The 144,179-nt window shown below is 40.7% G+C and overlaps 1 protein-coding gene across 1 annotated transcript; it reads right to left on the bottom strand.

Annotated features, from left to right (window-relative positions):
• Window positions 1–14,344: 14,344 nt before the first annotated feature.
• LOC129699788 (EGF-containing fibulin-like extracellular matrix protein 1) lies at window positions 14,345–100,930 on the bottom strand. Its single transcript, XM_055639876.1, has 11 exons — window positions 100,146–100,930; window positions 99,513–99,600; window positions 99,139–99,187; window positions 95,940–96,200; window positions 37,640–37,762; window positions 33,630–33,749; window positions 31,346–31,465; window positions 26,900–27,019; window positions 23,365–23,488; window positions 16,105–16,297; window positions 14,345–14,871 (listed from the first exon to the last, which is right to left on the bottom strand). The coding sequence occupies exons 2-11, from the start codon at window positions 99,591–99,593 to the stop codon at window positions 14,710–14,712; spliced, it is 1,353 nt and encodes a 450-aa protein (XP_055495851.1). The 5' UTR covers window positions 99,594–99,600; window positions 100,146–100,930; the 3' UTR covers window positions 14,345–14,709.
• Window positions 100,931–144,179: the final 43,249 nt, after the last annotated feature.

Raw genomic sequence — 144,179 nt, forward strand, 5'->3', positions numbered from 1 at the left:
TGATCACATTGAATGGCGGTGCTGGCCCGAAGGGCCGAATGGCCTACTCCTGCACCTATTGTCTACTGTCTATTGTCATTCGTAACAGGGACAGAGTCCCCCTTGTCCTCACCTTTCACCCCATCAGCCGTCGAATACAACAAATAATCCTCTGACATTTTCGCCACCTCCAACTGGCTCCCACTACAAGCCAAATCTTCCCATCTCCACCCTTTTCTGCTTTTCGCAGAGACCGTTCCCTCCACAAATCCCAGGTCAACTTGTCCTTTCGCACCCAAACCACCATCTCCGCAGGAGATGAAACACCTGTCTCTATACCTCCCCCCTGGACTCCATCCAAGGATCCTAACAGTCTTTTCATGATTAGGCAGAGGTTCACTTGCACCTCCTCCAACCTCATCTACTGCATCCGCTGTTCCAGGTGTGGACTCCTGTCGTTCGGCGAGACCAAGCGCAGGTTCGGCGATCATTTCGCTGAACACCTCTGCTCAGTCCGCCTAAACCTACCTGATCTCCTGGTTACTCAACACTAACTCCCCCCACCATTCCCAATCTGACCTTTCTGTCCTGGGGCTCCTCCATTGTCAGAGTGAGGCCCAGCGCAAACAGCACCTCATATTTTGCTTGGGCAGCTTACACCCCAGCGGTATGAACATTGACTTCTCTAACTTCCCTCTCTTTCCCTCTCTCTCCATTCCACTTCCCAGTTCTCTGACTAGTCTTACTGTCTCTGACTACATTTTATCTCTGTTTGCATCGTTGTTACCTTCTCCCAACTAACAATGATCTATTCTACATTTTCCTTGATCCCTATTCCCTTTGTCCTGTCCTCCCCAAATCTCTACACATCCCCAATCCTGGACTTTCCACACATCATTTTAAATTAATGTTTCATGTACCTTGGTGAGTTTTATGACTTGCCTGACCAATTTCCCTCCTGGGATAATTAAAGTTGTATCGTATCGTATCTGCTGTTGACCTATTGTGGCAATGGACCAACTGAAGTGGACCCAAGCAGTCCTCTACTATCTCATCTGTGACGAACAAAGATACAGAAATCTCTGTAGGACCACATCAATCTCTACCCTTGCTTCCCGCTCTGTCCTATGTCATGGGCAGGCCCCAGAGATTTATTCTCCTTTATGAGCTTCAAAACCAGCAACATCTCCCCCTTCGTAATGGTGATGTGCTTTTATAATATCACTGTTCTCCCTAAACTTATCAGCTTCCATGTAAATACAGATGAGAAATATTTACGAACTTGCCATCTCTCATGGCTCCACACATAGGTTACCAGCTGATTCTTAAGGGGACTTACTCTCTCCTCAGTTAACCTTTTGCTCTTAACATAGTATCTTTTATGATTCTTCTTTACCTTGTCTGCCACAGATATCTTTTGTCACCTTTTTCCCCCAACTAATTTCCTTATTAAGTGCACTCCTACATCCCATATACTCCTCAAAGAAGTCGCTTGATCATTTGATGTATTAGTTTGAACTTTACACGGTTGATTTAGTTTTGCTATTGAAGAAAATGTAGCAATAGATATTTACTGTGATGGAGAGATCAGATTTATTCATCCAGGTTGGAGGTGGACCTTGTGCTTTTAGATTGAGTGTGCTGCCTCAAAAGATCACCATATGATAACATTGCTTTTTTCAGATTCATACCAAATCTCTTGAAGCAGTGATTGCCAAACATGGGGCATTTTTGTGCTGTGGAGTCATGTCCACTGAGTGGATTGTAATTGTCAGCAACTTTTCCTTGTGACCGATAATAACAATCTGGGGAACTAATCTTCATTAGTTGTCCCCTGGCTCAATTTGAACTTTAGTCTCCAGAGGTGATACATTTTTGATTTAGATCACTTATTTGCTGGTCTCCATATTGAGCAGATTTGCGCAATATGGAAAATTTAACTCAAGGTCTCTAATGACACTATGATTCACATCTAAACATCCCAGTGGAATTTTCATGTAAATTATTTTAGTAGTGTTAAACAAAGCTGTTCACTGTTCTAATTTAATAAGCAAGTATTGAAAGTTCCTGACTTCCAACATATCTTGTTTTTTCGTTGTGTCTCTATGATTGATGTGAAATGGGGTCCAAGGCAGTTTGAGCTAAGAGTGTAATTGTTAGGTTGTTCACTGCCGTCAGGGAGGTGAGCTATGCTTCTTTGTGGGAAATAAAATTGGAAGTTGGCCATCCTAATTTCAGAGGAAATGAATACCACTGCTGTTAATTCTGATGAGTGGCAGAGTGTTGACATTCTTATGAATAGTAAACAGAAAACTTTTTAACTCTGCTGTGGCAGATAAAATAACCTATATATTTTTAAACCTTTAACTCCTAAACTGCGTTTGTCACTTATGGAGGTGGGAAATTCAGTGCTCACAGAAAGTTGAAGCCTTTTGTGAACACCATCTGTTTTAGATAAGCATCAGAATATCTAGTATTTGTACTATGTCATTGATTATTTTGTCTTGAAGTTATTTTTTTAAACAGATATCTTTATGGTGATACTTATAGATAATTGTCTCAAAGCTTGGGATGGTTTGTGTTACTCCTTGGGTAGCGGAGATTTTCATTTAAAATTCTACCTTTTTTCTTAAGGTCAATATTCTTATTTTAAACTTAAAAGGAATGTAATGCCAAAATTTAACATCTTTAAAACAATTAATTATATTTTTTGGGAAGGTTGCTAGACATCAGAAGGAGGGTCTCCATCCAAAATGTCACCTATTCCTTTTCTCCAGAGATGCAGTTTGACCCGCTGAGTTACTTTAGTTTTTTGTGTCTATCTTCATCATAAAGATTAACATGTAACAAGAAATCAGAATGAGTACCAGTGAAGTTTCAGAGATGGAGTTCTATAATAATGGTCTCTAAACTGATGGTCTCAATTTTCCAGTCAGGAAAGCTAACTGAATAAATTGGACACCGATTCTACTTATAGTCTATTGAGTGTGGAATGCACAAATTAGTGAACTGGAGTTACCTGCCTCTTCTCTAGCTTGCATTCAATCAGCATCTTATAAATAGATTCGGCATTCATAGAAGTATACAGCATGAAAACGGGGCCTTCGACTCACTGAACCCACGTTAACATTCAAATATCCACTGAATATCTGTACAAATCCCATATTATTTTCAGCACATTCCCATCAACTCCTCACAGATTCTGCAACTCATCTGAATACAAGGTGCAATAGATATTGGACTAAATTGGATTTTTTTCGCAGGGACATCAGAGGGTGAGGGGAGACCTGATAGAAGAATATAAAATGATGATCAAATACCATGGGGCCTAGCTTCAAGGTGACAGGGGGAAACTGTAAAGGAGATGTGTGGACACGTTTATTTTACACCAAGTGTGGTGAGTGCTGGAATGCGCTGCTCGGTGTGTGGGTGGAAGTGGATATGATGGTGGTATTTAAGAGCTTTTATATAGGCACATGGATATGCAGGGAATAGAGAGATTATGTGCAGGCAGAAGGCATTAGTTTGATATGGCATCATGTTTGCTACACAAATCATGAGCCAAAGGACCTATCCCATTGCTGTGTTGTTCTGTTTTTGTTCACACAAATAGCACCAGAAGTCAGTATTGAGCCTAGTTTACTGGAGAAGCAGTTTTACTAGCTGTGGCACACTATGCTTTAAAATCTGTGAACAGACATGAGATCAAATCCTGTAATTATTTACAAGTTGGGCAAAAACATGACATACTAGATATAATGTTTTCTAAGTCAACTATTAACTCTTTCATCTTGCTGACAGTAAGTGCTAGGTTGTTATCTCTCTTATTATGAGAACCATCCTCTAACAAGGGCATACCCACATCAGCTTTGCCTTTGGTTGATTAAGAAAATGGCATTTGAAGATCCAACAGATCAGACCGGGCTCAATACTTATGATCCATTGGGCAACAGTGATTCCTGCCCTCCTAAGTGCTCCATTACCTTTAACAGAACCCTCAAAGCGTTGGAATGATACCACCAACTCTGTCTCTGTAAAATCATTCATATTCACTGGAAGGATAATTGTAGCAATATCAGTTTTCTTCACCAGCCAATATCCCCAGCCTCCGTGCAAAAAAGTTGCCCCTTTAGTTCTCCTACCCTGGGATAAAACTCTAAGCAGTCATCTTATCTATTCCCCTCACAATTTTACACATCTCTTTAAGATCACCAAATAAGATCACCCAATTAACCTCCTGTGTTCCAAGGAATAAAGTCGTAGCCTGCCGAACCTTTCCCTATAGCTCACACCCTAGAGTCCAGGCAATATCCTTGTAAATCTTCTCTGCATGCTTACCTGCGGGGAATTACCTACAGCTATTATTTAAAGGAATCTTCAGGGACTTTCAGCCCAAAACTCTTGGGAAGATCATTACCATTCACTGCTCCATTCATATTTAAAGACTGAGGAAGCAGAGAAGGAACCAAAAACGTTATTGGAGTTTTTAATCTCTGTAGCTTAGGCCCTTGAGTCTTCGCAACACCCCCGTGAATCTTTTCTGCATTCTTTTCAGCCTAATAGCATTTACAATAGCAGAATCAGTCAATGTTGATGTTGGGAGCTTTCTTTTCTTTCAAGGCATTGAAACTGGAAACCCTGAATGGAAAGATTTTGTTGGAAAAAAATCCCTTAGAGTGCAAAGGATTTAACTCATGGTATTTTATTCAATGCTGTCAGTAATTTAAAATATCCGCTGGGCAGGGAAGGAAGCACATTATCTGAATTTTCTTTCTAGTCTCATAACAAATGCCCCAGTTTCCCACGATAATTACTTAGACATATTAACTTTGCCTAATTTAGTGAGGTTGGATTCTGCCCCATTACATATTTACTGCTGCAGAAATCACTTTTCTCAGGAGTGCAGACTCAATTCTCCTACCACTTTGGCTGCAATGTCTGTGACTGCTAATTTGTCTCATGTTGTATCACTTTCTATGCAAGAATATTGTGGATTCATATACCACTTGAACACAAGGTGTTGACAATTTAGTGCATTGACCACCTGAATTTTTGTGCGAGCTTTCTTGTTCACAGTGTTTCACCAAGATTTTCATTCTGCTATTCAGGGCTCCCCAGGGTGCCATCTAAATAAAGGAAAGTTTTTCTTTCAATATTCTGGTTGACATTCCTTTCTCACACAACACCATTAGTCAGTCATCTGTTTAATATTTGCGAGATTTAATGTGTGCTCAAAAGGTGGCCTCATTATAGCAAAATGTATTTGGACATGGAAATGATTCATTGCATGTGAAGCACTTAAAGCTCTTGGAGAGATTGACTGAAGAAGGTTGCTGACCTGAAACATCACCTAACCATGTGCCTAAGAGATGCTGCCTGACCTGCTAAGTTACTCCATCACTTTGTGTAAGGTATTTTTTATAAACCAGCGTCTGCAGTTCCTTGTTTCTAACGAGAGATAATATAATTGCTTTAACAATGTATAGGTAATGACCTACCGGTAGGTCATTGGTATTGTATTTGTAAAGCACAATTTATCTTCAGTTTAGTTTAGTTTAGAGGTACAGTGTGGAAACAGGCCCTTTGGCCCACCAAGTCCTCACTGACCAACGATGCCCGCATATTACACACTATCCTACACACACTTGGGACAATTTAAACATATACCAAGCCAGTTAACCTACAAACCTGTACGTCTTTGGAATGTGGGAAGAAACAGAATATCTCGGAGAAAACCCACGCAGGTCATGGGGAGAATATACAAACTCCGTGCAGATAGCACCTGTAGTCGGGATCAAACCCGGGTCACTGGCGCTATAAGCGCGGTAAGGCAGTAACTCTACTGCTGCACCACCATGCCGCCCATTCATAAATTCAAATTGGTTGAAATTTATTGCCTAATTCTTTTAAAATGATCCTTATAAGCATTTGGTCTTTAATTCCCCCCCCCATCATGATTTGATCTTTCAATTCGTAACAAAATTAATTATCATTAGTTTTACTCCTATTTATTACTTGCATCTGAGCTTGCTGCTTTACAAAAGCTAAGCTTTCCATGACCATTTCATTATTGTCCGCTTGTTATCTACATAACACGCATTCACCTCCATGTTAATGGGAGCTTTTGCTTATATAGGAAGAGTTGTTTATATCTTTTGATAAATACAAAAATGGCAACATTTTGGAAGTAAAATTTCCCCCAAGAAAAAAAAGCACACTCAAACTGTATGGCCTTCTCTGTCGAGCTTGCAGGAGGAAAATGTCCCAATCAATTACCTAATTAGGACATTTTGCTTCGTTTTAATGGTTTTGGTTGGGTTGAGAGGTGGTGGTGAGTAGTTAATGTTACATTGAAATTGATTTAAATGGAGCAAGCAACAACTTCTGTTTTTCATTCACAAAAAATTTATAAATGGCATGCATTTTTGGCAAACCTCATCTGTACAGAAGATTGCGCTTCAAGCACTCTTTAAGTTTTTGTTGGCTTTCATTCTTGCTGGTCCATCATCTCTAAATGCCAGGAGAGTATCTGATCTGAATTTAAAGATTGCTTTGGTAGAAAATGTTTTGCAGATTTCAGAAAATTAATTTTCTGATCACCACAACACAAACTTGAATGTTGAGTTTTTTTGAAATTTTGTTGATTTATAGAGACATAGATACATAGAAATATAGAAAATAGGTGCAGGAGTAGGCCATTCGTCCCTTCGAGCCTGCACCGCCATTCAATATGATCATGGCTGATCATCCAACTCAGTATCCTGTACCTGCCTTCTCTCCATACCCCCTGATCCCTTCAGCTCAAGGGCCACATCTACTCTCACTCTCTGTGTGAAAATTTTTTTCCTCATCTCGGTCCTAAAATATTTCCCCCTTATCCTTAAACTGTGACCCCTTGTTCTGGACTTCCCCAACATCGGGAACAATCTTCCTGCATCTAGCCTGTCCAACCCCTTAAGAAATTTGTAAGTTTCTATAAGATCCCCCCTGAATCTTCTAAATTCTAGCGAGTACAAGCCGAGTCTATCCAGTCTTTCTTCATATGAAAGTCCTGACATCCCAGGAATCAGTCTGGTGAACCTTCTCTTTACTCCTTCTATGGCAAGAATGTCTTTCCTCAGATTAGGAGACCAAAACTGTACGCAATACTCCAGGTGTGGTCTCACCAAGACCCTGTTAAAATATAGAACATCGAACAGTACAGCACAAGAACAGCCGTTTGTTCCACAATGTTCGTGCCGTACATCATACCAGGCTAAAGTAATCTCTTCTGCTTGTACTGCTTGAATATTCCTTCCATAACTATGTGCCTATCCAATAATCTCTTAAATGGCACTATCGTACGCGTCTCCATTACCACCTCTGGCAGCACGTTCCAGGCACCAGACATTCTCTGTGTTGCTGGCCTCGTACATTTCCTTTAAACTTTGCCTCTCTCACATTAAAGCTATGCCCACTAGTCTTTGACATTTGCACCCGAGGAAAAAGGTTCTCGCTGTCTTCCCTCACTATGCCACTCATAATTTTATATACTTCTATCAGGTCTCCCCTCAGCTTCTAACACTCCAAAGAAAACTATCCTACCTCATCCAACCTCTACATATAGCTCATATCCTCTAATGAAGGCAACATTCTGGTAAACCTTTTCAGCACCCTGTCCAAAGCGTTCACATTCTTCCTGACAAGAACTGCATACAATAACTCCAAATACGGCCGAACCAACATCAAATTTAGCTGCAACATGATCCCTTGAGTCTTATACTCAATGCCTTGTCTGATGAAGAGAAGCAATCAAACACCTTTTTTATACTCTATCTACTTGTGTTGCCACTTTCAGCTATGGACCTGGGCCCAGGATTCCTCTGTACATCAGTGCTGTTAAGATCTTGCCAGTAACTGTATACTTTCCCTTTACATTCAACCTTTCAAAGTGAAACTCCTTACATTTGTTCTCATTAAATTCCATGTGCCATTTCTCAGCTATTTATGTGTAATTGGTTTCAATTCCACTGTATCCTTTGAAAGCCTTCCTTGGTGTCTGCAACTCAACCAATTTTGTTGTTGTCTGCAAACTTACTAACCAATCCATCTACATTTAGATGAAGAAGGGTCTTGACCCGAAACGTCACCCATTCCTTCTCTCCAGAGATGCTGCCTGTCCTGCTGACTTACTCCAGCATTTTGTGTTTATCTACATTTACGTATAAGTCGTCTATATATATATCACAAACACAAGAGGTCCCAGCACAGATCCCCACGGAACTCTACTGGTCACAGATCTCCAATGCAGAATAACATCCCTCCACCACAACCCTCTGTCTTCACGAGTAACCGGTTCTAAATCCAAACGACTGTCACCGCAGATCGCATGCATCTTATTTTTCTGGATCAGCTCAACAAGAGAGACTTAATCAATTGTCTTACTAATATCCACGTAGAGAACGTCCATTGTCCTACCCTCATCAATTACCTTTGTCATCTCAAAAATTCAGCAAAGTTTGTACGACAGCTCTGCCTTAGACTAAGCAAAGTTGGCTATCCCTAATTGGCCCATTTTCTTCCAAATGCTATCCCGAAGAATCCTCCCTAATAGTTTCCCAACCACTGTCTGCTCACCAGCCTACAATTTCCTGGACTAGCTCTACTGTCCTTCTTAAACAATGGAGCAACATTAGTTACTCTTGTCCTCCAGGACCTCATCTGTAGCTCATGAGGATACAAAGATTTTCATCAGGGCCCCTACAATCTCCTTTCTTGCCTCTCTCAATAATCCCAACCCAAATATATTTATCTATCCTGGAAAATTAATTTCTTCTCAGATTCTGTCCTTTCACCAGTCAACGCCATTTTCCATGTACCAGCAAAAATGAAGGTATTTGCTTGGGATGGATGATATTTGCTTGGGATGTTTAACCTTTTACACAAAAGACATAAGCAGAGGAGGAAAGTACTGACAAACTACTTAAATCAGCAAAGGCTGAATGAATATGACAAAGCATTGCTGAATAGAAGTTTCCTTTTCAGCTTAGTGCCTGCAGAGCCCTAATTTATGAAATATGCAGACCAGATGAGTGGAGAACAGTTTCCTATTTCCAGATGTAACCAAGTATTGGATTTTAAAACACAGGTTTCCCCACCCTGAATGAACAAGAAGTTGCTGTTGAAATCTGATGATCCCATGGGTCAGAAATGTGAGGTGGTTACTAGATTCCCTCGTGTCAGCAGAGATCTTTGTCCCTGGTGGACAGACTGTGCCCATCTGCAGCTGCTCGCCAATACCAAGATGTGATAAAGTTATAAACAAGAACATACTACAATACCTGTTGTCATGGAAACACAAAGAAACAAAAAATCTACTTATGATAAATATGAATTTTAAGGCGGTCTGCATAACTCAACTGATGGATATTATTCCTTCAGAAGTGAATATTAACATGTGGCAAAACTTTGAACACTGCAATCAACATACAATGTTTGCACAATGTCTTTATTTCGGTTATTTGCTACTAAAAACAATGAACTACATATTAAATATAGAATGGTGTGAAACCTACCAGAAAATTAACAACTGGGAATTATGCCCTACACATGTTAAAGTTTACTCTTTAAAAATAAAAGCTAAATAAATTATTGCAGAAGATTGAAATAGAAATATGCTGATTGAGTTACAGATAGAAGAGAAAGAGGAGACACATGTGCAGCAGAAATATTTTGTTGTAAAATCTATGTTACTCAGGCCCCTTTGTGATATACTGTACAGTGTGTTTCCAAATTTCTGTGAAATATGGATAAGTTTGAGTAAAGACAATGCACCTTTCTGGTGAGAAAGAGAGAGAAGTAGAAAGAGAGAGAGGAGAGAAAGAGAATGAGGGAGAGAGAGAGAAAGATAATGAGAATCTCAGAGGTCATCAAGGCATGATTAGCAAGTTTGCAGAAAGGACTAAAGTGGGTGGTATTGTAGATAGTGGATGGATGGCAACAATTGGCACAGGATCTTGATCGGTTGGGCAGGTGGGTTGAGGAATGATTGATGGAATTTAATACAGAGAAGTGCGAGGCGTTGCATTTTGTGGTCTAACCAGGGCAGGACCTACAAAATGAATGGCAGGGCTCTGGGGAATGTCGTGGAGCCGAGGTATCTAGGAGTACAGGTACACAGTTCAGTGAAAGCGGCAACATTAGATAAACAGGGTGGTCAAGAAGGCTTTCGACACATTGGCCTTCATCAGCCAGAGTATTGAGTATAGAAGTTGGGAGTTATCATGTTACAGTTATCTCAGAAATTGGTGAGGCCACATTTAGAGTATTGTGTTCAGTTTTGGTCACCATGTTACAGGAAAAAATGTTGCCAAGCTGGAAAGGGTGCTGAGAAAATTGACATGGATGTTGCCAGGTCTCTAGGGCCTAAGCTGTAGGGAGAGGTTAAGCAGGCTAGGACTTTATTCCTTGGAGCGCAGGAGGATAAGGGATACATGATCATGAGAGGAATAGATCGGGTAAATGCACAGTCTTTTGTCCAGAATAGGGGAATCGAGAACCAGAGGACATAGGTTTAAGGTGAGGGGGAAAGATTTAGTAGGAATTTGCGGGGTAACTTTTTACACAAAGGGTGATATGTGTATGGAATGAGCTGCCGAAGGTGGCCGTTGAGGCAGATACTATCATAATATTTCAAGGACATTTGAACAGGTACACGGATAGCATAGGTCTGGAGAGATATAGAATGGAATACTTTATGGAATCCTTTATTGTCACATGTGACAAGGCAGTGAAATTCCTTGCGTGCATACCCAATGTATACAAATAGCAACAACTGACAGCGCAGACAAAGTTACAAAGTATGGCGGATCCTCTTTAGTTCTCCCCCCCCCCCCCCCCCCCCCCCCCCCCCCCCCCCCCCGGTTTCCCAATGCTGGGCCCAATTGTCCTTTGTTCTTCCCCCCTCCCTCCCCAAGTGGGGAACAGGTGGGATCAGTGTATTTGGTCGTTGTGGGCAAGTTGGGACAAAGGGCCTGTTTCCATGCTGTATGACTCTGTCTCGAAGATGTGCTATATAACAGGCAGACCAAATAGTAACAGTGACAGATATCTAGACTTGGGTAACTTACCTGACCTTAGCTGCCTGACTGTCAGATACATTTTAGTACTTTTGTCATTGATTCTTTTTCCAGATTTTGTCAGAATTCTCTCACCAGATCTGTTGTGCTGAAGTACCAGGATTTAATTGAGGCAATAATGAAGGACCGCTGATAGGTTCAACTCAGGCTTGTGTACAACTTGGAAGGGAACCGTTTTGCAAGTGGAGGTTACGTCAGGGAGAAGCCAAAAAGTTGCCTAAATGGTTAATTGCAATGCATTTTGGAGATGATGGTTTCTGTGCACCAGGGGTGGAGAGAATGAATGCTTAAGGCCATGGATGGGGTTCCAATCAAGTTGATGCCTTATCCAAGATGATGCTTTAAAGAGTTGTGCGCATCCAGAAAATCACACCTGACAGGCAGCAGTGTCAGTCACTGCAAGGCACCCAATGTCTTACTTGCTCTTGTAGCCAAGCTATTTTGATGGCTGATCTGGTGGGTTTTAAGTTCAAAGGTGATCCTGGATGTTGATAATGGGTTACATGGTGAGGATAATGTCATTGGATGCCAAGGCTAGATAGAGGTTGGATAGGCTGGTGTGTAGCAGTGCTTCTTTGAATTGTAGGAGGCTGGGTGGTGATCATACTGAGGCGCACAAGATCATGAAGGGCACAAATAAAGTCAATGCTCACAGTGTTTTCCCAGGGTGGTTGATTCTAAACCTAAAGGGCATAGGCCTGAGGTGAGAGGAGAGTGATTTAAGAGAGACCTCAGTGGTAACTTAGAGAATAGTCTGCACCTGGAATGAGAGATATGATTTGTTAATACAACTATATCAGGCTGAACAGTCTAATTTGGACACTGTTCCCCAGACATATGTGAGGAGGACTTTGTAAGATTGTGTAGGAACCCCCTCCTATTCCCACGACTGACCTTTCTGAACTGGGCCTCCTTCACTGTCAGAGTGAGGCCCAATGCAAATTGGAGGACCAGCACCTCATATTTTAATTGGGCAGCTTACAACCCAGCAGTATGAATGTTGATTTCTCTCTTCAAGTAACCCTTGCTTTCCCTCTCCCTCCACCCCCCCCCCCCCCATCCTTGTTCTCCGACCAATCTGACTGTCTTCCCGATTAAATTTTATCTTTATATTGTCACTTTCCTCTAGCTAACAATTTCTCTCTCCTGATTCTAAACGGCCTGTCCCACGAGCATGTGACTCCATGCGGCAAGCGCAACCTAACGTGGTCGCTTGAGCCGTACGGCTCGCGGGGCCGGTCCCACTTCGATTGCCGGAGCCATATAGAGTTGTGTGGAGCTGGTCCCGACATAGCGCGGGGCTCCGAAAAACTGACTGTGTTCAAAAATTCCGCGCGGCATCGGCCTTCCGGCCCGCAGCCACCTCGACACCGTACGCACCGCCTCAACGGCGTACGTAATGCGCGAACTTCCCGCGGACTTCGCTCGAACTTCATGTCACTCACTCGACCTCCGCGCGGCACCCGCTTCTGATTTGGTTGCGCTTGCCGCATGCAGTCGCATACTCGTGGGACAGGCCCTTTAGGTCACGCTTGCCGCATTCAGGTAGCATGCTCGAGGGACAGGCCCTTCAGTCTGAAGAAGGGTCTCGACCCGAAACGACACCCATTCCTTCTATCCAGAGATGCTGCCTGTCCTGCTGAGTTACCCCAGCATTTTGTGTCTATCAAGATTGACTGGGCAGTGGGCACGTTACCTTGGTCAAATTCACAGTTTAGATAATTGCTGAGTGATTAAACAGTTTTATTTTTTCTCTGTTTCAACATAATAGTTATGGTATATGGTACCATGCTTCCTCATTTCAGAGAGATGCAAAAATCTATCGCAATAGGATTTGGAAAACCGTAAGAGAGAAGATAAGGCTAATCAGAAATATTTGTCAAAGATGTTTAATAAGGTGAAAGTTCCCCAGGTATAGACTTGTGTAAAGAATACAACAGTGAACAGGAAACTGCACAGATATCAATGGTCGAAGTAAGACCAGTAATTTGATGAAGTCCCTCATGGTAGGCTAATCCAGAGGATTAAGATGCATGGAATCCACTGTGACTTGGATGTTGGGATTCAGAACTGACTTACTCATGGAAGACAGAGGATTGTAGTGGAAGAGTGTTATTGTAGCTGGAGGCCTGTGACCAGTGGAGTTCCTCAAGGATCTGTGCTGGGCCCCAGTTGTCTGTGATATATACAAACACATTGGATGTAAATGTAGATATGTTGGTTAGTATGTTTGCTGACAACACCAACATTATTGCCGTCACAGTGAGGAAGGCTGACAAAGTATATAACAAGATATAGATAACCTACAAAAGTGGATGTAGAAATGGAAGATGCTGTTTCATCTGAACAAGTATGAGGTGCTGAACTTTTGGAGGCCAAAACCAAGGAGAAAGTATAAAATAAAGGCAAGTCCCTTAACAGTATTTGTACAGAAGGATCTCAGGGTCCAGGTCTATAGCTCCTTGAAAGTGGAAACACAATTAAAGAAGGTGTAATGGTATGCTTGCCTTCATCAGGCATTAAGTATACCAGTCGGGAAGTCATGTTGCAGCGATATTGGACATTGGTTAAGCTACATTTGCATTATCGTGTACAGTTCTTGCCACCTCATTACAGGAAGGATGCGGAGGGTATGGAGAGGGTGCAGAAGCAGTTTACCAGAATGCTGCCTAGATTAGAAGGAATAAGCTAATGCGCGAGGTTGGACAAACTTAGATTGTTTTCTCTTGAACTGTTTAGAAGACAGAGGGTAGTAGTGGAAGGGTGATATTCTGACTGGAGGTCTGTGACCCGTGGTGTTCCGCAGGGATTTGTGCTAGAACCTCTTCAGTTGTTTATGATATATTTAAATGTCTTGGACATAAATGTTGATCAAGTGGAGGGTGCCAGGAACGCCTAGCCAGCTGTGGGGTGGAAGCAGATATGATCATGCCATTTAAGCTTTTCGACAGGCATGTGGATATGTCGAGTATAGAGAGAGCTGGACCGTGTGCAGGAAGAGGTGTGCATTTTGTAGTATTTCAAGGTCAATTACCAAATATTTAGAATGTCTGTAAGTGTTAGAAAATATAGTTGTGGAGGATGCACCATAATACCACCATTTTTGCTAAGAAAATTATATCTTGACAAAGAAATACTTGAAACTTCACTTGAAATTCACGACATTCAGGCAGGAGTGAAAGTCAGTGCAAGTAGTCATTTTACTACAAAATTTGTACTTCCTATGAAATTGCTTTGTGAAAACAGAAGAGTTTGATATTGATTTTTATTGGGATTACTTTGTGCAGTTATAAAAATATTTCAAAGGCAACATTTAATATAGGAAGTACATTTTATTTGATAAGAAACAACTTTGTACATCATGATATTAAGTACTTAATTTTGGGCTGAATAGCAAACATTATAGAGCTTTATGCAGCTTTAAATATTAATTTCTAACGTATATTTACTTTAGTACGGTCATTATTGAAGGCACTTTGTACAAATAAAAACATAGAAATACAAAAGTGAAGGTTAAATTGAATCATAAAGCAACTTACATAATCAGACCAGAATGTTAAATGCTGTGGTAAGAAATGTTTTCCTTTGGCTGTATTTAATCACTGCTACAAAATTAGAATGGATGAGGCCCCACGACTATTGTCAACTGCAGCACCGACACAGTTCGGTAGTTCATTATACTGTTGACTGTTTGCATCTCCAGATCTACAATGTACTCCTTTGGCCCTGTTAACGGCTTCACTAATACGAGCATTGCACTTACGTTACTTGTTTGCTGTGGGAGCACAAAATAATTAAATAATAAACAATGCAGTAAATTTCAAAATATGAAATATGAGACTTTTCATTTTCTACCCTGCACATGAGTTAGGTGTCCTAGTAATGGAAAGCTAGAAGGGCAATATGTGTCTCTTGATTTCTACTCTTGCTGCACCTCTGAAGAGTGCCAGATGTTTCTTCCATTTCCCCTTCACATAATGGAAGGATAGTGGGGAGAGCAAAGAAAGAATCTTTCATGTAACCTGGCAAATCCTTTATAATGTTCAAATACATTCCTGCCTGTAGTATGGGGGCATGTGTGCCATAAAGAGATGTAAGTAGATATCAGTCAGCAGAATTTAAGTAACACTTAATTCCAGAGAGACTTATTGCTGTTTGAATGACATGCCCACCTGTCAGTGAGCTATGTCACAGTCAGCCTGTTCAATCTCCATTTGCATCTGCCTCAGTTCCGCGTTGCTGCACCTAAGGCTAAAGGCTATGCTTATATTTAAATGAATGTTGTAATTTGCACATTTCAAAGGCACATTCTGGGTCAGTTACAAAAAAGTGCCACAATCGTTATTTCAAAGCTGCCTCCGCCGGCCAGCATGTCCCTCAGGTGTTGTGCTTGTGACATCCTGGATGATACTGGTTTAGGCTTCCAATAACCTCTGTTTATACTTATTTTGTTATCGAGAGTAAAGTGATTAAATGAAAACTTTTCTTTGAGCAAGTTATTTCATCCCTTTAATGATTAAGGCTCAAAAAATGTCACGGTTCTCCAAGTTTGTATTGAACTTTGTTGGAAGACAATGGGATGAGGGGGGAGGGCGGGAAAGAGAGAGTCTATAGGGCTGGAAACTTCTCATCAAATCAATAATTGGTAGCTTCCAACAAGATTGGAACTTCTCAAGAAAGGTGGTAGAATCTTTAGTAAAATTAAAATCTTTTCCCAAGAGAGGCTGTGGGGGCAATAAATAATTATTTTAGGGAGACCTAACACCCATCCCACTCCTATTCTGTGAGTACGCATTATTTTCTGGCCCCTTTCAGCTGGAAGGTACTAGAAAAAACACTACTGCTGATGAATTAATTCCAATTATAATCAAATTTTAGGACTGGCTCTCAGTTAAATTAAAAAAAATTATGCTAATTACACTGATTCCCACAGGGAGTGTTGTGGTTATTATGCAGATTTTTGAGGAACATCTTTTATATTCAACCAACATAAACATTTATTACTCACCCTCAAGTAGAACTCTCCTTCATTCCCAGAGCTGATTTGGAAGGTGTTGAAAGTATTGGGGTAGATACTTGTTGCTTGAATTTGGAAGATATCGGAGGGAACAGATCTATCAGATCGAATATTCATGTATTTGTACACATAGGAATAAGGCTGGTCACGGCAGGCTGCATTAGTTGCTAGACAAACACACCGACTGTAAGGGAAACAAGGGGAGTGAGATTATTAAACACAGAACGTCTAAGTATATCTCACAATGTTCTTGCTATAATGCAAGAACATTATTACTATTTAATCCTTATTTGATCCTGAATTTTTTTGTAAATGACTGCAAAGGTCTGAACTTGAGGTGGGCCTTTTTTTTTAAATGTCAGGAAGTCTGTCAATATCTCTGGGATATGCAGATGTGTATCAATAAATGGCACAGTGTCAGCCTCACAGCACCAGAGACCAGGTTCTATCTTGACGATGGGTGCAGTCTTTATGGAGATTGCACATTCTCCCTGTGACTGCATGGGTTTTCTCCAGGTGCTCTGGTTTCCTCCCACTTTCCAAAGACGTGCAAGTTTGTACGTTAATTGGTTTCTGTAAATATTCCCTAGTGTATGTAGGATAAGAAAGTGGGATAACATAGAAATAGTGTACAGGTGATTGATGTGGATTTGGTGAGCCTAAGGGCCTGTTTCCATGCTGTATGTCTAAACTGAACTAAACTCTACACAGGTAAAAAATAAAGGGAATTGCAGACGCTGGAACAATGCTGGAAACACACAGCAGGTCAGGCAGCATCTGGAGAGAAAAACAGGATTGGTCAAAATCTGTTCTTTTCCACAGAGGCTGCCTGACCTGCTCAGTGTTTCCCACATCTTCTATTTTTATTATGCATAGGTGGAACTTGCTGACAAATTTAGCATGAATCGGGGCCCTGCCCTTTCTGTTTCTATGTTTCTATGTTTCTATGTTTCTATGTTTCTGTTCTCTTATTAATAATGGACCAGACCAAAGCTTTCTCCCATGAATGTTTTTTTTCTACTTCTAATTAAAAACATGTCACATCTTGTGAGAAAAGGAATTTCTACCTGAAATGTGAAGCAATTGATGTCCTATTTTACTTCGGAGTCACGTGAGTGACTACGTGAAGAACCCACCCAGTGCGCAGGCGCGGCATTACGCCAGCAGCGCAACAGCGGCGGCAGCTGGAGCCAGGCTCTCCAGCTGCAGGATAAAGACAAGACCTCAGGTAAGTGAGTCTTTTGTATTGCAGAGAAGTCGCTAGCATGGCTACCCGCAAGCGACCAACTAAACGGACTGCCTGCCCAACTCCCCCCGAGGAAGGGTCGACATCTGGGCGGCAGCCACTGGCGGCGGAGGAGCAATTTGAGCGCTCCCGTACACCCGACCCCGAGCCGCTCCCTGTGCTGCCGACTTCAACACCTCGCACAGGGAGGAAATCCACCCGTAAAACGGACCGGCCGGTGGTCTCCGACTCGTCGGAGGAACGGGAACATTCTCCACCGGCTAAACGGGGAGACAGCCGCTTAAGCTGCATGAGGCAGCTCCTCGAGCAAATGCTCGAGCAGGAGATGCAGGCAAGGCATCACCAGGGAGGACGGGCTGAGGCCTCCTCCAAACCGTCACCTCACCCCTCTGCTCCCTCCTTGTTTGAGGTCAGCAAGGGAGGCCAGGACTGGGCTGGCTTATCGCAGGGGCAGGCGGACGACTGCACAAGTATGCCAGGGGAGCAGGAGGAAGAAGAGCTGCTGGGTGTGGTCAACAGATATGCGGCGCCCCCGAGGGCCGGGAGAATGCTGAACCCAAAAATGGCGGCAAGCATAAACCGGCTCTCCAACAAGCCTCTCCAGGAGAAAGTACTCCAGGAGGCTCTCGAGACGTATACGGCACCCGAGAACTGTGAGGCGCTGCGGGTCAAGACCGTCAATGGCCAGATATGGAGCCAGCTAGGCCAACACATAAGGAGCCAAGAGCTGAAGATGCAGCGCATCCTGAAGCTCCATACCGCAGCCATCACCGCCTTTGCTCGGTCCGCAGAGAATACGGACCTCACTACACCCCAACAGGATGTCCTTGCTCTGATGTGCAACACCCACTTTGAGATGAATAACTTGAGGCGGGAAAACATTAGGCCTGCCCTCAACCCCAAATATGCGGGGCTTTGCAAAGCTCCTGTGCCAGAGAAAGAGGCACTGCTAAACCAGTAGGCCTCATGAGGGCAGGACCAGCGCCGAGCAGGGCGAAGACACCCAGTTGGCAGCACCCCTCGGCATCCACCAGCAGATACCGGACTGGTGAAAGCCTGGCGACCGCTCCTCACTACCCCCACAGCTCTTTTTTAGATAGGGGCCCAGGGCGGAGCCGTGGGAAGATACGCCGCCCCGTGACAGCACCAACGAGAACGCCCTCGAGCCAAACCCACCAACGGAGACGCTCCCAAAAATGAACATGGAGGTAGGTGGGTCTGGTTCCTGTCAACATACACAGACTAAGGGTGTTTTACTAACAGGAGGGCGTTTACGTTTGTTTAAACATGTTTGGTGTACTATCACTAACAACAAATACATACTCAACAGTATTAGTGGATACAAAATTGAATTTAAAACAGGCATAATACCGCCGGTTCAGCATATACCCCAAAGGGTATTCCTTCCCACTGAACAAGAGAAGGAGGAAGGACAGGCTGAACTAGAAAGGCTCATGTCTAAAGGAGTCATTGAAAGGACCAGACATGAGCCATTGGAATTTGTATCAAATATATTTATTAAAACCAAAAAAGATGGTGGATGTCGCATCATCATTGACCTAACATCACTAAATCAATCTGTTGAGTATCAACATTTCAAAATGGAGACATTTGTCACTGCCAGACAACTGATCTCCAAGGGATACTTCATGGCAAGCATAGACATCAAAGATGCTTACTATTTAATACCCATTCACAAGGATCATTTTAGATACCTGAAATTTATCTGGATGGGGCAACTATGGCAGTATAGAGCACTGCCCAATGGTTTAACGACAGCTCCCAGATTATTTACCAAAATTCTTAAAGTAGCCATGAAAATATTAAGAGAACAAAAATACCTAGTCATGGCTTATCTGGACGATATTCTCATAATGGGGAGAACCAATGAACTAGCTGTCGCAGCAGTTTCAGCTACTAAACAACTCCTTGAAACGTTGGGATTTGTTCTACACCCAGATAAATCAATATTGAAGCCGTCAACTAACATGGACTATCTAGGCTTCACCATCGATTCTATCCATATGACTGTTACTCTGCCAAGGGATAAAAAGGTTGCATTAGCGCAAGCATGCAATAATTTAATCGCAAATACACAACCAAGGATCCGGCATGTTGCCAGAGTAATTGGGAGTATTGTTGCAGCATTTCCAGCTACACAATATGGACCCTTGCATTACCAAAATTTGCAAAGAGCAAGGACACATGCACTACATCAAAGTAGGGGGCATTATGACCGAACAATGTATTTACCCACTGAGGCCATATCAGAACTTCAGTGGTGGTCAGAAAATATTTGGCACAGTTACAGTCCCATTGTTGTCACTAATCCTAACATAGTCATCACGACGGATGCCAGTGCTTTAGGCTGGGGAGCTACTAACTCTATATCCAGCACAGGTGGCAGATGGACTAATTCAGAGACATCGCTACTACACTCACTAGGCATAAATTATTTGGAAATGCTGGCCGCCTTTTATGGGCTAAAAGCATATTCATCCAATATGCAGCACGTGCATGTTAGGTTAATGATTGACAATACAACGGTGGTGGCTTACATCAAGCACATGGGTGGCATAAAATCAGTATCATGCGACAAATTGGCTAATATAATCTGGCAATGGTGTGTCGAGAGACATATTTGGTTATCAGCTGCCTATCTACCAGGTAAGCTAAACACAGTGGCAGACACCAGGTCACGAAAATTCAATGATAACATCGAATGGATGTTAGATCCAAAAATGTTTGCAAAAATTATTAAGCAATATGGAACGCCAGATATAGATTTGTTTGCGTCTAGATTGAATCACCAGTTACCCATGTATGTGGCTTGGGAACCAGACCCAGAGGCAGCAGCGGTAGATGCCTTCACGCTGGATTGGGGAAATTTCTTCTTCTATGCTTTCCCTCCCTTCTGCCTCATCAGCCGGGTACTCCAGAAAATACAGTCAGACTCTGCTTCAGGTATTTTGGTCGTACCCGACTGGCCTACCCAACCATGGTTCCCAGTCTTTCATGACATGGTGGTTGAGTCACCTATGGTCTTTCACAGTCACCCACAACTATTGACTCACCCAGTATCCGGCATAAGTCATCCATGCCATCAAAATTTAAAACTCCTGGTTTGTAGGTTTTAACCAGGCCTTACCAGGGACTGGGGTTATCAGAACGAACAATCACCACCATGTCGGCATCCCTGCGAGACTCAACCAAGAAGCAGTACCTGACATATATCAAGAAATGGGAGCAGTACTGCTTGGATGCAGGGACGTCGTATAAGACAGCCTCAATCACGGACGTGTTGGAGTTCCTGGCCCACTTACATCATGACCAGAAGATGAGCTACAGTGCCGTCAATGCAGCACGAAGTGCCCTGTCTGCTTATCTCATGCCAACAGGACACCATAGCATCGGGTCCCACCCGCTGGTCATAAAACTCCTCAAGGGGATTTACAATAACAAACCCCCTACACCCAGGTATACCCATGTATGGGATATAAGTGTCGTGTTATCACAACTCAGAGGATGGCCACTGGTGGGATCCCTCAGTCTAGAGCAATCCACACTCAAGACCCTCATGCTAATGGCGCTCGTCTCTGCACAAAGGGTCCAGTCGCTACATCAACTACGACTGGACAACATGGTAACTACCCCAGACTGCATCACATTCACTATGCCGGGGTTAGTTAAACAAAGTAGGCCAGGTATGTCCAACTCGCCATTAATCTTCCGGGCCTACCCTCCAGAACCTAGGTTGTGTGTAGTGACCCATTTATACAACTATGTAGACACAACCCATACACTTAGAGGGAGTGAAAAAGCCTTATGGGTCAGCCACAAGAAGCCTTTTGGACGGGTAACCAGCCAAACTATATCTAGGTGGTTAAAACAGGTCCTGAAAGCTGCAGGGATTAACACTGATGTTTTTAAATCCCATTCTATTAGGGCAGCATCTACGTCAGCGGCGGAACGGATGGATGTGCCCATAGACCACATCCTAAGTACAGCAGGATGGTCAAGGGAATCGACGTTCCGGATATTCTATCATAAACCGCTGATGCAGAAAGATTTGTTTGCAGAGAAAATTTTAGAAACTGCAAATTTATAATTTAAGCCCAAGGGAGCTATTTTTGTTATTGTTTAATAAACATTTTTGTTTTCAAAAAACAAACAGATTCGTTGGTCTTTAGATACCACTTCCTCCCTCGATAACTTCGGCAGCGAGTGATATAGCTGTTACACGGTTTGAAATCACAGACCTTTGAAGTCTTCACGTAGTCACTCACGTGACTCCGAAGTAAAATAGTGAGATTAAACGAGTACTTACCAGTGCGAAGTTTGATCTGTATTTTATGAGGAGTTACGATGAGGGATTACGTGCCCTCCGCTCCCACCCTCAGTATATGGATCAAACTCGAACTGATGTCTCTTTAATCTTTACTATCTTTACTTCAAATATTGTGTCTACCTGTGATTCCACACCGCTGCTTGGAAGTATGCCGCGCCTGCGCACTGGGTGGGTTCTTCACGTAATCCCTCATCGTAACTCCTCATAAAATACAGATCAAACTTCGCACTGGTAAGTACTCGTTTAATCTCACTATTAATTGATTGCAGTGCAATTTTGGTCAATTACAGATAGCAGTAGAATAAGGAAAATGAAAATATAGAAGGGCAATAAATAGTAAAGAGGAAGGTGAAATGAGTGATATTGAAGCCAGGGCAAAATAGATTTGCAGAAGGGGCAATGGGTGGCACAAAAAAAGGCAGAAGAATGAAGAGTGAAATGTAAAGTAAATTATGGCATTGTCAAGAAAAAGGAAGGGAAGCTTGCAATGATACATTTGAGGAGGCAGGAAGATAGGAAAGGTGGAATAGGCTTGGGAGGAGTCTCATTCTTTCTATGTGGGATTGGGAGAAAGATGCCGTCAACACTGAAGCGAGCAGGGGAGAGCGTGCTTGTAGTAGTGGGGGTGGGAGGCAGTGTGGAGGGATAGAATTATGTTAATTTGAAATGTTGTGGCGCCACCTAGTGGTAAGGCCACTTACTGAGCGAACCCTCGGCACTTGGGCTGGCAGGGCCATGTGACTGGTTGGTGGGAAGGAGTCATCACGTAGGTTAGGGGTGTGCCATGGTATATATATATATAGAGAGCCCTGGGAAAACCCTCCCCAGTCGCGTGTGTGCTGTTCTCTGTATTACCTTGGTAAAGATCACTTTGATTCACAAAGCGTGGCTCGCTATAATGTAATCATAAAAAAGAACACCAATTGTTTCAAGAGAAGCAATAAGTAACGTGAAATGCTTTGGGGAGGATGTATTGTGTTAAATGTTGAGTTACTGCGTGAGGTAATAATGTATTTCCATGAACTAGGTTGGAAGGGGCAATTGATTTGGCTGGATCCTTTGTGAACATCTATTAATCAAAATGTTTGTTCTTATTTATTAGATGAATGTTTAAAGGTTCTATGGTGTACATTCCCTAAACTTTAAAATGTATCAGCATTAACATACAGGATGGATTGTATGGCAAGAACATAATGGGCTGAATTTTATGATTTTATTCTAAGAGGCCATTTGCAGTTAGGGACACCGAGCACTTGTTGAAAAGTTGTCTCTACATTAGTGCAGGGATTGGTGACTGGAGAATATGTTTCAAAGGAGAAATTATGAACAATTTTCATTTATAGCCTTTCATAAATTAGTTTACAGTGCTGACATTTTCAAATGCTGTTCTAAGTTCTAAGGTAAACATATTTGTTCAGCAATTTAGATTTATGTTTCTTTTTTCAGTAACAAGTAGTCAATGACCTAAAACTCAGTTTGTCTACAATTGTTGCATGATCTACTGCCCATTCCCGGCAGCTTTGACTTTATTTCAGATTTCCAGCATCTGCAGTACATTACTTTTGATGCATCTTCCCACCTCCCTGTACAATGTAAGAGATGAACAAAGCCATTTGAAATTATTTTTTACGCAGTTGAAAAGTTTTTATATACTTACTTTTCAGCCATCAGAGTATAAGGCTCATAGCATGGATTTTGAGGATAACATCTGGACCCGCCATTATAGTTCCAGCACTTTTCTTGTTCTTCACAAACATTTCCAGGTTCACATTCATTTATATCTGTTGCAAAGAAATAAAAAAGGAACATCCAATATACAAAGTGGAAAAGTATGATTCGTCTTGAATTGCAATGTCCTGACAAAGCTGTAATTGTTGTGCTGGGCCCCTGGGCCACTTCTAATTACTGCAGAGGCAGCAAAGCATTGTAATTCTATTGAACAATAAAACCACCAATTTGATATCAGCACCAGGTTTGAGTAATGTTGACATCCTCAAGGTATGTGCCATAATACTTAAGTGCTTTGGTCCATAATTGGAGTTTTACATTGATACAAACTCCCAACTCAACCAACTCCCAACTCTGGCACTTTACTAATATTGCACATTACGTCTTTGTGGCTTTCACTGTGTCCACTTTGTCTTGCAACGCAGAGAGTTGAGGTGTAGATGATTATTTTATTGTTTCTGCCTGGCAGCTAACCAAATTGAGAGGCTAGTTAGCCGATAGTTAGAAAAGTCTGCTGGACACAATCACAGCAGAATGGAGAGGGAGATGGCAGAATTTGTGGTGAGGACCAGGGTTCGTCGGCTGACCTGGGGATGGAGGTGCATCAATGTTGGCTAGCTTGGAGCCAGAGGAATATATCAGTCCTTTGTGATGTTTAGTGCCACTTGTGATGGAAGATGCCAGGAAGACAGAGGAGAAAAGCACAATTATGTTGCCTTACAGGATTTATGTTACAAACCATTGGAATGCAACTTTTTACATTTACATGCAAATTGTATAAATGTTACTGCTTTTGAAATATTGATCCATTCTGTAACAGTCCACCTTTACCACCACTATCTTAATGTTGTTCACCTTCAAATAACCGACTAGCTTCGAAGATCGTATCATTTCAACCTCACTGATCTGACCCAATAATCTTCACGTAAACATAAAATAAAATTACTCTCTCCTACATGATTCTTTACAAATTGAAAAGTTAGAACATAAATGCACATTCTATTTTAATACAACAAAGTTCAAAGAATATACATTTCTGTCCACTCACCGCAAACCTACTGGAAAGAGCTCATTTGTCTGAGACACTTGAAAATGTCAGGATTGAATATTCAAATATATATTTTTTTGCTTTATGTTGTGAGCAGACATAACTAATTTCCTATTGGTGTAATTGTGGTAGGATTGCTCAGTGGTATTGCCTTTGAGTCAGTAGATTGAACCTTGAACACTTAATGTAAACTGAAACCATTGGATGGAAAGGACTGATGCTGTATGTAAACAAGAGATTCACACGATATATAATCCAAGATCATTTAATCATTATGCAAACTATAGCAGTACAGTAGATCGTTAGTTGTCAGAGCATCCTGACTGCTTCCAGAACTGAGCAGTGTAGGAAGTGGGTGTTAATATAAATGATACAGTAAGGTGGGGTTAGTGATGCTAACCTATTATGATCGGTTGTCATACATAAACTAATCTACATTGTACAATATTTTTTCAGTACCTGGGCTTCTTTGGCAAGAGTGACATTTAATGTTCACCCTTAATTTTCCACAGAAAGGTGTTAAAAACTGCCTTCTTAAACTGCTGCAGTACTTCCAGTAAATATATTTCCACGTTGCTTTTGGGAGTGCAGTGGCAATAAAAGAAAGGCGATATATTTCAAGGTCTTGGAAGAGAACCTGCAATCTGTGGTGTTTGTGAAATGCCATCAGTGTAAACTGGGCAAATAACTGCAGTGCATATTGTAGAAGGTATATTCTATAGCTATGGTATGGAGATAATTAATATTTCCCTATTAGGGTAGGGAAATATTCTGATTGGGGTACCAGTTAAGTGGATTGCTTTTCCCTGGATGGTGTTGCACTTCTTGAGAATCATTGGAGCTGCACTCATATGGACAAGTGGAGAGTATTTCATGCTGCTTACTTGTGCTTTACAAATGGCAGAGGGGCTTTGGGGTGTCAAGAATTGCATCAGTCTTTGCCTAATACTTGGCTTGTGCTCAATGGCTGGATATTGCCGGTGGTTGAGTCACCGGTAATAATGTCATTGGAGATGTTGACTTTTTGGTCAAACATTAAACTAAAGCCCCTTGTGCCTGTGTCCATTAACCTAAAATAAAAACTGAAGATCTTGACAATATTCAATAGGTCACATAACACTTGTAGCGAGAGAAACAAGATTAATATTTCCAGTTGATGTTATTAACTGATAATCCACGTACAGTAAAAGCAAATTGTCTAGTGTCTCGAGTTATATGCTTACCATAACTAAACTGCCAAAAATGGAATTGTAAGTATTTTCAAATCTCCACAAATGCTGTTACAAATTTTAAACTTTTGAGATTTCTTTCTTACATGCACATATCTTTGTTTCTCTTTTAATCTAATCTCTTTATCCCTTGTTTTATTTCCCTTTATATATCCGATTTGACATTGAATTAACCCATTCTAATTCATCCTCGCCTTATTCCTTCCTTTTGTTCTCCTAACACATGCATTCCATTGAATAAATAGATAAACATGGTCAAAATGTCTCCAAAATTGTAGATGGCCAAGTGATTTTGACATGCTGCTACCAGCTTTGAGCAACTTTGAGGGGCAAAAATTACATGAAACATGCATGAACAATTCTAAATATTGGAGCATTCCACCAACCTGCACAATTTGTAGATTTTTGGCAAATGACTATATGAATTTTTTTTAGGTATATTACTTTCAATTCTAACAGCTGATGAATGAATATGAGATATACACATTGAGAAGCATGAAAAGCAATATCACAACTGCAGGAGGTAATATATCACTTCCTGAATGATAGTCATTAGTAAATTCTGTAGAGAATTCAGGAGAACCCACTTTGTCCAAGAATAGTTAGGATCGGACTTGCCACTATAAGGCATGTGGTAGCTATTTAGTAACCATAGTTATTCAAGCAAATAATATTTGAAGACGAACGAGATAAACATATGAACAAGATTTAAAAAAGTATCAGGATATAGTGATAGGGTGGGGTAAGGTCAGATGGGAGGAGGTTCACATGGAACATATTACGAACCAACTGAGATAAATGGGCTGCATCACTGCTGTAAATTCTATGTAATTTGCTTATTATATTGGTTCTTTAAAGTGGCTTTGTTTAAAAAAAGAGAAACAAATGACAACATACAACATAAAATCAAACTAAGTATTATTAGGGGCTTTATGTGTTTGCCTGTGGCTTTTATAATGGTTAGCAGTTGTTTTATTAGGCATCAGAGATGGTCAGAAATGTTAACTGTTGTGATAAGTGATTTTTTTCTTATTCCCCAGAATTGTTCCATCGCAGGCTACTGGTACTTTGAGATATTACGTAGTATCGAGCCAGGATGACACAAGAATAATTTCACATTTTCAGCATCAAAGTTACAATCATATTCTAACTATATGAAAAAATAAATATTGTTTGAAATGACCTACCTTGGCACATTCTGGTACCCAGAAGCTTATATCCCTCTGGACAGATACAGGAGAATTGTCCTGGTTCATTTACACATTGGTACTGACACATGTAGCTTGAAAAGGCACACTCATCAACATCTGCAGTTCAGGAGAATATACATTAATTATACAATGTTCCAATAAAAAAGTTTTCAAGCGGCGCTTGCAGCATAGACTTGCAGTATTTTGCTGTTAATATTGCAGTTATTTATGCGATTATGAAAGCAATTCACACAAGAACGGAAATTTGAGCATTGCGTGCAGTTCTGGTCACCTCATTGTAGGAACGACGAAGATGCAGAAGAGGTTCACCAGAATACTGCCTGGATTAGAGGTTATTAATTACAAGGAGTGGCTGGACAAACTTGGATTGTTTTGTTTTGAATACAAGAGGATGAGGGAGTCCTGATGGCAGTATACAACATTATGGGAGGCTTTGATAGGATAGATGATCAGAATCTTTATCCCAGGGTGGAAATGGCAAAGACCGGAGAGCATATCTTTAAAGTGAATGGAGCAAAGTTTAAAGGAGATGTGTGGGGCATGTTTTTTTTACATAGAGGTTGTTGGATGCCTCATACACACTGCCAGGGTTGGTGATGTAGCAAGATACGATGGTGGCATTAAAGAGGCTTTTAGATTGGCATATGGATATGCAGTGTAGATCATTGTAAACAGGTGAGGTTAGTTGATCTTGGTTTTACATTTGACATTGACATTGTGGGCAGCAGGACCTGTTCCTCTGCTGTACATTTTGCTGTTTTATAAGAATGATAAGTGGTATAATTAACACTAAAATTGTAAAGGTAATGATCAGAGTACTACATCAGCATTGTATCCAACCTCACTTCATTTGGTTTTGCTCAATAATGTGACTTAATGACAAAATAAAAAAAGACCCATTCCTATAATTGACATCTTGTCATTTTTAATAACAGTTCGTGCAAACATACACAAAATGGAATCTCTAGGAATGGATATCAACAAATAATAAACAAATAAATCCAAAGGGATTGATTTCTGGTGAATGCTACCAATAGCTACTATTTCAATATGTTTACAGAACAAGGTCATGGAAATCATTTTTTCATTGGCGGCCAACATTTATAAATGTTATAGAATGGAAAGTGCCTGTGTCAAGATCATGGATGTAGACCAGGCTTAGTTAACCTGAGCCAAAAGCATGAAAGGTTAGACCTTGATGTATTTTGCTAAGGCCATCCGCCAGCTCTGTAAGTGAGAAGGTTTTGAGGCCAGTGCCTTTCAGGGATTTTCTCTCATCACTAACTCAATGGCATTAGACGGTTTTAGTTCCAGTATGGAACAAATACTGTCTACCTTAAATTCTTTCTGTTGTTTTCCCCATTTTATTTACACTTTTCATTGAAAGTTAACAGAATTCTCCCTCAAGCTGTTTTCTGGTCTTTCTTTGTAAAACCAATGTTCTTGGGTAACATTTCAAAGTTAGTTTGAATCTTACAAACTTGTTATTTAGGCAGAACAAAGAGAACATTTATATATTGATGATACATCCTATCCCACCTTATAAACTTCAAAGTAATAACTAGAATGATCAATTGGAGAAATAACTAAAACATTAACCACAGAAAATAAACACAAAGTAGTATGAATTAAAAGATAGATTTTAAAATGAGAACTGAAAAGGACAATATTCAAAATACTCAGGAGATCAATTAGTATCTGAAAAACAAAGTCTGATTAAGATTTTGATTAAATCCTTCATTGGCATTAATCTAAGTGGCCTGATATTTCTAACATTATTTCTTCCCCATATCATTGAAATTTAAGTCTGGATACAAAATTATATTACAGCATTTTTTGGACGTTCATTGATTAGCTTTTCCGAGCGGTATTGAATAATGTGTGAAAATAAATATTAGATTAGTCAGGTTGTAATTGGATCTTTAATTTTGTCAATTTCTTTTTATTTCCAGAGAACCAAAGTATTGAGCAGAGCATGCAGAATACCAAAAAAAGGACACAGAATGCTCAGCAGATCACGCAGCATCTCTGGAGAACATGAATAGGTAACCTTTTGGGTTGGGACCTTTCTTCAGATGATTGTGGTTGGGGGTGGTGGGGGGGAAGAGGAGAGAGCTTGCAGAGAGGAGGAGAGAGGAGGGTCAGGATAAAACCTGGCGAGAGATATATGGAAGGTAGACAAAAAATGCTGAAGAAACTCAGTGGGTGAGGTAGCATCTATGGAGAGAAGGAATTGGCGACGTTTCGGGGCGAGACCCTTCTTCAGAGATAGATGGATACAGGCAAGGGGAGGGCAGTTGATAGATGGTTTTCAAAGACCAGAGATGAAAAGACAAAAGGTTTCAAAGGTGATATGTGCAGTGATATGCGAATTACCATACAGCCATACGAAAAAAAAGCAACAAGACATACAACTACATAAAAGTTAACATAAACATCCGCCCCGGCGAATTCCCCACATTCCCCACTGTGATGGAAGGCAAAAAAGTCCAATTTCTTCCTCTTTAATCTTCCGCAGTCGGGGCAGTCAAACCATCTGTTGCGGCGATCGAAGCCCCTGCAGCCAGTGGTCAAAACTCCCACGTCAGGGCGATTGAAGCTCCCGTGCCGGGCGGTCGAAGCTCCTGCAGCCTGGAGTTCCCGAAGTCGGTCTCTGACCAGAGACCGCGAGCTCTGTGATGTTAAGTCCGCAAGCGCCCACGGTTGGAGCTCCGAGGTCGATCCCTGGCAAAGGGATCGCGGGCTCCGGATGTTAAAGTCCCGTAGGCTCCCCATGGTGGACCTCTCACAAGTCGGTCTCCAGCAAAGGCCCCCAACTTCTCAATGTTAGGCTGCAGTACGGACGGAGGTACGATATGGAAGAAAATCCCCTCCCCATGCCCCCCACATAAAACAACCTAAAGAACACTAAAACCATTCATTTAACACATACTATTAAAACACAAAGAAGGAAGGGACAGACTGTTGGCGAGGCAGCTATTGCTGGCGCCACCCGATGGTGTGAGATAAGATAGAAGAGATGTGAATTGTGAGGTAAGAAGAAGGAATATAGGTGGAAGGAGAGGGAGAGGGGAGAAATGTGTGCAAGTCCAGGTGGGCACAGGAAATGGAAAGGGTTGGCAAGGGCGGGGGAGGAAGCGGTCTGATTAATCTTACCTACTGTAGTTCAAAAGTCATAGCAACAATCTTCAAATCTTATTATGTTTTGTCTGAAATGTCGAGTCATTTTTGATTCTTGGTAATAGTAGATTTATAGTTTAAGTAAGTTTCTTTCTCGGTATCTAACTAAAGGGTAGAGAGGTCTCAACCTGAAATGTCACCTATCCATGGTCTCCAGAGATGCTGCCTATTCTGCTGAGTTGCTGCGTGTCCTTTTGTGTATCAACCAGCATCTGCAGTTCCTTGTTTCTGCACTACTAACTAATGTACCTACTGCATTAATACAGATGAACAACATTCAGTAATTGAGTTCCAAAGTTTGTTTACAAATGGAAAATTGCCAATATGTAGACATTGACAGGATGGTGCATGAACAGGAAACCTACCAACCCCCATCCCCCTCACATCCTCTCCCCCATTACCCCTCCTCTCTTCCATGTGCTCCACCCGGATGTGCATATTTCCCCTCCCCTTCCACCCATATTCCTTCATCTGGCATCACAATTCACACTCCTTCTATCCATATAGAGTCATAGTCATAGAATGATACAATGTGGAAACAGGCCCTTTGACCCAACTTGCCCACATCGGCCAACAATGTCCCAGCTACACTAGTCCCACTTGCCAGCGTTTGGTCCATATCCCTCCAAACCTATCCTATTCATGTACCTGTCTAACTATCTTAAATGATGGGATAGTCCCAGCCTCTACTACCTCCTCTGGCAGCTTGTTCCATATGCCCACCACACTTTGTGTGAAAAAGTTCTCTGGTACTCGATTCCCCTTCTCTGGGCAAGTGATGCTGTGCATCTACCAGATCTATTTCTGATTTTGTACATCTTATCGTGCACTTTGTGTCGTTTCATCTGTGGCCGTTGTCCAACCACCTGTCTAGCAAAACCCCCCTTCACCTTTGTCCTACCCCTCATCTGTTCGAGCTTTCTTCATCACACTACTAAAGAAGGGTCCCAACCTGAAAAGTCACCTATCCATGTTCTCCAGAGATGCTGTTTGAAATGCTGAGTTACTCCAACACTTTGTGTCTATTTTTGTAAACCAGCATCTGCAGTTTATTGTTGAAGAATACCAATCTAAACGTGAAGAATACCAATATAAACAACAACTTGTTCTACTGGCTTTATACGTAATAAATGCATGAGCTAGGATGAAAATCTTATTATTTTTATGTTTGAACGACATAGTAAAAATAAAGATTATTACATATTAATTACAATAGCTTCACAAATTTGAAATGAGCATTACCTCTGCATGTGACTTTGTCTGGATTTAGTTCATATCCTTGGTCACACTGGCAGATGAACGTACCCAAAATATTGAAGCACTGATGATCACATGGTGAACCTGTCTCACACTCATTAATATCTCAAAGGAAAGAAAATTTGCAATCATCAACCAAGATCTTAGCAAAATAATCTTACAACAAAAAAAGGAACAGAATGCTGACAATGTACACAATTTTAGCAAACACAAGGAAGTTTTCAGTGAAATGTTTCAATGCCATTTTTCCAAGGCAGCCATTTCAAAAACCTTATCTGCAGATCCTACCATTTCATCCAAGTATAATGTGTCATTATGATTATGGAGAACATGATATAATCCACTCAGCAAAGTTATCAATACATAAAGACTGACAGTGAATACTGCCAAATGTTCAGGAGTTACATGAAAACAACAAGGATGCACTCTCACATCAATAACTGACATAGGAACACAGCCTGGCATAGAGTCATGTACCCCTCTTAATTGGTAGGAATGTTTGTTATGGTCAGATACTTCCAGAGAAGTTCTTAGATCTAAAGTTGCAATCATTTTATGGAATTAGGGACATAGAATCATATTGAACACAAACAGGTCCTTGGGCTCATTGTGTGTCCAAGACAGCTTCAAGTACCTATCTATACTAATCCCATTTCCCAGCACTGGACCATAGCCGTCTATGCCTTGGCACTTCACCTAGATATTTCTTAAATGTGAGAGTACATGTATAGACAGTGCATTCCAAATTTTAACCACCCTCTGTTTGAAAAAAAATGCTTTGATTATTCTTCAGATTATCATTAGATCACTGGAATTGTTTTCTTTATAAGAACTGCTTAAGGTTAGATATGCCAAACAAAGTAATTGTAACAGCATAAGTTCAGAAGGGGATGTTCTGATTAATCTTACCCAGTTCAAAAGGTATTGTACCAATCTTCAAATCCTACATTGTTCTATGCGAAATGTTGAGTCATATTTAATTCTTGGTCATAGTAGATTTACAGTGTACGAAGGTTTTTTTATAGGTCTCTAACTAATGCACCTATTGCATTAATAATGGTAATAATGACTGACAACTGTCAGTAATTGAGTACAACATTTTGTTTACAAACAGAATTGCCAAACTGTCGAGACGGACAGGATCTCGCTTGAACAGGTAAATAATTACTTTTGTTACCTATGTTTTAATCTGGTCTCCCAACTATTCTATGGTCAAGTACAGTTTCATGAGTGTCAGAAGCTCTATGATACTTCTCCATATGATAAGCCTTTCGTATGATTCTGGACAATGATCAAGTACTTACTTGGACTGTTATCTGTACATCATCATAAGTTTGCAGGAATTTTAACAAAAACATGTTAATGGGTATGTAAGGAGTTTCTGTCACACTTCCAATGAAGGTAATGATAACTACTCAGAAATAACTCAAGTGAAATTCTGGGCTATTGATTCCTGATAGGCTATTTCACCTTGTGAGTAAAACTGATAGACCATGATCGGTTTTCGGATGGTACTTGCTCGAGCGCATTGGAGTCAGTCAAGTTAATTCCACTGTAATCCAGAGGGTACTGACATAAACTGAAAGCATCATATTGACACATACTGGAACAAGGATTAACTGCAGTACACACCAAATGTTATGGTTCAGTGTCATAGCAGATGTGTGTTTACTCACTAAACCATCGGGAGATACAGTAACTAAAAGGTTCTTTAATACAATGTTTATTATATCATAAAATGCAGGTTATTTTACAAGGCTGCAAGAGGATTTTTTGTGGAATTATTGGAACACCAAGAATTACTATGAACAGTGGCTTAATGCCAGCTTGGCAGGCGTGTGTAGGAAACTTTTGCATTAGGGTATTGCTCACACTATAAAATAGCAGCTGAAAACAAGTCTCATAGAGAATGACACAAGGAGTTGTGCAGCAGCTGCCAGGTTTAATGATGTCACGATAGAGAGCAAAAGATTCCCAACCACATGAGTTGTTGAATTCGACTTAAAAGGATGAGGCTTAAACTAACTCCATGTTGGGTCCTGTATCAAAAAGGTACAGCAAGGTTTGTACTTTAATAGGGCTGAAATGGTGGAGTAACTTTTGGAGAATTAAAATTCAATATTCTTTATACCTTTATAATTAAGGTTTATTTTTGTATACTCTTTGGACACCTGATAAGGAAAAGTTTCGTTGTTCTGAAATTATTGGTGGTGGTGAATTGAAGCTTTAATGGAATGTATCTACATGATGAGTAACAGCAGATGCTTACCTCTGCATGTGCGATTGTTGCTTGCCAACTGAAAACCAGCGTTGCACTGACAGTAATAAGAACCAGGTGTGTTGACACATCCATGATGGCAGTAGGTGGCTACGTTACATTCATCAATGTCTGCATAATCATTGAAAAATAAATTACCCAACTACTCAAGTTTAAGAAAATCATTGCCAGACACTTAAAACAATTAGTGCCAAGGGCCATGGCCCCATGATGTAATCTTATCACAGCAAGGTTGTTTTATTCTGTTTCATGTCATATTTTATTGGTGACACTTTGGTTCATTCGGTCTTTTTTTGTAAGTTGCCTGCTAATCTACTGTACACTAGTATCAATTTTGATTTTGTTATTTCCTATTTCATCTCAGACCATAGTAGTGCTTAACCAATACAGCTGTAGTCGGGTTAGAATACTTGGTTAGTCAGCCGACAGGAGCCATGCCATGGCTAATTTGATACTATGGTTACAATGTGACCAGGGCTCTAGGTTGAACAAGTGATATTGAGATTTTATGTCAACATTCATCATTTCATTTTAAAATATCTATTCTCTGGATGTGCAAGGTCAACAATATTGCCCAGACTTAACTTGCTTGAGAAAAGGCTGGTGTCCTGCTTTTGTTGTTGCAATGCATGTTATCTTATATAGTATGATTTAATGCAACAGAATGGCTCGCTTTGTTAGCTGGTTGAACCTTGGTGCTTAATCCATTACCCTAACTGTCACTCCCTCTATGACTGGTACATTATGGTGGCACTGAGTACCATGTACAAAATGCTACTATGTTTACTCACCTGGATGTTCCTAACAGAACCTGACTTCCATCATTGAAAAAAGGACAAGGGCAGCTTGGTTCACCATCCGCATCCCTCAAAATCACAGTCCGTCCGCACAAAATAAAAATTGTATTTCCTTTGGAATGGAACCTACCCATCATTTTATGGGAGTTGCTTCATTAGCAGGAACAAATTGGTTCATGGAGGTGATTTTTTTATTGTGCCTGTACATCACAGTACTTGTGCATGAGACAATAAAATTGATGACTTCCCACTACCTTCACAAGCGCATTTATTGAAAGACAATAAACAAACGTTAATATTCCAAATATTAACACATTAAAAAAAATAGTAATGTAAGATAAGAGGCATATAATCCAGAGCAGTCAAGAGCTCATAGGCCTGGGCATTAATTTGGTCTTGTTAAGGCATGCTAGAGTGGCAAGAGCCATTTCATCATGGCCGACAGCAACAATCTTTAGTGGCGCCTGAGGCTCAAGTTGCGAAACGAACTTTGGAAGTGATGTTGGTGGCAGTGACAGAGAGACTCCTGGCAGTACGGGCTTGGAGATTTGTGGCAGTTGCAGGAAGGAATTATGGAGGAGTAGTTGGCCAGGTCCAAAAGCGGTTTTGTGTTTCATCTCCTTCCAACCACCCTCCCCAATGTTTTTGGAATCGTTGGGAAGCAGTTCAGGCCTTTAGTTGGAGCTGCTTTTCTAACACTGCTATGGGCCAGGGGAATTACATTATGATGCTCTATCCAACTGAGAACACATCTCCAGTGATCAGAACCTCCACCCTTTCCAATATCTCCTACAGTCCGCTATCTACTCCCACATGTGTTCCCTGTGCTCTGATCTCTCCCTGACATTTCATCGATGCTTCCTCCTCTCCCAACATCTATTGCCACTCTTCAATATTTTCTTTATCCTGATCTGCCCCAAGCACCCCCACTTGAATCACTTGATTTCCGTCTCTTTCTCCCTTGTTTTCTCCTCCTCCCCTCCTTGTCCATTGCTAATGCCTGGCATTCAGCCAATCTCTCCATCAGGTAGACAGTGGCTGGGAAACAGATTTCAAAAAAATCCCACTGTTAAATTTGGCAATAGCCGAGGAAAACCCTTTGTAAAACTGCCCTTGTAGCCCCTGTCCCCTCCCAGTTTCATAATATTGCAGCCAACTTGAGCAACAGCTAACGGAATATAGTCATGAGATCATATTTCAAAGCCTCACTGCACCAAGGTCTCAGTTATTTTTATAAAATGCTCCTACTCTGGTGTTTTTTTACACATAACCAGAACTGAACTTTATGATCACTCATTGCCAACTACTATTCTATGAATTCAACGTAGTTCAAAAAAAGGGATGATTTAGTACTTGGAAGCCTGTGTTCCTGGATGGAAATTGTACTTTGCTTTTATAGCTTTACTATGTTTTACTGGCAACTTTTGTTTTTTTACCTGAAATATGGAATATGTAGAATGCAATTCTTTTGATTTGAGCCAATGAGTGGAATGGTGTTCATTTCCACTGAGGCAGATTGTCCAGATGATGTAATAATAAATACAACTAGCTTGGAAACAATTTAAAGGGCAATAAATAGTGTGTAGAAATCAGTGATTCTATCAGTATTAAATGATAAATTCATGTTCATTGATACTGTATATTAATCTTGGTGACTGCCACTTTCTACATAATAGAGGAATGAAAGTACAGTAGATACAGGGGAGTGGTGTCCGTTATTGCTGATTTCCGCTATAACCGGTAACACGCAAGGGATTATCATTATAATCAGAACGGCAGATGCTGGTTAATACACAAAAGAACACGCAAAGTGTTGGAATAACTCAGCCGGTCAGGCAGCAACTCTGGCAAACATGGACAGGTGATGTTTCGGGTTGGACCTTTCTTCAGACTGATTCAGTCTTCTGAGATTTCAGCACTTTGTGTTGTTTCACCTTAAAACTAGGTGCTGGTGCTGATGCTGCTGGTCTGCACCAGCGAGCCTTTCTTCAGCTGCTGCACAGTCTGGTTGACACGTTTGTGGTTGTGGCAAATGTTGTTGCCCCTGGCCGGCAGAACTTTCTTCAAGCCACTGCTAGGATGTGCTCGGTCACAGTGGGGCTCCCTCTCCCTCTCACCAGCTGCTGCTGTGGAGAAAGTGACGCGAGAAGGAGGAGAAGACAGCAGTGGAGCAGAGCAGACAAAGCGATGGCCGACAGGAAGAAGCGGCAGCTGGTGAGAGGGGAGGGAGACCCAGTGTGCCTGAGCATGTCCTGTCAGGGGCCACAACGTGAGCCACAATAACAGTCGAGTCAACCGGATGGTATAGGCAGTCAGTGAAGAAAGGCTTGCTGGTACACCTTGTGGGCCTCTTCTCTCTCCCCCCCCTTTCACTGTCACATCCCCCTCCTTCACTGTAATCTCCCCCGCCTTCTCACTCAATCGCTGAGATACTACACCTTGGAAGATGTCGGCAACTTCTGGGGAGAAGGAGGTGGAAGCAACGGTATAACAGACAAAATGGACAGGAGGAGGAGGTGGCAGTGAAGAAGGCAGCAGACAAAGCAACAGCCAACAGAAAGAAGCAGCAGCTGTTGTTAGGGGAGGGAGCCCCACGGTAACTAAGTGTGTCATGTCGGTGGCAGCAACCTGAAGAAAGCGCTGTCCCCAGGGACTACAACGTGAGCCGCAACAACAGCTGCATCAACCGGACTGCGTGGGCAGCTGGCGCTGCCAGAGGCCGGGGAGGCCATGTGAGCCGAGGTCTGTCCGCTATATGCAATATATGCAGATCTGGTCTCCCCAGCAGATGACATTTGCATTTCTGTTGCCATTGATCAAGTCATCACTATTATTTCTATAGCACATTTAAAAAACAACTCTCGTTGACCAAAGTGCTTTACATTGGTGGAGGTACTAACGTTATACCACGTTAGTTCTTAATATATGTGATATATGTTTTTAAGCAGGTAAAGTATACACAAGTATTTCAATGTATTATTATGTTTTAATGAATTTTTTTAAACCTTTATATTAAAAAAAAAAGTTTCTATTACATTTTTGAGGTCTGCAGTTTCTTGATTTAAACATGAACTGACACACCTTTCCAATGGTTGCTGATGATTCTCCATATGTCAGAAATATTATCACTGGAAACTTTATTTCAGCGTTTAACAACACAGAGCAAAGACAACATTCATTTCTAAGTAATTTTAATGTACGTACCCAAACATTGTTCTCCACGTTTGTGATAACCCTGCCTGCATCGGCAGCTGTATGAGCCTCTTGTGTTTATACAGATTAGTTCAGGACCACAGTTATAGTTTCCTAATGCACATTCATCGATATCTGTTTCAAATGGAAAAAAATACACGTACTTCAGTTGTGGATGATCAAACAGAACTGTTTCTGGGGTTTACTTACTTTTTGAATTCCGGATGTTTTCATCGTCATTTCAGCTTCCAAAGGCACATTGGCCTAGAAACCTAGGCACCAAATTAAGTCCTAGGTGTTGAATATTGTGAAGAAATGTTTTTCTTTGCAACTGTTTTATACAATGCCCCATTTAATGTAAAAATCATACCTTTAATTGTTTGCTTTATAAAACCCTGGGGCTGCGAGAGGTTGCGAAATCAGTTTACCATTCAGGCCACAAACTAATAAACCTTGTGCAATCGATTGGCTAATGATTTACTAGGCTGAACAATTAGTACAGCCTAGTCCTTTGCTTTTAAAGGAAAACCTTAAAATCGAGGCTGAGGGCCTGACGATTCAAGGTTTTGAACTACCTACCTTATGAGCTGCCTCATAATGAACTCACCCAGTAACCTGTGCCACTTTTATGGTGGAATAATGCTTTTGCACTCTTTTATAGGGTTCAATTAATATTTTCAGCTACCTGCTAGGCTGTTACTTTGAACTATCGTGCATTTGCATTCTGCCTGTCAAAATTAAATTTTGCCTTTTGAAAACAAAGTTTTGCTGGCATTGCACAGTTTCAGGTTGCACTGTTGAATATAGTCAGCTGCCTTTGGAATTGGAGGGCGGTAGCAAAGCAGAAAAGCAGGATCAAGAGGGAAGAAGAGGACACTATAGAGATGGTCACATCTATAGGAGGAATTGAAGGTGCATTTCTCCAGTTGGTGGAATAATATACAATTTAGGTCCCCTTGTGAAGCCACAGATTGGACCACGCAATGGAAAAGCTTCAAAATTTCCAGAGACCTTTTCCCCCTTTTAGACCACAGCACATGATAGCAGCAACATATCACATTTCATTACTAGGAAGGTCACCTGAGACAATCTTCATAAGGAGGTGCAGCTAAATCATTTTGAAAGTAGTGCTTCACAAAAATCCTAATAGTGATTTATCCTGAGACATGTCTGACTGCATGGCTGTCATATGGGAGGCCCAGAACATGCATTGCCCACAGAAGGGCTGGAGCAATCTTTAGGAAGGAACTGCAGATGCTGGGTTTAAACCAAAGATAGACACAAAATGCTGGAGTAACTCAGCGGGTCAGGCAGCATCTCTGGAGAGAAGGAATGGAATAAGCTGTTGCACAAACGTTTAGTGCCAAAATCATATCCTTTGCCTTTGTTACAATCAGACACACTTTTGACTTTGGTTTCAGCAATAAGTAGGATTCCTCCAAAGCTTCAGTGCCAGCTCCTGAGCTACTGCTATGCTTGAGTACACATTTCCTGCTGAATCTTTATGACTGACACTAATTTGATGTTACTTGATTAATGCGTTTACTTTTACAGCCTCCTTTCGGCTCTTTTGCATACTTCAGACACTTAGCCCCTAATTATCTTCAATTAATAAGCCTTCCATGAGTATTGGGCTATGGAGCGGAAGGCTTCCAAAGTACAACTACTATTTTTATTCTCTAGTCAATCCCAAGTACATGACTAAAAGTATGCAAACTGTTTCAGCAGATTCCCTTACAATACAAACAGTTCTTGTGAGTTGTGGCTGTTGTGCAAGAACAGAAGTAACAGGAGATGAGGGGAAGAAAAAATGTCACTCAATTTAGGATGGTTCATATCCTGCTTAATTACCAAATGAACATTGTTCTTTATTGTGCTCTGTACTGAAAACTCTAAGAGGTTCTGGAGTGTGTCCAAAATTCCTGATCCCTCAAGGCACACTTCCTTACTTACGCCCACTGCTCAACAAGCTTTATTTTGCTCTTTGTCCACTTTATCTTCAAGTACTGTTTTAAAGTTTATGTTATTCAATCATTTTCAGGATGTGGGTGCAACTGGAATGGCCAGCATTATCACCCAACTCTACCTCCTGTTGAGGTAGTGGGGTATCCCCTAAACCACTGCATTCCATTTGTTGTGGGTACTTCCATGATGCTATCATAGTAAATTCCCTGATTTGGGCCAAGCAATAAAGAAAGGACAGTGATATATTTCCAAGTCATTATGTGATTCGGAGGACAACCTTCAGGTGCTGATGATCCCCTGTGACTGCTGCCATTGTCCTTCTTGGCGATATATATTCTGTTTTGGGAAGTGCAGTTGTAGTAGTCTAAGTGAGTCTAATCTAGATGAGCAGTGCATTTTGTGGATGGTACACACCACTTCAATGTGCGCATGTTGGAGAGGGGATGAAAATTTAGGGAGATGTATGGGTAATCAATCAAGTGGGTTGCTTTGTCCTGGATGTATTGAGCTCTTTAAGTAGTGAATGAGCTGCACTCGTTCAGGCAAATGTAGAGTAGTCTACTGCACTCGTGCTTGTGCTTTGTAGTTAATGGGAAGGCTATTGAGGTATTCGGTAAGTGAGTTACTCTTCACAGACTATATGGCTTCTGACTCTTGTTGCCGTTGTAGTCCTGTTGAATTTCAGTTCAGGATGTTCATGGTGGGGGATCTGGCAATGGTCATTTCAGTAAATATAAAGGGAAGGTGGTTATGTTCAATCTTGTTGCAAATAGGCAGTACGTGTTTCTAACTTTACTTTTTTCGTATCACCATCCACCAGTAATTTGTACTGGGATATTTGAAACTGATACTGTGAAGTCTTCTTGGTTCAGAGCTGCAATATGGAGAGGATTTCTATAGAATTCAAGTGAGGGAAGTTTGTCTACACATGACACAGGTAACACAGAGCAACATTATCTGTTCAGACTGATGAAATATCATTGATACTTTTGTACAAGCCAGAGACTTGAGAAAGAAAGCCCAGTTCGGATTGAGCCTTTAAGCCAACTTTAAACTTTAAATCATTCTGCTTATTAAAACTTCCAGAGTAAAATTGAGCAAATCCAGTGATTGCAAATCAGTAGCCTGTATTACGGACCATTCTATTTTCAATTGAAAAATGGGATAAGACGTACAATTGCATGGTAATTGGTTGTCAGTTTGGTATCGTTCAATTTGCTATCCTCCGTTTGACAAAAGAAGCCCATTTTTACACTCACTTAACTTCTGGAAAAGGCAAAGCGTTTCCATTACATTATGAAGTGTTAACCCCTAAGTTATGAGAAAGTAGTTGATGCCAGTTGTAAGACTGTATTTAGATTTGGCAGGAGTGAGTGGTTCCAACAGGAAATATATTAGCATGTTGCAAACTTTTTCTTTGCTCTTGGCAGTTTTCTTTAAGTTCTTCAGTCATTGCCAGATACCAGTGCATTGTGCATTATATTTAGTATTTGGAGTGCCACCCTTTTGTTCACTCAGGAGATTTCTGTAATGTGCTGCCTGGACAGTTCACATCCTTTTCAGATGCATTTCTTCTTACCTATACTATACCCCAGATTGAATTTGGATGCTGCAAGTTTGTGCAGTGAAAATGCTTCTTCATCCAGAGTTTTATTTCACCATTTACATCTTATCTCGCCATCTCTACAGCCTGCTGATAGTTGAAATAATATTGGAGGCATTGAATAGATTGAACTGAGCTTTTCTCCTTTTTAGCAGGGAATAAAGCAAAAATGTTAAATTATGTAAGATCCAATGTCTAGCGTTTTAGTTCCTCATTGAGCTTGCTAATTATTTGAACTTGTAGTAGCATTTCCCACTGAGAAGATTGTTCAAAAACACTGGAGTCAACGTTTTGGGCTGTCTCTGGGCCATACCATTTATGTAGCATGTGCCAACAATCTTCGTTGCTTTGGGAATTTCAGCCATTAATTTACACAAGGAGCGAATTATTTGAGCTTGATGAGTTACTGAAAAATGAAACCACTAACTGAATCACACTGTTTGATTCTGGTTGTCCTGCCAAAAGTTACTTGGTGACTGATGTTTCAGTAAATCACTTAGTCATGGTTACTTTTGAGCCACATTTAATAGCTGTATTGAGTGTAGGTGAAAGACTTTAAAGTAATATTTGCTCAGTGCAGATTTACAGTATGTTCAGCACATGGTGCAGTTATGCGACAATGATTATAAACATAGGATCATAAGGTATAGACATAAAGAATAGAAAATGAGGAAATTCCGTTTGGAACATTGAGCTTATTTCTTGTATATAACAAATGGAATGTGATTTTCTTGACATGGTTCCTGTTTGAGGCATACATTAGTAATCTCCTGAAGAAGTAATTGAAGTCATGAAAGTTCAAAAATTATAAATGACTCCTCAGTTATCCAAGAAAATTGCGAGTTAGAGATATTTAAATATTAAAGGAGGCAAAGGACAAGGACTTAGAGACAAGATCTTACTGAATGGTGGAGGACCAAATGGCCTGTATCTTGCGCAAGTTGAGGATGTCATCTTAACGATAGATTCTACATTTCTGTACTTTAACCAATTGCAGTTAAATTGTAGTTTGACTAAGCTGGAAGTGGACAATGTATTTCATATTGGTTCTTTATTTAGCTTTTACGTTAGACTTTCAAGGTACAGTGCGGAAATAGGACCTAGGCCCACCGAGTCTGCGCCGACCAGTAAACCCGATGCACTAGCACTATCCTACACATTAGGAACAATTTACAATTTACCAAAGCCAATTAACCTACAAACCTGCACGTCTTTGGCGCGAGGGTGGAAACAGCAGCACCTGGAGAAAACCCACACGGTCACAGGGAGAATATACAAATTCCGTACAGACAGCATCCGTAGTCAGAATAGAACCTGGGCCTCTGGCGATGTAAGGCAACAACTCTACTGTGCCACATTGTGCCGCCCTACCACAAGTGCCACCCTTTGAAAAGCTTCTTCCGAAACAGTCAATTAGTTACTCTTCCGGCCAAGGAATGAACTGATATACAGTGTATTAAACTAACTCTTCTGGGAATCATTTCTTTAGTACCGACTGAAACAAACCTTCAAGTTTTTAAACAGAAAGTGCAGGAGTAACTCAGCAGGTCAGGCAGCATCTCGGGAGAGAATGGATGGGTGACGTTTCGAATCGGGATCCTTCATCAGACTGAACCCAACCCGAAACATCACTTATCCTTTTTCTGCAGGGATGCTGCCTGACCCGCTGAGTTACTCAGGCACTTTGAGTCTATCTTCAGTATAAACCAGCAACTGAAGTTCCTGCCCCCATGCAGAACTCATAGACTTCATCAACTTCACCACCAATTTTCATCCTGCACCCAAATTGACTTGGACTGTCTCCGATACCTCCCATCCCCTTTCTTAATCTCAGTCTCCATCACAGGAAATGGACTATTGACTGACGTCTATTACAAACCCTCCGACTCCCACAACTATCTCGACTACACTTCTTCCCACCCTGCTTCCTGCAAAGACTTCATCCCCTACTCCCAATTCCTTCGTCTATGCCACATCTGTGCCCAAGATGAAGTGTTCCATACTAGAACATCTGAGATTTCCTCACTCATTAGGGTTCCCCTCTCCCACTATAGATGAGGCCCTTACTCATGTTTCCTTGGTACCCCGCAGCTCCGCCCTTGTTCCCACTCCCTCTAGTTGCAACAGAAACAGGGTCCCCCTAGTCCTTACCTTCCACCCCATCAGCTGTCGCATACAACGCATAATCCCCCGATATTTCCGTCACCTCCAATGGGATCCCACCACTAGCCACATTTTCCCATCTCCACCCTTTTCCACCTTCCGCAGAGACCGTTTCCTCCTCAGCTCCATGGTTAACTCATCCCTTCCCACCCAAACCACCCCCTCCCCAGGTACCTTCCCCAACAACTGCAGAAGATGCAACACCTCCTATACCTTGCTCCTCGCTATATCTCCTCCCTCGACTGTCCAGGGACCCCGACAGTCCTTTCAGGTTAGACAGAGGTTCACTTGCACCTCCTCCAACCTCATCTAATGAATCTGTTGTTCAAGATGTGGACTCTTATACATCGGCGAGACCAAACACAGACAGGGTGATCGTTTCACGAAACACCTTTGCGGAACCTACCTGATTTCCCGGTTGCTGGACACTTTAATTCTCCTTCCCATTCCTACACAGACCTTTCTGTCCTCGGTCTCTTCCATTGTCAGAGTGAGGCTAAACACAAGTCGGAGGAACAGCATCTCATATGTTGCTTGGGCAGCTTACAGCCCAGTGGTAGGAATATTGATTTCTCTCACCAGGTAGCCCCGGCATACCCTCTCTCTAACCCTTCCCCACCCAAGTCACACTAGCTTCTCATTTTCACCTTAAAAACAGCTAACAATGGCCTGTTTCTTTTATCAGCGTTACTTTTTTGCACATCTTTCATTCATAGTTCTTTATCTCTCCACGTCTGTATCTCTTGTTTTATCCCTAACCAGTCTGAAGAAGGGTCTCGACCCGAAATGCCGCCTGTCCTGCTGAGTTACACCAGCTTTTTGTGTCTATCTGCAGTTCCTTTCCACACACTTCATGTTTTCAAACTTGCTTGAGGTAATGTGAACAAATGAAGAGAGCAATAATTTGGTGAGAACAGGTCAATCTTTACCTTTAGCCTGATAAGATGGGGTCAATTAGGCATTACACTGGATATGCTAAATATGAGAGAAGTTGCTTGATCTGCAGTGCCAGCTTTAAGGCCAGGTGAGAAGTTCAAAATCAGCCCTGATGTGTGCTGGTTTGGGTGTGATGAATGCCCCTCTGTACTACAGATGAAGCAGCTTGTGCTGCAGAATGAATAAAGTTGCCAGAAGGAAATAAATGGTCATTTTTGAGACCACAAGTGTATATGAAAGAAAATAAATTTACATTTCATACAATATCATTGGGCCAAAGGAAAACATTCTGGGCTTGGTTCAGATTTATCTTCTGATACCTGGTACTGAGCCAGCAGCTCAATTAAGTAAGATTGAAGTTCATAGAAGATACTGCATTTCTTTCTGAAATCTTCTTTTGGTAAGAAGAATGAAGTTAATCCAAGTATCAGCTTGTGTTCTCAGTGATCACATTGATTTCTGCTTAATTGAACACAATGGTTGAGAGAGGTTTGGTGAATTGTCTTGTAATGCATCTTCTTGCACTTTCCATATTGTGTCAAAACACTCAGTGTACTCTGAAAAGTTGGAAAATACCCAATTATCATATTAATCTCTTTGCAAAATAATGCATTTCTTTCACAAGGTTTTTTCCAATGTCTGCAATTGATGATATTCAGAGATAATCCCGACAATATGTCTATTTTTTCTCTATTTTTATTTACTCTCCTTTTCTTGTTTCTTTTATTACTCACAAAGAAAAAAAATCCAAATCACGTCTGTAACAATCAAAATGTTGCACTGTACCCAACAGCTTCAGAGTACATGGTGCAAAGAACAAATTGGTTCTTGAATTCTATTGTTCTCAACGGTGAAGCATCTGGCATAAAAAGATCTTCAAGATAAAATATAAAATCAGCATCATGGTTGAGCGAGTCACCAAGTTTTGCTGCATTTTGTATTGGGACACCGTTATGTGATTTAAAGTTAATTTGTAATTTAAAAATAACTGTGCATCCTCAATATGAATTCACTTTACATACACGTTAGACCCAGGATGAAAAATGGATTGTATTCTTCAAAATTGTGCCTTAATTACACATTTCTTGTTTATTTGGAAATTATTTTTAGTTTCCTTGAGTAATGCACACAAAGCAAGAGTTATGTAATTTTGGAAAAGTGCCACAGCTGGAGCCTGCAGTCTGGATAAACAAATCTTCTGGATACTGGGCAAGTGTGAGTTCCAGTTAACAAATCAAATTAGAACTTGAGTAGATGGTATTTGACAGGATTAGCTCTGAATATTATCAATAGTAGACCCAAGGGAAACTCAGGGAAAGAAAATTAAGCAAATCTCTCAAATGCAACACGTCATAAACCTTTCCTAAAATCTTTTTACTTTGTTTAAATCCATGTGCATCCAGTGTTTAAATGAGAGCAGGTCAATGTTGTCAAAAAAATCTGGCGTGCCAGAAACAATAGCCAGATGGTTAAATTCATGTACGCGTTGGAGTGCTGAGACAGAAGTTTTAGGATTTAAACAGCAGCATGAAACATGTCAAAATTATTTTCTTTCAGTGCAAACTATATAGCTGAGCTCCTGGGCTTGAAAACTTCAATTATATCTCAAACCTCTGAGAACTTCTGGTATAGTTATAATTACTGCATGATTCCCTTTGTAGTACCACATGCATTTTGGGGAAATACTATTAAAAATGTAGGGAGAGGAAAAAAAAGTATAATGGGGAGCTGGCAGAATAAATACTAAAGATTGTATCGGTTTATTAGACTATGGCAGATCGGTCTTAACTTTAGGTCTGTTGTTCTTTTCAGGTTTTCAATAAACAAGCTCTCTGTAATATTGTTATCTGTTTGAAGGTTAAGTTGAGAAAATGAAAATAGATGGTCTGACCATTTTTTAATTGTTTTTTTTGCTTCCCTTCCACATTTAATCAGCGTTCCCTGAAAATTAACATTCACAACAACATCACTCTCCTTGGCAATCGCTTCCAGTTCTGACTTATCCCATTTGGATTACAATTTAATTTCCACCCTTTGTGATTTATATCCACCTTCTATTATGGAAAACCCCATCTTGTTTATTTTCCTAAGAAACACTGTCCTTTTTTTTGTATATCTTCAATCTATTCACTTTATCTTCACCTCCTTTTGGATATAGTATGAAGTCTACTGTCAGATATCTCCTTTGGCTCAACATCCAGCTGTTCACCTGGGATGATTTCAGTGCTATATTAATTCTGATCAATTCATTACTTCAAATTACAGGTAATCTATGGGCTTTATGAATGCCAATATGTCTTTATTTTCATTCATTCAAAACTTGACATATTTAATTTTCAGTTTCTCTTTTAGAATTTATCATTGCTGTTGATTATATTTAATATTTAGTGGAGATACAAATGTCTGGAAACTTTTCTCCTTTAGATGGTGTGAAGTTGAAGTAAAGAATGTGGTAACAGGAATAGGTTATTCGTACCTGGACTTTGCTACCCCCGTTAAATTATTCCACCATTCCTCCTGGCTGCTCTACATCTGACTTCATCCTTTACTGTGTTTCCATAAATTCTTAATGCCCTTGATTATGCTGTGGCTGTGCGATTTAGTGGGGACATGGTAATTAGATTGGAACGTGTATCTTCTGGCTTTCTATAATTTACTGGACTCTACAATACCCACAGTTCGGTATTCACTGAGAACCTCCTGCCCTGTTGTCATTTTTTATTGTTGCATCTTGTAGTATCAGGCACTCCTGCTGATGTAATCAGTTGCATCATTGATTAGCATACAATTAGCAATCACAAAGGATATTAATTAAGTGTCATACAGATAAGATAAATAAGAACTGGAAATAATTGTCAAGTTTTAGGAGATACCTGACCAAACACACAGGGTTGCAAAATGCAATAAAAAGATGGTCAACGTGTTAATAGAATATTCATTTTCTCAACGTAATCTTCAAACAAATGGTAATGCTTCAGGCTTGCTTAACAGTAAGGGCACTTACATGAAGTAAGTGCGCACAGAGTACTGTGTTGCACAATGCTCAATTTGTAATGGCAATCAAATCTAATGAAACATTTTGTAGGGCATGCGATTGTTTAGTGGTAAGCATGTGTGGGAATATTTTTGGAGCAACAATTCAATGTTTCTTAAAGGGCCTGTCCCACGAGCATGCGACCTGCATGCGGCAAGCGCGACCAAACCGGAAGCGGGGGCCGCGCGGAGGTCGAGTGATCCCCGTACAGGGCCGGTCCCACCAGCATGCGCCTGCATGCGGCGAGCGCGACCAAACTGGAAGCGGGGGCCGCGCGGAGGTCGAGTGAGTGACGTGAAGTTTGAGCGAAGTCCGCAGGAAATTTGCGCGTGACGTATGGCGTCAAGACATGTGTACAGCATCGAGACATTGCGGGCCGGCAGGCCGTTGCCACGCGGAATTTTTGAACACGGTCAGTTTTTCAGAGCCCCGCGTGAGGTCGGGACCAGCTCCGCACAACTCCATATGGCTCCGGCGATCGAAGTGGGACCGGCCCCGCGACGCCGTACGGCACAAGCGACCACGTTAGGTCGTTCTTGCCGCATGGACTCGCATGCTCGTGGGATAGGCCCTTAAACTGTCACTAAATGGGTTTAAATTGTTAAACCTCAGGTTTTCTGGTCAGATTTCTGTCCCTGAGCTGATAGTGTCCTGTTAATGAATGTAATACTGGGAGGTGGACTGAATATCAAATAAAAGGATATTTGAGTCAATGGTTCATAAATTGGGGATGGATTGCTTTGATGCTCAGATGAGAATATCTACCCAAATTTTCTTCACTGTTGATTACCATTCAATGCACAGGAGCAGTTGGTAAATGGCTTCAGAGCAATAAACACACAAGTTAGAATGGAATCTTCAATTACTAGACTGGAGACTTCCATTATTTAGGATCTTAAAGCCTGTCTCTTTAATAATCTGGTAAATGGTAAAGTTTGATTAGCATTGCTTCTAAACACCAGTGACACAAAATGACTGATCTAATATAGTTCAGCATGAATCCTTGTAAAAAAAGTAATAATGGAAACTACTAAAGGACCACATTTTTAGCAAGACAGATTTTACTTATTCGAAATGAAGGAAAATGAAATGTATAATTGATTAAATATACTAAATTGTTGCTTTTATGGTTAGATATACAGATAAGGCTGGCTCTGCTTTCAATCAATCTATCATCAACAAATCTCAGTTGCCTAATGTTAGGTCAGGAACAGAATTTTTAACAGAATAATTGGCTCTAACATATCATGAATAAGCTAAAATTGATTTTTTCACAGGAACAATTAAAATGCCATTATTTGTTACATATTTTCTATGATGATTAACTGTCAGCAATTCTTCAATTTTTATAATTCAGAGTTAATTTGGGATTCTAATTAGAATGAGAGTTGTCTTTATTATTTCACAGGTATTAAAAAAAAAGAACAAGATCACAGGATAACCAGAAATTAGTCTGTCATTTTAAATTTGTAAATTTGTTAGGGCGTAGACTTGTAATCTTTTTTATTTTTTCCATTGTTACTTTCTAATCAGATATTTTTGTTTAATCATTTCATATGGAAATCCTTTTCTTGATACTTTCTCCTTTTTTAGCACAGACATCAACTAGTATATTTTTAAAATCTAGAATGATCATAAGTGATCATGGAAATTGAATTGTGTGCATAACTTGTCAAAGTAAAAATAGTGGCAGTGATGTCGGCTTATATTGCATCTTTTAGATAAGTGTGAAGCAAACGTCATAAGTGGATGAATACTGATATGCTCTGAAAGTATACTATGCTTGCTAAGAATTTGCAAGATGTGGTGAAAAATATTTAAAACTTTGAGTGATTTGCACATTGTGGTTATTTGTCTTTTATTTATTCATTTGCTCTGTCCGTGAAATGGTCCAGGACAATTAACAAATTGAAATACTACATTTTAAAACTTTATCCCATCATTGATTCCCATGAATGCATGATAATGTCTTTATCAGAGGAACACTCAGAAATCGGTGGATAATGAGCCAAAGAGGTAGTATCAAAAATGCGATGAAAGGCTTGGTCAAATTAACTGCATTTTAAGGAAAGTTTTCAAGTGGTGGATAAGAAGAACAGGGAAGATGACACAAAGGCTGGTCAGCTGGGACTGTAGCTGCCCTTCAGGAAGAGCTGTGTTTACTGCATTTATTGTTTCAAATCAAAAGAAAGTTCTGGATTTATTATTATCAACCAAAATAAAATCCATGTAATGAATGATCTCGCAACTCTTTTTATTGGAGAGCATTATCTATACTATTATTAAAACTCTCATTTTGTACTCTCCGATTTGTGTTGGTTTTAAATTTGTGCAAAACGGAACCCTATATCGCTGGGATTTTTTCGCCACCTTACTCACCATTCTCCTCTGCTCCAAGCCCACCAAGTTGTGTTTTGATCGGTGAAATATTACAAAAGTTATGAAGGTTTAAAAAATCATGAAATGTTTTTTTAAACCATTTTCCGCAGCATCTCTGGAGAACAGGAATAGGTGATATTTCGGGTCAATACCCTTTTTTCAGACAACAGCCTCCCATTTGATTTTATACAGTTTGTTTATTGTTTCAACAGGTCCATGGCAGACACCATCTCCCTGGCCATATGCTCATCATTGGAACCTGTGTCAGACTCCCATTTATTGATTGTCCTCAACTCCATAATCCCAACCAAACTCATCCTCAAACTCCTGTACCTGGAGTCAGCACCCACCTCTGCTACTAGATCATCGACCTCCTGACTCATAGACCCCAATCAGCGAAGATGGGTGACAAAACATCCTCCATAATAATTCTTGACATCGGTGCCCCACAAGTTTCCGTGTTCAACTCCTTGCTACGCTCCTATACTCTCACAACTGTGTAGCCAACTTCTGCTCTGATGATGAGGCAGAGTACAGGAAGGAGACGGAGAGCTGAGTAACATGTTGTCAAGATACCAACCTCTCCCTCAATGTCAGCAAGACGAAGGACGTAGTAATTGAAATGACGAAGTGAGGTGGTGGACACACCCCAATCAGCACCTCTTCCATTGTGTGCTTCTTTTCCTCCGTTTCTCACCTGATCTATCATGACAGTCGGGTATTGCAACATGCCCCTTGAGCAGGGCAGACTGTGGTCATTGTTTCAGGATGCCAATGACACGGTTATTTTTATTTCTTGCAACAGATTGGCTTTCTTATATGTTTTCTCAGCTACTGCTTGGGAAGTGAGTCAGTGACATGACTTATTTTGTCAGTGGACAGTCTATGTTGCCAAGTGGAGAACTGCACAGAACAAATGGCAACCCTGCACTGAGGCAAAGCCTACAAACCGTAAAAATCTGTGAGCACTGTTAGCTTGTCTCTGCAACGGGGAATGGATGTTATATCTCTTTTCATTGAAAGTCTTGGTGACTTCCTCTTGGAGACACATGTTTAATTATGGTAAATAACAATTTCCCCCAGCAGGAACTTCCAAAGGAGCCAAATGGCAGCTTTCTCCCTGCTATGCTTAACTCCATGACAACTGAAGACAAGAGTGGTGTTTGGAAGCAACTGAGTTTTACACTAACCTTTCAGTTACCACCAACAATTTAAGAAACAGTCAAACTACTAAAACTGTTAACAAGTATGTAATGTGTATTGATAATCCAAAACATACAGAACTCCAGCAGCAGATTAAAGGAATAATTCAGCAATCTGTTAAGTCATAGAGTGATACAGTGTGGAAATAGGCCCTTCGGCCCAACTTGCCCACACCGGCCAGCAATGTAACACTAGTCCCACTTACCTGCACTTGTTCCATATCCCCAGTCCAAACCTGTCCCATCCATGTACCTGTCTAATTGTTTCTTAAACGATGGGATAGTCTCAGCCTCAACTACCTCCTCTGGCAGCTTGTTCCATACACCCACCACTCTTTGTGTGAAAAAGTTACCCCTTGGATTCCTATTAAGTTTTTTCCCCTTTATCTTGAACCTATGTCCTTTGGTCTGTGAATACCCTGCAAGGGCAAAAGACTCTATGCATCTACTCGATCTATTCCTCTCATGATTTTGTATAGTTCTATAAGATCTCCCCTCATCCTCCTGCGCTCCATGGAATAGAGACCCAGCCATGGAATAGAGACAACCTCTCCCTATAGCTCACACCATCTAGTCCTGGCAACATCCTCGTAAATCTTTTCTGAACCGTTTCAAGCTTGACAATATCTTTGCTATAACATGGTGCCCAAAACTGAACACAATATTCTAAATGCGGTCTCACCAACATCTTATACAACTGCAACATGACCTCCAAACTTCTATACTCAATACTCTGACTGATAAAGGCCAAAGTGCCAAAAGCCATTTAACCACTGTTGTGAGGCAAATGAAAATTTCTAATTTACTTAAACTGTATTTAAGCTTTAAGCAACTAATTTCTGTAAATCACATCTTCAAGGCACCTGGAAATTATTGCTGATTCCGCGGCGCGCACACTTAATTCTCCCCTCCTATTTATGTTGAGACAGTTAGGAGGTTTAGTATGACTTGATGACCATCGCAGCACTGGAGCATCAGGAGATAATGGTGTTTCAATAGCTGGTGGTCATCAACTTCACTCATATTGTTATTTACATTTTCAATTTTAGAATTACTTATAGAAGTTTCCATAGGGGATGATGGGAGTGTTGAAGGAAGTTCTCGATTAATATTATCAAGGAGTAATGGAGCTGATGGAGAAGACGGACGTGGTGCAAGGTCATGAAGTGAGACAGTGACTGACGTCCATCCTGATACTTGATAGTTGCATAAGAAGAGTTGACATCAGTCAGTTCATCAACAAAGGGCTCATTCTTATTTGATCGGACATACCGAAGAAGCAACACAGGCCCAGGACTAGTCAATCATGATGGCAGAGAAGTACCACTAGAAGAACGCCATTTGAAGTTAAAGAACCGCTCGTGTGGAGTAGTATTGGTAGCAGTTGACAGTAGAGATCTGATGGAGTGTAATGCATCTGGTAGAACACATTCCCACTGCTGGTCTGGTATGTCATTGGACTTTAAAGCCAGTGAAACTGTTTTCCAAATGATTCCGTTATACCTCTCAGCCTGACCATTTCCAATAGGATGATATGGTCCAATACTTGCAATTCCTCTATTAGAAAGGCAGTCTTTTAAATCTTTTGACATGAATGCGGTGCCCCTATCAGAATGTATGCAACTTGGAAATCCACAGAATGAAAATAGTTGATCTAAACATTTGATAACTGTAGCAGCTAACATATTTGGACAAGGAAAGGCAAATGGAAACTTTGAATATTCATCAACTATTGAAAGTATATAAAGATTTTGAGAGGAGGATGGTAAAGGACCTTTGAAGTCAATACTCAAACGTTCCATAGGTTGAGTAGCTTTGATCAATCTTCCTTCTTCAGGACGGAAGAACCTTGGTTTTAATTCAGCACAGATTCTACATGAAGCACACGTCATCTTCACATCTTCTGTAGAGAAAGGTGAGTTTTTGGAATGAACATAGTGTAACATATGAGTGGATGACATGGATGACACAGCCCATTGTGAAGATCAGTGAGTGCAGAAGAATGAACAAAGGCAGAAAATGCTCGAGTTAATGTATCAGAAGCAACATTATCCTTACCAGGGCGGTACTCAATTGAATAACTATATGTAGATAATATAGTCGTGAATTTTACTGTTGTTAATCTTCGTTCATTTTTGATTATCTAGCTAAAAGCTACTGAACGCTGATCTGTTATCAAAGTGAAGTGCTGGCGAGCAAGGAAATGACTCAATTTTCTCACTGCTTCAATAATTGCTGTAGCTTCCTTTTCGACGGGTGGGTAGTACAACTCACTACCTTGGAGAGTACAAGACATGAAAGCCACTGGTCATCCTACTTGATTTAATGTTGCTGATACTGCTAAATCAGAGGCATCACATTTAACAACAAAGGGGAGATCCTCATCGATGGCGTGCAATGTCGCAGATTCTAATTGTTTCTTTAAAGAAGTAAAGGCACCAATTGCTGTAGAGTCAAGGGGGAAAGATTTTGCTCTAATCAAAGGTTGAATTTTGTCAGAAAAATTTGGTATCCATTTAGCATAATATGCAAACATCCCAAGAACCCTTCGTAGAGAGTTTAATGTAGTTGGAACAGGTATCTCTTGGAGTGGGCGGAGTCTTTCTGGATCAGGCTTGATTATATCATTTCCAACCCAATAACCAAGAATATTAATTGATGACACTGATGTTATTGACTTAGCCTCATTTAATGTTAGATTTTTGAATGTGCAACATCTAAAAACCGTTGTACATTTTCATCATGTTCAGCTTGGTCTTTTCCTGCAATAGTTATATTATCAAGATAAGGGAAAGTATCTTTAAGGTTTTCCTGTTCAACAAGTTTGTCCATCTCTCTCTGAAAAACAGCCACGCCATTAGTTACACCAAAAGGATCTCTGCAGTAGTGGTATAATTTCCTATTTGCTTCAAACGCAGTGTATTTCTTTTCTGATTCTTTCAAAGGAATTTGATAGTAAGCACTTTTTAGGTCAAAAGTAGAGAATATCTTATATTTAGCTAATGTATTGATAATCTCTTCTATACGAGGTAATTGATATGCATCTAGCTCTGTGAACTGGAGTTTGAGAGTAATCAATGCAGAGTCTCTTTCTATTTCTCTCCAAGGGGTCCTTAACCACGACAACTTGTGCCCTCCAAGGGGAAGAGCTGGGTTTTATGATACCTTCTCGTAAAAGATGAGTTACTTCTGTGTTGATAAAGTTTTTGTCATCTTTACTAAAGTGTCTTGATTCTGTAGCAATTGGCTTGCAGTAAGAGGATAAATTAGTGAATAATGAAGGACATTCAACAGATGCAGCAGAACAAACACACAATACTGGTGGCTTTAACAATAAAAGATCAGGCATAGTTCCTTCATACATTATTTGAAGTGATCTGTGCTGTTTCTGAAAATCCTGACCTAGAATTATATCTCTACACAAATTTTGCAAAATACCAAGACATACAGTTTTATAACTAGTTTTGTTCAGAATTAGATGAGCCATAAGCATCTGAATTTTTCTGTGCCAAGTCTAATGAGTAAGCTTGATTGTAAGCTTACCGTAAATCCAAGGTTTTGTTTTCTAATAGTCTCTGCCAAACCATTGATAAAAGAGTCTTGAATAGGTTCCTGTCAATATTGATCAGCTGGAACTGCTTTGAAGGCACAGTCTTTTCTAAGTCTTTGAAGTTTTTGTAAAAATTCATCAAGTGACACCAGGTTTTTGTTTACGAGTAGCAAGGAGGTGTCAAGCAAATATTACATTGGGTGTCTTAACAAAGAGTCTGCTTAATACATCAATAGCAGAATTATACCTTGTACATTCCTCTATGTAATCATATACATCATAAGAGACAGAGCTTATTAATGTCCTGAATTTGTCTGGTGCATTGTCGCCACACTCATCAAATAAGTTATTTAGTGTACAAAGCCAATGCTTCCATTCCTTTGCAGCCATAGGTGAGTTGGGATCCAGATCCAAGCGTTGTGGTTTCAATAGTTTCTCCATCTCAATGTCACACTGCTTAACTTCTGAGATTGAGTTGCTTAAATTGTTGTGAGGCAAATGAAAAATTCTTATTTACTTAAACTTTATTTAAGCTTTAAGCAACTAATTTCTGTAATACACATCTTCAAAGCGCCTGGAAATTATCGCCGATTCCGCAGACCCCGCACATGCGCACACTTCAACCACCTTATCTACCTGCAACTCGACCTTCAAGTAACCATGCACCTGTACTCCAGATCCCTCTGCTCTACAACACTACCCAGAGGCCTACCATTTACTGTGTTTGACATCCCAAAATGCAACACTTCACACTTCTCTGTATTAAATTCCATCAATCATTCCTCTGCCCACCTGGCCAATCGATCCAGATCCTCCTGCAATCTTTCACAACCATCTTCACTATCTGCAAAACCACTAACTTTTGGATCATCAGCAAACTTGCTAATTTTGCCCTGTATGTTCTCATCTAAATCATTGATGTAGATAACAAACAGTAACGGGCCCAGCACCGAACCCTGAGGCACACCACTAGTCACAGGCCTCCAGTCTGAGAAGCAACCTTCCACCATCACCCTCTGCTTCCTTCCATGGAGCCAATTTGCGATCCATTCAGTTATCTCTCCTTGGATCCCATGCAATCTAACCTTCCAGAGCAGCCTACCATGTAGAACCTTGTTGAACGCTTTACTGAAGTCCATGCACACAACATGTACAGCTCTGCCCTCATCAACCTTTTTGGTCACGTCTTCAAAAAAATCAATCAGATTTGTGAGACACAATCTCCCACGTATAAAACCATGCTGACTATCCCTAATCAGCCCCTGCCCATCCAAATGCCTGCATATGCTATCCCTTCTTGAAAAGAGGCACACCATTTGCCACCCTCCAGTCTTCCGGCACCTCTCCTGTATTTAAGGACGACTCGTAAATTTCAACCAGGGTTCCCGTAATTTCCTCTCTAGTTTCACGCAATGTATCTGCTCAGGCCCTGGAGATTTGTCTGTCTTCAAACACGACAGTACCTTCAGTACTTTTTTGACGGTAACACTGACTGCTCTCAAGACACTTCCAGTGACTTCTCCAAGTTCCTCCGTCCTCCTGTCTTTTGCCTCAGTAAATGCAGAGGAGAAATACTGATTTAGGACCTTGCCCATCTCCCGTGGCTCCACACAGAGGTGACAGCTTTTATTCCTGAGAGGTCCCACTCTCTCTCCAGTTACCCTTTTCCCCCTTATAAAATATTTTGGGATTGTCCTTAATGCTAACTGCCAGAGCTATCTCCTGGCCCCTTTTTGCCCTTCTGATTTCCTTTTTGTTAATTAATTTTTTTATATTGGCATTTTATTAGAAGCAATGTACCGTAGTATACACCGCGACATATGCCGGAATACATTTTGTGTACAACTTCTCTTTTAAATTTAACAAGAAAAAGGTAGGGCAAGAGAGAGAGAGAGAGCTAGAAAAAGAAAGAGTGAAGCGTGAAGTAAGTAGTGATGTGTAAACCCCTAGAGTACCCGATGGGCAGTCCAGGGGTGAACAAGTGATAGCCTGTAGAAAAATAGAGACAAAAACCAATAAAATTATTTAAAAAAAGAAAGAAGAAAAAAAAATATTTTTTAGTATACTCCTTAGTTCCCGAAATTCCTCCAGGGATACACTTGATCCCTGCTGCCTATACCTGTCCCATGTATCCTTCTTGTTTTTGATTAACGTCTCAATTTCCCAGTCAAGCTTCCTTACATTTGCCTGCTTTGCCCTTCACTCTAACGGGGACATACACATCCTGAGCTTTTTTCAGTACACTTTTACAAAACATCCCACTTGGCCGATGTTCCTTTCCCCTCAACCTGCTTCAGTCAACTTGAGCGAGACATTCTCTCTCCTGCTGCCACAGAATCTCCTGTCTGCACCTCTGACGATGGAGTCTCCCACCACTATGGTTCTGCCTGACGTCGCTCTTCCTCGTTGAGCCACCGCACCAGGATTGGAATCACAGCCCTGGCTACCACTCAATCTTGTCGTGTTGTCCGCTCCCAAGAGGGTGTACCTGTTTTCAATAGGTACATCCATCGGGGTCTCCTGCACTCCACGTTTACTCCCCTTTCTCATAGTCACCCACCTTCGCTCTTCCTGCATCCTCACTGAAGGTCCTGTCCAGGAAACTCGTTTTCCCAGATGGTCCTGAGGTCATCCAGTACGTTAGGTGTTGATCATTTTAGAGCTATTCAGTGTCCTACATACTATTGAATCAATGTTGACTCTTTAATGATGAATTACAGTTGAGGCTAACAAGTCGGGTTTCCAAAGTGACGGCTCAGGTAAAAAAAAACACAGCTTTTAAAGGCGATTGATGTCATGATGTGTAGCAAGGAATTGCAGATGCTTGTTTAAACCAAGGATTGTCACAAAAAGTTGCAGTAACTCAGCAGGTCAGGCAGCATCAAAAGCACTGAGCATAGCAAAGGACAGACTGCACCCACTCCACACACATCTAGATCTCCTGCCATCAGGGAAGAGAACCGCAGCATCAAAGCCCGGACAACCAGACTGCTAAACAGCTTACTTCCACAGGCTGTGAGGCTGCTAAACAGTCAGTCCACCTGATTCTGCTGCTTTTGCACTGACAATTTAACTAGCACTGAGTAATAACTCTGGCACTGGCTCAGGCCACTTAAATCAGCTGCCCTGGACATTTTATGACTGTTTTTTTACTTGTATTTTAAAGTTGCTTTTTTTACCTGCACTTTTTAAAAACTATTCGTACTGTTTTTATCAGGAACTGGATTGTTTTTTTTATCGTTTTTATTTATGCGTGAAATGTTTAAGTTTTTATGTGCGATGCTCCGGTATTCCCTGGGAAACGTCTTCTCATTTTGCACTGTACAACTGTTGCTTTGCAAGATGACAATAAAAGGATGATAATGATAATCTAATCTGGAGAAAAGGAATAGGTGGTGTTTCGGGATAAACCAGCAACTGGAACAGCGACTGTCAGAGTGGAACATCCCAACACACAAACACACCGCTTCCTCCACCAGCCCGTTATGCAGGCGGGGGACAGGGCTAGCGGGAGGAGCGCTATCTAAAAAATTCACATGGTGCTAAGCCAAGGTGATACAGACACACACTGCGATGAACAGGAAGGTTGGCGCTGTAATTAAGACAGCTAGCAGAGTGTACGGTAAGTCCTTTAAAAGGGGGGGGGGGGGGGGGAGAGTGGAGACAATTTTTAATAAGCCAGAGATACACGGCTGTGAAGCTCAGCAGACATTTAACATTACTGGTCGGTTATCCTTGGTTCTGAAAACTACTGCTTACCTTTTTTTTCCCCAATGAGCCAATGAAATTCACTGGTCAGCACCGGCTACAACCTACGAGAACCTCCGAGAACCTTCAACCTCCTGGCAATCCACTAGGACCTCCTGATGACCCACCTACGGCACGAGAATTCACGCTACTCTCCTTGGCGGCTTCTTTCTAGTCGACGCTAATTTTTCAACATTAGCAGCTTCTTTCTCGTCGCCGCTAATTTTTCAATGTGGCCGCGACTAGTTCCCAGAATGCGGGAACACGACCCGTGACGGTGAAGGCGACTCCCCGGCAACTACCCGCGAACATGTGGCAACCTTGTGGCGACTGCATAGTCTCCTGCAGTCCCCTAAAAAGTCACCTAAGTGGGACAGGCCCATTACTGAGCTCAATTTTGTTCTTTAGTATTTCCCAACTACACTCTTCAACATTTGTCTTGTGATAACAGAGCACAACAATTCAAAAGGAATTCTTCCATGTTTCTGAAGATACAGAACACTGTGCATAATTCACACTTATCTTGGGGGGGGGGGGGGGTTTGTAGGGGGGAGAGGGGGATGTGTGGGGGGGGGGGGGGGGTTGAGCGGGGTGGGGGAGGGCGGTTCCGTAATCGCAATAGTCTTTTAAGAACTATCATTTCACCAGTGCATGTTAAAGTCCTTCACAAAAAACAAAATGATCCTTTGCTTATTGTTTTTAATGTTATGAGTTTAGCTGAGGTTTTCAATGTTGTTTGTGCACGGGTGAGGAAAAGATGCGTTATCCCTGCAAACTTAATTCTATTATGATTACATCTGAATTGGTTTTACAGAAATTAGAAGCAAAACATTTTTGTCCTGATGCAGCTGCCATGATTCAGTGAACTCTGCCCAAACAAGCTTACTACATACTTGCATTGCCAAATTCCTCTTTGCTCTGTCATCACAGCACTGGTAGCTCAGAAACATTGGCTTTGGTTGGCATAATCTTACAAATACATTTCTAAGCATGTGTGTAATCCCATAACAGCACGACAGATTTTTGTTGGATATTAAAAAGGACAAAGGCTGCGCTGGAATTGCAATGCTTAACCTCGCAGCTTAATGTAAATAAATAGCTGTGTTGTTACCATACTCTATATCGTATTCACCTCAGACCACTGGGTGGCGCCGCGATGGCAGCCTCACCAGCAGCTTGTGTGTCATTTTGACTTTTTTTGTTATTTTTAGTGTGTCTAAAATGTATGTTTTAATGTTTCTCGGTATGTTTTCTGTGGGGGGTGGGGGTGGGGGGGAATAGGTGGAAACCTTTTTCAGTCACTTACCTCGACGGAGATGTGATCTTTCTCCGTCCCCCCCTTGCGGCCTACGAACTTGGATTGGTGTGGCCTTTCCTGGAGACTAGCCAGGAGCTTCAAGCAGGAAGTGCGGCGCAGACTTACCATAGCGGAGCGGGCGATCCTTTGCCGAGGATCGCTGGGGAAGTGCTCCGACCTCGGGGCCTGGGGACATTAACAATTTGAAGCCGCGGTCTGCGGTAAGAATAGGCCGACTCGGGAGCTCCATGCCACTGAGTGTTCCAATCCGTTCCGTCGCTGGAGTTTCCATCATCCCGACGAGAGGGCTTGAACAGCAGACCGTCGGCAGAGACAGTGCTGAGGGTTCAAAAGCCCTGACCACCACGGGTGAACAGAGGAAGATGACTGAACTTTATTACCTTCCATCACAGTGAGGAATGTTGTTTCCACTGTGGTGGATGTTTATGTTAAATATATCGTGTATTGTGTTCTTTTTTACTTGTACGGCTGTATGGTAACTCAAATATCACTGTACCTTAATTGGTGCTTGTGACAATAATCGTGAACTTGAACTTGAACTAAATTATATCATCATATCTTCCACTTTGCATTCATTACATAACGTGCTTTGTAGAATAAAATAATCTATTTATATACTCTCAAGATAAATTCCCGATCAACTGTGTGCCATGCAAATATGTTAGGGCAGAAATTTCCATCGGGTTGTGAGGCGTTGAGCCAATTGCCCATAAGGCACAGCAATTTATCTCAATTCAATTAAATATCAAGCATTGTGTATTTGATCCCAATTCCCAAGGGTCAGTGTGGGGATGAATTATATACAAAAAAAATAATCACATTCAGGAATTCCACCAAGAAAAGCTGACCACGATGGCACAGGAAAAAAACAACTCGTAAACAAGTACAGAACACCAGAAATGCAGAGAATATAAAAAAAGTTATGAAGTTTAGATTATAATAACAATTGCTTCATAACTATTTGTATATAAACTTTTGATCGGCATACTTATTGTTCAAACCCTGTGCTTGCCATTGTTAACACCACCCAAATTATTTTCTCATTTTATCATATAATCTTGTAACTCAATCTTTGCACTACTAGTGTGGTCAAGGAAACAATGGTTTTATTGCTCTGGGAATTGTCCATATTCCCTGTTAAATTATTTCTTGCTGCAGTAATGCAGGTGCAGCTTTGTCAGTTCCAAGATACTGATCTTTCTTGCATTTATTTTTCCATTTGACTGTTTGTGGGGTCTCCGATTTCTGGCACCCCTCTCTTTTCAGTTTCACAGCTGAGATGCTCTGGTTGTGCTTTACAAGATTTTATCTTTTTCCATCAGCCCTGACTCTGGATTTCAATATTTTGCCAGCAACATTTCTTCACTAGTTTAAGAATTCATTTTTTTGGCTCTTAGATGTTTCCTACATCTATTGTGGAAAAGACAAATAAATATATCTGCCACTCAACTGTTATAATACATTTTAATATTCCCATAAAGCTTTTTGCTACGTGTAGGAGGGAACTGCAGATGCTGGTTTACAATGAAGATAATCACAAAATGCTGGAGAAACTCAGCATTTCTGGATAGAAGGAATGAGTGACGTTTCAGATTGAGACCCTTCTTCAGACTGAGTCTGGGGAGAGGGAGACACAGAGATAAGGAAATGTAAGGTGTGAAAATGGGAGAACAAAGGGAGCGAGGACGAAGGTCAAGGAAAATGTAGAATGGATCATTGTTAGCTAGGGGGCGCTAACAATGAGGCATACAAAGCTAAAATTTAAGCAGGAGGACAGTCAGACTGGTTGGAGAATGAGGATGTGGGAGGGATGGAGATAGAGGGAAAGCAAGGATTACTTGAAGATAGTCAATATTCCTACCACTTGGTTGTAAGCTGCCCAAACTAAATATTAGGTGCTGTCCCTCCAATTTGCACTGGGCCTCACTCTGACAAAGGAGGAGACCCAGGACCGAAAGGTCAGTAAGGGAATGGGAGGTGGAGTTAAAGTCTTTAGCATCTGGGAGATCATGTAGGTTTAGGTGGACTGAGCAGTGGTTTTCAGCTAAACGATCGCCGAGCCTGCGCTTGGTCTTTCCATTATATAGGAATGCACACCTAGAACAGCGGATACAGTAGATGAGGTTGGAGGAGGTGCAAGTGAACTTCTGCCTCACCTGAAAGGGCTGTCAGGGTCCTTGGACAGCGCTGTGGGTGGAGGCATAGGGACAGGTGTTAAGATGCAAGGTGCCTCAGTCTGAAGAAGCTTTTTGTTCCATTCTTGCTGTGTTTCCATAATATTTTCCTTCTCAGTATTGCTTTCTTTCTCTAGTCCCGCACATACATACTACTGAATTGAAAAGGTTCTCAATTTTATTCACTGTGTGGCGTCAGGGAACGATGCCACGGTTCGGCAGTGAACACACCGACACTAACAAGAGGGTGAATGCACATGATATATTTCATTTACATTGATAAGCAAGTCCAAGACTGAATGGGGGCGCTGTTCCTCTCTGTCAGAGCGCATGTGTGATGATGCTGGCAATTTTGGACTTGCCCCAACAGTTTAGTTGTAATCTTTGATGGAGGAGGCATTGCCTTGAGAAAAGTGGTTGACAGTACAGGTTTCTTCCTGGCAGCTCAGCTTTGGGCCTGAAGAGGCAGCCTCTGGATTATTCTGGCAGCCAGTCTATGCCTCTATGGGTGCAGTTCCTTGTTGTCTGGGGTGGGAAGAGGTTCTCCCATCTCAGGCTTGCCCTTGCCACTCGGACAGCCTCAGGAAGAGGCACTTAGCTAAGCCCTGCCTAGGGCTTGTTTTCCCAGAAGTCCAGACTTGACCACATGGTGGAGTTGTTGTCTCAAATCTGCCTTAGTGGCTCATTCTATCTCGTACCTGTGACAGGGAAACACAACTAGGGAGGAGGCAACCTACTTTATCTCCCTTCCTCACTCTTCTCTCTTCTTTTTTCCAGTCTCTCTCTTTGTCTCGAATGCCTGGGTTTTATAGAAGGTAGGCTGACCAGGTTCAGTAGCTAACCAATATCAATAATACTGGGAATTGGGCCTATCCTGACCTGTCAGCCAGTTAAAGGGATCAGAATGACACCCAAAGGGACTGCAAGTCCATTTCTTGATATTTATTTTATAAAACTCAAAAGGCCATATGTACACCAATGATTTATATGAGGGAACTGGGGGCTTTATGTCCAAGTTTGGTGATGATACGAAAATATGTGGAGGGGCAGGTCGTGTAGAGAAAGCATGAGTTCTGCAAAAGTTCTTGGACAGATTTCGAGAGCAGGCTAAGAAGTGGCAGATGGAATCCAATGTAGCAGTGTGTAGTCATACATTTTAGTTGTAGGAATAAAGGCATAGACTATTTACTAAATGGAGAGAGGATTCAGAAATCGGAGGTGCAGAGGAACTTGGGAGTGCTGGAGCAGGATTCTAAAAATGTAAATTTGCAAGTTGATTCGATAGTAAAGAAGGCAAATGCAATATTAGCACTTATGTCGAGAGGATTAGTAGTATAAAAACAGGGATGAAATGCCGAGGCTTTATAATGCACTGGTCAGACCACATTTAGAGTATCGTAAGCATTTTTGGGGCTCATATCTGAGGAAGGATTGGAGTGGGTCATGAGTAGGTTTACGAGAATGATCCTGGGGATGATTGGGATAATGTATGATGAGCACGAGACCTGTACTTGCTGATGTTTAGAAGGATGAGGGGTGTCATTCTGATCCCTTTAACCTCATTGAAACTTGCCGAATAGTGAAAGGCCTGGATAGAGACGATTTTTCCACCAGTGAGTCTAGGACCAGAGGTCATAGCCTCAGAATAAAAGGACACACCTTTAGATGGAGATAAGGAGGAATTTATTTTGTCAGAATGTGGTGAATCTATGGAATTCATTGCCACAGACAGCTCTGGAGGTCAAGTCATTGGGTGTTTTTAAGGCAGCGATTGACAAATTCTTGTCAAGGGTTATGGGGAGAAGGCAGGAGAATGCAGTCGAGAGGCAAAGATAGATCAGCCATGATTTGACCAATTTCCCTCCTGGGATAAATATTCTATCATATCATATTGTATTGTGTTGTATTGAACGGTGGAGTAGACTCAATGGGCTGAATGGCGTAATTCTGCTCCTATGACATGCATTTATGAATTTATATAGTGCAATGTATTTTTCTGTGGTGTAACACCATTGTCACCTCTCAACTACTTGTGTGACATTTTAATATTTGCATTCTTGTATTCAGATGTCCAAGAATTATGTTTTTTTCACTTTTAATTTTAGCAGAGAGCAGATGAAGGTGTTAATGGCGATAGCATGCAGTTCAGATCTCATGGAATCCATTTTCATTCTGGTGGCAATGGCGATAGCATGCAGTTCAGATTCATTATAATCATGGGTTACATCCATTGCACTAAATATTATACCCGTTATCCCGTGTCTATACACTGTGGATCGCTTGATTTTAATCATGTATAATCTTTCCGTGTTCCATTGACAAAAGCTTTTCCCTGTATCTCAGTACACATGACAATAATAAACTAAACTAAAATCCAGTATTTATCTTCAAAATCCAGTCAAAGGTCACATCTTAACAAATTATCTGGTCCCATTAATCTCATTTAATGTATGTGTGCATTCATTCTTTTGCACAGATATTTAAAAATATAACAGGCTTAAAAATAAAAAATAATTACAAAGCTATTTAAAAAGTAGGCTATGCACATGTGATTTTTGAATCTGAAATAACATAAATAATAGGTTATGTATTGTGCTGCCTGTCCCTGAAGTGCATGGCCATTTTAATAGTGCGCATTCACCAATCAGTTCCAAGAAAGGCTCAGAAAACATAAACTAATCTTTTATATATGTGGGTAGACAAAAATACTGGAGAAACTCGGCGGGTGAGGCAGCATCTATGGAGCGAAGGAAATAGGCAAAGTTTCGGGTCGAGACCCTTATATATGTGGAGTCACAAAGATAATGTTAATTCCTGCAGATGCTACAAGAATAATTTGGCTTGCAAAAACACACCCCCCCCCCTCCCACCAGCACCCCCATCATGCTCCCTCAACTAACACAAGCTTAGTTTACTATTCAGCTTTCTTATTGAATATCCATCTTATAAATTTCATCAGAATGCCCCCAGGGTTACTCTACCATTTCCTGTTTGAGATAAATTAGGCAATTTTCTCAACATTGTGGCACGCATTTCATGACTGGAGTGAATAACAAGCATAAGATGGTGTGCTTTGCTGGTCAATGGAACTGTTCATGGTTTTGTCTTTTTGGTTTCATACAACATTACACAACAAGCATTGTGAATATTAAGTTAGAATTAGCTACATTTGGGTACTTTTACTTTCCACCATTATTTTCAATTTTCCCCCTGTATTTTTTATCTCAGCTGTTTTGTTTCTAGCGAATTGGCTTTCATGGGTTGCATGTGTTTCGTTGGTTCCTAGAAGTTAATTAAATGGAATGCCATATGGAAGTTGTTTTAGCACAAGACAAAGAGGAGGAAACAATTCATTCATCATGTTCTTACTTCAGTTACATTCTTGATCAGCCAATAATGAAATAAGTGCAATTGCAATTACGAGGACGATAATTATCTCATTATTCTTCTCTCCGTTAAGTGGATTTAAATAGTGGCAAAATAGTTGTGAAGCTGACAAACAAAACTTGAGCGACAAAATGCTTCTATTCCACTGTAGGTTAAGAGGTTATTATGCGGTTTTATTAGTGTGCACTCCTGTACAAGATCATATGTGGCTTAACCAATCTTCCTGTTGTATCCATGTTCAGTTTGTGAACCATTCATTCAGTTAGCCTAAATGAGTTTATTCTTAAATTATTAAATTGAGTACATAAAAGCAGGATGGAATTCATTCTATGAATTGGCATGCATTTCCCTGACTCTCAAGTAAATTGTACTCAATTTTGCAACAATTCAATTCATCTGACACTGTCAGTTTGACTTTTCTCCTTATTCCTCAGACATGGGCAGCACTTATTTTCTATCCCTAACATTTCTATTGGCACTTACAGTTTGGGCAGTAGTCATGCTTAGGTTGTACTGTTTGGAACCCTGGTGAATCAATTGATTTTATTCAAAAACTACTTTCTGTCTGGTAATAGCCAACAAATGACATATTTATTATATTCAAGGTCACAATATAATTTGAATTCATAACCTCTGGATTGTCTCTTCAGTGCCTTGACTATTACCTTCTTCTGCGTATCATTCACGGGCACATCAAACAAACTCATTCACAACTGAACTCTTGGTGCAATAATCAATAGACAATAGGTGCATGAGTAGGCCATTCGGCCCTTCAACGCGGCACCGCCATTCAATGTGATCATGGCTGTTCATCCCAATCAGTACCCCATTCCTGCCTTCTCCCCATATCCCCTGACTCCGCTATCTTTAAGGGCCCTATCTAGCTCTTTCTTGAAAGTATCCAGAGAACCGGCCTCCACTGCCCTCTTAGGCAGAGAATTCTACAGACTCACAACTCTCTGTGTGAAAATGTGTTTCCTCATCTCCATTCTAAATGGCTTACCCCTTATTCTTAAACTGTGGCCCCTGATTCTGGACTCCCCCAACATCGGGAACATGTTTCCTGCCTCTAGTGTGTGCACACCATTTATCTATATTACTAAAAGTCTGATCTTGACCACTTCCTGTTGTTCTATATATTGATTTTAGAAAAAACGATGCCACTTAGGGCAGTGATTTTTGGCCATCTTACGGAGTCCCCCTTCGCTGCGCAGGACAAGAGGATTTTTCCCATCGATGAAAAATAAAAGAGTTATTAGTGTTTAAAAAATGTTGAGATTCTCTCTCCTGAAGGCCACGCCACTTCCGGAGGGACTATAAAACCAGGACGTTTTGAGTGCCTCAGTCAGTCTCTGCAAGATGGGGGAGCGAGAGGGCCACGTTTCTCACTCTGAGCTGTGAATAACACTGAACATATGTCTACTGAACTGAGTGGTTTTACTGAGCTGTCAGTGGCCTTAATGCGGTTTGAAAATATAGTTTGGAAATGCTAAAGCTGTGTTGCCTTTGGTTTGGAAATGCTAAAGCTGTGTTGCCTTTGGTTTGGAAATGCTAAAGTTTTGTTGCCTTTGGTTTGGAAATACTGAAGCTGTGTTGCCTTTGGTTTGGAAATGCTGAAGCTGTGTTGCCTAATTAAAGTTGCCTTGCCTAAATAAAGTTGCCGTGCCTAATTAAAGTTGCCGTGCCTAATTAAAGTTGCCTCGCCTAATTAAAGTTGCCTTTCCTAATTAAAATTGCCTTGCCTTTGATATAATTAAAAGTTTAATCTTGACCACTACCTGTTTGCGCTTTATATTGATTTTAGAAAAAACGCTACCACGCACGACTGTGATTTTTGGCCATCGTATTCAGTCCCCCTCCGCTCATCAGGTGCCGAGGATTTTTCCCATCGATGAAAAATAAGAGTTATTAGTGTTTAAAAAATGTTGAGATTCTCTCTCCTGTCAATCACGCCATGAAGGGCACGACCCTTCTGGGGGGAGGGACTATAAAACCCAGAAGTGTGGGCGTGGCTCAGTCTCTGCAAGATTGAGGAGGGAGCGGTCATGACTCGCTGTCTTTAGTGTCCTTGCACCCTGCTTGAAGTGGTAAGAAACTCCACTTGAATTTGGTGGCCTTGCATCCTGCTTGAAATGGAATTTCAAGGAATAGCCATGAGTCAACTGCCAGCCCACCAGCCATGTGTGAGTGAGCTGCCAGCCCAACAGGCTTGAGTGACTGAGCCACCAGCCCAAGAATCCGTTCGGCCCACAATGTCCACACTAGCCTTCTGGAAACCAGTCCCTTCATCCCACCAGCGCTCCAGAAAGCCCCCCCCCCCGCACCCACCCTCCCATGTGATGCTGGGGACCAGCCCTCCCATGTGACGGGTCCCACTTAGTCTACTAATTTTATATTTCCTGCATTTTTAAAAAAAAAAACAAAGAATTGTTTTAAAATATTCCAAAATATGACACACATGTTCGTATCCTCATGGTCTGTGGTTGTGAAGATAATGTAAGTGAAATTTTAATAATTACTTCATAAATAACTTTCAACTAAGCATGATTAATCAAAATGTTTTGAGCTAACAATCTCTGCACCAAATCACAAAGCAAATTTCTGATTTATATTACTCTTTTGTGAAGTGGTTAAACAAAACAACAATATTGAAATAATTTATTTGCTTTTTGACTTATTTTTTTGTACACACTGAACTAAGACAACAGTCTGAAAAATTATTTATATCTAAAGTAATTAACACAGCAAAATGCTTTTGTTCACTATGCACATTTATTGATATCAAAGGCACATTTCTTTAAATCTGGATTACTAAAATATTTCCGCTGTACTTCAAAGGTCTTGTGTTTATACAGGTCTATTATGTCTTGGGACATTGGTAAGTTGTTCAGTCATGCACGTGTAATATTTTATAAAAACTGACTTGTTTTCCTATGAGAGATTGCCAGTCATTAAATTGCACAATAATTTACAGTACTAACTAATATTTCTGCAAATTTACTAAAGGAGAAAGATAAATGTAGTAGTATATTATGAAACTGATTAAAATATTTAAGTTAAGTAAAATTCCGAGTTGAATATTCCAGCATTTTTGATGGCCAGTCATTTAAAAGTTCAAAAGATCATTGTCATCTACAATTCTATTCTAAACCAACTTGTGCACCAAGAAATTCTATTGCAACATTAATGTGCACCACACAATAGAGTTTCTTCGGAACGTTGTACACAACTTAGCAGATGTGTTGTATGGCATCCATGATTTTCCACTGTCTCGTGATAAGCAGACTTACTCGTGGACCATTCTGAATATGTGCAGTGGCATCCAATAGCATGAAATGGTGCTTCAATGCTGGAGCAATTTTCATGCCTGGCTGTGTGGCCTACAGATACCACAAGCCACTCAGGCATATCGTAATTGAAGCCTGTTTCTCATAAATTAAAAGGAATCTGTCTGTGACAATTTTGAAATCTTCCAGGAATATTCAAAGTCTGTGGAAATGAAACTCCACCCATGATAGTTAATGTCAAGGGTCTGACAGAGACAACATGGCAAAAATGTAAAATATTAATCCGTTTGTTTTCCCGTTTATTATATTGTTTACATATTCTGTCGTGCTGCTGCAAGAAAGAATTTCATTGCTCTCTCTGGGAACATATGACAATAAAACAGTCTTGTTTTACAACTGAAAAGTCACTAATCATGAACTCGGGTTGCAATGAAGAATTGCTGAGTCATATCATGTTGCATGTTCGAATCTTAAGCCAAGACAAAACATCTTTGAAAAATCATCATACCATGGAGAATTGGTATGCTGGCTAACATAAAATATTATCATTCAATGATCTTCAATATATAGGATAACAATATACCTAATTCCTAGTCAATCTGCTTTATTCTACTTGTCCCACCAAAATAGTTTATGAAAAGATGAAGATATTCAGATTCAACAGGGTGGTCGTGCCTGAGGTAGGTAATTTGAGTAATTTGCACTGTGGTATGTGGAAAAAATACAGTAATTTATTTACGAGAAATATAGACACAAAATGCTACAGTAACTCAACGGGACAGGCAGCATCTCTGAAGAAGGATCTCGACCCGAAACGTCATCCATTCCTTCTATCCAGAAATGCTGCCTGTTCTGCTGAGTAACTCCAGCATTTTGTGTCTATCTTCGGTGTAAATTCCTGCAATTCCTTCTGACACTTTTCGAGAAATATCCTGGAAATCACAAATTTTACCCTGGAAATCACAAATTTTACCCGGGTGTAAGACAATTGTTACCTCAACATGAAAATTTCTGGAGTTCCAATCCACGAGTACAAGACCAAAGCATACCATTGCACAAGAACCTAGCTAGGCCCCCCCAAAAAACGATTGTTCTTCACGTCCTTGCTTTGGCAAGCTTCTTTGGAAAAAAAAAAAAAAAAAAATTTCCTCAGCTGGGACCACGATTGAGGCCTCAGCTGGACTTATGTGGGCACAGAAGATTGAAATTCCAGCAGACCCAAGGAGATTTGGCAGACTTGTTCCTTTGATAAGCAAAATGGTACACATTTTCCTCAGTCTACCGTGTTGCAATGTAACAGAACTCAAGGAAAGGGGTCAAAAACCCAGGGAAACTGCAAATTCTTCACATTCCTCAACTCCTGACCAAGGTGCATTGTTTTTTTCCCAAGATGAAATAATAAAGGGCATGAACAAGAGCTTGAAGTTGGTAGTAATTGTTACACTGATCAGAATAAAAGACATCAGGAGGAAATTGGAAATACAGGTCGTCGTTGGATATATAAAAAGTTATGTTTATTCAAAAGCCCATAAGCGGATTTTGTTCTTAAATTGGTAAATAGACAGAAGTCAATTTGGTAACCATACCGCCACAGATTGTAATGAATGGCATTTTAAAGCACATGAGATTGATAGGGAAAACCAATTACAAAACAAGTGGAAAGAGAGAGATGACTGGTTCTGCTGTTCATAAGAATGAACCTATTTACATAAGTCAGTCATTGGAAATTAATAATACTATGGGAGTTCACCTGTTGTATGGGTATCCTTAAGTCAGGTGTTCATAACCCAAGCCCTTAATGATCTTGTTGGATTTCTGCTCTTTAAGGATAAATATCTGTAGAATCAGACGGCACAAAATACACCATGCTACTCATCATAGGCCTTCCAGCTCTAATTAATTCCAGTTTCTTCTTTCTTACTGAGGTAGTCTCATTTTAAATTCCTTTTCAAGTTTGTGACAAAATGCTTTTGAAACATCACAAATATATCTACCTTCAGCACTCTTCTCTCAGGTTTTACCTAGGCAATCTCTCAGGGTCAAGGAGCTGCAGATCTGTGGGTTTTGTCACATGGGGGCTGAGTTATACTCTTCAGGTTAGTCTTGTTTCGTTTAGTTTAGTTTAGAGATACAGCAGGGAAATATATCCTTTGGGCCACAGGGTATGCGCTGACCAGCGATCCCTGCACACTAATACTATCCTACACACGAGGGACCAAAGCCAATTAACCTACAAACCTGTACGTCTTTGGTGTGTGGGAGGAAACCGGAGCACCCGGAGAAAACCCATGCAGGTCAAGGGGCGAACCTCCAAACTGCGTATAGACAGCACTCATGATCAGGATGGAGACTGGGTTTCTGTCGCTGTAAGGCAGCAACTCTACCACTACACCACCGTGCTGCCCGAACTTCTTTCTTTTGTTCACTCGGTAATCTCTTGCTGTGATAGAGTTCTACATGTTGGGCATGTGGGTGATGTGGACTGGCCAAGTTGCAACTGCAGGACTGCAAAATAATTCTGAGGTTGGTTTGCTTAGTTGTGACAGATTTGTAATATTTTGCAGAAACTATATTGGTGGATCTTTTTCCAAAGTTCTGAGATATCAGCTATATCGGAAGCATAGTAGAGGGTATGAGTCATTGTTGCTCAGCAGCCCACAAATTTTATGCTTGGTTTAATGTCCTGATTTTTAAACCATCTTTCCCCCAGGCAACCAAAGACTGTGTTGGTGCAGTGAAATAAAGGGTGAATTTCATCTTTAGTCTCAGCATTTGGTATGAGTTGACTCCAATAACATGGGAAGTTTTTTTTAAAACATTTTCTAGGGTTCAATGATTATTGTTGGAGAATGTTGTTGAACCGGAGGAAGATTGGTAAAGAACACTTTTGTGCATGTTAAGTGTAAAGTTCTCACGTCAAATAATTCAGTGAACGAGTAGACAATGATTTGGAGCTTGTCATCTGAACCCATGTATACCAACGCATTGTTTGTTTACAATTCAATCTGAGAGTTCCTGGTGACCTTGGTTCTAATCTAGAACAACATAGTTGAACAATATCCCGTTAGTCCTGGACATTTGTCAGAGAAAGATGCAGCAATGCAGCAGAAATGATTGAAAAGGAGGTCAGCACGTCACTCAGAGTTGCTTGCCAGTGAGATTGGAATGACTATGGAACGACTAGTTAGTATCATAGTTTGCATACCTTCATGAACCAGACAAATTCCTGCAGGCAGAAAAAAATTGAGGCTGCAGAAATCAAATGATAGCAAAATAAATACATTTTAATTAGGTTGTCCTAGAATTTGCACAATGCTATTTTTTATTATTAATGTTAGGGCATTCTGGTTGGTGTTTGTTGATATCAATGCACTAAATCTTGGATAATCATTTAGATATGTTCTATTCTTCTACGTTCAAACAATATTTATGCATCACCTTTTTATTTATTTGGTTTGATATAATACTTTCTGTACTGGCATTGAAAAACCTATTGTTCTCTTTGCTGATGTGAAATCTATTCTCCATTTTCATATTATTGTAAAAACTAAGTAAAACTTAATAATTATGATGCGTAAACGGATTGTTAACTCCTAAGATACATCAATGTTACAAGTGCTTCATAATTGTCTTCTACCTGCCCTGACTGTAGATTTGTTGTTTCTTTATCAAACTTGGTCCATTTGTAATATCCTACAGCTCAAAAATGACTAATTTAATATTATTCCCTTTGTCCTAATCAGTCCTCTGGCATCTTTCCTGCAACTTAAAATGGACTTTTAAAATCTTCTTTCCCCAAGTTTTGACAAAGGGCCTCTGACCTAAAACTTTAACTCTCTTTTTACAAATATTCCTGACCTACTGACTGTTTCCAGCATTTTTTTGTTTTTTAAATGTAATTTCTTCTTGTTCATCTTCCATTAGTGCTTATCTGCTTCTGGCACCAACCTCATCAGTTAATGGCAATATAATTGGAGGTTTCTACTCCAGATTCAATTTACTGCTAAGAATGGCTTCTATAAATTCGTATCGTTGTCTGTAATCTTCATGCAATCCTTTAAAGTTTAAGCCTTGATTTCTTAAACCTTCTAAAAGTTCACCTATTTATTTCCCTTTATCAGAAACTCCCCCAAACAAACTCACATATTTAACTGTAACTGGCTCCAATTCCACGACATGTTGTTATTGCACTAGCTGTGCAGTCTTGATAATTGTTCCCAACCTTTAGTCTCCACAGTTAGCTTGGCCCTAGCTACATATCTCAAACTTTTATCGAGTGATCTTTTACCATTTAATTTTCTGCATTTGGAATAATCAACCAAACCTAGTTCGCCGAAGCTCTTCTCACATTGCCATAATACTCCCTTTATCTTCAAAAACTTTCTAAAAATCTACTTTTTAAACTTTATTTTGCCCCCTCAGATGACATATTTTTAGCCCATCATTGGCTTTTTTCTTTCCGTTATTACTACCCCCTGGCACTTACACTGATGCAATGTAGAGCACTGTTATCCACGTTGGTTGAAAGAGCATTTCCTTTTTTTGATTAGTTTTCGATGTTTTTACTGTGACTAACAAAATATCATCCTCAGGGCTGCAGTTGATTAATCTTTTTAAAAGATACAATAGAAAATATATCATCTTTTGGGGAAAAGGCAACCCCAGATCTTGAACTGTCCAGTTACACATGTAAGAAATTAAGTTGTTAACTGTCTTTTTGATGAAAAACAATGCTCCTTCCAGGACTGATACAAATAATGTAATCTTACATTTATTTCCAACATGATCACAACACTAGTTTAGAAAACCAGCAATGAAACAGACTATAAATGTAACAGACAGGAGGAATAGATCAATAGAGTATTCAGAGTTTCATATCATCTGAATCAAGACTTTGAGTCTATGTTGCCAAGACCCTTTATTTTTTATGAGAAAGATTAAAACCACAGAAATGATTACCTGGAATTCAAGACTAGAAAGCATAGACTATATTCAGAACCGTCTTCTTCATGGTACCTTCAGATACCATTAGAAATACCATTCTGAATACAGAATGATTATTGCCTTCAAGTACATATCAAGAGAAACTTCACATTTTTAAAATTGATATATGCAATTAAAATTCACATTGCATTATAAATTGTCTTTTTATTCAAAATCATGGGATTAAGTCACAATGAAACTGCGTGTGCTACTCAGTAAAATCCTGTATGAACTTGTGAGGTATTTGTTTTTTTAAATATGAGCTGTCTGGGAATCATGATTAGTTTGTACCTGGAAGATTGAATGACGGTCTTTCTTCGTCTCACAGTGATTCTTGGGCCTTTGATATAGACGAGATAAAAGGTTTTAATTGGAAATGAATCAACCTAATATCAACGCACATGAATGGCATATAATAAACTGCAGAATTGTCCTTCTTGGATCCAGCTCAAATCTGCAACTTTATAAGATCTTTGCAAAATTAGATAACAAGCAATTTATACTATCGCTGCATCATAATTTTTTGTAATCTTCTTAATCCCAGAAAGATTAGATTCAAATTCACACCTCCATACTTCATAGATATTTAGATACCAGTTGTAAACCTTGCAACCAGATTTATAGGCACATGCAGAAAAACTGATCAAAATGATTTAATATTACTAAAGGCATGATCATGATTCTGGGTTTCAATGGGTAGGGCTCTAACATTTTATCACTGAGCTATGTATTCTTTGTAAATATACTATACTCTGAGATTTGGGGCTAATCTATAAGAAATGCAAGTACTCATAGACCATCCACTATTTCCTGTAAAGCTAAACCTTCCAATTCTGTAACAGCAACCTTTTTCCTATTTCCTTTGTATTTTCTCCATTCTCTCTGTGCTTATTTTGCTTTCAAGAGAACCACTTGCTCTCTTCACCCCTTTCCTAATGAATTGCTTATTATGTTTAGATTCTATGCTCCAGTTTTCTCTAGTTAAGCATTGGTAAAAGCTGAAGCTAATTTTCTTCGATCTATCCTCCAGTACCCGATTCCAAAACCCATTCTGGCCTTTATCTTAGGTCAGATCAAACAAACAGACAACTCTCTCTATCACAAAGGCCATCTTCTTCTTTCTTTTATTTTTAGTTTAGTTTCGAGATACAGCGTGTTTACAGGCCCTTCGGCCCACCGAGTCCATGCTGACCAGCAATCACCCATACACTTGTTCTATCCTACACACTACTGACAATTTACAGAGGCCAATTAACCTATCAACCCTGCATGTCTATGGAATGTGGGAGGAAACCAGAGCACCCAGAGAAAACCCACACGGTTACAAGGAGAAAGTACAAACGTCATACAGACAGCATCCATAGTCAGGATGGACCCAGGGTCTCTGGCACTGTAAGGCAGCAACTCTACCGCTGCACCATTGTGCTGCCCACATGTCTATTAAAAAATAAGATGAAATTGATTTTTCCATTCATGACCTTGGCAAGATCCAGAATCACGTGTGGCCCAGCCTCAAACAGTCTTAACACAATTGCAGAATTCAGAAATTGTTGCAAATCTCTATTTCATCAAATTTGGTTCTTGACCAATTTCTCGTGGGACTCAGCAGGAAATGATACCCCTTTAGCCCCACTGTCACTACTGTGAGGGTCTGCAATCATACCTGACACTCCCCGTGAGTGGCAAAGCAAGAACATTGCCAAAATCTCTTTCGATCTGAGAGTTCCTTACCTGGTTTCAGAAATGAAACATTACCTTTTTTTTTTACAAATCTCGAGTAAACAATGAGATCCCATGCAGATGTTGATTTTATCATTTATTGAAAAAAACGGGCCCATAGCAGAAGCGTCCACGTCGCGGGGCTGGAAACTGGATGTATCCTGAACTAATTCTGCTATCACCATCATCTATAGTAACAAGTGGTTGCTCCCACTGATTGTCGCCTGAAGCTTGCGTACTTTTCAGGACAGACGATGACAGCGATGTCAACATTTGTAACAAGATGGACTCGAAAGAAGAAGAAGAATTGGAAAACCTACCAAAACTGTATTTCTCAGAAAATTAAAATTGGATCACAGCAAAAACTGCCTAATAAAAACCTAACACTGCCTGACATGTGTCTCCATCAGCCTCTCCCATGCTGTTATCCATTCCAAACATGACAATCTCAAAACTTTTTGCGTCCTTTCTATAATTGGAGAACACATCAAGCAATTGTTATTTTAACATCTCATAATTCAAGTTTCTGTTTAGTTATTTTCACATTTAATATAGATTTCTCCCAAATAACTTGAGCTTTGATTAAAGGTACACAAAAATGCTGGAGAAACTCAGCGGGTGCAGCAGCATCTATGGAGCGAAGGAGATAGGTAAGGTTTTGGGCCGAAACCCTTCTTCAGACTGAGCTTTGATTAGCCAGGTCTAATTTTGTAATTTCTTTACTTTTGTTGCTTTTTGTTAGTTTAGTTTAGTGCATTATTTAAAAAAATTAATATTTCATCATTTTAATGTTTTTTCACTTTAAGCACAAATGCCTATTGAAGTGATTGTAGTGATTCCAATTATTTAGATTTCACCAGTTTATTCAAAAAAGCTTTCTTTCAATTGTTTCACAACATAGTATTGAATGTTGCAAGCATACAAACTATGTAATGAAAGGCACAGTCTGAAGAGGGTTTTGGCCCGAAACGTTGCCTATTTCCTTCGCTCCATAGATGCTGCTGCACCTGCTGAGTTTCTCCAGCATTTTTGGGCACAGTGTGTAAGTTTTGTTTTGATTAGCATTATCTTCATAGATTGTATATTGGGAAGCCACTGTCATTATTCCCTTGCATTCACTGGCCGCTATTTTCATTATTTTGAATGTTAAGTGTCTGAAGCTGAGCTAGATAGTTGCCTCCAAAAAGGATGCATCCATCACAAGAGTTGCTTAATTCCTGAAGAAGGGTCTCGACTTGAAACGTCACCAATTCTTTTTCTCCAGAGATGGCGAGTTACTCCAGCTTTTTGTGTCTATCTTTTGTTTATTTCACTTCTCTAACACTCTCTTGAAATTGCCTTATATTAATTATCTTAAACTTATAGACATGTTAAAATCTATCTGCCCAATTTATTCACCTCCACATTTGCTCCACGTTGCACTGAGGTTAATCAATTTCCTTTTATCTAATTCTATGTCCACTCAAGTTTTCAGCATCAACAAGAAGTAATAAAGTCTCTCCTGATGCTTTCTTTATTTGTTCCCAAAATATAAATCGAGCAGGGTCTTAGAACGATTCCATTTGGACAACCTGTGGTTATTCTTTTCCGAGTAATGTGTTTCCACTTACAGGTTTTCAATTGCTAAACTAATTCACCAGTTATTTAGGTATCAAACCAATAACCATTAATCAGTCCCAAATGAAGTAAGTTTTGAATGTCTGTTTGGGATTAAGTTAAATGATAGTGACTGAGTTATACTCATGACATTCTGCAGGAATGTGGTGTTGTGGTTTTTCATATTTCTTGACATGATAAGGGGTATACAAGACGATGGCTAAACAATTTGTTAAAGTTATTTTGTTATGATGTTGCAAACATTTGTTGTAATAATAAAATTAACATTATCCCTAGCACACTAATACTCAATGAATGCCCTTCATACGTTTTATGTAAACCATGTCATAAAGTGGTAAAGATTGTGTTATCTACAATACAATCATGGTCTATTTCAAGAGTGGTTTACATGTGTAAAGCTTTGCATGAGGTCCTCAGCTTGTGGGAGGTTCTATGTGAATGAAAGCTCATTGCTTTTTTTAAAAATTATTTTCTTGTTGTTCCCTACTTTTGTTCTCTTTACATGCACATAGCCACAAAATGCTCTTCAGCATTTTTTTCAAATGCAGACAGGTTAATTCCATGAAAATTACCACAATATTTTTCTTTCTGAATAAATGAATTGCTTTGTTATCCTCTAGTCCTCAGGTACTACTCTAGTCTTTGAGGACCTCTGACAGAAATCAAATATAGTATCATTAATTTACTGCTTTAATTATTGATGACTTCAGCAAGCATCCAGTCTGGCCTCTTGTGGATACTTTATACTTCCAGTTTCTGTGGTACATGTTCTTTGGCAACTTCTGTATGTGCTATTGCTTGGCCCAAGGGTATCCAACATGCAAACTGGGGCCCACTACGTGCCTTGATAATCTGGCTCACAAAGAGCAGTCAATTCTATTATTTCTCCATTGATAGTTTTTACTTAGTGTTTTGACTTATTTAAATGTTGGGTTGTGAGCATCAACAACTTACATTTACATTGCTCCTTCAGTAAATTGCTTCACAGAGACGTATTTGGGTAAGATTTATGTATAGTTTAAGAACGATTATGCTGCAGCCTTGATTAAAGATGTTTCTGTTAGGGACAGTCTTAGAAACATAGACATAGAAATTAGGTGCAGGAGTAGGCCATTCGGCCCTTCGAGCCTGCACCGCCATTCAATATGATCATGACTGATCATCCAACTCAGTATCCCGTACCTGCCTTCTCTCCATACCCCCTGATCCCCTTAGCCACAAGGGCCACATCTAACTCCCTCTTAAATATAGCCAATGAAGTGGCCTCAACTACCCTCTGTGGCAGAGAGTTCCAGAGATTCACCACTCTCTGTGTGAAAAAAGTTCTTCTCATCTCGGTTTTAAAGGATTTCCCCTTTATCCTTAAGCTGTGACCCCTTGCCCTGGACTTCCCTAACATCGGGAACAATCTTCCTGCATCTAGCCTGTCCAACCCCTTAAGAATTTTGTAAGTTTCTATAAGATCCCCTCTCAATCTTCTAAATTCTAGAGAGTATAAACCAAGTCTATCCTGTCTTTCTTCATAAGACAGTCCTGACATCCCAGGAATCAGTCTGGTGAACCGTCTCTGCACTCCCTCTATGGCAAAAATGTCCTTCCTCAGATTTGGAGACCAAAACTGTACGCAATACTCCAGGTGTGGTCTCACCAAGACCCTGTACAACTGCAGTAGAACCTCTCTGCTCCTATACTCAAATCCTTTTGCAATGAAAGCTAACATACCATTCGCTTTCTTTACTGCCTGCTGCACCTGCATGCCTACCTTCAATGACTGGTGTACCATGACACCCAGGTCTCGCTGCATCTCCCCCTTTCCCAATCGGCCACCATTTAGATAATAGTCTGCTTTCCTGTTTTTGCCACCAAAATGGATAACCTCACATTTATCCACATTATACTGCATCTGCCAAACATTTGCCCACTCACCCAGCCTATCCAAGTCACCCTGCAGTCTCCTAGCATCCTCCTCACAGCTAACACTGCCCCCCAGCTTAGTGTCATCCGCAAACTTGGAGATATTGCCTTCAATTCCCTCATCCAGATCATTAATATATATTGTAAATAGCTGGGGTCCCAGTACGGAGCCTTGGGGTACCCCACTAGTCACTGCCTGCCATTGTGAAAAGGACCCGTTTACTCCTACTCTTTGCTTCCTGTTTGCCAGCCAGTTCTCTATCCACATCAATACTGAACCCCCAATGCCTTGTGCTTTAAGTTTGTATACTAATTTTTTATGTGGGACCTTGTCGAAAGCCTTCTGGAAGTCCAGATACACCACATCCACTGGTTCTCCCCTATCCACGCTACTAGTTACATCCTCGAAAAATTCTATAAGATTCGTCAGACATGATTTACCTTTCGTAAATCCATGCTGACTTTGTCCAATGATTTCACCACTTTCCAAATGTGCTGCTATCCCATCTTTAATAACTGACTCTAGCAGTTTCCCCACTACCGATGTTAGACTACCTGGTCTGTAATTCCCCATTTTCTCTCTCCCTCCCTTCTTAAAAAGTGGGGTTACGTTTGCTACCCGCCAATCTTCAGGAACTACTCCAGAATCTAGAGTTTTGAAAGATTATTACTAATGCATCCACTATTTCTGGAGCTACTTCCTTAAGTACTCTGGGATGCAGCCTATCTGGCTCTGGGGATTTATCGGCCTTTAATCCATTCAATTTACCCAATTTACCCAACACCACTTCCCGGCTAACCTGGATTTCACTCAAGGAGGGAAAGGAAATAAATAGCTAAGTTTTCAGATGAACATTTCAGAAGTCATGGTCATGTATCTGAAGGCACAACAAGTAAAGTGTAGAAACAAAGATTTAAAAAAAAACTGGTATTACAGAGACAGTAAGGGGCATCTAAAGGGATTTCAACAGAATAATGAAAATGTTAAATTGAAGTACAAAGAACCACTGAAGATTAGCTAGAAAATTAAGTATACATGCAACATAATTTAGGATGAGTTGACATTTATCAAGATTGGTGCTTGGCAGGAGATAAAACTGTATTAGGCATGAGATGGTCCAAGGCTTAAGGTACACTAAAGTTAAGCTGAAAGTATTGTAAGTATGTGGTGAAAAAGGTGGTCTTTGAATTATTTCTTCATTCTTAAAGCAGAACAAGATCATTCATTATCCTAAACCTTGGTGGGCAAATTAAAGAGATGCATTTCAATTCTGTACGTAAATCTAGTTTGCATTTATGTAAGCCATGAATGCACCAGCTTGGTAATTATTTTATTCACTGAAAAAGTGATCCTTGTCTTCTACATTGTTTGAAAACTGGACCACCTACAGCAGGAATCTCAAGCCACTGAGTAAAATTCCACCAACACCGGACGGATAAGCAAACCAGAGCATATGAGTTCTCCCAGTTCAACGTCCCCAACACTGAGGTCCAAATCACACTCAGTCAGCTATCAAATGCTTGTCATGTCATTTACACATCTGATACCAAATGTCCAAAGACAGACTGCTCTATTCCAAGATCAGTCATGGGAGGAGATTACCCTGTATACAGAAATCATCATTCATGCATGTGCTTAAGCCTTAAATAAAGTACAACGTGCCCATGGACCCCTAGGATCTATTGTCCCACAACCACGTACATTGGAGAAAGAACAAAGGTATCGAGAAACTTAAGGCTATGCCTGCAGAACACCCAGAAATCTTGCATGTGTGGTGCAAGAAGCTCACCAGCTCACAAACTAATCATTCAACTGCGCTGACACTTCCTGGCCATCTGTGGATGACTTTCCAGTTCCAACATTGGCCACAATAGCCATCAATTGAACACACAGACAAGAATGGAAGCAAGTTATTCTCAATCCTGAGGGACTGCCTAGGAAGACGAACATTATTATTTTCTCCAAAGCTGCCTTGTCATCCAACAGTATACTCTTTTAAGGATGGACACAGCACCTCCTCCCATCTCGTGGATGAAAAGCACGTGAATGGGTTTCAGTAGATAGACACATATATCTGAGTTTGTCGGAGAGTTTGAACAAAGTAGAGTATAAATATATAATATGGCATTCAGGAGACTTTCCGTGAGAGGGATAGCTTCCGAATGACATATGCTTCCTAGCTATCCATTTCCAGCTGCAGTCTACTTCAGTCATGAACAATAAACAACGATTGATTCGAAAATTTATGTTCTGCAGTAGTGTAAACAATTCCCTTAATTCAACAAACTCAAACTAGCGATTGACTTTAATGGGCTAGAAATAGTATTTTTATTTTGAGAGTCTGTGGAGCAGTGCAAAAGTTGCAGCAAATTATAATACAGCAAAACAGCTTGCGTCAAAATTTCCTTAAACTTCTGTATCAGAGATGTGTCATTATTTTAGTGAATGTTAGATAAGCTCCTATAGTAATTTTTCTCTTGTGTTATGAGGCCACTTTGTAAGAGGGAAGGAAATTGTTCCTGTGTAGCCTTCAAAGCACAGCATGCATGTCAGCCTCTGGGCTAGCTGGGAATAGTTTTTATTATTTTGTTGACAAATGATTCATAGGGGGCTTTACACACATTTGGGCCTTTGAAAACTTAAGTTCTGATTCCCTCGCAGGGCTGCAATACCAGGAAACATCATAGGGGACTGTTAAAACTCAGATGGTATGATAACTTGATACGACATATTGCTGTAATTTGAATTTCAGTGTAACATGGCTGTCCATCTTTTAGTTCCACTTTTTCCAACAGCTTGCTTCTGAAATGTCAGTGAGCCAGCAGAAAGGCTCTCCAGCTGATTTTCTCTCTTCTCTGCAGTTGATTATTACACTTGTTTGCAGGTTCTTTCGAACTTTCTAACTGAACCATTGTGCAGATATATTTTATGGTCTTAAAATCACTCATCTGAAACTGAGCACTACAGCTATTACTTTTGAAATTTTTAAATAAATAATACAATTGTTATTAGACACAAACTGCTGGAGTAAAGGGCCTGTCCCACGAGCATGCGACTGCATGCGGCGAGCGCGACCAAACCGGAAGCGGGGGCCGCACGGGGGTCGAGTGATCCCGGTAAAGGGCAGGTCCCACCAGCATGCGACTGCATGCGGCGAGCGCGACCAAACCAGAAGCGGGGGCCTCGCGGAAGTCGAGTGAGTGACGTGAAGTTTGAGCGAAGTCCGCGGGAAGTTCGCGCGTGACGTACGGCGTCGAGATGGTGCGTACGGCCTCAATGCGGCTGCGGCGCAGAGTTTTTGAACATTGTCAGTTTTCCGGAGCCCCACGCAATGTCGGGACCAACTCCGCACAACTCCATACGGCTCCGGCGATCGAAGTGGGACCGGCCCCGCGAGGCCGTACAGCTCAAGCGACCACGTTAGGTCGCGCATGCGCACGCTCGTGGGACAGGCCCTTAACTCAGCAGGACAGGCAGCATCACTGGGTAAAAGGAATGGGTGGCGATTTGGGTTGAGATACCGAGGTCTGAAGAAGGGTCTCAGCCCGAAACGTCATCCATTCCTCATATCTAGAGACGCTGCCTGTCCCACTGAGTTACTCCAGCATTTTGTATTTATCTTTGGTGTGGACCAGCATCTGCAGTTCCTTCCTGCACATATGATTGTTGTTGTTCCATAGGCACTTCCTAACGTCCAGATCATCGTCCAGGTTTGGTTGATTCCTGTGCAATCACGCAACATAGCATGATTATAGCAGCCTATCAGTTGTTTACATTTTAATCTTTTCCTTTGATTGCCCTCCATTAGTCATTTTTTGTTGATTGGTTTACCAAGGATTAAATCTTAAAATGAGAATTTATTTTTGTATTCTTTAACTTTTTCTTGTCGTCAACTTCTATTTGATGCCGGTTGTAGATGGGAAGATTAAATAAATATAACCTCATAAAAACATGAACAATGGAAACACCAGTACCATTGTAAAATGTATTTAAATTAATTGCCCAATTAATTGATTGATTGATTTTTTTTTTGCTTTGGATATATGATCCACTTTTCAACACTTAGGAGTCAATGAATTTGGAAATGAAACATAGATTGTCAGTTTATATTTTGTCAAAGACTTCTGTCTGTGGATTACACCTGTGAGGGTGTGTAAAAGAAAAATAAGATTACACAAAATATACTTGCAGCATATTTTGCTCAGTATCCCACACAACCCATTCTGATACTCCCAGTAGCAGGTGAATGTACGAAGGATATAAAGGAATTGTTTGATGAAAATGGACCATCATTGAAGGCAGGCGGTAACTTACTTGTGCTGGAGTTCCAAAAAGATAAAATATGTAATAATTGGGCATGTGCCTTTACCTCGTCCAGTTCCATGTTAATTCTGATTATTTTAATACGTGTTACATTGAAATATGTAATTATAACGGTACATGTGACTCACACTCCAGTGACCTTGTTTATCTGGCTACTTTGGCTCTGATAAATGTAGTTGTACAAACAAGCTCTGGCCGTGCAACACACATGGGAGCTTTCATTAATCTCCACATAAAATATCTCCAGATTTTTCAATGATGTCAGCATTAAAAGCCCCTTGGAGCCCAAGTTTGATCACGCAATGGTCCTTGCATGAAAATATTTCAAAAACACCCAGCTGAAGCACTCGGCCTGCTGGTTTTGGAAAAATAAACCACAAGCATCTGCATGAAATTATCCATTAATCAAATGAATGTCACTTTTTAAAAATATATAGAACTCAAAATCTGTAAATTATTTCAAAATTTTAACTGGCTATTCTATTTCAACAGGAACAAAAAGCAGCTGGTTAATTCATAGAACTATCAAAGTTTGTGAATCATTTCAGTAACATTAAAGTACTACAGATACCTTTAGAATAAATATCATTAGGTTATGAATGCACAATGCTGCCCAGATTATTATTTCCCTCATTCCAATATTGCGCTAATTATGACCACTTTTTCCACACTCTGCACATATGCTATCACTGCACCCTTTTGTGGTGCTTTAATTTATTGTAGTTTGAAAAGTTGCAGAACCTGATGATCTGGTTAAAGGATTAAATTAACACAGTGACCTGGTGGTAAATGATCATGCTGAGTAAATGTATTTCTGCTCAAGGGAATGCAGTCCCCAATATTGCTTCAGCAAGACTGAAGGATCTGCCCCTGATTATAACACTCAATTTGTTATTTCAACGTTATTAGGATCAACAAAAGAAATGTAATAGCTTCTAATGTTCATCATGTATTTTTAATTAGAGAGACTTCATTTAGTATAAAGTTAAAAGTTGTAAATTATATATTTTGTCCCTAGAGCAGCTAGACTATTTACCGGGCCATTTCTTAAGTTAATAATGTTAGCTTCTAGTAATAAAACTTTGATCATTTCGAATGTTGTATCCCAAAAGTAGCAATCCTGAACCATTCTGACACGAATGATTTCAGTCTTGATAGCAGTGGGAGTGAAAATAACAGTTCCATTTCCAATTATGAACATTCTTGAAACACCATCCTTTTATCATGCTGTGCAGTTTTGACAGCTATCAGCAAATGACATGCAGCACATTTGTCAACTCTCAAGCAAAGCTTTTCCCAAAGGAACCTGCAAATGTAATTATCTTTATCTGTTCAGAAATGCAGCCCAACCTGCTTGGGATTTCCTCTATTCTCTGCAGTTATTGTAGACCATTTGATTATTTGGTTTCCATTTTGGAATTTTCTCACCTCACCTCATTCTTCTCTCTATATGTTTTTAAGTCGCTCCTGAAGACATATCTATTCTCCGTGGCCTTTGTAGACCAGTGAGGTGTTGAATTGTTTATTTACTTTATTTGCTTGGTTTTGCTGCGTGGTTCGTACTCGTGTTTTATGTATTTTAATTTATGATTTGGATTTTCGTATGTAATTTATGCGCCTCGTGTTAGTTGTATGTTCTGTTGTTCTGCCTGTTTTATGATGTCTTGCTTGTTTTCTTTTTTCTGTACAGCACTTTGGTCAGCTTTGGTTGTTTTTTTAAGGTGCTTAACAAATAAAGTTATTATTATTATTATTATTATTATATTATATCTCATCACGATATTTCCTTACAGTCCATTATTATAAGTCTATTTTTGACATGGCTATTCCAGGGGGGATTTTGTTGGGTTTGGGAAGTATTTCCAGAATAATGCTTTTATTAAGCACTTTGATAAAATGTTTGTAATTGTCTTAATTTTTTTTACACAATCTGGATCTGGACACTTAAAAACTGGACACTTAAAGAAATTAGTTTCAAATGGCTTCACACCAAAAAATGTTGTAAGTGATCCAGGTTTTTTTTTTTAAATTCACTCCATTAGTGCAGAAGTCAACAGCTGATTGTATGACTCTTTTTCCATGAACACAAAGAAATCCCAAGTGGTCAACCCTCTCTTCCATACTATTACTTCACGTGGAGTCGTGAAGAGTTCAGAAGGAGGCCACAACCCATCAGATTCACAGTGACCTCCATAATGTTGGGGACAAAGACCCATCATTTATTTATTTGCCTCTGTACTCCACAATTTGAGATTTGTAATAGAAAAAAAAATCACAAGTGGTTAAAGTGTACATTGTCAGATTTTAATAAAGGCCATTTTTATACATTTTGGTTTCACCATGTAGAAATAACAGCAGTGTTTATACATATTCCCCCCCCCATTTCAGGGCACCATAATGTTTGGGACACTGCAATGTCATGTAAATGAAAGTAGTATTTTATTTAGTATTTTAGTATTTTGTTACATATTCTTTGCATGCAATGACTGCTTGAAGTCTGTGATTCATGGACATCACCAGTTGCTGGGTGTCTTCTCTGGTGATGCTCTGCCAGGCCTATATTGCAGCTATCTTCAGCTAATGCTCGTTTTGGGAGCTCATCCCCCTCAGTTTTCTCTTCAGCATATAAAAGGCATGCTCAATTAGGTTCAGCTCGGGTTATTGACTTGGCCACTCAGGAATTTACCATTTTTTAGCTTTGAAAAACACCTTTATTGCTTTAATGGTATGTCTGGGATCATTGTCTTGCTGTAGAACTAACCTACAAACCCACACGTCTTTGTGATACGAGAGGAAACCCATGCATTCACAGGGAGCACGTGAAAACTCCACACAGACGGCACTTGGTGTCAGGATCAAACAAGGAACTCTCGTGTGACGCAGCGGATCTGTTAATACTACTACTTCCTCATGACCAAATACAAATATTTGTAATTTGTACGTTCACTTCTTGAACTCTCACAAATATAAAGTGAAGTGAAATCTGATACGAGTAGATTATATTTAAGTTACAGTATGATGAGTATGTAAAATAGAATTCATGATCAGACTCACTTAACTCAATTTATCTCAGCGCAGTAAGACAAACTTGACGGAAATCAATAAGCTCTCTGAAGGACAAAACTTTCACCTTGCTTACAGGTTAAGGAAAAACAAATTGCTAACTCAAAATTATTTCTAAAGTCAAGTAGGACTGACGAGGAATTCTTTTTTCAAAAATAAAATTGAGATGCAAGGAACCAAACAACCACATGCTTTAAAATTATATTGAAAGTTAAATGACCACAACAATAGGCTTGATTACATCTCTTTACTCTCAAACCCAGACATGATAGTAATATTGTGATATACTTTGCAATCCTCCGCTGCAAATGACATTAATAATAAATAGAGTGTGCACTAGTGAAGAAGGGATAATATGCACTATTCGAAAGCAAAACTAACCATTTTAAAAAAGCTGTTCCTGTGTTAGAGACAAATATATGCCATCTGGTTGCTTAATCAAGCTAAAAAAAGTCACAAAAAGGCCATACTGCCTTGGCTTGTAGCAATAAATGAAGAAAAGTTAGCCAAACAACCAGAAAGAAAGAAATGTTTAAAGAAGAGTGCTCAAGTTTCCTTTACATGCACCATGTAAAAAGTGTGTAATGCAAAGGAAGTGTTCACAATGTTTATTGGGAAAGGGGGCTGAGAATAAAAGAACCATTGATTGTTGCCATGTAAGTGAAAGACAGAGAGTTGACATGGGCTTTGCATTATCTTCACAGAAAATACTCTGCCTGAACTTAAAAAGGCACAGTTAGTTCTTAAAACATGTACAGGTGAGAGTATTGAAGTAGTAGTGGATACTGATAATTTAGTAAAATATCACAGATAGGTTGATACATTATCATGAATAGTTGTGGTAGGTTCTGGTCTAAGCCCTCTGGGAATATGCTTGCTGAAAGGAATTATCTTGGATTGGAAGAACAAGCATGGCATCATAATGCATGAGGCCTGAACATTTCAGGAGATGTGAGGAGGTTTAGAGGGATATGGGTCAAATGGGGCCAGGCGAGACAACTGCAGATGGGTCATCTTGAATGGCATGGGCAAGTTGGGCCAAAGGGCCAGTTTCCATGCTCTATGAGTCTAAGTTATTAAACACTAGCTGAAGTGCACACAAACCAAAATTCACATTGACCGATTTAATGTAAGTAAAATTGGAGGCACAAATTGCTGGCTACTGGTTGAGAAAGTTATTAAACATGCTAAGTACTCTGGATAGATAGCACCCATTTTGCCACGATGGATCCATCTGGATATGTGGACATTACAAACTAACTGTTAATCATCTCATCCCTAAAACAGTATCACTTCCTTCAACAGTCTTATTTCCAGTTTTGACTGAAGGACTAGCATTTCACTAAATTGGACACGAGTTACACATATCAGATAGTGTTAGAGGATCAGTCTAGCTTGTATTTGACAGCCAACAGATATAAGGACTAAAATATACAATTTAGCAACCACCCCTTTGGAGTTTCTACACCTGTTGACTTTCAGAGATCCTTGGAAGGGGCAGCCATGAAGCATTTCCAAGGTCACAGGAACCTGCAGAGATGAACACCTGCAGGATGTGGATGGAATGTTGAGCAGATTGAAAATGACAGGCCAACATTCAAAGGGAAAGAAGTGAATCTTATTCATGAATGAAATACACTACTTCTCACTGTGGCTATTAAAGGACAACACCTAGTTCAAGATGAGGGGAAAAGCCACTATGAATGTGCTCACCACAATCAGTTTAAATGAACCGAATGCATAACAGAGTTGTTGAATTACCTCATATGAAGTACCTGATATCAATTGCTGCTTAAAGATTGAAGTAGACATTTGCTGAAGCCCCAAAAAAAGTTATGGGTATTTTAAAACTTGCTACACAGTCTATTGATATGCTGGGACCTAGTCAACAGAAAGAGAGTACAACTTATTTTGTGATGCATCGCCATAAGGAACAGAATTAGGCCACTCAGCCCATCTAGTCTACTCTACTATTCAATCATGTCTGATCTATTTTCCCTCTCAATTCCATTCTCCTGTCTTCTCACCATAACCTTTGATGCCCTTCTTAATCAAGAACCTCTCAATCTCTGCCATGAAAATATCTTGGCCTCCACAGCTGCCTGAAATTCCACAAATTCACCATCATCTGGCTACAGAAATTGCTCTTCATCTCCATCTTGAAGGTAAATCCTTTTATTCTGAGGTTGTGCTCTCTGGTTCTATTACTGGAATTCCACGTCCACTTTATCTAGGGCTTTTATTATCTGGTAGTTTACAATGAGATCCCCCCCTTGTCCTTTTTAACTACAGCGAGTACAGGATAGAGCCTTCAAATGCTCCTCATATGTTAATCATCACCCCCGGGGTCATTCTCTTAAATGTCCTTCCTCAGATATGGGGCCCAAAACTGCTCTTAATATTATAATTGTAGCCTCACCAGTGCCTGATAAAGCCTCAGCATTACATCCTTGTGTTTATGTTCTAGTCCCCTCGACATGACTGCTAACATTGCATTTGCGTTCCTTACTGACTCAACCTGCAAATTAGCCTTTTTGGAATCCTGCACCACAACTGCCAAGTCCCTTTGCACCTCCTATTTCTGTATCCTCTCCCCATTTTGAAAATAGTCTACCCCTTTATTCCTCCTACCAGAGTGCATGACAGTACACTTTGCCAAGCTGTATTCCATTTGCCCCTTCTTTGCCCATTCTCCCAACCTGTCCAAGTCCTTCTACAGCCTCCCTGCTTCCGCAACACCACTTGCCCTCCACCGATCTTCATATCATCTGCAAATACGGCCACAAAGCCATCAATTCCCAAATAGACTCAACCACATCATTAACATGTAACATGAAAAGTAACAGACCCAGCATCAACCCCCACGGAACACCATTGGCAGCAAACCAGAAAAGGCCCCCTTTATACCCACTCTTTGTCTTCTGCCACTCAGCCAATCTTCTATCCATGCTAGTTTAGTTTAGGCTATTAATGTCACATGTACATGTCACATGTGGTACAGTTAAAAGCTTGTTTGCATGCTCTCCAGTCAAAGAAAAGACTATGCATAAATACAATCAAGCTGTTCACAATGCACAGATAAAGGAGACAGCGTACAACATTTAGTGCAAGATATAACTGAGGTCCAATAAAATCTGATTAAAGATAGTTCAAAGGTCACCAGTGAGGTGGATGGAGAGCGATGTCATCTGGAGCTATGCGCCTGGTTGGGCCACCTATGACGGTAAAGTCGAGGGGGAGGACTCTGACAAAGAGCAATCCAACCAAGACCTCAACGGTTGAATAGGCTGAGGACAATGGCTGACCTTAGTGGAGCGTCACAATGGCTGGGAAGGCGGATGAAGGCTGCAGCAGAAAAGGGTCTCCAGTCGTCTTGGACTCCATGTTACTGGATCCTGACCCAGATCTGTCAAGGACTGTGTGGTGGCTGTCTGTGCACCAGTCTCCCCACGTTAAAATAAGACATGCACTGGCATCCTCCAACCCTGGAGGCACCCATGATCAGCCATGACCGAAGGGGGTCTAAGAGGTGGATGGGAGCTCAGAAACACACTCTTACTGATGAAAAGACCATTCAGTTGCTTGATAACAGTTGGTAAGAAACTGTTCCTGAAAGTAACTTGCCTCTAATACCATGGACTCCTATCTTGTTTAGCAGCCTCACCGGTGGCACTTTACTCCAGGCCTTCTGAAAATCCAGGTAAACAACATCCACTGCCTCTCCTTTGTCTATCCTGCTTGTTAATTCCTCAAAGAACTCCAACAGATTTATCAGGCAAGATCTCCCCATAACAAAACCATGCAGACTTCAGCCCATCATGCGCTTCCAAGACCTCATCTTTAATAATGGACTCTAAAATTTTACCAACTACAGAAGCCAGACTACCTGGCCTAGAATTTCCTGTATTTTTCCACGTTCCCTTCTTAAACAGTGGAGTTACATTTGTGATTTTCCACTCCTCTGGAACCATTCCTGACTCAAGCGATTTTTCAAATGCCTCAACAATCTTAACATTTACCTCTTTCAGAACCCTGTGGTGTAATCTATCTGGTCCAGGTGACTTTAAGACCTTCCAGCTTCCCAAGCTCCTTCTCGTCAGTAATAGCGACTGCCCCCTCCCTGACTGTCGTGAATTTCTGGCATGATCCCTTTGAATGGAAGATGGGTTTGGTAACACAATAGGGTTTACATCCCTTACACTGACAGTAGCAAAGATAGAGTACTCTCAACTAGATAAACAAGTTTTAATCATCAGGTCTGGAGCCAACGGATGGATGCCACTTCCCCCATTCACAGATTATTCCCATGCCACTCACTGCGTATACCCTGCCCTGGTTTAACTTCCCAAAACACATCACTTTGAAATTGTCTGAGTGAACAATAAAAGCTGCCAGTAGTGATCCCTGTGGCACACCATTCATACAGGTGTCTAATCTAAAAAGCAACTCTACACGACCATCCTCTGCCTCCTACCGTTAAGATCACCCAACATCCAAGGTTTTCTAATCTTCTGGATAAACCATGCGGGAGCTTGTCAACACCTTGCTAAAGTCCATGTTGGTAACATCCACTACCTTGCCCTCATCGATCCTCTTGACTACAAGCTCAAAAAACTCAGTCAAACTCGTGAGACGTTATATTCCATACTCAAACCCATGCTGACTATCCCATAGCAGTTGTTGCCTGTCCAAATACAAATAAATGCTGTCTCTCAGAATCCCCTCCAATACGTTTCCCATCCTAATAAACAATAGACAATAGCTTCAGGAATAGGCCATTCGACCCCTCGAGCCAGCACCGCCATTCAATGTGATCATGGCTGATCATCCACAATCAATACCCCATTCCTGCCTTCTCCCCACATCCCTTGACTCCGCTATCTTTAGGAGCTCTGTCTTGCTCTCTCTTGAAAGCATCCAGATAACCGGCCTTCACCACACTCTGAGGCAGAGAATTCCACACTCACAACTCTGTGTGAAAAAGTTTTTCCTCATCTCCATTCTAAATGGCTTACCCATTATTCTTAAACAGTGGCCCCAGGTCCTGGACTACCCCAGCAGTCAAGGCTAATGAAGATACAAAAATCTCTGCCAGGGTTGCAGCAGTTCCTTGCTACCCACAAAATTCTAGGATGCACCTGGTCTGGCCCTAGGATCTTAATCATATTTATGCTCTTCAAGAGCACAATCATCTCCTCTTACCAATCTAAACGCTATTGTGTTACCAAAACAATCAATGGGACAACCCAGCACCCTCACCACACCAGCAACGCACCACAATTTCAAGAGAGTCAGGGGGCAGAAGTGAGTGCAGTCACTATTACCGAGGAGAAATTGCTGGGTAAGCTGAAAAATCTGAAAGTTGGAAGTCACCTGGACCAGATGGACTACACCCCAGCATTCTGAAAGAGGTAGATAGTACCAATATGTTTCAGGCTAATACTAGCTTCCATGTCCTTCTCCACGGTAAATACAGTGAAGCCCTCAGCAATATCACATGGATGACCATACTGATCCTTAATGTGGTCATTGTAGGGGACATCCTCTCTCCCTCGTAACCCTTTTATTCTTAATATGCTTGTGGATTTTTTTAAGTCTCCTTATCTGCAATGCATATCCCACATTCATTTTTTGTCTTTTATACACAAGGGATTCACTTGATCCAAGAAGCCACATGTGCCTCACATGTGTCTCCTCTTTTTTCCTGACCAGAGCCTTAATATCCATAGAAAACCAGGGTTTCCTAATTCTGCCAGCATTCAAACAGGCGCATGCTGGCCCTAATCTCACCCGTTCCACTTTGAAAGTGTCGCACTTGCATCCCTTTACCTGTAAACAGCCTTTCCCAATTAACCTTTGCAAGTTCTTAACTAATCCCATCAAAATTGTCCTTGTCCCAATTTAGAATATCAACTTGTGGACTAGGCCTATCTTTATATATAACATATTTTGAACTTATAGAATTATGGAACTGGTCACAAAGTGTTCTCCCACTGACATATCTACCACTATCCCAACCTCATTTCCTAAGAGGAGGTTGAGTGTAGTCCCTTCACTAATAGGTCCATCAACATATTGCTTCAGAAAATATTCCTGGACACATTGGACAAATTCTACCCCATCTCATTCTTCAGCTCCTGTCAATATTAGGGAAGTTAAAGTCATCTACCAATGCAAACCTATCATTCCTACTCTTATCTGCATTCTCCCTACAAATTTGTTCCTCTAATTCTTATAAAATTCTTATTTCCAAGCTCCACCCACATAGCCTCACTGGACACTCCCTCCGTGATAGCCCTTTTAAATACTGGAGCTGTGATGTTCTCTCTAATCAATACAATAACACCCCTCTTCTCTTACCCCCACCTCTACCATGCCTGTAGCATTTGTACCCCGGACCATTCAGCTGACAGTGCTACCCATCCCACAACCATATTTCTGTAATTCCTATTAAATCACAATCCCATGTGCCAATCCATGCCCACGGTTCATCTCTGCTACTCATCAGACCTTGCATTAAAATATATACTGTTTAGCCCATGAGACCTTCCTTGCCTCCTATACTGTCCATGTCTGGCTTGCCTACTAGACATGCTTGCTTTAACTTCTATATTTTATTGATTGATTTGATTGAGTATTTTGAACAAGTAACCAAGAAGGTCAATGAGAGCAAGGCCATAGACATTGTCTACATGGACTTCAGTAAGGCCTATGATAAGATTCCACAGGTTGCGCTGCAAGGTTAGATCGCATGGGATCCAGGGAGAGTTAGCTGACTGGATATAGAATTAGTCTCATGATAGGAAGCAGAGGATGTTGGTAGACGGTGGTTTCTCAAACTGAAGTCCTGTGACTAGTGGCGTACCCCAGGGGTCATTGCTGGGCCCATTGCTGTGTGTCATTTAGATGAGAAAATACTAGGCATGAATTTGTAAGTTTGCAGATGACACAAAAAACACGTGTCATAGACAGTGTAGATGGTTAGCAGAAATGACATCAGGATCTTGATCAGCAGGGTAAGTGAGCCGAGGACTGGCTAATAGAGTTTAATTCAGATAAGTGCAATCTGAATTGCACTTATCTGAATTAAAACCAGGGCAGGACCTTTACAGTAAATGGTAGGGCCCTGGCGAGTGTTGCAGTGTGCAGAGATCTAGGAGTACAGGTGCATAGTTCTATGAAAGTGTTGTTGCAGGCAGATAGGATGGTGAAGAAGTCTTCATCATCAGGAAGGTCAGAATATTAAGTTAGAGTTATTGGTGAGGCTGCACTTGGAGTACTGTGTTCAGTTTTGGTCACTGCTATAGGAAAGATGGCATTAACATAGAAAGAGTGCAGGGAATATATATGTTACCATAATTCCAGGACCTGAGCTGTAGTAAGAGTTTGGGCAGAGTAAGACTTTATTTCTTGGAGCGAAGGATGCTGAGGGGCGATCGTATAGAGATCATAAAATCATGAGGGGAACAGATAGGGTGAACGCACCCCAGAGTAGAGAAACCCAGAATTAGAGGGCACGTTTAAGGTGAGAGAGAAAATATTTAATAGGAATCTGAGGGGCAACTTGGCTGGTGATTATATGTAATACACTGAAAGTGGAAGGAGACGAGTCAGATGTAATAACATCAAAAATACACTTGGACAGGTGCAGGGATAGGAAAGGTTTGGCGGTATAGGGGGCAAACATATACAAATGGGATTAGCTTAAAAAGCATGTTGGTTGGCAAGGACGAGTTGGACGCTAGAGCCTGTTTCCATGCTTATGGCTCCATGACTCTATTTGCTTTGACTTTCCTATTTGTTACACAACAACTGCGAGTCCCCTGCCAGACAAGCTTAGAAGAAGCTGAGAAGCTTCTAGCATATCTCCCTGCCAGGATGTTGATCCCTTTCCAGGTCGGATGCAACTAGTCTGTCTTTTAGCAGGTCACCTTTGCCCCAGAAGGGATCCCAGTGGTTCAAGAAACCTAATCTCCCCCCCCCCCCCCCATCACCAGCTCTTCAGCCATCTGCTTGAGTCCTGCTATAACGACAGCCTCTTGCTCACTGTATATAATCCAAGGACTTCAGAAAGGGGAAGTTGCCAAAGCCATTTTAATCCTGCTTGGCTGGACATTTGTTAAACAGCAGGAAAGATTAATGCTATTTAAAGGGATCACCAGCTACAGAGCAATTAGTTGCTGATTGATTTTTCTGCCGGTTGGTATATCTCTGCAGTGATTTTCTTTTGTTCCAAGTTGTAAAAGCATCTAATGCCCGGTGTAACAAGTTCTTCGGGTCTTTATTGCTCCCGGACAAGTACATCATCAACATTCCCTTGCAATACATTGCATGCCACACTACTGGAAGAAGAAAGAGGGAAAAAGACTCGTCCTCAAAAGGAAACTAACATCAAACACAGTTGGGATTACAAGCAGAGTTTCCATTGCTTCCATGCTGAATATAATTAGTTTATTGTAGAGTTTGTGCAAAGTTAATGACAGCCTCCTCCATGCAAGTGCACGTGTTTTCTGTAGATTTGCCTAATATCTTAAACATTTAATTGTGGAATCTGCAAGACATCTTTTTTCTGCAGGCTGCTGCATTAAATTCTTCATTTAATCCTTCTCCTCAGAGCTCATGTTTGGCTTTGCCTAACCTACCTGTAGGTTCGAACAGTATATTTGTAAAAAAAAAAAAAATACTTGCTCTATTTTTGTTGATACTTGTTAACTCATGGACTCATTGAAGCCAGGAAAGTGTGTGATTTGCCTGTAAACTTCCTTGAATGTTAATGAGATCTAGTTGATTTGATTGTTCAATGCTCCAATTACACACTCAAGACATAGAAATTGGCTCTAAGCAGATTATAGATCCTTGCATTTATTATTATTTTTATTGAAGTGGGTATTGCCAGCCTTTATTACCCACCTAATGGTGCTTGAGAAGATAGTATCTGAGAGCCATTGTCTTGCAGACCTTACGATGAAGCTGCTCCAATAATGCATAGAACTAGAGCGCTCCAGTAATTAACACAAAGATGATAAAAGACCGGTGCAGTTTTCCATGTTAAGATGGAGTGGGACATTTTGAATTTTCAAGTAGTGGTCTGCTATCCTTCTTCTAGAGTTGAAGATGTGTTTCTTCACAATTGTTATAGCTGTATTAATCCAAGCTCCTAAGAGAACGTCAGATATAGCTCTTAGGGCTAACAGAATCAAGGGTCTATGGGGAGAAAACTGGAACGGGATACTGATTTTGGATGATCAGTCATGATCATATTGAATGGCGGTGCTGGCTCGAAGGGCCGAATGGCCTACACCACCTATTTTCTATATTTCTATGTTACTTTCATCAAAGTCTTGATTATGTTCTAAAGATGGTAAAGAAGCATTAGCCTTGAGTGACGTACCGGAAGACTGGAGGATAACCTGGGGAATTAGGAGGCGAGTCAGACATTACATGGTACTCTGTCTCTGGGCTGCACTTAATAGTATCAACAATTAAGCTCCTGGTCATTGGAAACCCTCTAGATGCTGCTTGTCACAGTGCTGTATAGAAAAGCAATCCATTACATAACGTGCAGAAAGTAACTTCATTGTTTAAAAATACAAGAAACATTTAGAAGGAGAGAGACGGCGATATTGCCTGCCTTCTGTACTTGAACTTTGCATCCTTCTGGATTCCCACAGAGAACCAATTGCTCATGAATTTTGTTGTTGGCAAGAAATAATCTGAAGCAGTAACAGGTTTCCCAAAATGCCAAGTGAAAGAAAAGCAATAACATGCCAGTTCATGTTCTGGGGAAATATGGAATCAGTTTGTATATGATTATGTTATAGCATTCACAGCTGAATATGTTGCATTGGAATAATGATTAATTATGCAATAAATGAAGTGGCCACACCATCACCACTCCTATTCAACAAATATCCGATTATAATCAAATTGCTATACTACTGTCTTACCTTTACACTGGTTTTGATCATTGAGTGCAAAGCCATGTGGACATCGTCGTTGCAGGACGCGAGGTAGATTTGAGTATGGCCGTCGAGTAGGAACAGGGACATGAACAGGCGCAAGAGTGGTTAAAGGAACATTCCTACTTTCACCACTACTATTCGTGATAATGATAGCTGTTTTAGGCAGACACAAGTATCCTCCATAATGGTTGATGCATTTCATTTCTCCTTTGCATGCATCAGGAATAGTCTCACATTCATCAACATCTGAAAAACAATTTAAAAAAAAAACACTTAACATGTGAAAAACTATTTTGTAAAGTCATTTTTGCTGCATAGAATCATAGAAACCCTTTCAGAAAGAACAATCCAAGTTCACGCCACTCCCGAAGTCCAACAGTAAGAGTGGGTAAGTCTTGCATATGGCATGCACAGCCTAAAGTTGTAGGACAACTTGTTCTATTTGATTGTGCACACCAAGTTGATTGCATTCATTGAAACAGGGCGGACCACGTGAAGGTTGCAAACTCCCACCCCAGGAGTGGGCATGTTAGACCTATAAATGCTTACTTTTTAAAATATACATGGCCAGGCCATTATGAGAAGCTAGGGAAGAAATTGACTCCCTGTCACAGATATTTGTTTCATTGATAGCCAAGGGCAAGGTGCCAGAAGACGGGCTAACATAATGCCTCTATTTAACAAAGGCTGTAAGAAAAAACTTGGGAACTACTGACTGGTGAGTCTAACATTAGTGGTGAGAAAGTTATTGGATGGGTTTCTGAGAGACAGGATCCAAGGCAAAGAGTGATTAGGGATGATCCACATAGTTTTGTGCATGAGAAATTGCGTCTCCCAAATATTTCTACGTTCTTCGAAGAGGTAGCCAAGAATATTGATGAGGGTAGTACATTGTCTACGTGAACCTTAGCACGGTCTTTGACCAGGTACTGCATTGGAAGCTGGCAAGGAGGTTTAGATCACATAGGATCCAGGATGAGCTAGCCAATTGCACACACAAATTGATTGAAGGTCGGATTAAAGGGTGGTGGTAGAGGTTTGTTTTTCAGACTGAAGATCTGTAACAAGTGGTGTGCCACAGGGATTGATACTGGGTTCACTGTTTACAATATTAATGTGCATGTAAATGGTTAGTAAGTTTGCAGTTGAAATAAAATTGTTGATTGAAAATTGGAAGAATACAGTGAAGAATTTAAACACAACTAGATCTTGATCAACTGGGCCAATGGGCTCAGGTCCTATTACATGGATAGGATAGGTTTGGAAGGATATGGACCAAAGGCTGACAGATGGGACAAGTGTACATGTTGGCTGTTGTGGGACATGTTGGCCGTTGTGGGCAAGTTGGGCCGAAGGGCCTGTTTCCACACTGTAGCACTCTATGACTATGTGGCAGATGGAGTTTAATTCCAATAAATATGAGATGTTGCATTTTGGTAAGACAAACTAGGGCTGGACATACACAGTAAATGGTAGGGCCCTGGGTTATGTCATAGCACAGAGAAACCTAGGGGGTGTAAGTACATAACTCCATGTTTGTGGCAGCATGGGGGGGGGGGGAGGGCATTTGGCATAATGCCTTCTTAATTGTTGAGGGTATTGAGTATAGGAATAGGGATGTCATGATGGAGATGTTTAAGACATTGGCAAAGCCACACATGGGATACTGTATACAGTTCTGGTTGTCCTATTTATTAAGGATGTCATTAAACTGGAAAGTCTCTGGGTTTGGATGGTATAAGGAGAGGCTGGGTCTTTTTCCCTGGAGGCCAAAGGTGACCTTGCAGAGGTTTATAAATCGTTAGGGGGCATAGATAAGATGAATAGCCACAGCCTACCCCTTCCCCTAGGGCATAGGTTTACGATGAGAGAGGAAGGACTTAAAACAGGACCCAAGCAGTAGCTTCTTCACACACCGAGGGTGGTGTGTATATGGAATGAGCACCAGAGGAGGTTGCAGAAGCCGGTACAATTACAACACCTGAAAGACACTTGAATAGGCACACTACTAGGAAAGGTTTAGAGGACTATGGTCCATCGCAGGCAAGTGGGACTAGCTCAGTTGGGCTACTTGATTGGCATGGAGGAGTTGAGCTGAAGAGCCCGTTTCCATATTGCATTACTCTATGACTCTATGTTCACAATGTGGGTCGAAGTGTGAACTAGTAAATCGGAGCAAACACGGGTTCAAAAACACCACTGTGGAATGCAATGTTTGTGTGACTTTCACAAGCCACTTGTAGACCACTCAAGTAGAACCAGGTCTTTGCAAGACATGCAAGTCTCTTTTAAGAGCAAGGTGAAAGGAAACTGTTTGACCAGATACCCAACCTAAGGCTAAGGCTTAATCTAGCTTTAATTTAAAACTTATCCTTTCTCTTCAGATTCCACATCCCCTAATGTGACTTCTCTATCCCAGTCCAAGCCTGAATCCTTCAGCAGACAATCATGACCATACGTGCTTCCCAACCAAACTTTCACGGTCCCAGTCTCCAAAATTTACCATCTCACTCTCGCGCTTATAGCTCTCCCCAAGATTCTTGACCTGGATCTGTGACCAACCTGCTTACCTCTATTGGTTCTGCAATGCGGTGGAGAAACAGTGCATGCATCTATTGTACAGAGCATCTTGGGTTGGACGGTACAGAATTTTGCATTGATAGGCCCTCAGGGGAAAAAAAAAAAAAGCAACTTTCCAGATTCAAATAATTTTTGGACGCATTGATATCCAAGTGCTGGGTGAGTGGCAGGCCAATTTGTTTCTATAACCAAGGAGTATAGATGATGACGAAATAAACAGTGGAAGGACTACAGAGGTGGTTTAATTCAAATTCTTTATTAGCAATTTATTTTCAAAGAGAAATAGTGGAAAAGATGGAATTATCCCTCTTTTGCTTCAAGATGCTGACCAAATAGCATATTAGCTAGGCATCATTCAGGCTTTTTCAACAAAATTGTAAATTATTTTCATGAAATGATAAATGATTTTATTTCCAATTTTTTTTTGCAGATACAGTTTTTGATTTTATTTATGTATTCATCAGATTTCTAATTGCTCATTCATAAATATAACCCAAATTGTACGTCACAATTAGTTTTAGTGCGTTTACTATACAATGTAAAACTTACACAGAAAAATGGACAGGGAAAATAAATCCCAGTTTTTCTAAATGTACTATCTCACCTCTGCACTGTTGCTTTTCAGGATCCCATTGGTAACCATCTGTACATTGCTGTAGGAATATAAAGCAGAGGGAGTATCAAAGTACAGCACCACACTTGCATTAATTGGTAAATAATAATAGTATGCATCATAGCGAGAAAAATCCATTCAAACTAAGAGAATTGCCATTTACTAACCCAGCGATGAATTTGCTGAAGAACAACTGATAAATTATAAAAAGTGTGCACATTTGCGCACAAATGTAAATATATCCTTGCAGCCGAAAACAGTTTTATCATCACATAGTTATTTGTCAATTAAAATACAGTTGTTGATTTCATTTTTAAGTATTTTGTGGTCTTTAAATGTCTGCACAATTCTTAAAGGTGTCTTACCGTGTATGTGGTCGTTTCACCAGTTTCTTGCGAGGATGTACCATGCAACATAAATGTGACCAGCAAATACCATTGCAACATCTTGTATCTAAGTAACAACAATAGCATGCAGTCACTAATAAAATACAAATTCCAACAGTGCTTTATAATGAATGTATTATTTGAGAAATACTTGAAGAACATAAAGGGTGTTTTTACACTCATTTGGAACAAGTTCAAGTTCAATCTAACAACATTTTTACAAGTCTTGACAAGCAGTAGAGAATAGTGTGGAAAACAAAATATTTATGGTTTATAGATCCTTTCACAGGTATTTCTAAATTGAGTATATTTCTATATTTATATTGCATTGTATTCATTGGCTTAAATGTATTCAATAACTTGATAATTTCAAAATTCCCTCCATATTTAAACACAATGTTCCACATATCTGTTATCTTCGGCATTTTCATACATTTCAAAGCCTGTATGTATGAATATCGATTTCCATATTTTAAGTATATTCAGAAAGAGATTGTCAGATATTTAAATGAACAGGCATACAAGTAAAATACAGATACACATGTAATTACAACCAGTATTTAAATTAATTTTATCGCTTACTGAAGGACTATAGAAATATATTTGTATTACCTTTAAAGACCGCGGACCTTCACAGCTCTTTAAATTTCTCTGTTCGAGTTTGGCAGTTTTTTAGAACAGTGTTGTGTGTGTGACTTGCAGTGGTTTATGAGGAAGACTTTGTGCAGCAGTGGTGTTGCTCCCTCTGCAGGTTCACAGACTAACCACGATTCCCGGACTGATAAGAGGAGAGGGAACAACAAACCCTTCAGGAGCAGTTCAACGGGAGTGTCGCTGCAACTGCGGAACCGTCAGGTGATACAACTGCTCGCTGGCTATATAGGGAAGGCAGGCGGGACCAGCAATCGATGCTCATCCCACAACCAAATGGGATTGCTAGCAACCAGTGGCATACTTGTGGGTTACTTTGGAATAGAGAGCAACTGCTTACAACATAAAATGCTTCTGCAAATGCGAGCGATAGATTTTGTTAGCTGCAGTTGGGATAAAATATAAATTAAAAAATCAATTGAATCAATCAATCAATCCACAAAAACTAATCCACGTGTGTGATATTTTCCATTGATTCAGATGCCTATGTATGACGAATGAGCTTAAAAGTTGTTGACATACGTTTCTTGGAATGAGGCGAGAATGAAAATGATCCGACAATGTATCTGAGTGGGCAAGTTATCGGAAGCGCGTTAAAAGGCTCAAGCCCGCAGTTACAGTTCTGAAACGGCCTCTGTTTGCACTGCTCCTTGACTCCGAGAGCCAAGAACAACACGCAGCCTCAGCTCAGCGTGTGGGTGATTTACTACGACAACCTTTGGCTGGCGTAACCGAGAGGTTCATCCAAGCAATGAATAATAAAACACAAATAAACGCGGTGAGCTCAGTCCACCTCCAGCTCGAATACTTTCTGACAAGCGGCACGAGTTCCGGGGTCAGAAAGCCTCCCCGCAATGATGAATGTGCAGGGGTTTTTTTTGTACGCGGAGGGAAATATGGATATTTAAATCAATAAACCACAGGAATGACATGGGGAGATGTTAGCGGCGTGGTTATAGGTGATCTACAATGTTTCACTTGCATCCCATCATTTATCTCACAATTATTTGATGGCATTGTATGTGTCTCACACCCTGGTTTATGTCCGTGCAACTGCAAGCTTTGTGTTGGCTGCCTGAAAATAAATTCAGTATTTCTAATAGTTTGCCTTTAATGAGTTGTAGTTCACAAATAAACGGTTACGCTCGAGGTAGGCAAAACATTCATTGTGCATTGTCAAAATATGAAAATGTTTGGAAGAATAGGCCTCAGATATCGCAGCATGGGGAAAAGGATGGAGGCGTTGAACATTTGTAGGTCAATATAACACATCAGGAAATGAAACATTTCACAGAAAATGCTTGTTGGATACGAATACAAAGTGATGCCAAGCCCAATAACTCAGAAAATGTGTTTCCAAGTGCTAGTTACATGTGAGTTGCTTCCAATACAATTCCAAAACGAGCACATAGACTCCCATCTAGTGGCCACTAAAACGGTGCGAGTCCACCCATGAACGATCCAGAGTTTAAAACAAATCAAACTCATGGTAATCACGTAGAATTAACATAGCGGGAATGTCGGAATTCGTAAAGCTAATGACAGGTACTCGTAAAACTTGTTAACTCGTGAAAATCTTTCAACATGATGAAAGATTTCCACGAGTCAAATTTACTCTTGAAGTAAATTTTAAACTTTTAAACTCGTTGTAAGAACGTAGCAGCCCGTGAGTTTACCGGAGTGACTCGTGAGTATAGGGTGATTTCACCAAAGGTCAAATGAGCGTAGATCCCCCCTCACGTGACCGAAAATTTTAACTGGAGGACATCTCTCAGTTTGGTACATGTAAGTGAATGGGGAAACACGCACTTTCCCACCCGTTAAAAACATGGAAAACGGCCGATTTTTGAGCTGAAATTTTCTGTGCTAGTCGGGGTGACCGTGAAGCGCAGCGACCTAAATTTTCAGGCAAAAAAAAAGATAGAAAGTGAGGTAATTACAAGAGGGAACTGAAGGTAGAAAGCGGCGGAAGTGAACATCTGACAATTGCCGTGGTGATTTTAAGATCCAAAATATCGGGAATTAACGTGTTTGCTCGCTGAATTTCATCAAAAGTAAGTTAATAATGCCTTACTTTTGATAAGGCAATAAAGAAAAATTCCCAAACACCTGTCTGACAAATCAGAAACACTCTTCAGGAATTGATTTGTCAATAACCACTGTCCACAGAAGACTTCATGAACAGAGATACAGAGGCTACACTGCAAGATGCAAACCACTGGTTAGCCATAGAAATAGGATGGCCAGGTTACAGTTTGTCAAGGAGTACTTAAAAGAGCAACCACAGTTCTGGAAACAGGTCTTGTGGACAGATGAGATTAACTTATATCAGAGTGATGTCAAGAGCAAAGTATGGAGGAGAGAAGGAACTGCCCAAGATCCAAAGCATACCACCTCATCTGTGAAACACAGTGGTGGGGGTGTTATGGCCTGGGCATGTATGGCTGCTGAAGATACTGGCTCACTTATCTTCATTGATGATACAACTGCTGATGGTAGTAGCATAATTAATTCTGAAGTGTATAGACACATCTTATCTGCTCAAGTTCAAACAAATGCCTCAAAACTCATTGGCCGGCGGTTCATTCTACAGCAAGACAATGATCCCAAACATACTGCTAAAGCAACAAAGGAGCTTTTGAAAGCTAAAAAATGGTCAATTCTTGAATGGCCAAGTCAATCACCGATCTGAACCCAATTGAGCATGACTTTTATATGCTGAAGAGAAAACTGAGGGGGACTAGCCCCCAAAACAAGCATAAGCTAAAGATGGCTGCAATACAGGCCTGGCAGTGAGTCACCATAGACGACACTGGTGATGTCCTTGAATCACAGGCTTCAAGCAGTCAAGGATATGCAGCAAAATACCAAACATGACAAATTCCCTTTACATGACATTGTTGTGTCCCAAACATTATGGTGCCCAGAAATGGGGGGACTGTATAAACGCAGTTGTAATTTCTACATGGTGAAGCCAAAATGTATAAAAACATCCTTTAATAACATCTGTACACTTTAACCACACGTGACTTTTTCTATTACAAATCTCAAATTGTGGAGTACAGAGGCAAATAAATAAATTATAGGTCTTTGTCTCAAACATTATGGAGGGCACTGTATCTCTGCCGTAAAAATATCAATTGATGGCCTCCACAGCCTTCTGTATCAAAGAATTCCACAGATTCACCACCCTCCGACTAAAGAAATGCCTCCTCATCTCTTTCCTAAAGGAGCATCCTTTAATTCTGAGGCTGTGACCTCTAATTCCACTTGTGGAAACATCCTCTTCATGTTCACTCTACCCAAGCCTTTAACTATTCGGTACGTTTCATTGAAGTCCCCCCTCGTCCTTCTAAACTCCAGCGAGTACAGGCCTAATGCCATCAAACGCTCATCAAATGTTCACCCACTCACTCCTGGAATCATTTTCTGTAAACCTCTTCTGAACCCTCTCCAGAGCCTGCACATCCTTTCTCAGATAAGGTGCCCAAAATTGCTCACTATACTCCAAATGCAGTCTGACGAGTGTCTTATAGAGCCTCAGCATTATATCCCAATTTCCATTTCCATTTTATTATTACTTCCCTTTTCATTCTTATTGTAGCAAAGAACATGGATTAATACAACTGGAAAGCAATGTACCTAAGGGTGTTCATCAAGGATAATTATGTTTTATTTCACACCGGAGTATAATATTACTCCAATGTTTCCAGATGTACTATTTCTGACTTACCATTAATTATTTATTTGGCAAAAATGTCATTTTCATTCAAGTGCATAAAATTTGTTTCTCATGACAATGTATTCACCTATTCCAAACGATAGGCCACTGACCAGTCAATCCCACCTACAAGAGCAATTGGACAGCATTCTTTTTTAATATTTTATTTTATTAGAAGTAAGTACAATCATATGGCACCAAAGTGCCTGATATATATTTTCATAATACATTTTATGTACAGCTTCTTATTTTTTTTGTTATATTAAAGAAAAATTAGAATAAGAAAGATAAATTAGATAGTGAAGGATAGAAAGGCGTGAGATATATAGTGTGTGAAGAAAAAGAAAAAAGACGAATGAGTGAAGAAAGTTGAGAAAAAGAAAATAGAAAAAAGAGAATAAGACATAAAAAAAATGTTTAAAAAAAGGTAAGGAGATCATTGTTTATATTCTTGACCAACCCTCGTCCAGTCCTGAAACAGTTAGCTTTTACAATTGTGTTGCACCATATGATTCCAAAAAGACGACAAATGGAGACCAACTCGTTATGAATTGGTCTGATTTATCCATTAGGAGGAATCGCATTTCCTCAAGATGTGCGATGTCCAACATACTTGCAATCCACATTTTAAGCGTTGGTATTGATGTATTTTTTCAAAATTTAAGTATTAATTTTTTTGCTATTATTAAACCATAGTTAAAAAATAAATTTTGAGATGTGTTCAATTTATTCCCATCTTCCATTACTCCAAATATAATCATTTCAGTATTAGGTTCCATTCTTATCTTGAATAATTTTGTAAATATTTCGAAAATATCATTCCAAAATCTATAAAGTTTTATGCAGGAAACTAAGGAGTGTGTTATAGTTGCGTTTTGGGATAGGCATTTATCACAAATGGGGGATATATTTGGATAACATTTGTTCAATCGTGTTTTTGAATAATATAATCTATGTAAAATTTTTAATTGAATTAGATTATGTCTTACATTAATCGAACATTTGTGAATATATATCAAGTACTTTTCCCATGTAACCTTCATAATTTTTATCATTAGTTCACGTTCCCACTCTTCTCTAAGTACCTCTGTCGATATAAGGTCTATATTTAGAATACTATTATATAAATATGATATTAATTTTTGTGAGTCAGCTTCAATATTCATTGCTTCTTCCAATAATTCAGGAGTTATTTTTTTATCAATTTACTAATATATTTGCTTAATCTTCTTGCTAAAGTCTTTGCTAAGATTTTCTGGTCTGTATTTAAAAGTGATATAGCTCTGTATGAGCCCGGATCTTCTAAATCTTTATCTTTTTTTGGAATAAGCGTAATAGTTGATTCTGTTAGTGTTTCAGGTAGTTTGTTTTCTTTAAAAGCGTGGGAGTATATATTAAATAAATAAGGGGTCCTTATCTCATGGATTTTTTAAATAAAATTCATTACTAAAACCATCTGGTCCCGGTGTCTTACCATTTTTCAACGATTTTATTGTTTCACCTATTTCTTTGATTGTAATTTGAGCTCCTAGTTCCTCTTGTTCCAAAAGGTCCAGTTTTGGAAGATTACAGTTAGCTAATTTTTTTTTAAATTTTACTATCTTCTATTTTAATTTTAGATGTGTATAAATTTTGGTAAAATTGAGCAAATCTATTATTAATATCTTTAGGTAGTATTAGTAATTCACCTTTCTCTGATTTAATTTTAGTTATAGTATTTTCTTTTTCTTGTTTTTTCAATTGGCGAGCTAAAAGCTTATGTGGTTTGTCACGAAACTCAAAATGTTCCTGTTTTGTAATTTGGAATAGTTTTATTACTCTTGCCGATAAAATTCGATTAAGTTTAAATTTCAGTAATATTATCTTATTGTGTTTATCTGTCGTGGAATCTTTAGCTTTATCTAACTCTAACTGTCTGGTTTCTTGTTCTAACAACATTTGTTCTGTCTTATTCTTTTTATTTTGAAAACTTTGATATGAAATTATTATTCCCCTAATAAATGCCTTAAAAGTTTCCCATAATAAAGAAGACGAGGTACCTGGTGTAACATTTGTATCAAAAAAAGTTTCATTTGTTGTTTTAAATATTGTAGCCTTGTAAGTCATTTAAAATATGTGTATTTAACCTCCAAAAAGATTTTGTTTACCCGGCATTCCCTCAAATTTTACTGAAAATGTCAACGGAGAGTGATCTGAGACACTTCTAATGTGGTATGTTGGATTGATTGTATATGGCATTAATTTCACATCCACTAAAAAACAATAAATTCTTGAATAAGTTTTATGTACCGAAGTGTAAAATGAGTATTCCCTTCCAACTGGATTAGCAGATCTCCATACACCTATTATATTAGTATTTTTTTATAAATGTACAGTGGCTTGCAAAAGTTTTCATACCCCTTGAACTTTTCCACATTTTGTCACGTTACAACCACAAACATAAATGTATTTTATTGGGATTTTATGTGATAGACCAACACAAAGTGGTGCATAATTGTGAAGTGGAAGGAAAATGATACATGGTTTTCAAATATTTTTACAAATAAACAACTGAAAAGTGTGGCTTGCAAAAGTATTCAGCCCCCCTGAGTCAATACTTTGTAGAACCACCTTTCGCTGCATTTACAGCTGCAAGTCTTTTGGGGTATGTCTCTACCAGCTTTGCACATCTAGAGACTGAAATATTTGCCCATTCTTCTTTGCAAAATAGCTCAAGCTCAGTCAGATTGGATGGAGAGCGTCTGTGAACAGCAATTTTCAAGTCTTGCTAGAGATTCCCAATTGGATTTAGGTCTGGACTTCGACTGGGCCATTCTAACACATGAATATGCTTTGATCTAAACCATACCATTGTAGCTCTGGCTGTATGTTTAGGATCGTTGTCCTGCTGGAAGGTGAACCTCCGCCCCAGTCTGAAGTCTTTTGCAGACTCTAACAGGTTTTCTTCCAAGATGGCCCTGTATTTGGCTCCATCCATCTTCCCATCAACTCTGACCAGCTTCCCTGTCCCTGCTGAAGAAAAGCATCCCCACAGCATGATGCTGCCACCACCATGTTTCACAGTGGGGATGGTCTGTTCAGGGTGATGTGCAGTGTTAGTTTTCCGCCACACATAGCGTTTTGCATTTAGGCCAAAAACTTCAATTTTGGTCTCATCTGACCAGAGCACCTTCCTCCACATGTTTGCTGTGTCCCCCACATGGCTTGTGGCAAACTGCAAACGGGACTTCTTATGGCTTTTTTTCAACAATGGCTTTCTTCTTGCCACTCTTCCATAAAGGCCCGATTTGTGGAGTGCACGACTAATTGTTGTCCTGTGAACAGATTCTCCCACCTGAGCTGTGGATCTCTGCAGCTCCTCCAGAGTTACTTGGCTGCTTCTCTGATCAATGCTCTCCTTGCCCGGCCTGTCAGTTTAGGTGTACGGCCATGTCTTGGTAGGTTTGCAGTTGTGCCATACTCTTTCCATTTTCGGATGATGGATTGAACAATGCTCCGTGAGATGTTCAAAGCATGGGATATTTTTTTATAACCTAACCCTGCTTTAAACTTCTCCACAACTTTATCCCTGACCTGTCTGGTGTGTTCCTTGGGCTTCATGATGCTGTTTGTTCACTAATGTTCTCTAACAAACCTCTGAGGCCTTCACAGAACAGCTGTATTTATACTGAGATAAGATTACACACAAGTGGACTCTATTTACTAATTAGGTGACTTCTGAAGGCAATTGGTTGCACTGGATTTTATTTACGGGTATCAGAGTAAAGGTGGCTAAATACTTTTGCACGCCACACTTTTCAGTTTTTTATTTGTAAAAACATTTGAAAACCAGGTATCATTTTTCTTCCACTTCACAATTATGCGCCACTTTGTGTTGGTCTATCACATAAAATCCCAATAAAATACATTTACGTTTGTGGTTGTAACGTGACAAAATGTGGAAAAGTTCAAGGGGTATGAATACTTTTGCAAACCACTGTATTTAGTAGTTCACTAGTCTTAGATTTTAAATTACTCCTCCTTTGTTTTGCTGATTTATCTAGATATGAATCTAAAACACAGTTGAAGTCCCCCCCTATTATCACATTTTGGTAATTAAACTCTGATATTATATCTATAATTTTATCAAAAAATTGGAGGTTGTCAAAATTCGTAGCGTAAATATTTATCAGAGTTGGTGGGGTTGCATAAATTTCTCCCGAAACTATAATATACCTTCCCTCTTTATCTGATATAGTATTCTTTAATTTAAAAGGTATACCTTTTCGAATAAGAATAGCTGTACCTCTAGATTTAGAATAAATTTGCTGACGACACCACGATGGTAGGACTGAGTGACAACGATGAGTCAGCCTACAGGGATGAGGTCCAGCACCTGGCAGCCTGGTGTGCCAACAATAACCTCGTCCTCAACTCCAAGAAGACGAAGGAAATTATAGTCGACTTCAGGAAGATCAGAGGGGGCAGACATACCCCCATCCATATTAACGGGACTGAGGTGGAGCGCGTCTCCAACTACAAATTCCTCGGGGTACACATCTCGGAGGATCTGTCCTGGTCCCTCAACACCTCCAAGCTGATCAAAAAGGCGCAGCAGCGCCTTTACTTCCTGAGGAGGCTCAAGAAAGCTCACCTGTCCCCCCAGATCCTGACCAACTTTTACCGTTGTATCATCAAAAGCATCCTGACCACCTGCTTCACGGTATGGTACAGCAGTTGCACTGTAGCGGACAGGAAGGCACTACAACGGGTGGTGAAAATCGCGCAGTACATCATCGGTGCCCCGCTCCCTGCCATGGATGCCCTACACCCAAAACGGTGTCGGAGACGGGCCGGGAAGATCATTAAAGACCCCTCCCACCCCAACCATGGACTGTTTGCCCTCCTCCCATCAGGGAGGCGGTACAGGAGCCTCAGGTCTCGTACTAGTAGGATGAGGAACAGCTTCTACAATAATACCATCACATTGCTTAACTCGGAGTCCCGCCGATAAATTTCTCCAGTCCCTCCGTCCACATTGTTTGATTATTCTGTATTTTTCTTTCTATATTGCACTACTACTACGAACTGACGTTAAACTGCATTTCGTTGTACCCATACTTGTATTTGTGCAATGACATTAAAGTTGAATTGAAAAAAAAAAAAAAAAAATGAGGAGTATTATGTTTGGCCTATCCACTTTAATCTCATTTGTGTTTGTTGTTTCATGTGCGTTTCCTGCAAAAACATTATGTCGCTTTTCAAAGATTTTAGTTGGGCAAAAATTTTACCGCTCTTAATTGGTTCATTGGCACCCCTTATATTCCAACTACAGAATGTAATTCCTCCATTCTTTATTTGTTTATCGTCTTGCATTGTAAATCAAGATAGTATTCCTGAATCATATGGTGCAACCAAATACATCAGAATTCTGGGAGTTGGGTGGTCATCCCAAGTTATTAGATTTATATTGCATCTCCTTCTTGTAAAGTGCCTTAAAAAAAGAAAGAAAAAATGTGACATACAATTAATTACAAAAAAAATAAACAAATAAAAATCTTGATTGCGCTTAAAAAAAAAAGGCTATTAAGGTATCTAAGAAAAGATACCTTAAAGATGAATAGCCATCGATGATGGCAAAAAATTTATAGACCTCCGTGATGTTGTTATACATTGAGCTCCTCCCCCTTGGTAGAGCCTCATAAAAAGTTACATACTGTTTCATATTTTGTCTTTTCTTATATGAATTTATCATATTACCAGCACCAGTGAAAGCCGAAAGAAATCAGGAAAAGACATAAGAAGTAAAAAACCAAATATAAAACACAACATATACACGATTATATAAGTATATATGTCTTTCCAACTTATCTAATCTTAATCTAATCTAAAATTAATCATATATATCCATCCAGGATTCTTACATAATATCCCATTCTTTAACTACCATACAAGCAGGTACCAACACCATACAAGCAGGTACCAAGGGGTTAAACTTTGAGCTTTTCGTTCACGGTGGCGCTGGTGCCAGCAGCCTCCACCTTCAGCCCGGTATCTTTTTGTTTTTTTGTTTTTTTAGTTATGTTAAAGTGTGTTTTTTATGTTTTTTTAAATGTCTTTATGTGGGGGAAGAGGGCACGGTAAGGGGGATACCGCCGTTCGGTCGCTTCCTGGAGAGGACGCGACTATTATTTGAGTCGCGTCCTCACCCCCCCAGCAGCCTACCTACTGGATTGGCGCGGCCTTTCCTGCCGGGATCGACCAGAGCTCCAGCAGCGGCGGGACAGCGCTGTAACATCGCGGGGCTGGCGATGCCTTACCGGGGATCGCCGTCTGGAGCCCGGAGTGCTGGACCTGCTGCACCGACATCATGGAGCTGCGGTTTGCGGAGCTCCCAGCGCGGCGTGGATCAACAATGCGGGGTCCTGCGACTCCGCCCGGCTCGGCCTGCGGACTCGGGAGCTGCAGACTCGGGAGCTGCGGACTCGGGAGCTGCGGACTCGGGAGCTGCAGGAGGCGGCTGATCAGGAGGTCCGGGCCGCTGAGGAGGAGGATGTTCATCGTCGGGGATCGGCGTCGGCGTTCCACCAGCCCGACGTGAGGGCCTGAACATCGGGCCGCCCGGTGCAGCGACTGCGGGTGCTCGGAAGGCCCAGACCACGGATGAACATCTGGGAAGATCGGAGGGGAGGCTGGCTGGACAATGGTGCCTTCCTCACCTTGGTGCCACTGCGTTGTGTTGGGTCGTGGACTTTCTGTGTTTGTGCTTTTTTTAAAAATTCAATTCAATTTTATTTTTAATATGTTTTATTATTTATTATTTATTTATTTTTATGATACTGCCTGTAAGGAAAATTCATTTTGTTGTCTCTAATTGACACAATGACAATAAATTTGAATACAATACAATACAATACAAGGTGAAATATGGCCAGCGCTCTCAGAATAACACATTCCAGAGAGATAAGCTTTATAATTGTCTGGAATGCTCCGCCATTTTAACTAGTTCAAAACTCTATCATAAGAATTAAAAAGTTCAATCTTCTTCCTTGTCGACAGCTTCCCCCGATGTTTTCTTTACGATATCCTCTGCATACTTTAAAGCTTTTCTGGGATCTGTAAATGAGCGTTCAGTACCGTTATAAGACACCTTCATACTTCCAGGAAAAACAATCCCATATCTAACTCCGGGGACATCCTTCAGAGCGTGTCTTGCCGGTATGAACAATTTCATTCTCCGGACTACCTCAGGTGGGTAATCACGGAAAATTTGAATATTATCCCCACGGTATGTCAGCTTCTTCCCATGGGTAATCTTTCTCAATATAAATTCCACTGAAGAGATATCACGGAATTTCACAATTATCTGTCTTGAATAATTTGTTCCTCTTGCAACACGCCCAACTCGGTGAGCGACGTCTATTCTTGGTTCTTCCGACAGTTCAAAGACATCTTTGAGTAAATCAGTAACGAAAGTACATGCTTGAGATTCATGTCCCTCTCGTCCTTCTTCCACTACGAGAATCCTCAGATTTTGTCTTCGAGATCTCGCTCTAAGTCCAGACATTTGTCAGTCATTCTTCCAAGTTTTCCTCTTCAGTTTTCTGTGATTTTTTCAAACTCCATATTTTCGTGACCATCTCTTTTATCTCATTCTCCATCTCTTCCATTATTTCATCCAGTTTTCCGATATCATCCTTCACATCTTTAAATTTCTTGTTATAATCATTTTCGATTCTAACACATTCTGACTTTAATTTTTCTTATCAAATTCCTTATATTGCTTCTTCAGTTCTTTTAACATGCAATTATTATCAATTTTTTGAGAAATTCTCTCCATATTAGTCTCCAGACTCTGCTTATTACTCTCCATATGAGACTCCATACTCTGCATCTTTTCCAGTGTATTATTAATTGTAGCAGTCATTTCTAAAAGCATTTGTTTTACCTTCTTCTCCTTCTTGTCTCCTTTTGTCGCCATTTCAAGCAGAGACCCTTGGCTGTAAGATTCTTCTTCTTCTGAGCCTTCTTCTGTCGTTTGCAGAGTATCCAATACTTTCTCGAGCTGAAGACTAATAGTGTTTTTCTTAGGTGCCCTTGAGCCTTTTTCTTTGCTCATTTAAAACTCCCGATTTTTACCGTTAATCTCCCCGATTTTCACGTCACCTTCTGATGATGACACCTTTACACGACACCAAGCAGCTCTGGTGAGTTTTTTTTTTATAATCGGTACTGACTTTAAAATGGCTTTTTTGCAATTTTTGCGGGAGAGGAGCTCAATGCCGTGCCTTAGTGCTCCATGGCGCCACCAGAAGTCTCTTGGACAGCATTCTGAATGCAATCTGCTGATTCCTGAAAGCAAAACATATATTTTATTTATGAAAGAAGCTTTGTAAAGAAATTAAATAATGTACAGAGATGCATTAAGTCAAATTGCAAGTGGATACCATAATAAAACAGTTAACGTGCTAGAAAGATGTACACTAATACTAATGCATGGAAATGAATTCTCAAACATCTTCAATTTTCTTAGAAATATTTGGCCCAACATATGAATACAAAATAAATGCATTGAAACCTTAAATTGGCAGTAGCTCTGTAAAAGTTATCTCTGGTTATTCAGTACATGTTTTAATGTACTACAGCAATGGATTTCAATGGATTGACAAACTTGTCCTGCAGCTATTCCTATTATTATACATTATAGATTTCCTCAACATATAAATATAAGCAAATACAGAAAAGTAAGAGCTGACAATGAGTAAAATAACTATGGCATCGTTGGAGAGGCACAGCACATAGGTTTTTTTTTAATTTTAATAATTTGAAGATACCACATCACCCCGATTCTGGCCTCTCTCCACTGGCTCCCAGTGGGGTTCAAATCAATTTCAAGCTCCTCCTTTATGTATACAAAGCCCTTAACGGGCTTGCCCACACATACATCAAAAATCTGCTAACCCGCCATACCAACTCCAGGTCCCTCGGATCGGCCGACTTGGGGTTACTGACCATCCCGCGGTCCAGGCATAAGCTCAGGGGCGACCGCGCTTTTGCGGTTGCAGCACCTAGACTATGGAACAGCATCCCTCTTCCCATCAGAACTGCCCCCTCCATCAACTCTTTTAAGTCTAGACTTAAAACTTATTTCTACTCACAAGCCTTTCTTGAGGTCCTCTGAGGGAGCGCTGTATGTATGTATTTATGTTTGTATTGTTGATCTATGTACCACTGTTTGTATCACGTTAGTAACTGGACTGATGTAAAGCACTTTGGAACGAGAGTTGTTTTTAAATGTGCTATAGAAATAAAATTGACTTGACTTTACAAAGTAGGAATTTCACTGACCAGGTTTAATATTGGGAATTCTGGTAATACATGTTGCCTCATGGAAGTTATTCAAATGGCCTTCAGGTTCTAATTTAGCTTAAATTGAAGCACCACAACTGGCAAAGGATTCCTCTGGCATCTGAAAACGAGAACACGAGAGTGGTTAAAGCTGGAGTCATGGTAAAAATGAAGAAGTTTGCCAATATTCATGCCTGGGTAGGCTAAAATAAATATTGATTTGTTGAAGAGCCACAGCTGAGAGGATAGGGACATTTTTTTTACATTTTCACAATTTTCACTGAAGTAGGGATCAGAATTTAGGAACTCATGATTCCATCATAAACATTCTCTGATTTTTAAAATTAATTTTCAGAAGAGACTCAGATATTTTTTGTTAAGCTTTTAAGATGCTTCGTAAGGGAACTCCTGGCCCTGCAGGGTGATATAAGCCTCTTATGGTCTCAAAAGTAACCAGTTGCTCTAGCCCAAAAAAAGACACAAATTGCGGGAATAATTCAGCAGGTCAGGCAGCATTTCTGAAGTACATGGATAAGTACAGAAATGCTGCCTGACCTGCTGTTATTCCAACACTTTTTTTTTTGTAAACCAGCATCAGCAGTAACTCAGCAGATCAGACAGCATCTCTTGAGAAAAGGAATAGGTGACATTTTCAAGACCCTTCTTCACACTGACCTGACCATAAACATCACCCATTCCTTTTCTCCAGAGATGCTGTCTGACCTGCTGAGTTACTCCAGCTTTTTGCCTCTAACTTTGGTTTAAACCAGCATCTGCACTTCCTTCCTGTACATTATTGGGAATTGATTGTGGTGAATTTCATTTTGTATTTAGACAATAGACAATAGGTGCAGGAGTAGGCCATTCGGCCCTTCAAACCAGCACCACCATTCATTGTGATCATGGCTGATCATCCACAATCAGTACCCCGTTCCTGCCTTTTCCCCCATATCCCCTGACTCCGCTATCTTTAAGACCTCTATCCAACTCTCTCTTGAAAGCATACAGAGAATTGGCCTCCACTGCCTTCTGAGACAGAGAATTCTGCAGATTCATAACCCTCTGTGTGAAAAAGGTTTTCCTCATCTCCGTTCTAAATTGCTTATCCCTAATTCGTAAACTGTGGCCCCTGGTTCTGGATTCCCCCAATATCGGGAACATGTTTCCTGCGTCTACCGTACACAAACCCTTAATAATCTTATATGTTTCAATAAGATCCCCGCTCATCCTTCTAAATTGCAGAGTATACAAGCCCAGCCGCTCCATTCTATCAACATATGACAGTCCTGCCATCCCGGGAATAAACCTTGCAAACCTACGCTGCACTCCCTCAATAGCAAGAATGTCCTTCCTCAAATTAGGGGACCAAAACTGCACACAATACTCCAGATGTGGTCTCACTAGGGCCCTGTACAACTGCAGAAGGACCTCTTTGCTCTTACACTCAACTCCTCTTGTTATGAAGGCCAACATGTCATTCGCTTTCTTCACTGCCTGCTGTACCTGCATGCTTACTTTCAGTGACTGATGAACAAGGAGCCCCAGATCTCGTTGTACTTCCCTTTTTCCCAACTTGACACCATTCAGATAGTAATCTGCCTTCCTGTTTTTGTCACCAAAGTGGATAACCTCACATGTATCCACATTAAACTGCATCTGCCATGCATCTGCCCACTCACCCAACCTGTCCAAGTTACCCTGCATCCTCATAGCATCCTCCTCGCAGTTCACACTGCCACCCAGCTCTGTGTCATCTGCAAATTTGCTAATGCTACTTTTAATCCCTTCATCTAAATCATTAATGTATATTGTAAATAGCTGCGGTCCCAGCACCAAGCCTTGCGGTACCCCACTAGCCACTGCCTGACATTCTGAAAGGGACCCGTTAATCCCTACTCTTTGTTTCCTGTCTGCCAACCAATTTTCTATCCATGTCAGTATCCTTCCCCCAATACCATGTGATCTATCTAATGTTGCCAACTAATCTCCTATGTGGGACCTTATCAAATGCTTCCTGAAAGTCCAGGTACACTGCATCCACTGGCTCTCCTTTGTCCATTTTCCTAGTTACATCCTCAAAAGATTCCAGAACTAAGTTAACTTATCCTAGATGCCTTGTGAATGGTAAAGCAGTTGCCCTTGCTCTTGACCTTCTTCTCCACCCTTCTGTCTATCTTTATTTAACATAAAGATTCCAGAGCAATAGGATTGTGGCAGGTTGTAAGGCAATGATCAAATCAAAAAACAATAACATGGAAGTCGATGTGCTATTTTCTATTTCCAAGAGTTTACTAGCTTACAACATGAACTTCAGATTAATTGTAATATTCCTTTGTGTCAGTTGTCTTAATTTCCTGGAGTTTAATATCCAGTACTTCTGTCTCGCATCAAATGTGTTGAGAATTTTGAAGCCTCTATTGAATTATATTATGTCTATGATGACTCCTAATCTGGGGAAAGCATCTGTCGCAGAAGGATCAGTTTTCATCAGCCTATGTGAGGATGCCGAGGCATGAGTGTATCTGGTAATCAAACACTGGAATGTGCTTTAAGGACACTGTCCAATCCTTGAAGATAGAAAGATGCATGTCTGATCAGTATTGACTAAAGCGAATAGGTTTAAGTCACCCAACAGTTGTAGTTGTTATGATTCCACTAATCATAATGAACTTTAGGAACGCTGGTGACACTATCCTGTCCATGTATCTATTGAAGCGTAATAGTTTTGTCACCATTGAATTGAATTGAATACTGAATTGAATTAAATTGAATACTTGAACACATTTGAATACTAAATTGAATAATTGAACACATGTGACAAGTCAAAGTGAAATTCTTTGCTTGCATACCCAAGGTACACAATAGTCGCCATAAAGGATGGGGGCTTACAAAGTTACAAATGTCCCCTCCTCCCGCGGCAGGTATTCCCCCCCCCCCCCTCCCTCATGGTGGTTCACCCACACCGGATCCCTATTGCTCTTCCCCCTCCCTCGTGGCGGTCCTCCTACGCCGGTTCCTGTTCCTTCCCTCGGCAGCGGCATCCTCACTCCCACGTGGACCTTCCTCGTCCATCGGTGGGCGCCATCATCGACCACCGCACCGACCTCGCCACTAATGCTGTCGGGTCCTCTCCGGACACCTTTGTGGCACTGACCCAGACCCCAGCCGCGAGCTCCATCGACCCAGGCACCGATTGCCGCAGGCTTCGTTGACCCGCGAGGCTCCACCGTCGGCCCACGAGGCCCGGGCCGTGAGGCGCCAGACTCAGCTTCTCAGCAGCCCCTTCGGAAGGCATCTGCCACAGCGACACCTCCCGAAGGTGTCACCTCATCATCTCCTTCCAATTGTCGCAGTGGCACCTCCATAGTCCTCAGTGTGTGCTTCTGGCACATGCCAGATGTAGAATTCTCTCCGCTGGTTTCTCAATCCAGCATGCTCTTTTTAATGAAATTGCAGATTTTATAGTTTTCTAGCCTGTGTGGGGAAACAATGAGCCTGCACATTGCATGGCTCTTTTAAACAGCGGGTCATGAGATTTTACTCTGTTGGCACCATGGCCAGGGACAATCTTCGTCTCTCCCCTTACGGTGATGAGAAATATATTCTGCACTCTGTATTTTTCACTTTGCTCGATCTATTGTACTTTAGTTTGTACTTGAGTTTTAAGATTGTACTCATGTATAGTATTATCTGATGTGATTGGATAGCATGCAAAACAAAGCTTTTTACTGTACCTCAGTACATTTGACAATAATAAACCTAAACATTGCTCGAGAGATTGCTAAGGCTTTCCTTTATCAATGTGGATTTTTCTGAACACAAGGTGCTGACAGAGAAAACGTAGGGATGAAGATGACCTTTATTAATGGTGCATAACGTGAGATAATACAATGCGCTTGTTTTCCTCACTCATCTTTGACCTGGATTGGATAGGATGGATGTGGAGAGGATGTTTCCACTAGTGCGAGAGTCTAGGACTAGAGGTCATAGCCTCAGAATTATAGGATGTTCCTTTAGGAAGGAGATGAGGTGGAACTTCTTTAGTCAGAGAGCAGTGAATCTGTGCCACAGAAGGCTGTGGAGACCAAGTCAATGGACATTTTAAAGGCATAGATAGATAGATCCTTGATTAGTACGAGTGATAGGGGTTATGCGGAGAAGGCAGAAGGATGGGGTTAGGAGGAAGAGATAGATCAGCCATGATTGAATGGCAGAGCAAACCTGATGGGCCGAATGACCTAATTCTGCTCCTATCACTTATTACCTTATGATCTGCTAGTGAATGCTTTAAGGGCCTGTCCCACTGCAAGGACCTAATCTGCGAGTTTAGAAGAGTTTGCGCTCAACTCAAACTCGCAACATGGTCGACACATGTTCCTAGGAGGTCTATCTAACTCTCCTTCATGCCCGAGAGAAGTTCCCACATACTCGAGGCCTCAGTTTGGTCGAGGAGTATTTTTTAGCTTGCTGAAAACTGTCCGCGAGTAAAAATTGGTCGGCGTGGAAAAAATCTATTTTTTTTTTACTCGTAGGTTTAGTCGAAGTAGGTCGGCATGTTATTCATAGGCAATCGAAGGTCATTGAAGATAGTTGAAGGTAGTCGTAGATAGTGTTAGTATATTCGAAGGGAGTCGAGGGCGGTCGTCTTCACTCTCCACTATTCGGTGTCCAATTTTCCCGAAGCTAGTCGAAGCTAGTCTTCAACATAGTCGAAGGAGGTCAAAGGAGATCGAAGGAGGTCTTCTACATAGTCGAAGGAGATCTTCTACATATTCGTAGGAGGTTCTCCACGTGGTTGAAGGAGGACGTAGGAAGTGTTCTACTTCGGCGATATAACAAGACCATGACACTTATTTTAAACTCTCCTAAGCTCTTCTAAACTCGTAAATTGGGTCCCCACAGTGGGACAGGCCCTTAAGGCTACTCTGTAATCTCTGGCATCCTCACTTTAAACCATCTGATTATCCTAATATAGGAATGTTTACCATCAGTTGTCAATGATGCCCGATTTCTATCAGTAGTCTCAACTAGGTCCAATCATTTGGTTGCCACCTTCCCATTGCCAGCTGGTCAATGGGAGGGGAATGCAGCTCAAACAAACATGAAGTTAATCCTGGAAAGGTAAACATCAACTCAGGAGTTCCAGATGTAAGCTGGAAACGAATGTTATCTTTCAATGCAATCTTTAGTCCAGTAAAAATACTTGGAAAACAACTTCTACAAATTGCACTTCCAAAATCATGCCAATATCAGTCCATAAAATATTTAATTTGTAAGGATAATATTCTGCAACTGCAAATCACCTGCAGTTACTTAAAGAGATAATTATGTAACTTATTCCCATTCACTGCATGCTGTGCGGTGAATATAAATGATTCCAAGATATTCTTTGCAGAATATTATTCAGCAAAAATGTACAATGAGAAACATATGCAAAAATTAACAATGTCCTTCTGTCTTAATAATTTGCTGTTCAGTTGTGGCTTTACTTTGGAAAGCTGGTGGCTGAATACGTTTTTCTCTTTGCTGACTTAACACAGCAGTGCCCCTATATTATTTCCTCTTCTGTTTACTCTTCAGTATTATTATAACTTAACAGCAAGCCACTGCAGGAAGTGAAATAGTGGAGGTAGCAGAAATGCAACAAATATGCATTAGTTAATGAACTTTGGCAAGTGTATGTTTGTTTGTTGAAGGTTTCCTTCCCTTACATTTCCTCTCCAGAGATTCTTGCTCTGTGCTTACATATAACAAACCAAGTTGATATCGTAGGCTGAGATGAAACCGAACTTCAGGTGAATACCCTTTATTAATATACAGTGTTGAATCAGTGTAACTTATGTGCTTGTAATGTGACAGGTCAATGAGAGCCTCCTAAATTTATTTATTTTTCTTTCAGCCATGTTCCTTCTTTCACTTCGAAACCTGGCATACAGCCGCAAATATTGTTCTTGGAAAGGGCCAAGGTAATTATTGATGAGGAAATGTACAGTTTTGATAACCTATTCATCTCATCACTTTTTTTCATAAATATTGGCACACTGATGATGAACACAATCATTGGTGGTGGGAGTCCGATATGTAGAAAAATATATTGATCATAATTTTGAATGCTTTGATTGCGCAAAAGATCATGTAGTGACGTTTGAATTGCGGAGTTTTGGAAAACATTGCCGTTGTCCTTAATAGGCAGAATAAACGCTATAAAAATGATTTTTTTTACCACAAATATTATACCTATTCCAATCAATACCATTACACATATCAAAAAACTTCTTTAAAAAGCTAGACTCTAATATTACAAATTTCATTTGGGACTATAAATCACACAGAATTCAAAGAAAACATTTGTGTAAACCCAAAGATGCTGGGGGACTTTCACTCCCAAACTTTTTGTACTACTACTGGACAGTGCACATAAAAAATATAATCTATTGGTTGGACAGTTCTGCCCAACAGTCAGAATGGATAAAAATGGAGAAAGAGGACTGTTCTCCTTTTAATATAGGAGCGATCCTCTTCTTCCCGATAAAAATTAATAACACAATATACAAGAAGAATCCAATCATCCATAATACAATATGTATTTGGAAACAAATGTATTTGGAAACGACTCTAGTGTCCATGCCGCTGAAGGACGTCCCGCAGCCCCGACGTCGGACTTGTATCACCCCGGCGAGCGGTCCTGGACATCGGGCCGCCCGTAGCTGCAACTGCGGAGGGCTTGGGGAGGCCCTGACCACGAGGAACAGTGGAGGAAGAGACTGACTTTGGTGCCTTCCCACACAGTGGGAAACTTTGATTCTGCTGTGTGGGGATGTTTTATGTCAAATTCTATAGTGTGTTGTGTTCTTTATTTTTTTATTGTATGGCTGTATTGGAATTTCATTTCACTGTGCCATCTGGCACATGTGACAATTAAATGTATCTTGAAATAAAATTAACTTTAAAATTAAGAAATCTATCACTTTTAATGCCATTAGTTAATAATCCAGCATTTAAACCATCTCTCACTGATAAAACATATAACCAATGGGAAAAACTGGGAATTAAACGGATCGGTGATATGTACGAAATGGGAAACTTGCTATCATTCCAACAATTACAATCAAATTACACTGAAAAATAACCAATACTTTAAATATCTTCAGATCCGTGACTTCCTGAAAAAATATATACAAGAATACCAAACTTTAACTCTAGACTCATTGGAAGAAGCAATGAACAATAAGGCTGAATCAAGGAAATTAATATCATATTTATACAATAGTATCTTAAATAGAGAATTACCACATACAGAGGCACTTAGAGAAGAATGGGAACGAGAACCACTGATAAAAATCCCAAAAGAAACTTGGGAAAAACACTTGATACATATACATAAATGTTCGATTAATGCAAGACATAATTTAATTCAATTTAAAATTCTACACAGATTTATTATTCGAAAACTAGATTGCACAAATTCTACCCAAATACTTCCCCCATTTGTGATAAATGTTTATTTCAGAATGCCACTATAACACGCTCTTTTGTTTCTTTATACACAATTTTGGGGCAAAATCTTTGAAATTTTCACAAAATTACTTATGATAAAACTTGACCCTAACACTGAATTGATTATATTTGGATTACTGGAAGACGAGAATAAATTGAATATGTTTCAAAAATCATTCCTTAATTATGGTTTAATAACGGCAAAAAAACTTATACTGACATTTTGGAAAAATACATCGATACCAACGCTTAAAATGTGGATTTCAAACATGTTGGAAACCCTACATTTTGAAGAAGTGCGATTCCTCCTAACAGACAAAGTAGGCCAATTCCTAAGGATTTGGTCTCCATTTGTCGACTTCTTAGAAGCATATGGTGCAACACAAACGTAGAAACAATCCGTTTCAGGACTGGGTGAATGGTGGTCAAGAATAACACATAGCTATCTCTCCTTTATTCTTCTGTCTTCTATGTCTGCTTCTTTTCTCTTCATTTTCTTTCTTTTCTCATCTTCCTGTTCTCACTTTCTGATATCACACACTTCTCTATTTCTTTCCTATTCTTTTTCTGTCTCCTTTTTATTGTTAAAATAAAAATAATAAGAAGCTGTACATGAATTGTAACATGTCAATATATACTAGGTATCTATGGTACCATATTATTGTACTTATTTCTAATTTAAAATTAAAAAAAAAAAAAGAATTGCACAGTTAACTTTCCATTGGATTGGCTTCCATTGTTCACAGATAATGGTTCTCGGGGAGATTAATACCCTCATATACCTGTTCCCCTCAGATATCTGTGCACAAAGATTAATTTATTTCTGAGTGATTACTACAATTGTATCCTAAAAGAGGTGGTAAACTGAGGTCCATCAGGTGGATAAAAAGCTGAGCGAGGAAATCATCTTCAGGGTCCTGGCTACTATTTAGATTATAATGAACATCACTAAAATGGCTGTTATCACACAGCAAAGCCTGTAGCTGCCTTTTTACTTTTGGTCCTCTAAAACTCAAAATCAAACTCGTTAATTCTAATCTACTGCCATTTCTTCTCTCATTAGTTGATCTTAAACATGTAATTGGCTCTCAGATTTGTTTTTCACTTTGTCAAACACTACAGTAGAAAATGGATAAGCAATTCAAAACACCACTAGAAATGAACGAGCAGGTAAAAGCAATGATTCATACAATGAGTTTAGTGTCATGTGGGGTTGAAGATTGCAACCTTCATGAGGCCCCCTCTGTTTCGATGAATGCAATCAACCCAGCGTGCACAATCAAATAAGATCAAATAGAACAAGTTGTCCTACAACTTTAGGCTGTGCAGGCCAAACACAAGAAGAAGAAGTATAATGTATCAGTCTTCAGTGCTTTATCATCCTTATTGCAGATGCAAGGTTTATCTTAATTTGCCATGCGGTTCATCCACCTTTCCAGGAATATCCATTTGCAAGGTTGACAACCTTTTATTTGAGCTGTCATTCAATAATTCGAACATTTTGAACGGTAGCTAAATTGCAAAAGAACTCAACGTTCATTTTAAGGGTTCAGGCCACATGGAACATTCTACTCAATGTTGGTTCCTCATCTACCATTGCACACTGCCACATATAGTTAGCAGTAGATTCATTAGCAATATAATTTAAAAAAAATCATTATAAATCTCCACCCTCGTTATGTGGAAAGTTCACATGGAAACATGGTCGTCTGCATTTTTGATGTGTTTGTGATTCATTTCCCGCCCTATTAGGGAATTGGACAGAGCACTTCCTGTCACAAATTGCCCAGGGCCAATGCCATTTTCCATATCCTATGATGTCATCAATGTGCAACATGTTCTGCTTGGGTAGCTTACAGCCCAGCGTATTAACATTGAATTCTTATTTTTTTACAAATACCCCCTCTTCCCCATCTCCATTCTCCCCCAAATCCACATTTTCTTTTTGCCTTCCTCACTCCCATCCCTTGAACCCTGGCTGATCCTGTTTTACCTCTCCCCCTCCACTTACATTCTTTCCACCTGCTACACAATTTGCAACTTTTCCATCTGGGCTCACAGTAGTTTTTCACCTCTGGCCTTTACCCAACAATTTGCCTATCAAAATAACCCCTTGCCTGTATTCACCTATTACCGGTCATGCTTCGTTTTGCCCCCTCTCTTCCAGCTTTCTTTTCCGATCCCCGTGCAATCAGTCTGAAGAAGGGTCCCGACCTGAAACGTTACCTATCCATTTTTACCAGAGATGTTGCTTGAACGTTGAGTTACTCCAGTATTTTGTGTCTTTCTCTGGTAAACCAGCATCAGCATTTCATTGTTATTACTCAATAACCATTTACTGACAGCTTACAATTCACGTGCTTTCTTATTCTCACAGTTCAATGATGTGCATATAATATTGAAAGTAGTACTTCCAACGTGACTTAAACAGGCATTATTTTTATATTTTATAAATTGCCCCCTGTGAATTATATTGCATTATAAATGTCTGCCACCCTGTAGCTCAGGCTACGAATGTGACGCCTAGCTCAGTGCCAGCCCAATGACAATCTGATCACGGCACTCATTTTCACATAATATGGCACATCATATTATTTGGTGATCTTATTTCATCTCATCAAATACACTGTATTCCTTGTAATATCTATCTGAGCTTCTACTTACCTCAAGGTGTAATTTGCTGCAAAAATCTGCAAATCCCAGGTTGCTGCATATCTCTAACTGGGCTGATGCTCCCTGAGCAGGTTTGTAACAGCCTGGCCAACATTTGCTGTTACATTATCGTCATCTGCAATTGTCGCTACTTTGTAATTAAAATCCAAGTGAAACCTCACCAATTATTTTCATCTTTCACTTGAAGGACATCACTCTGACTATATATGAATGGAGCCAAGAAGATGGGATCAGGGCCTTATCAAAGTTTCCTTGTTCCCATTGCTTCAGGCATTATTGTGGGAGAGTGCCAGGATACCACATCAATAGGTATGAGGTGGGGCTACTGGAGAGGATTAAATCGGTTCTTTCAAAATTGTCTCCACTGTCTCTACTGAAGCTACAAAGATTTCTGATTCTCTGATTATTTGGACACTAACACTTTAATTCGATGGCTGCTTTCCTATAGTTGCCACCACCAACTCATTAAAAAGCCCATTCCCTCTACCTCCCCCTTGAGCTACCCATTCCACCATGACTTGCTTCTTTACTCATGCACTGCAAACAAATTCTCCAGCACATTGGAGAATGTTGAATACTCTTACAACTGAAAGGACAATGATTTGATAGTGATGCATTCAGCATGTAGACTGGAAAAATTGCAAGCAGAAGGCAGCAGTTTCCTCTTACCGAGGAAGCCAACATACTATTTCATCTCTCAATTTCAGTCAATGCTTGGCCACTCTTGGTGCAATGACTTCTTTTGACACATCATAGGATTACATTGGACAATACTTTGGGATTATCAGCTGAAGTTCTTCATTAGTCTTCCGGGTTGGTATGAATAATTCGAAAGTCTTGAAGAATATTGGCTACATATTTCCCATAGCCTCAGCAAGTTAACTTCTGCTTTACAATTCTATGAATCTAGACAACCCTTCAGTTATCTGGTGTTCCCGCAAGTTCTGCTTCAATGGGATATCTTTCCCGATTTGCATTTCAAGAGATTCACTGTAATAAGGCTGCTATTTTTGCAGCGTCTGGATTGGAGAAAAAGTTCATTTTTCCTTTATCTCTTCACTTCTTACTTTCCGGTGTAATCTTGCCGCTCCAGAATTGAAAGGAGGATTTTTCGCTCTCATTTACTTCAACCAATTTAGAAAATTCTGCTACCGCTTGTATCTCTAATCATATTAATGTCCCAATCATAGCAGCTATTTTTCAGTGCTTCTTGCCCTTCTGCCCAATTGCAATTTAAAAAAAAAATATTTTCAGTTTTTTTCCCCTCTCGATCCTATGTATGGAAGCCAATTGGCCATATCCCAAGGATTGTTTTGGCACAATTCAAAAAAATACAGGCTGCATTTTTTTTGCCAATGTAAATGTAATAAAATTGTAGCTTTCATTAGGTCAACCTCTTTGCATTATGAAAATAAAAAGATACAATGATTGAATGAGTTGGGAATTGAACATATTATGTTGGTTATTTTTGAGTATTTTGTAATAATTTATTTGGTATTGTATACAGAAGATTCTCCTGACATGCAATAGGTTGTTGAGGAACGGACAGACTTTTTTGTCACTAATTATGATATTGAATGGTCAATAATCAGGAAGAAACTTCCAGATAGTGAGCACAAGGTTAGATGTTTTATCTAACTTTATTTATTTATGAGTGGCTGAATATTGAGGAATTACAGATATCTTCTCTTCATTGGCTTCTCATTATGGTATATCTGAACGTACAAATCTGGTAGAGGCTGGGAGATTTGTTCTTTAGGATGTTTATTCAGTTTTCTCAAGCCTGCAAAGTGCACATATCTGCACTTGCAGCCTGTCGAGAGAACCCAACATGCCAAAGAACAACACAGTGAGACAAGATTGTTACTAATGCAGGCTTATTGCGTGCAGTTTTGGAGAAAGGACAGCCATAAATCATTGACATGAAGAAAGACTATAGATTTACATAGAAACTTACAAAATTCTTAAGGGGTAGACATCCCGATGTTTATTTTCACACAGAGAGTGGTGAATCTCTGAGATTAAAGAGGCCATTGCATTTGTCCAGCGATGCCTCATGGGTTGCAGGCAGGGCCGAGATCCTTTCTACTTCCACACCCATGTCAGGAATTACAGATGTCTTCTCTTCATCTTCTCATTATGGTATACACAAATCTGGTAGAGGCTGCACAATGTCGAGAGCAAACTGAGAGCCAACCGCAATGGGAAACAGGATGCCTCATGGGTTCAGTAGATGGGTTCTACTTCCACACCCATGTCATCTCCCTACAGCACAATTCAGCAAACTGAGAGCCAACCGCAATGGGAAACAGGATATTTAGGAGGAGAAATTAGAAGATGAATAAAACAAGCAAGAGCTAGGCCGCTTTCAACAGCACCCAAAGCATACACCAAATGCAAATGAGGATATTAGGCAATGAAATAGGGACTTCTCTCTCTCTGTCGGCTTGCTCGCCCTGGATCCCATGCGTTCTAACCTTTCAGAGCAGCCGACCATGTGGAACTTTGTACCTGTTGGGCAGGTACATGGATAGGACAGGTTTGGAGGGTTATGGACCAAGCACAGGCAAGTGGAATGATTGTAGCTGGGATATTGTTGGCCGGTGTGGGGGAGTTAGGCCGAAGGGCCTGTTTCCACACTGTATCACTCTATGACTCTATGACTCTAAATGACTTGATTAAATCCATATAAGCAACATCTCTGGCTTAGTGTCTTTTTGGCCACCCATTCCTTCTATCCATTCCTTCTATCCAGAGGTGCTGCCTGTCCTGCTGAGTTACTCCAGCATTTTGTATCTATCCCTAATCAACCTCCGTTTATCCAAATGCATATATTTCTTATCCCTCAGAATACTCAGGGAATCTGTGACCAACCTGAATGAGCATGCTACTGCCGTGACAGTCTTTATCAGTAAGTGCACAGAGGAATGTGCACCAAAGAAGAGAATCCAAGTGTTCCCTACCCAGAAATCATGGATGAACCATCAGGTCCACTCCCAGGGGAAGATCAAAGCTGCAGCATACAATTTAAACAACCCTGAGTAGTTCAAGAAATCTTTCGACGATCTTCACAAAGCCATCAAGAATGCCAAGAGGCAAACATGTGTCCCAGCATAACCACTTGAACACCCGTTGACTTTGGCACAGCTTCAATGCTATGATGGGTTAAAAAAACAAAGTCAGGCAGCACCGCTGGTGAGAGTGCCTCCTTCCCAGAAGAGCCTAATGCATTCTATGCTCGCTTTGCGCAGAAGGCCAATGAAATGATGACATCCATCCTGACAGACTTGAATGTGCCTGTTCCCAACAGTGTGAACAGTTCTTCACTGTTGTAGAAGTTAGATCTGCCTTCCTGAGGGTGAACCCACAGAAAGCAAATAGCCCAGATGGAGTCCCTGACCATGTCTTTAGCACCTGCACGGACCAAGAAACCAGAGTATTCACGGACATCTTTAAGCTTTTCCAACTCTGTTCTGAGGTACCCACCTGCATAAAGATTACCACTATCATCCTGGTGCCAAACAAATGCAAGATTTCATACCTTAAGGATTATCATCCAGTGGCCTTGACATCCACCATCATGAAGTGCTTCGAGAGGCAGGGGGGTTATGACACACATTAAGCCAACCAAGCATCCTTGATCCACTGTAGTTCACCTACCACTACAGGCAGGTCTATGGCTGAAGCCATCTCCCTGGTCCTACACTTATCTCCAGAAAACCTTGATAAGGAGGACATATTAGACTCCTACTCATCGACTATAGGTCTGGTGTTAATACCATTATTTCCAACCAAGCTTATCTACAAACTCATGGAACTTGGAGTCAGCAGTCACCTCTGTAACTGGATACTCGACTCCCTGACTATCAGACCACAAACAGTGAGGATAGGTGATAAATCATCCTCTATGATAATTATCAACACTGGTGACCCACAAGGATGCATTCTCATCCCCCACTGTACTCCTTATATACTCATGATTGTGCAGCCAAATAGTAATCTAACTCAATCTGCAAGTTTGCAGATGACACCACTGTAGTTGGCTGGATGTTGAATAATGATGAGACAAACTACAGAAAGGAGATTGAGAACCTAGTAACTTGTTGCCAAGACCACAACCTCTCTCTCAAAGCCAGCAAGAGAAAGGAGATAGTGATTGACTCGGAAGCAAAGTGGTACACACACCCCTCCATTGATGGCACAGAAATAGAGATGGTCAAAAGCTTTAAATTCTTAGGAACTCACCAGCAACTTTTTCCTTGACCAGCCACATTGAAGCTACGGCCAAATAAGCACACCAATGCCTCTTCCTTCGAAGTTGTTGGAGCCATTAAGCTTAAGTAAGTTTATTATAGTCATGTCTAGTTACCTTTAATTATTATCTGCCTGTGTTAATGTGGGTGGGATTTTATACGTAGTCTGGGGTGTGTTTTTGACCAGAGATGACTAGTTTTAATTTGATGTCGAGGCCATGGAATGAAACCGATTTCTACCATGACCACGAGCATGATTGGGACATATATATCTTATCAGACGATGTACTTTTACAAGAATAAGTTTTTATGATTTATATGTCATGAATGGAATGACAATTAAGAACAGAAAATTATGAGTTATTTCATTGCTTTGAATTATACAAGAAATAAACTATTAATCACGAGACTGCTTCTGGTAGATTCATCTTTGATGTTTCAAATGTGTCGTGGAGTGTGTGAGACTACTTTTCTAATCACACACGACAAATTAGTGGCTATCGAAAGTTGAACTTTGAGACGTTGTAAAAACCACCGCTACAGAAGGCTTGGGAGGTTCGGCATGTGCCCAACAACCTTCGTCAACTTCCACAGATGTGCCATAGAAAGCATTTTATCGGGACTCATTACAGCCTGTTTTAGGAACAGTTCCATTTAAGACTACAAGGAATTGCAGAGAGTTGTGGACATAGCTCAGACTATCACACAAACCAGCCTCCCTACCATCAACTTAATTTACACTTCACAGCGCCAGGGCAAGGATACCACATAATCAAGGTCCAGTCTCACTCTGGTCACTCCCTCTTCTCCCCTCTCCCATCAGGGCAGATTGAAACAGGGCCTGCTCTCTCCCTTTGGGGGAATGCAATTTTTTTTGTCATATCCCCCTTCTCTGCCTCCGTCTGCGCTGAGGCCTAATGGCGGAGCTGGCGACCTTGAGACTCCAGAGGCAGAGCCAGTCAAGACTTGCCCTGGGCTCGCTCCCATGAGGGTTGTCCGGCTCGGGGCTGGAACGGCGCTCCCGTGAGGGGCTGTGACGCTCCCGTGAGGGCGGCCTGGCGCGGGGCTGAGACTCTCCCGTGAGGGGCTGTGGCGCTCCCGTCGGAGCGGCCCAGCCCGAGGGAGAAATGGCGCTCCCGTCGGAGCGGCCCAGCTTGTGGGAAACGGCGCTCCCGTCGGAGCGGCCCAGCTCGCGGCCAAGCTCGAGGGAGGAACGGCGCTCCCGTCGGAGCGGCCCAGCTCGAGGGAAACGGCGCTCCCGTCGGAGCGGCCCTGCTCGAGGGAGGAACGGCGCTCCCGTTGGAGCGGCCCAGCTCGCGGCCCAGCTCGAGGGAGGAATGGCGCTCCCGTCGGGGCGGCCCAGCTCGAGGGAGGAACGGCACTCGGGGCTGGAACGGTGCTCCGGTGGCTGGGACGGCGTTCTGGCGGCAGTGACCTGAGTCTGGGGTTCAGCCGCGGGCCAGTGGCTGCGTCTGCTGGACTGGAGGGCAGCAGCTTCGACCACCCCGGGCCGCGGTGTTTGAGCCGGCCCGTTTGCGGGGTTCGGTGAGCCGCGGGACTGTTTGTACCATCGCTCGGTGGGGTATCGCCTCAGCGCAGAGGGAGAAGAGGAGGGAAGAGACTGCAGCCCTAAGATTTTTGCCTCCATCACAGTGAGGAGGTGCTTGGAGGACTCACTGTGGTGGATGTTAATTTGTGTTTGTTGTTGATTATTATCGTATTATTGTATGTATGACTGCAGGCACGAAATTTCGTTCAGACCGTGAGGTCTGAATGACAATAAAGGTAATTCTAATTCTAATTCTAATTCTAATTCTAATATACAAAGGTTTGAAAGCACATACCACCAGATTCAGGAACAGTTTCTTCCCAGTTGTGATCAGGCAACTGAATGGTCCTCAGATCAGCTTGAGTGTGGTCCTGACCTACCTCAATGAAGACCTTTGATCTTTCTTTAATCTGACTATCGGAATTCAATGTTATATCTTTGCATTGAATGTTGTATCCTTTATCCTCTATCTTTTCATTGTAGATTGTATTCATTTATAGTCTTTTCGCTGTATCTTAGCACATGTGACAATAATAATAAACTGAACTAAACTAAACTATCGTTCAATGAATGGAGGAATTTCAGTTCAGTTCAATTTAGTTTATTGTCACGTGTACTGATGTACAGTGAAAAGCTTTTCTTGCATGCTAAAGAGGCTTTTTCACGGGGCGACTTGACGCAAGAGGTAACCAGAGTTGAACATCGTGGGAACCTTGTACGATAACCGTATGGCATTCGTGGCCCACCGTGGACCACCGTGGCGCTAATGGCAGGTACTCATGTAACTTGTTGACTCGGGAGAAAATTCAAGCAAGCTTGAATTTCTCCAAGAGTGACTTGTACACTTGTGGTTGAACATTGAAACATTATATGGACATAGTGGCCAGTGCGATATCCGTAATAACTCTTGCGTTTACCGTGGGAACTCCTGCGAACGGTGAACCCGGAAGCTGGACAGAGGTGACAGAAGGTGAGTAAAAAAGGTGGTCTCAATGTATGTTAATGTGTGTTTTTGCCTCTTGGGCATTACTTTGTTTCTATTGGAGGCTCCACATTTTATTATAGCCTGAAGTGTGATAAAGCTTTTAACTCAGCAGTTTGATTGTCAGTGCTTGTTTACCTCATTGTTAAATAAATATATTTTTTACTATCAGATTGATGACTGCAATTCTTCATTAACACATCACTACAAGATGAATGTCTCTAATGTTATAACCCCTCTCATGCTGAAACACAAAATAGTTGAAGGGAGGTGATATGATCACATTTTCATTATTTTTCATTTTTGAGTGTTCAGGTCCCTCAATTGCTGAGCTATTTAAACGTTTGAAAGTTTCACCTCTCAGTAGATAATAAAATAAGACAATCATCACGGTCAATGTGAGACAAAGTCTTTATTCCTATTTGACAATATAAAAAGACGACTTCTTGCACATATTGAGAGAAGGTGCATCACACCAAACAACATTTGTCTAAAAAAGGGCTTCGCAAACATGAAAATCAACAAATGAGGCATGCTAGATTTTTTTAAACAGATTCTATTCATTAACCTCCGCAACAAGCCTAAACTCAGGCAATAAAAGGGAGTCAACCAAGGGAGGATATTTATAGTGTGTGAAAAAAAAAGTGACATCATTTGTGCCACGTGATGATTTAACAACACTTCACAGTTCACAATGTTCATTAAAGATTTAACGGGAAAGCTCGGGAGACGGACAAGTCACTCGCACAAATAACAGAAATGCCGAGTACCCGTGGGAACTCTTTATCTACCCCCCGTTATATTGTGTGATATCGTGCTAGACCACGACCACTTCACTCTGGTTACATCTTGCGTCAAGTCGTCCCGTGAGAAAGCTCCATTACCAGACAGCGGAAAGACATTACATGATTACAATTGAGCAATTCATAGTGTACAGGTACATGATAAGGGAATAACGTTTAGTGCAAGATAAAGCCAGTGAAGTCCAATCAAGGATAGTCTGAGGGTCCCCGATGAGATAGATAGTAGTTCAGCATTGCTCTCTGGATGCGGTAGGATCGTTCAGTTGCCTGATAACAGCTGGGAAGAAACTGTGTCTGAGTCTGGAGGTGTGCATTTTCACACTTCTATACATTTGCCCGATAGGAGAAGGCAGCCTCGCCAACGGTCTGTCTGTCTTTTTTGTTATTTTCAGTGTGTTTTAAAAGTTTGTGTTAATGTTCTCTGGTTTGTTTTATGTGGGGGGTCGGGGGAAACGTTTTTCAATCTCTTACCTTGCCGAAGATGCGATTGTTTTCCGGATCATTTCTCTGGCCGCTCTATGGCCTAACATCATGGAGCTGGCGGCCATGCTTGACACTGACTTTGAGCCCCAATGCGGGGCCGTGGACTTAACATCGGAGCTTGCCTGTGATCGACGCTCCAACCGTGGCCTGCGGATTTCACCGTCGAGGGGCTCGCAGTCTTGGGTGGAGGCTGATTTTGTGAAGCTCCAAAGTCGCAAGAGGTTCGACTAGCACCGACCCGGGGTCCGATCGCCCGGCCCGTGGTGCTGAGACCCCGCCAATGCGGAAGGCCCAACCGCCGGCTACGGGAGCCAAAATAGTCCCGTCAACGGAATGCTCTAGGTCCCGGACCGCGGGAGAACAAAGAAGAGAAGAGATTGAATTTTTTTTTCGCCTTCCATTCACAGTGGGCAATGTGGAGGAGTCACTGTGGTGGATTTTCATGTTAAAATGTATTTTGTGTGTTTTGTTGCTTTTTATTGCTATGACTGTATGGCAAGTCAAATTCCTCGTATGTTGCAAAACATACTTGGCAAATCAAGTATGATTATGATTATAATTATGAGAAGAGCGAATGGCCAGGGTATGACCTGTCGGTGATTATGCTGCTGACCTTACCGAGGCATCGTGAAGTATAAATGTAGTCAATGGAAGGGAGGTTGGTTTATGTGGTGGTCTGGGCTGCGTTCACAATTCAATGCAATTTCTTGCAGACTTGGTGATGGCGCTTTTGATGGCGCATCTGTAGATGTTGGTGAGGAGTGTTGGGGACATGCCGAACTTCCTAAACCTCAAAGGAAGTAGAGGAATTTACAGGGCCACCTTATGTGACCTTTGGCCCATCACCTTATCTATAGAGAGGTGACATTAACCTTTGCTGAATGGCCTTTTATGACCACCAAGCACTTTAAGCAGGACTAATCTGCTCTGTAAATAAATAGCATTATGTTTCAACGACACCGTGCTGTAAAAATATAAATTAATTACATCCTGTTTACTACAGCTAGGGGCAAAATATTGCCGTGGTTGATATTAGGAGCTCCATTTATGTTTTGAAGAAGTTGCTTGGATTTGTCCTGAGGTTGTGAACAATTCCATTCTCGAAGCCACTGTAGCCCAGCCATCAAATAAATACAGGACACCGTGACCCTGAGCGGAAAAGATTGCAGATGATAATTATTATGTACATTGATTGAAAGAGATGTCCTCAAGAATAGCAGAAATTTATATATTGCTGAGTCTGCAGGTTATCATGAACCATTACTGGTTATTGGAGAAGACCTATTCACCAGAATGTAACCATGCTAATTGTGATAGCAGAAGTTTTTAAAATGTAGTGCTATTTATTTGTACATAGCCTACTTTAAATGCTTGAGATTTGGACAGGGTAATATCTTTTCTGGAACCCATGAAGTTCCATGGAGGGCATTTTATATCCTGACATATTTGATGTATTGGTGCTTTTGGCAATACGACCTGCCACACATATAGTAGCACAATGATGATTTAGTGCTAAAAAGCATACCCTAAATGGATTTACAGCAACATGACAGAAGGATGTTTTAAAAACCCATTGATTCTTTCATTTGAGACTGACATTAACGATACCTGTAAACACATTTCGTTGAAGAAGGGTCTCGACCCGAAACATCACCAATTTCTTTTCTCCAGAGATACTGTCTGACCCGCTGAGTTACTCCAGCTTTTTATGTCTATCTTCGGTTTATACCAGTCCCTTCCTATACAATACACTTAGTTGGATGACTCCAAGGGGCAAGGATTTTCATTGAAATTGTAGATAGTTGTTCTTTATTTCTATGATCATTGCAATCCCCAATAGTGATATATTATAAATCGTTGTGCACATACTGCCTACCAACCAGACAGAAACCTAGTGCAAAACTGCAGCTGGCTACCTGATGTCAACTGAAGGTCCAAGAGGACCCCATAGCAGTTATAAATTTCTCTCATGTTCAACTGCACGAAGAAATGTAAATGGTCTCCTCTTATGCATTGCTCCCCCCAGCCCATATTCTGCACTCATGGTGTCATTGTATAGGTTGCTACGAAACAGGAACAGATGTAGTAATGCAGGGGATTTGCTCTTGCTACATCAGCGACATTCTACTAAAGCAATATTCAGCTTTCTATTCATTTAATCAAAGTGGACAACCTTGCATTATGTTCCATCTGCCACATTTTTTACCCACTCTCTAAATCTACCCTATATCTCATTGTATATTTTTCGTGTCCTTAAGACTTTAAAGATATATTATAAATCGTTATATTATAGACCCACCGAGTCTGCACTGACCGTATACTAACACTATTTCATACATTAGGGACAATTTACAGAAGTCAATTAACCTACAAACCTGCATGTCATTGGATGTTTCAGTCCCCCTCAGATAATTTAGTTTGGACATACGTCATGGAAACAGGCCCTTCGGCCCACCAGGTCTGCGCCGACCGGTGATCACCCTTACACTAGTTCTATCCTACACACTAAGGACAATTTACAGAAGCCAATTAGCCTACAAATTTGCACATTTTTAGAATGCGGGCGGAAACCAGAGCACCTGGAAAAAACCCCACGCGGTTGCAGGAAGAATGTACAAACTCCGTACAGACAGCACCCGTGGTCAAGTTTTATGGTGATGCAAGGCAGCAACTCTACCTCTGCACCACTGTGCCATCCCTTAATTATCTTTCCTACATTTCTTTATATCATCGACAAATCTAGTTTCAATACATTCTGTAATTAAAGTCATAATATTCCACTTGTGATAACTTGTCAACTTGAAAATTACTGATTTACCCCACCACTCTTTTTTCTGTGTGTTACCCAATCCTTTGTTTATGTTGATTCATTGCCCACCCATGAGCTCTCATGCAGGACGATTTTATGTGGTATCTTATTGAATGTGTGTTAAGGGAGAGGGCAATGAAGATTATTTATTAAGCATTCATTCAATTTTAAGCAAACAAGATCTTACAAACTTTCTTGTAATGGTTTAATGGTATTGCATTTGAAAGTAATAAACATTAAAGAAAACCATAATAGCCCTGTCCCACGAGTTCATTCCAAGACCTCTCCCGAGTTAAAAAAAAATCAAACTCGTGATAAGTACGGAGAATGAACGTAGCGGGTACGTCGGAGCTCGGGGACGTCTCTTAGTGGCTCGTAACGCTAATGGCAGATACTCGGGAAGACTCGCTAACGGCAGGTAAGCACGGGAAGACTCGTGAAGATTTTTCAACATGTTGAACATGTCCACGAGAGCCCCGAGTACCGACGAGCGGCCATTACCGTAAATCTCCGAGTTCGAATCAGGGCAAACTTGGGAGAACTCTTGGAATGAACTCGTACCGTAGGACAGGGCTTTAAGAGTAATATTTTGTTCAAACTTTATTATGAACGTATAACATAAAACAGGACAGCACAGGAACAGGCCCTCCAATCCACGATATCTGTGCTGACCATGATGCCAATTTAAACTAATCCCTCTGCCTGCCCATGACCCATTCTCTATATATTCATGTGCCTATCTAAAAGTCTCTAGAACTAATGCATCTGCCTCCACCATCATCCCTGATATCATGTAGGAAGGAACTGCAGATGTTGGTCTGAAGAAGGTTCTCATCCTGAAACGTTGCCCATTCCTTCTCTCCAGAGATGCTGCCTGTCCTGCTGAGTTACTCCAGCTTTTTGTGTCTACCCCTTGTATCATGTTCCAAACACTCACCACACTGTGTTATACATTTTTTCTGCACATCTCCTTTAAACTACCCCCACCCACAACCCCCCCTCCCCTCCCCTCCCCTCCTCATCCCCTGTCTTAAAGCAATGCCCTCTTTGTTTCCATCCTTGGCAAATAGTTCTGATAGTCCATCCTATCTATGTTCTTCTTAACTTTAGCTTCTATCAGATCTTCCCTCAGCTTCTGACACACCAAAGAAAACAATCCAAGTTTGTCTAATGTTTTCCTATAGTTTATACTCTCTAATCCAGGCAGCAACCTGATGAATCTGAAGATAGACACAATATGCTGGATAACTCCGTGGGACAGGCAGCATCTGTGGAGAGAAGGAATGGGTGACATTTCGGGTCGAGACGGATTCATCTCTTCTGCAACCTCTCCAAAGCCTCCACAGCCTTGCTGTAATGGGGCGACTAGAACTGCACAAAATTTCCAAATGCAGCCTAACCAAAGTCATAAAAATATGCAACATGACCTACTTCAACTTATGCTCAATGCCTGAACTGTTGAAGGCAAGCAGACTGTATGTCTTCTTCACTACTCAAAATACTTGTGTTGCTACTTTCAGGGAATGATGGACCTGGAACCCAAGACCCCTCAGTACATCATTACAGATTACAGATTTCCTTTATTGTCATTCAGACCGAAGTCTGAACGAAATTTTGTGCCTGCAGTCATACATAAAATACAATAAAAAACAACAATAAACACATATTAACATCCACCACAGTGAGTCCACCTAGCACCTCCTCACTGTGATGGAGGCAAAAGTCTTAGTTTTTTTGTTGTCAAGGGTCCTGCCATTAACGGTATATTTTCTCCTTACACTTGACAACCCAAAATACAACACCTCACACTTGCCGGGATTAAGCTCATCATCATTTCTCTGCCCATATCTCTAACTGGTCTAAATCCTGCTATATCTTTGGCAGTCTTCTTCACTGCCAGCAGCTCCTTCAATTCCATCAATTGTTGTCTGCAAATGTACATCCTCGTGCAAATTAATTATATCGTGGGCTGATTTTGCTATTTTTTCCAAACATCCACCATTTGTTCTTATAATTAAAACCGATAACATTCAAAATAAAGACGAAATAACAACCTTACACCAGCATTGCGTCAGTATTCCATCATCCACCCATTTTATCATCATTTGAGAAGAACTCATCAACCATTTTACAAAATGGATATCAAGCAACGCACAAAATAGATATCATTTCCAAGCAGATGAACAAAGATCATGAGCTTGCATCAACATTGCTCGAAGTCACAATGAGAGAACACACAATTGTTTGGGGTGAGCCAAGCTTCAGTACCCAGGATTGTCAAGCAAGGGAATGAAACAGGGTCACTATTGCCCGAGAGGACGGGCAGATGCTGCCGCAAAAGGAAGACAACTCCAAGAGATGAGGCCTTTTCGATTTGGGAAATTAAGGATCCGAGAAAGGCAAGCGATGCCCTGAAGAAAGATTTGGAGGCAGTGGGAATCTCAATAAGCTCAAGCACCATGCACTGATGCCTCTTTGAAGTGAGAACACCTGTGGAAAAACAGCTTCTGACTGCTGCGATGAAGAAGAAATGACCCCAGTAGGCCTTAAAATATAAGGATTAGGCATATGAGGAATGTGGAAAGGTGGTATTCAGTGATGAAAGTTATTTCCTGGTTCAGGGCCAATATAGTCAAACATGTTCGGAGATCAGAGTGCTGGTGAGAAAATGCCACATCGGCCAGTCCATTAAGGGGGGGGGGGAGAAGAAAGGAAAAAGGAGGAGGAGGAGCCCGAGGACTGAGGGAGAGATAGGAAGGGGAGGAGACAGCAAGGGCTAACAAAATGACCCTTCTTTTTCTGCCAAAGTTTATCTTTTTTTTCACTAGGCTTCCCTTTCTTCCTGTAATCACATGTCTTGTCCCTGGCCTTACTTTTACATTTCTTTGCAAAATGATCTTTATCTCCACATTTCCTACATGTTCTGCCTTTTGCTGGACAACATGCATCTTTCCCTATGTGACCCTTGTTGCCACACCTGTAACACTCGATCTCACGTTCAGGCATACTTCTTGGTCCACTATTGGACAGTTGGCTAACTTGCCCAGTCTTGCTGTGAAATTTCATGCTGTGAAATTGTTCCTCAACAGCTTCCAGTGCTGCTGCAGTTGACAAAGCATCATTAAGGTTTAACTCACCCCCTTTTTCTAGCAGCCTTTTCCTGAGCTTGTCTGACCTGCAATGCTGGACAACCTGATCCAATATCTGATTTTCCACATCGGCAGCCACATATTTGCATCCTACAGACACCTGTCTGAGTCTTGTCACAAATTGAGCAACAGTCTCGCCCTCTTCCTGCATTGTTTTACGGAATAGATGGCGTTGAAATGTAACATTTGGCACCACCACATAATGACTGTTCAAAGCATCAACGGCTTTCTTATAGCCTTCCTTCATTCCGGTGTCAGGGAGTGTTTTAAACATTTCTTGAACTGCTGGCCCCGTGATGTAAAGAAGCAATGCTCTCCGCTGCACTTTCTGCCCCGGCGTACTCTCCTCAAGAAAGAGCCCTCGACTGTCAGCATAAGCTTCTAATTCCTCCAGCCAAGCATTCCACCTCACACTGACGGTACTCGCATCAATGTCGGATCGAAGTGTGGAACGCCGCGAATCAGCTCCAGCGACCGCCATTAAAAAAAAATATTTTTTTCCAGCTCGAAGCCACGGATTCAGAATCCAAAATATCTAAAATATCCGAAATATCCGAAATATCCGAAATATTCGAAATATCCTCGTCGCCAATGTCACATCCTGGCCTCAGGTGTGGAATAATAATGATACTGACGCAATGGTTATAGGTTACATTCCTTGGTCTCCGAGTTTATTATCTCACTCAGCCATGGCCTTCTGCCTAGGCTTACACATTGCACAATGCGATCTGACCTCCCAGTCATCTGATACAAAGGTCATGATATTTGCATATCATCTGAAAAAATACTCGTAATAACTTTAACTATTTTCAATTTCTAGGTCTCATCTTCACCATTTAACTTCTAACACTTTTGTGATTCTTCCAGCTAATTTCCAAATATTTTCTTTAGACTTTTTAGACTTTAGAGATACAGCGTGCAAACAGGCCCTTCAGCCTACCTCGTTCTCGCCGACCAGTGACCGCCCCGAACACTAACACTATCCTACACACTAGGGACAATTTTACAACTTGCAGAAGCCAATTAACACACAAGCCTGTATGTCTTTGGAGTGTGGGAGGAAACCGGAGCAACCGGAGAAAATCGATACGGTCACAGGGAGAATTCACAAACTCCGCACAGACAGGATCGAACCCGGGTCTCTGGCACTGTAGTGCAGCAACACTACCGGTGTGCCGCTGTGCACCTCTTGATAAGGTGATTTTATTGATATACCATGATCAACTCATGATATTTTGTAATGCATGTGCATTTTATTCAGCTGTATATCTGACAAATGAGATATTATGGTCCATCAATTATTTTTGCGTAAATTATTAAAAAACATTTGCAAGAGTAACATTTTAGAAATGGCAAGTTATATTTTTTGGTGTTTCTAACATCTGTTAAATTTGGCATTCATTCCTTACTTCCTTGAAAGTTTTGTTACATGCCAACCAACAAAACAACAACTTACTGTTATGTGTGTGGGTGGAATTGGCAAGGACCCTGTTTCGAAGACCTTTTAATTGAATATCTTGCCTGTGGACGAGGGAAAAGCTGCTCCGAGCACCTGCAGTAACAGATCTTGTTACCAAAAGAAATGTGGATTTAAATATCAGCATGCAGTTGAAAGCCATTTCTTGTAATTTAAGTAAGTCAGAATTTTGACAGTTTTTAAACAGTTGTGCACACACCCGCATAATTACAGGAAAAGTTAGAGGTTGTGTAGCTTGAAAGCAGTTCCAGTGAGTTACCGTATTCAAAACCAGAAATACAAAAGAGGAATATTTTTTACTTGTTCATGGTAATTTAACCTGCATCGGACAGAAAATTCTGGAACAATTTCTCTGTATGCCAATACACTTGTGGAGAATTTTTTCACATAAATATACTTTGACAGCAGCATTCAGCCCTAAAATGCATGAATAGCTGTGTGTAATAATTGCTTGAGCACAAGGAATGCTCCTGATAGTATTAATAGGATTACCAGATAAAAAGAAATCAGATTATTTTATAATCTGCTTTTTCAAAGTAAAGCAACATGTCTTGTAAATCGTGTTAATTTTGCAGTGTATTGTTGAATGAATGTTGGACCAAGTCTGGTGGGGAAATACCAGCAATTCTGGACCTAATGGTCAGAATCCTCTGCCCAGGTCACCACAAAACTCAGGACTGTGATGGAAACTTGCAAGTCCTGAACTTGCTGGCGGCTCTTCATTACTGATTATCCATTGTGCTCCAGCATCGAACGTCTTATAGAATCGGGCATTGTTCGGGATCTTGTGGTGATTTTCAAGGGGAGTTTGCTTGCTGAACCTGCATCAGGTCTAACTTAATGCAGGAACAACAAATCCATTAATTTGAAAGGCGAGCAAAGGCTGAAAGGGAGCGATCGGTAATTTATGTTTTAAAATAATTTAATTATTTCAGTGTTTTTCAGTTGTTTAGAAATGCTGTGAAATGTTTTCATTTTTGACAACCATGTGTTGTTAACCGGAGGTTTGGGCTGTTTCATGGGTAGGGCTAGTATTGTTTATGCCCCCCCCCTCCCCTTACCTCGCACCCTACATGACACGTTATACCATGCCTTGCTGCCTGCTGGGCCTTGCCTTTGAAGACAGGGTCAGCTGGACTTGGGAGTGGGTGTGGGTTGACATGTGGTGGTCCAAAGAAACATACGTTTGTGCTTACCATGAGGTTCTTGTGCCTCATAACTAAAATAAAACAATTGATATGATGCCAGTCAAAGGTTTGATGAACTAAATTGGGGCTTATGAAATTAAAGATATATTAGAATGGTTGAAATGAAGAACATGAATTTTCAGGTTACAAATATTGTATTAAACAAGGATCACTGTTGAGCCATCACTGAAGTCATGAACTATTGTGTGAATAAAATGCAACATAAAATAAATATACATGTACTGACAACACACAGCTGTTTCGGAAAGTAAGCTGTGATGCAAAGTGGCTGGAAAGGGATATAGACTGAGAAGAATTAAAGGAGGAAGAATGAAGATCTACGAGAGAATATGGCGGGTAGAGCTATACCTTGCGGATCCAGAGACCTGAGTTCAATACTAACCTCAGGTGCTGTCTGCATGGAATTTACACATTCTCTTTGTGACCACATAAGTTACCTCGAGGTATCTGGTCTCCTTCCACATCCCATAGATGTGCCGGTTGATAGGTTGATTTGTCCCAAAAATAAGTGATTGATAGACTCTAGAAGGAGTTCATGTTCATATGTTCTAGGAACGCAGTAAGGCCATCCGGCCCATCAAGGTTACTCCACCATTCAATCGTGGCTGATCTACGTTTCCTTCTCAACCCCATTCTCCTACCTTCGCCCCATAACCCTTATCACCCATACTAATCAGGAATCGGTCAATCTTCGCCTTAAAAAATATCTTTTGACTTGGCCTCCACAGCTGTCTGGGGCAATGAATTCCACAGATTCACCACCCTCTGACTAAAGGATTGATGAGGGGGTTTGGAAAATAAAAATGGGATTACCATAGGATTAGTGTAGATGGGTGGCTGATAGTCAGTGTGGACTCAGTCGGCCAATGAGCTGATCTTGGTGTGTATAGGGGAACCTCAGATGCTGGTTTACACCGGAGAGAACCACATAATGCTGGAGTAACTCAGCGGGACAGGCAGCATCTCTGGATAGAAGGAATGGGTGATGTTTCAGGTTGAGCCCAAAATGTCACCTGTTCCTTCTCTCCAGAGAAGCTACCTGTACCGCTGAGTTACTCCAGGATTTTGTGTCTATCTTCGGGATGAACTTGGTATCTCTCCATGCTGCATGACTTTGTGATTCCATGAAATACATAGAATATAATGGGGGAACCGGTGTGCCGCTGTGCACCTCTTGATAAGGTGATTTTATTGATATACCATGATCAACTCATGATATTTTGTAATGCATGTGCATTTTATTCAGCTGTATATCTGACAAATGAGATATTATGGTCCATCAATTATTTTTGCGTAAATTATTAAAAAACATTTGCAAGAGTAACATTTCAGAAATGGCAAGTTATATTTTTTGGTGTTTCTAACATCTGTTAAATTTGGCATTCATTCCTTACTTCCTTGAAAGTTTTGTTACATGCCAACCAACAAAACAACAACTTACTGTTATGTGTGTGGGTGGAATTGGCAAGGACCCTGTTTCGAAGACCTTTTAATTGAATATCTTGCCTGTGGACGAGGGAAAAGCTGCTCCGAGCACCTGCAGTAACAGATCTTGTTACCAAAAGAAATGTGGATTTAAATATCAGCATGCAGTTGAAAGCGATTTCTTGTAATTTAAGTAAGTCAGAATTTTGACAGTTTTTAAACAGTTGTGCACACACCCGCATAATTACAGGAAAAGTTAGGGGTTGTGTAGCTTGAAAGCAGTTCCAGTGAGTTACCGTATTCAAGACCAGAAATACAAAAGAGGAATATTTTTTACTTGTTCATGGTAATTTAACCTGCATCGGACAGAAAATTCTGGAACAATTTCTCTGTATGCCAGTACACTTGTGGAGAATTTTTTCACATAAATATACTTTGACAGCAGCATTCAGCCCTAAAATGCATGAATAGCTGTGTGTAATAATTGCTTGAGCACAAGGAATGCTCCTGATAGTATTAATAGGATTACCAGATAAAAAGAAATCAGATTATTTTATAATCTGCTTTTTCAAAGTAAAGCAACATGTCTTGTAAATCGTGTTAATTTTGCAGTGTATTGTTGAATGAATGTTGGACCAGGTCTGGTGGGGAAATACCAGCAATTCTGGACCTAATGGTCAGAATCCTCTGCCCAGGTCACCACAAAACTCAGGACTGTGATGGAAACTTGCAAGTCCTGAACTTGCTGGCGGCTCTTCATTACTGATTATCCATTGTGCTCCGGCATCGAACGTCTTATAGAATCGGGCATTGTTCGGGATCTTGTGGTGATTTTCAAGTGGAGTTTGCTTGCTGAACCTGCATCAAGTCTAACTTAATGCAGGAACAACAAATCTATTAATTTGAAAGGCGAGCAAAGGCTGAAAGGGAGCGATCGGTAATTTGTGTTTTAAAATAATTTAATTATTTCAGTGTTTTTCAGTTGTTTAGAAATGCTGTGAAATGTTTTCATTTTTGACAACCATGTGTTGTTAACCGGAGGTTTGGGCTGTTTCATGGGTAGGGCTAGTGTTGTTTATGCCCCCCCCCCCCCCCCCCCTTACCTCGCACCCTACATGACACGTTATACCATGCCTTGCTGCCTGCTGGGCCTTGCCTTTGAAGACAGGGTCAGCTGGACTTGGGAGTGGGTGTGGGTTGACATGTGGTGGTCCAAAGAAACATACGTTTGTGCTTACCATGAGGTTCTTGTGCCTCGTAACTAAAATAAAACAATTGATATGATGCCAGTCAAAGGTTTGATGAACTAAACTGGGGCTTATGAAATTAAAGATATATTAGGATGGTTGAAATGAAGAACATGAATTTTCAGGTTACAAATATTGTATTAAACAAGGATCACTGTTGAGCCATCACTGAAGTCATGAACTATTGTGTGAATAAAATGCAACATAAAATAAATATACATTTACTGACAACACAAGCTGTTTCGGAAAGTAAGCTGTGATGCAAAGTGGCTGGAAAGGGATATGGACTGAGAAGAATTAAAGGAGGAAGAATGAAGATTTACGAGAGAATATGGCGGGTAGAGCTATACCTTGCGGATCCAGAGACCTGAGTTCAATACTAACCTCAGGTGCTGTCTGCATGGAATTTACACATTCTCTTTGTGACCACATAAGTTACCTCGAGGTATCTGGTCTCCTTCCACATCCCATAGATGTGCCGGTTGATAGGTTGATTTGTCACTAAATTGTCCCAAAAATAAGTGATTGATAGACTCTAGAGGGAGTTCATGTTCCTATGTTCTAGGAACGCAGTAAGGCCATCTGGCCCATCAAGGTTACTCCACCATTCAATCATGGCTGATCTACGTTTCCTTCTCAACCCCATTCTCCTAGCTTCGCCCCATAACCCTTATCACCCATACTAATCAGGAATCGGTCAATCTTCGCCTTAAAAAATATCTTTTGACTTGGCCTCCACAGCTGTCTGGGGCAATGAATTCCACAGATTCACCACCCTCTGACTAAAGGATTGATGAGGGGGTTTGGAAAATAAAAATGGGATTACCATAGGATTAGTGTAGATGGGTGGCTGATAGTCAGTGTGGACTCAGTCGGCCAATGAGCTGATCTTGGTGTGTATAGGGGAACCTCAGATGCTGGTTTACACCGGAGAGAACCACATAATGCTGGAGTAACTCAGCGGGACAGGCAGCATCTCTGGATAGAAGGAATGGGTGATGTTTCAGGTTGAGCCCAAAATGTCACCTGTTCCTTCTCTCCAGAGAAGCTACCTGTACCGCTGAGTTACTCCAGGATTTTGTGTCTATCTTCGGGATGAACTTGGTATCTCTCCATGCTGCATGACTTTGTGATTCCATGAAATACATAGAATATAATGGGGGATAAACACATTACCTACTTATGTGGGAAATTTTAAAAGAAAACAAATATTGATCAGGGGTGACTGGAATCCTTGTACAGAAGTTAATTCTGCAGGCAGCGAGGAAACATGACCATTAAGCAGGTTGACCATCATCAGTAAAAGGATTGAAGAATAAGAGTAAAGAACTCGTGAAACCACAATGGGAGCATTATATATCCAAGGAAGGATATTGTTGTATTGGAGAAAAT

This window comes from Leucoraja erinacea, chromosome 8 (assembly GCF_028641065.1).
Source record: "Leucoraja erinacea ecotype New England chromosome 8, Leri_hhj_1, whole genome shotgun sequence".
NCBI classification, from domain to species: Eukaryota; Metazoa; Chordata; class Chondrichthyes; order Rajiformes; family Rajidae; genus Leucoraja; species Leucoraja erinaceus.

Coding starts and splice junctions, on each gene's coding strand:
- LOC129699788 (XM_055639876.1), bottom strand. CDS start 99,593: ATGTTGCAATGGTATTTGCTGGTCACATTTATGTTGCATGGTACATCC. Junction 37,763..95,939: donor TGATCAAAACCAGTGTAAAG/GTAAGACAGTAG, acceptor CATTTGAAACAG/ATATCGATGAATGTGCATTA. Junction 16,298..23,364: donor TATACTCTGATGGCTGAAAA/GTAAGTATATAA, acceptor TTTCCCTTACAG/TCGGTGTGTTTGTCTAGCAA.